Below are 144,179 nucleotides of genomic sequence, written 5' to 3' on the forward strand. Positions count from 1 at the left end.
TCATACTCAGGTTACCAGTCTTGCAAAACCAGCATCTTCCCCCTCTAAGCCATTTCACCCACCCAAGACTGAATTTTGATAAATAAAAATTGCAAACTCTGAGAAAATGAATCAGTGAGTTGAAGTTATTTGTCAATCAGTATGAGGGCCAGAAGTTTAGAACAACTGAGTCCATATTAAGGCTGGGTGGGCCTGGCTGCCCACCCAGTGCATTGTAGGTGGACAGGGACTGGGTTCCCCAGGGCAAGATGGTTAGGCAGACCTGCCCTAAAAGGCAAGTTCCAGGATGAGTTGAGAAACTTGGCCATAGTATGTAAGGGGTGTAGTGTGCATATCACTGGAGAAAGAAAGCTAACATCAACCTCCATACTTCACTTGTACCTGTACATACTTGCACACATGCTCACACACATGTGAACATGCATACACACACATACATGAAGACCACACATGCACACACACACAGAGAAACTTTACAAATGCTGAGAACAAAAGTGTTAAATGGATTTAAAACCTTGTTAGACCTAAAAGCAGGAGGGGTGGGGGGAACGGTGAGCTGGAAGACAGTAAAGTCAACCATGACGAAATAGATGAAAGTCTTTAAAAAAAAATGGCCAACAGCACATGAGCAACAAACCAGATACATGTACAATGTAAGTCCCTGAAATATCCCAGTACATCTGAAGGAAGAACAGCCTTATGTATTCTAAGGTTTATGAAAACTGTGAACTCACAGATCCTTAAGCATAAGAAATGAAAATAAATAATAAATAAATAAATAAATAAAATAAGAAAGTGAAGGCCCATCAAAATCAAGTTGCTTAAAACTAACCAAAATAATTGTATTTTAGAAGCAGCTGGAGAAAACCCAGAATGACAGCATTCCCATCAGAAATAATGCATGCCAGAGGACAGTGGGGTGATATGTCCAGGCACTGAAAGAAAGAATTGTCAACCTAGAATTCTTCACCTACTGAAAATATCTTTAAGAGTCAAAAAGTGAAATAAAGACCTTTCAGTCAGACAGAAGGCCAGCCATCAGTGGAGAAATACATTTTATTCATGGGTCAGGGTGCTCCAGATAACTTAAGATGTTAACTCTCAACAATGAGATGGACAAAGACAACTAAAATCCCAGTCGATTTTTTTTCTAAAAAGTGATAAGCTGGTTTTTAAGTTTGCACGGAAGCACAGAGAACTTCAGCTGACTGGATATATAGGAAAGAAGAGAGCCAGAAGGCTAGCAGTGCTTCCGTTTAAAATTATTATGAAATCAGAGTAGTTCAAATAGAATGTGTCAGAGTAACCAGTACTCGGACAGATCAATGGGAGACAGTGAGGGGAGAGGTAAAGCAACATCTACCCTCATGACTGGTTTATGACCAAAGTAGAAAATGAAGCTGAGAAGGGCGAATTGCTTTGGGGCAGTCACAGCACCCCTCCAAGGCTCGGGCACATCATACAGGAGGAAGCAGAGAGAATGTAAAAGCCAGGGCATAAGGGCACTGCAGTGAAGAGATGGCTTCTAGACATAGTTGTTGCCCTCATGACCAGCTTTTCAACATCTCATCGTGGGTGGGGACAAAGTCCACCAGGGCCTGGTCCTACCTGAGGGAATGACTATTGGCAGGGAACGGTGTTGGGAAAGGGTGTCATTTTCCTCAGTGGTGTAACCACTGATTAGATGCTCTTGCTCCCGCTAATAACTCCCACCCACACTCAGATAAGGAAGTCTAATCACATTCAATGGGCAACACACCCAAAGAAGACTCAAAAGACGGAGGGAGATTGTTAGGAAATGTTCCAGGAGTGGATGGGAACATGAGTAGAGCAATTTTAAAATGCAGCTGAAAACATGTGGCTATTCACATACAAAAAAATAAAAAGAGCTTAGGTACATAGCTTGTGTGACACCAACATACAAAAGCAATAGGAAATGAACCATGAGTCTAAAGTTAAACTATGCAAATTTCAAACTTCTAGAATAAAACAAAGGGGATTAGGCAAATATCTCTTAGAGACTAAACCAAATTAGATTTAATAAAAATCAAAATAATAAATTGGACTCCTTCATATGTTTGAAACAAAAACTTTAATCTGAGGCTGGAGAGATGACTCAGTGGTTAAGAGAACCAACTGCTCTTTGAGATCATGAATTCAATTCCCAGCAACCATATGGTGGCTCACAACCATCTGTAATGGAATCCGATGCCCTCTTCTGGTGTGTCTGAAAACAGCTACAGTGTGCTCATATACATAAACTTAATAAATAATTCTTTTTTAAAACCCTTTAATCTTCACAGTGTGATATAGAAAGTAAAAAGATGAGACTCAGACTGGAAAAATAATTCTTACAAAATATATGCAAGAGACCTAAATTTGGGTGAAAGACCTCTCAAACATCCTTAAAAGCGTCTCAGATTTTCACATGACCACAATCCTTTAATAGAAATCTCCGGAGCGAAATGTGTGCGTAGTGAATGATCACGTGACAAGATGCTCACCACTGCTAGTTCTGAGGAAGAGCATAAGGGCTGGGCTTGGTGGTACATAGCTGCAATCCCAGCACACAGAGCAGCAGCAGAAGAATCATTGCAAGTTCAAGAGCAGCCTGAGCTAGGCAGCAAGTTCTGGGCCAGCCAGGCTGTATAGCAAGGCTCTATCTCAAAAGAAAGAGTCAGTGAAATACTGCTATTAACCTATTAGAATTTCCAAACGTAGACTACCCATACCCAGAACTGGAGACATGAGACCCTGAAGCTCTCAAGCATGGCTCATGGGAATATCACATTCAACCACTTTGGCAATGGATTTGACATTTACGTAAAAAAAAAAAAAATTGTATCCATTTAGCATAGGATCAAGCCACTCCACACCTAAGTTTTTACTGAAGAGAAATGAAAACGAATCCCATATGCAGAAAGTTATACACATGTTCTTAACAATGTGACTATTTTGCAATAGCTGAAAATTGAAAATAATCCAAGTGTCCACCAACAGATGAATAAGCCAACGGGTTGCATCTACAGAACAGAATGCTGAACAATTAAAACAGAATGGACTAGTGCTTGGACAATAATCTAAATGAGTCTTGGAATAACTATACTGAATCAAGCCAGGCACCAAGCTATAACGACTTAAGTATTCCATTAGTTTAAAAAAAAAAAAAGGCTACAGTGCCAAGTATTCTTTGGTAATGCCGCTGTAGGTAAAGGTCTGAGGGTTATGAGGGGAGGTGGTGTGGTTTGAGAATATGAAAGGTTACTGTGCGACACAAGGAAGTATCTGGGCATTGTTCTAGCTTGCTTTCTACCTTGGTGATAAAACAGGAACCAAAATCAGATTAGAGAGGGAAAGTGCTTATTTCGACTCACAGGTTCATCCTCCAGGGAAGCCAAGGGAAGATCAGAAGCAGAGACCACAGAGGAATTCGTACTCGCTTGCTTTTTTCGATACAAACCAAGGCCATTTTCCCAGGAGTGCCATTTCACCGCTCCTAGCAGGCTCGGCTAATCCACATCAGTCATCAAGAAAATGCCCCAGAGGCTTGCCAACAGGCCAATCTGATGGAAGCAATTCCTCCACTGAAGCTCCCTCTTCCCAGGTGACTCCAGCTTGTGTCAGGTGGACTGACTGAACGAACGAACAAACAAACAAATAAAACAAGCAGCACAGGTATGGCGGATATATTTACTAACTTGGTGTCAAGGATTGTATCATAGATGTACACATGTGTAAAAGTTTATCAGAATGTATTCTTTACATGTTCAGATAATTTGTGGCAGTTTTACCTCAATGGGGTTGGAATTAGAGAGCAGTAAAGAATGGGAAGAAGAGGAAAAAAAGAGGAGGAAAGGAAGAGGGGAGAGAATGCAAAAGAAAGAGGCAGAAAAGGCGACTGAGGAGAAGGAAGGAGGATAAAGAGAAAGAGAATGGCGAAGATGAAAATGTCTGACAGAACTCACTTTTTCCACATTTTACTCCAACTAGCTCCGGTTGCCAAGAGAGGTCAAGGACACAGGCTTCCTAGAAACACAGCCCAAACAGGAACCACTACCACCCTAGGCTGGACCTCCAGCAAAGCTCTCTACCCCAGCTCATAAATTTGAACATCTGACTTGTGTTTGTCACTGCCTCAAACAATCGCTGGCTTCGAAGCCACGGGAGATTACCCATTGCCATCCCTACCTCCCACCCACAGGGCAGCCCATCCTAATTCAGCAGGGAAACAGAACAACAAAGCTGCAGTGAGAGAAGTGTAAACAAGGGAGGTCATCTGGGTCTCCCACAACCACCCTCTCCCCAACCACCACAAGGAACAATGGTACAGGAAGCTGGGGGTTGTGGCTCTTGGGCAGTTACGCAAACCAAGCTGGCACCCAGCAAGGCTTTTGTTCAGAGATCTTTTTAAAAAAAGAGTCAACCCTCTTAAAAACAATTCAGTGTTTTCTCCCTTGGGAAAGCATGTGGCTGCTTTCCTGGTTTACCCTGTTTTCAGTGAGCTCATTTCTAGAGAGGCAGATCCTTAGCCCATCCGCTGGACTGGGACCACCATGCTAGTGAGTGGCTAGCAACTTGCTCAATGAGAGCATCAATGGACTAAAGGCTCGATATAAAAAACTCCCAACTTAAAATAGTCTTCTAGACCTCATTTTTAATAGAGTCCCTGTCCATTCAGAGACTTTCATAAATAACCCCACAATTAATGGCATGTATTTATCTGCAAGCCACTTACTTGAAATATACAAGGGTTGAGTTCTCTCTGGGCATTAAGTTTGTTTATGAGAAAGAAAGCTTTGATCCAAGAATAAAAATAGAGCAGTGGGAGTCAAGTAAATTTACCCTGCTCACTCCAGGAGCCTCAGGTTTAACCCATCTTGGGAAGAGTTCAGTCTCAGGTGATGTAGAAACCTATCTTCACAAGCAGCTCACAACTACAGGTTAATTAGCCATTCTTCCCTTCAGTGACAATGGAGAGATAAGCAAAGCTCTCCTAAGTAGACCCTTTCATTGGGTTTCGTTGTGTAGGTTACTCTCCAGAACACGTGATATCATTACTATCTCTTCAGGCCAGTATGCGGAAATCTGAAGTCAGGTCTCATCCTGCATGAGACTTCTCAGTTATTCTTCAGTGCACAGCGAACAAACAGAATGAAGACACCTTGTATGAGAATTCCTTTGGAACCTGACCCATTCCCTGCCTACCTAGATGCCACTGTGTGGGTTCAGGGACACCTTTTTCAGACTGTCATCAGTCTTCAGATCTGAGATTTTTCCTTCCATCGGTATTTCTTTCTAGTCTTTTTCTCCTCAAGGCCATCTCTTCTCATCCCCCTAATCTAAACTAGAATGTCCTCTACAAGGTCATTCCTTTCCACATCCTTGACACTCATTCCCCTTGCATGTCTGTCACTGAACTTCAGCACTTTAAATAGCATCTTCCACTTACTTAAAAATAAGTCTTATGGGGTCCAGAACCATGTAGGTTTTTATTCACTGTTTTATCCCTACTGGCCTGGGTAAGTGCTGGATAAGGTGCTCATTACATAATCACTGAATAGAGAATGGATAAAGAACCAAATTCCTGCTCAGTTCTACCCTGCTGGTTCTCTATTCCAAACTCCAGGCCCACTTACCACTCACACCTAATGGAGCCAGTCCATTAAAACCTTCCCAGGCTTCCTGTTTTTCAAGGAAGGCATACAACACAGGGCATACAAAGCAACAGAGGCCTGCCTGCACCAGTTAGTACCCAATAAACGTAGGGCTAAACTTGGTAAGTGCACAATCGCTTCTTCCAAAGTAGCCCTGCTTCTCAGATGTCACTGTTTCTCTCTCATCTCTGAATGCTCACACACTCCCGGCACATACCAACTTTTGATGGAATGTTGTTTTTCTTTACTTGACATGTTTCCTTCTTTCTTAAGTTAATGTATTTTAAAGGAATATTTGTAAAAATTTAAAAACTCATTTCATCTACCGAGGGTCCAATTGTGATGATCACAGTAGTGGAAATAGATTTAAAAGGACCAGCTGTGATGACCACCATGTGGGAATAAAGCCATGTGTTTCTATTTAATTTAAAAAAATAAAAAAATACCAGCAATTGTTGGCAACATTACAGTATTATTGTTGATGTTAACAAAACAATTTCATCTTTCTCCATGATATGATTAGCAATATTTAGTGACCTCCTGGCTTTAACTGTGTGCTGTACCATATAGTACCATATGGTATATATAGTACCATAACTATGCGCTTTTAAAATCACCCACATCCCATTCATTCTCTTCTGACATTGTACTGTAACTACACTAGTAATAGTCTTTGGTATTTCTTCTCTTCTTCCTTGATTGGTTTATTACATACATGTTTACGTACATGTTTACGTCTAGAGCTCAACTTACTTTCTTCTCATTACATTTTCTATAGTTGCTGGGTGGATTTTTTAAAAAATTATTTATTAATTGATTGATTGATTTTATATATGTGTTCTGTCTTTACACACACACACACACACACACACACACACACACACACACACACCAGAAGAGGGCATCAGATCCTATTACAGATGGCTGTAAGTCACCATGTGGGTGCTGGGAATTGAACTCAGGACTTCCCGGAGAGTAATCAGTGCTCTTAACAGAGAGTCATTTCTCTACCCCCTAGGTGGATATTTTGTATAGAATATTTGACTAATGATGTTTTTATTTTTGTAGGTCTGCGAATTGATCAGTGCCTTGTACATGTTTAATCAACTAATGATATATCCTTAACTCCATAAAACAATTGAGGTTGAATCTACTATTGACAATTTTGAACTGAATCAACCAAGAGAACACTTTTTTTTCAAAGTTGAAAAACCTTACAAAACAATTATGGTTTTCTCTGTTCTAGTTCTGATTTCCTGTATGCATGTACCCATGCCATCCTCTACTTAAGTATCAAGGAAGCAACTGGGAAGAAGCCTCAATGCAAGAAACTCATGTCCCTTGAGGGAAAACACCTGAGGGAAAAACCCAGATTTACAAAAGAAACAAAGGCCAGACAGAACCAGGGAAAATCTGAATGTGTGATTTATTATATTTAAGATTGGTCTATAAGGCATAAATATGTCTGTCAAAGTTAACAGCAGATGAATGCACCTTTACAAAATCAGTCTTTCAATACAGAACAGAACTACACGTGGTGACTGTGCCCTGGAAAACTAATATTTCCTCAATGCAAATTTTCAACCTGCAGCACCATGTAGATCCACGTAGCTTCTACTTGGATTGTGAGCCTCAGTGTTCACTATAAACTCTGCTCAGAACACAACTCTGTCTAAATCAAGAATTAGAGGAAAAAAAAATAGCACAGTCATTCAGCTTAATATGTCAGATTTGGTACAGGATTAAAATACTAAGTGGTTTTTTTTTTTTATTTGTTTGTTTCTTTGTTTGTTTGTGTCCTGGTTTCAAATTAATAAATACAAACACAATATAAAAATATACACCAGTTGCTAAGACTACACTGCCCAGGCCCAGAAAGTTAAATCTCGCTCTCATACGTATGCAGGTATGTCTTGAGGGTCAGAATTTCCGAATAGCTACGGCTAGTCTTCCGGTAGAAATCCAGACCAGTGAGATGCTCAATGTCCCGCACCCGAGCTGTATGCATCTTCATGAGTTCCTCTACCCACTTCGACTCATCCTCGGAGCTCTGCAAGGGAAAGGAAGCAATCAGACTTTTCTAGACAAGGTTAGACAAGGTCATTTTCTGCACACAGACCCAAGCACATTGTTCCCACTGACCCTCTTATCTCTACTGAAATCTGTCAGGAATGCACCACAAATACCTCTCTCCTTGCCTGTAGACATTCTCGAAGTGATAAGGTGTACCAAACAAATGAGTAACATTGTGTGAAAAGGAGTTGTTCTCACTAGGTTCTCAGAACACAAATCAAAGTGAGGAAAATTGTTGACCCTGCAGAATCTGATCATGTTGCTTTTCTTCTCAGCCATCAAAGGTAGGGTTGGATTCAGCTCACACTTAATCTGGAATGTTCCTCTCTCTTACAAAATAACCAGATAGCCAGTGCCTAACATAGGAAACTACGTGTGTATTCCTGCTCACAAGAGTCCTCGCAGCCATAGTTATCTAGGAGATGACAGTTACTGTCTGATAGTGAGTTCAGTTTGAAACAGGTCAGTTGACACATTTGGCTCTCTGGTAAAACTACTAATTCCACTATGCTTTGTTGATTAATAAGGCTACTAATGCTTACTTCAACAGTATGATTGGAGGCAGGAAAAAAATAAAAGGAGAAAAAGAAAGAAAGGGAAAATTAGACGATAGTAAACCACCAATGAAAGGAAAGGAATCTCTTAATGACTTTGTTGGAAAAACAAAACAAAACAAAAACAAACAAACAACTCCAGGCTAAAGCCATACAGAACAACAGAACAATGTATTTCATGTCTTATTAGAAACTAAAGAAGAAGAAACCCCCACGTCTCAAAAATATTTCAATTTGGAGGAAACATTGGGGGAAAATAATAAGATCCAAATGTCCTATGAATTAAGCAAAAGTGTCCTTCATTAGTAGCCAGTGACAGGAAAGCCTTCACAAATAACACCACTACCTAATGCCTCTGAATTGAAGTGTCCAGCAAGAGTCTTTAGAGACATTTACAGGGTGCTACAGAGCCCAGGAGCAAGAATGTTGAGGCGCTCCCTTGGCTAACTCTTGACCACTAGTGATCTCAATGAACCAACCATTGAGGCCCGTGAACCTGCAAAGGTTTTCTCAGAAAACTCCAACCACACCGACCTGAACCAAGAATGACAGTAACTCATGCCAAATCTAAATATGTATCATGAGCTTGTTGGTTCAGGAAACCAATGCCTGGCCATTCCAGGCAAAGTGCAGAAATGCCTTTGCAGGCAGGAGAGAGGATTCGGGCCTTTCATAACCTCCTGCCTAACCTAACCAAGATTTCTGCAACACCCAGTATAGTCGAACCTAAATTTAGCTCTATCCACAATGCTACTGACCAGTCCTCAGCATGACCATGTAATTAACAAAGTAGGAGGTCTCTTGATGGGTCAAGACCCCCTCAAGGTAAGCATGAGGTTATATTTTGGGAGAATTTTCATATTTTGCTCCTTTGTTGGGTTTTTTTCAATGGTCAGTGAGTCTAGTGTTCCTTTTGTAAATGCAGTATGTGAATGTGTGGACAGGGCTGGAAAAGGGTTTCCTTACTCAAAATTAGACAAGTTAGAATGGTAAGAATTCAAGGGCAAAAATCTGTTTCTTTCTACTTCTTTCCTTGAGAATATTCTCTTCTGCTTTCCACATGCTAAAACCTTGTCTCTAATTTGTCATAAGGCAATTTACGCTGCACTATGTATAAAGAAAACATATTTTGCCTTTACACTACATGTAAAGAAAACATATTTGCTCACAATTTGTGGAAGTTATTACTGATGGAACTAGAAGGACAAGATATGAAAGTAATAAAGTTTATATACAGTTCATGTGTGCCAAAGTAGGAGAGAAAAAGCTTTAAAAATAAATAACAGAATATTAACATAACCAAAAACACAGTCCATAATTATTCTTATGCTATAGATATTTGTTCTTCTAAAAGTTCGATTTATTAAGTTTTTTTTTTTCTTTTTCTTTTTTTCAGAGCTGGGGACCGAACCCAGGGCCTTGCGCTTGCTAGGCAAATGCTCTACCACTGAGCTAAATCCCCAACCCCTTATTAGGTGTTTTATTTGTATGTGTACAAGTGTTTTGCCTTCATGTATGTTTTAGTGCCACCTGTGTGTGGTGTCCACAGAAGCCAGAAGAAGAATCCAATGCCCTGGAACTAGAATTACAGACAGTTGTGAGCTGCCACATGGGTGCTGGGAATTGAACTCAGGACCTCTGGAAGAGCAAATGAACCCCAGTACTGTGGAAGAGCAACCAGTGCTCTTAACCTCGGAACTGTTTCCACAACGCTAGGTTATTTATTGTCTGTTTCCCTAAACTTTCTCCCAACGAAGGTCTATAGATTCAAGTTGCAGTAGTTTTCCAAGTAAACTTAAAAAATAGGAGAAGTTGCTATTGGACTTGAGATTCTTAAGTTAAGAAGCATTCTGGCCATGAACTCTCTAGAAGAACTTCCAAACTTACTGTAGGTTCAGAAACCAGCGAGCAGAGGAAGACTCCTGAGGAGCAGTAGTACAGATTTCATTTTGCAGGTAAAACCCTGTGTCACCTAGAACTGTCTTGGCATTAAATTTGGAACAGGCCTTTCAAAGTCACCATTGCCACATTGCTGCAGGGACTGGAGGCTTCCCAAGTACTGAGATGTGCTTTAAATAGCCTACTATATGTATAACTGTCTACACAACCTTTACTTTACCTTTAAAATTCATAGCAATTTTGAGTTTCATCCCATATGTGTTTAGTCTACCTATCAACTGGCTTTTAGGAGGATTGAGGTTTCCTTGAGGGAATTACTGCGATGTTATAAGAGGAATTGCATTCCCCGATGAACAAGCATGACTAAAACATCATGCCAGTAAGCTCGCGGCAGCTTATTCTCACTTCAGTTTCCCCCTTCCTCCTCCTTTCCAGCCACATTTAGGGCCCCAGTAACCTTCTGGCCACAGAAGTTCTTCCTTCCAGACTCCTTTTTAAATGTCTAAGATGATACCTCAGGTCATTTCTATGACATCATTTCTATGAATCTTGCCAATACCTTTTGAACACCATGATCAACCTCCTCCAACATCATTTATCTCCTTAAAGCAAAACCTAAAATGTTTCTCTTTTGATGAAACAGTTTTTTCTTGATTATCTAATTGCACAATAAGAAAAACTGCCAAAGTTCTCTACAGATATCTGCTAATTATCTGTGGAATTTAAACTTCCCCATCCTACCAACTAACCGTCATCTTTTATTAAATATATGACCCTCAGAAGTTAACAGGAAAAAGAAAGAAACTTTACAGGGTTATTAGATGACAGGAACCATATAGTTGAGGACCTATACAATATATGGATCATAACATGTACTCAGTATATGGTAACAACTACTTCTGCAGCTATTACAACCAGTATTACTATGCTACCACTACAGTCTAAAATTTTTGATTACACATAATTTTTAAAACGTCACTCATCACTATGTAGCCTTTTGGTAAAAATCAAGTCTAAAACATTATCTCCACAAAGTCTGAATGTTTTAGATGAATGTAACTCGCTTCGTATACCATAGTTCACAGTTATATTATCTCTGGAAGTCTTTATTATGCTTTGATCATTCATGACCTAAATTCTTCATCGATAATTGAAGCCATTGTCATAACTGCCCATGAAGATGATAATCTTGGCTGGACCAATTGTTATGGATTTTTGCTTCTCATTGTGGCTATTTCCATTCATGTCTTATTTTCAGCCCCATACGATAGGCTGCCTAGGAATGTATGGCTTTTGTCTAACACGGTGTTTTCTCTTCTAAAACACTTTAAAACAATTTAGGAATTTGAGTGTAATTTGTTGACTAACGGTCCTATTCTGCAGATCCTATGCCTATTCCTTCTAGTAAGTGAAATAAATGTATATCAACTATTAATTCTAGACCCAAGTTTGCAGCAGAAAGTTTCCATCATCATAAAGGTACATATAGACACTATAGGATTTGTCCCTGAGTTTTAAGTCTGTACACGCAGCACAGCTCCGGACATTTCCTATTTAAATGTAATAGATTTTATTTATTTTGTAAGTATGGGTAGTTTGCTTGCATCGACATCTGTACTCTGTGCATGCCTAGCATCTACAGAGACCAGAAGCAGGCATTGGAATCCCTGCGATTAGAGGTCCAGATGGTTGTGAGCCATTATATTGGTGCTGGGAATTAAACTCTGGTCTTCTGGAAGAGCAACCAATGCTCATAACCACAGAGCCTTCTCTCTTCCCCCTGCTAAGAGCCTTTTCATGATCCCATTCTGCCCCCCAACTCTATCCACGTGACAATAAATGATACAGCCGGCTTCTGTGCTACGGAATGGCTATCATAGTCCCCATAACCAGTAGCAAAAGATAGCCTGACTAATAATGCTACACATATGTGTGTGTGGGTGTGTGTTTTACAAGCTTTTGTTGTATTTTCAAGCATCCACAAAAAAATGAATTTAATATAGTAAATTCTTTTGAACCCTTATTGTATCCTATTATGAAAATTTTGTGGTTTTCCTTTTGGTGCAATGCCCTTTTGTGAAGCTGAAACCATTCAGGCACATCATCTGGCAAAATTGAACATACACATAGAATTGTGTTAAATATATACACATATAGGCATGCGCCACACATGCACAAACACAAACACAGAGTGAGAAGTACAAAATTATTATTATAGGATACCAGGTCCCTATATATTCAATAAAGTTCTGTTTGGGTCATTTTCCCTTTCCATTCACTTGGGGGCTCCCAAGGCTTCATGATAATACATCTGCTTCAATGCTGGGGATATAAGTTAAGAAGCTAAATGTGAAAGCACATCCTGTCTCTGAACTCACATTACAGCTCTCATCATTGTCGGGTCGGTGAGGAAGGATGAAGGAAGACACAGAGAGGGGACCGTCACACTTGTCTGCAGGCTGAGTGAAGTCCAGGCAGCTGGTGATGATGCTGTAGTAGTGGGTGGGGACAGGTATAGAGCTGCCTTCCACATACCTGAGCCAGGAAATAAAGTTACAAGGAGCATTGAAAGTTTCTCTTAAAAATGCTCACCCATCACTGGTGTCTAAGACACTCTGCTAGACCCCTGGTATATCTTTAAACGTGATTGATATTATCTCTGCCTGGAGTTGTCTACCTGACTCAGCCTGGTGAGAAGAGAGAGAGATCCCAAGAAAATCAAGTGGCTGGATTGAAGAGTTGGGGGCAGTCAATGGTGACTAGGATAATAATAACGAGCAAAGAGCTGGAAGGGTCAATAAAAGTCAAATTGTGATTGTTTGTGGGTGCCAAGATATGGAATTTAGGAGCTATTCCATGGAAGTATTGGGAGATATGAAGCATCATACTAGATTGTGTTCCAGAAAGACCACTATCATAGATGTAGAAAATGGTCTAGAAGCACAAGACACTGGGTGTAGAGGAAAAAGAGCACTTTTAGTCTACACTGAGATCTTGAATTTGATATAAAGGAAGCACTAATAGTCAAGAACAGATGAGCCTAGGGCTATTGAATGAGCTTTCTCCAGTAGAGCAAAGTTCACATATTTAAATTCTTCAGGAGATTTGGAGATTATAACTTTAATCATTTTCTAAATCTTGAAATTATGAGTGGACTTAATCTTGTTTAAAAAGTATCAAAAATGACCAGCCATAAGTATATAATTAAGATGAGATTTCTTTTGAATTACTGAAAATACTATTAATTATCTGTATTTCAAAATAGCATTTTTTTCACAAAGTATCATTATTATCGAACACTGTGCTGATTTCTGTTTATTTGTGCATGTTATCAATGCATTAGACTACATACTCCTTGTAAGCACAAGAGTTTACATTATCTTTTTATATCCCAAATAGCACCAAGGGGAGAGAGATAATTGGAGTCAACCAAAGTCTATATGCAATTTTCAAATAAGACATACTGGCTCAGAAAGTAGAAAAGATTCCAAAAGTCTCTAAAAATAATGAAAATGAATTAAAATCACAATTTCTCTACTGAAGAGTTGTTGAAGAATAAATGGTCATTTCAAAAATATTATTGATACATTTTATCATAAAATGGAAGTGTGTCTATTACAAACACCAAAATTTTTCATTCTAATTACTAAAGTCATATTCAATCAAAGATGAAAAACAACTAAGATCTTAAGATGAAATTCAAAGAAAAATATGTAAGCATATAAACTCCTCTCTAGCATATGAATATCCTTGATTGGTGTCTTAAAATTTAGGCATTTCACACAGAACAGGAAAAAAAAGAAGCTCACTGTTTAATTTCATCTTCAGTGTCACGTAGGCCATCGTAATTGTAGTCAAAAATTGGTCCACTTATTACGTTGACTCCATTCCTTTCTGAAGCATATTTCTTCACCAAAACCCTTTGGAAATAAGCCCAAATACCTGTGCAAAGACACAAATCAATTCTTCATGCCCAAATATGCTCTGTTCAATTCACAGAATCACGATTAACCAAGAATACTTATCCTGTAAACAAATAAAGTATACGTTCAAAGAAGTTAAAATAATAATTTTCATGGCCCTAAAATCATCTGAATTGATATTCTGATAAAGAATATTTATAATCTTCTTCTGGGTCTTGGGGTCAATATTCAGAAAACAGAATCACCCTAAAGGAGAAGGGTGCTCATGACCTTTGCAGACATGCTCAATAAAAAACATAGATGCTGTGAAGTGGCAAGTGACCTCTAGAATTCAGTAAGACTCCATCACAAAAATAATAAGCATTAAAAATAGAAAGAACTGCAGGGTAGAAAAAATGCAACTGTGGTTTAGTTTGGCCCTACCACTTCATGACCTGGGTCACTTCTTATGAGGGCAATTTCCTAATTATAAGCAAGGGCTAGATGACTCCCCGGCTTCCTGCCCAGGTAGCTCATCTACAGAGAATTCATGTGAAATATCTTCACAACTTATAAGCCGAACAGTTGCAAGGTATTATTAAAATCAGTGTGGAGGTAGAAAAAGTAAGTGGCAAATTTAAAATATTTATCTTCTAAGTAGCAGTTTATTGGGTAAATATTGTACTTACGTTTGAAGGCGGGGTACATTGGAACCATGTTGGTTACGAGGAATGCATCATACTTAGCTTCTGGGGAGGAGCTCAGGTCTAAACATCAGGTGGGAGAACAAACAGAGTCCATTGCTTACCAATCTCAACATCAACAGAAAACTCAGTCTTCCAACTCAGAGTTTGAAGCCAGTGGACCTATTCTTTTATCTCCCTTTAGCAGCTTCACCAAACAGTTCCACTCAGTCACTCTGCATCCCTTAACAGCTCCCAGGAAGTATTTACAGCCCATTTCTTCCTACCTAGTTGTAGTTCTTTGATTTCATTATTATATCCTAGACTCTTTTTAAAAAATGTCATTAAGATAATGAGCCGTAATTGTTCTCAGGAAATCACCTCTGTGGGACTTCGCCACTTAATAGCCTCCCTCCCACACTCAGGCAAATGACTCTTATTAAACTCAACGGGCCACACACAAAAAAACGGGGGCACGGAAAGAGGAGCAGAACGTGGTGAGAAGGGTTCCAGCAGGGGACAAGGTTTGAAAGAAGCCAATGGGGATACAGAATGACAAACGCTCATCATATAACCATATGGAACCTTCAAACGAAACACCTTTCTTAGAAAGAACTAATCTCCCATTAACTTACTGTTTCTTTCAGATTCCCTTTAACAATATGGAGGAAAACAAGTTTCCCCTCTCTAGACTTTAGACTTTTCCAGAAGAGCAGGATATTTGAAAGCCGGCCATTTTCAGGCTCATTTTGGGAAAATCTCACAGTCTCACAAATGCTTTCCCATGAAGAAACCTGGAACCACTGAAATCCTAACCAGCAGGCTTCCAACTCCAGAATATACCTCTCACCCTGACAAAGGCATGGGAGCGTGCGCATGTGCATACACATACACACACACACACACACACACACACACACACACACACACACACACACACGGCGGGAGGTGGGGGGAGGGGATCAGAGCCCAACATGCTACAACTCACAGGGAGGAAAAAGGAATCCATATGACATCTGTTTATCATTTTTATAGGCTAAACAGTTCTGACTGAATCCTGGAGACACACGGACATCAGGACGAACACAGTTGGTCAGGTGTTCTGGGATGCTGGAGACCTCAGCCTGCATGGGGAATAGAGAGCCTCAATGAGGCTATTCCAGAGATGAAAGCAAACGACTTGAGCAAAGCTCGAGCACCTACTTTGAAAGGCTCAAACCCAAACTCACCACCTTACCATAGTCAATGCTCTGATATTCTAACTTCTTCTTTTAAGCCCTTTGTTTTAAATACAATAAGCCAATAATTTTCAAACTCTTACATTTTCCGCAGTAGAATCTTTTTACCAATGTCTGAAGTTAAACAATACATAAAGTGGAGATCCTACTGTTAAAGTGCAGAGGAAGCATAGACAGGCTGATCTTAGCTGTTAGCTGTCCACCCAGCATATCTCTCTCTCTCTCTCTCTCTCTCTCTCTCTCTCTCTCTCTCTCTCTCTCTCCTCTCTCTCTCTCTCTCTCTCTCTCTCCTCTCTCTCTCTCTCTCTCTCTCTCTCTCTCTCTCTCTCTGTGTGTGTGTATGTGTGTGTGTGTTAACATATTACAATAGAACAGTCAGAAAACTGAAAGTAGTTTAAAGTATCTTGCAACGAAGCAGAAAAAAGTGTTTCCTTTAAGACTGACACTTGATAAACCACCCTTTGAGCTCTAAGGCATGCCATGGCACATATGTATACACACGCACACACACACACACACACACACACACACACACACACACACACACACATCCCCTTTAGGATATATATACCTCTCTCCTTTCTCTCTCTCCCCTCTCTCTCTCTCTCTCTCTCTCTCTCTCTCTCTCTCTCTCTCTCTCTTTTCTAGTGTGTTAACATATTACAATAGAACAGTCATGCCTTGCAATGAAGCAGGAAAAGTGTTTTTTTAAGACACACTTGATAAACCACCCTTGAGCTCTAAGGCATGCCATGGCACATACGTATACACATGCGCACACACACACACACATACACACACACACACACACACACACAATTACAGTAGATGCAACAGGTTTCTTCAATCATGAAAAATTAAGGTAAAATTCTATTATTAATCAAACACTCATTGTATCAAATAAAGAGTATAATCCCCAATTTTCTCAATAACCTGCTTAGAAATGGTATACGATGTCCAGAGAGGCATTAAGAATATTTCACTATAACCACTTTCAAAGTCCGTATGGTATAAGATATCATAGCTAGTCCGATAGAGCACTGCAGGCCGTCCATACAGGAGATGTCTCTCTAGGAAAGAAAGGAAGAAGAAAATATATTCAGTGCACAGTCAACCTTACACCAAATGTAAAATACTGGAAGAGGAGTCAAGTTGCCTACAGTTTGCTAGCTTACTTATTAATTAGACGGCGACTTCTCCTTAATTTGATCAAGTTAGTTTTTCTAACACTTCTGTGATTTATCTGACCATCTTACCAAGGGTCAAAACCAGAATTGTTTTGGAAATTGTCAGATTTAATGTCTGTATAAAAAGGAAACATCCAGTAAATACTAAGATGAGTCAGCTAAATGGAAAGCCAATAGGAATAGATTGAATATAATTAAATGATTTGACCCCTGAAGAGGTATATCAGGTTAGTCAAGGGTTCAATTAAGATGGCGGCTCTCTCTTACCGTGTGGCTTGCAAACTGGAACTGAAATATGCATTATTTCAGCATAAAGAGAGAGAGGTTAGCAGCAGTGGCTTTAGGCATGGACTTAAAGAAACATGTATAGATAACATTGGCAGGGTATTTAAGAGGGCCCCTCAAATACAGATGAGAAGCTCAATTATTAACAACCTCAGGTAAGACCCCGGAATGCAGAGTTGGGCTCCTTTAAGAAGACAGTCACTGAAATCTTGCTTACCCTTTGAGGTGAAAGATGAGAGCTTAGTACTGAAGCCTTTATTTCAACCCACAAACAAAAAAGCCTGGAGCTTGGCTCGCCCACTTGGGATAGGCTAAACTTCCATAAATTTATGGAAACTGGGGTCCATCCACACCCACATATTTAGAGATTGAGGCTTAGCAAATTCACAATTCCCTAAATGATTTAGAATAAAAGCTGCTTCTACCATATTTTTTTATTAGAGAAACTCTGGCAGGCACTTATTAAATTATATATACATGTTGCTTTAATTAAAGTACAACTCCTCTATGCAAGTAGTGGAGAAAAAAATGTTCACACAGTATTTCATAGACCCCTCCCAAGCAGAAGTGCTGATTTGCGGCAGAGTGGCCCATTCTATCCCAACGCAAGCAACTTCTGGGTAGTCTGGCTTCCTGCGCTTTGCAGTAGATGTGGAAGCCTTGTTTAAGCTGCCAAACTTGGGGGTCCGCCCCTAAGAATCAGAATGTGCCAAAATGTTATTAAATAAATGAAGTCTAATAAATTAAAAGCCAGCAAATCCCAGCAATAGTACTTGGGGGGTCATAAACTGACCCTGAGTTTCCTTCCAAACTCAGACCAAACCTTTTCTAGGTTCAACACTTCCATTAAGGTTTTTCTTGTTTTCATGTTTGCTGCCTCTGAATTTCCCGGTTTCAGCTGGAAGCAGAAGTATCACAGTTCTTTGAGAAGCTATTCTCTTTTTATCAGTTAAGTCTTCAAGTTTACCAAGTGTGGTGGTTTAAATATGAATGCACCCCCATAAATTCCATATATATGACTGCTTAGTCATCGGGAAGTGGCAGTATTGGAAGGATTAGGAGCTTGGGCCTGTTGGAGGGATATTCTCTCTCTCTCTCTCTCTCTCTCTCTCTCTCTCTCTCTCTCTCTCTCTCTCTCTCTCCTCTCCCTCTCCCTCCCTCTCCTCTCCCCTCTCCCTCTCCCTCTCCCTCTCCCTCCTGCCTATAGATCAGGCTTTAAGTCTCAACTACTTCTCCAGCACCATGCCTGCTGTCACATTCCCCACTATGTTGATAATGGACTAAGCCTCCAAAACTGGAAGCCAGCCCCAATTAAATGCTTCTTTTATAAGAGTTGCCTTTGTTACAGTGTCTCTTCACAGCAACGGGACAGTGACTAAGATACCAGTGTATTTCTCTAGACTCATACTAAAGCCTGTTCCTTCATCTGGTCCATTAAGAGGTCAACAATGAGCAGCCATTTTTCACATGTGACATCCCCGCCCCCCTTAGAGCACTCATCAAACAACGGTGCATATGATCTAGATCTCCAGTTCTTCCTTCCTTCGGACCTCGTGAATTTCTTGCCATTTTTCACCATAACTCTCCCCAGGGGTCTGGTTTGCTTGTAAGCGTAGTGCTCATGACTGTTGTAAAGAATTCTATATGATATATGTGATTTCTTTCCTCTCTGCCAGTGATAATTTATATTCTTCCCCATCACCCTTGTTACTTAGTTTGTGTTCATGGGGTACGTGGTGGGGGAGGGAGGTGCACATACATGTCCTGTCATATCCAGAAGTCAGTACCAAGTGTCTCTGTCTCTCTCTGTGTTACTTTCTATTACATGGTCTTTTGCTAAACCTGGAAGTCACTGATTTGGCTAGAATGGCCCTAAAGATCAGCTTGTTTCTGCCTCCCCAGTTCTGAGATTACATGTAGGCACTGATATGCCCATTTTTTACCTAGAGGCTGGGGATGCAAACTCAGGTCCTCACACTCAATTAGCAGCAACCTTGCTAATTGAGCTACCTCCCCAGGCCCAATCCTGCCACTTATCTCCTGCATATCCCTCCACTGAAAGTTTAAAATCCTTCTTCCTGCCTGGCCTTGGGCTAGAGAATGGAGACCATGAGTAACAATAGCTTAGGACTCTTGTCCTCAAAGAGCTCACAGTCCAACAACAATCCTGCCATCTATAACCAACATGTAGCACAGGCTATACAGTCTCTGGTATCCACACAGACTTATGTATGGTAACACAGTGAGAAACATTGCAAATAGGCCTAAGGTGGCATTAAAAAAAAAAAAGACCTTTCTAGGGCAAATAAAATAATATTAAACCAGTGCAATCCACACACCAAATTACATCTGTTGCCCTTGGATATTTGTTAACAACCATCAAAAGTGTCTGACAAACAATTAAGTCCCAGAGTTCAAACAAGATGGAAGGGACGTGAGGAGAAGGGTAGGTGAGGAGAAGGGTAGGTGAGACATGAGATTGATAGGCCAGGCTGAAGAGTCTCCCTGGGAGGCCTCCCCGTCCATCTCTGTCTGCTCTTCAGCTAAGTACACAAAGATTACCTTTGCTTCAGAAAATAACTCCACGGCTTCAAGCTATTGACACAACTGCAGCTTCTAGAACACAGCCAGGGCATAAACTTACCACTATCTCATTTGCTTTTTGTTCCCCCAATCGTTATTGAGCTCAAGGAAAAAAAAGTACAATGACATCGACTACCTTCCCAAACTCCCGCCTAAATCTCCAGAAATCAACCTAGATCTCTTTGTAGCGTAAGTCATGCAAGAAAGAAGAGAAATCATCTTTGCAATAGGAAAAATACATTTTGAGATTCAGAATCAGGAGTGAGGTTGTTATTTTATCATTGTGTCTGTGAATCACAGGTCTAGCCATGGCCCAGCTCTGTTAGTCTTGGACATCTTGGGGAAACCACACGCTGCATTTCTCTATAACGTACATTGTACTTCTCTTTAACAAAATGCTCCTACTCAGACCACAAAATGGACTTGACTTTCAGTCTTCACATATGCTAAGATATTTGTCTCAAGGACAGCCCACAAGCTCTGTTTCTGCAACTTACTCTTCTAGTTTCATTTTTAGCTTTCCCTACCTTGATTTCTAATCTATGCAGAGGACTGACATTTTAAAGCATCTAATTTTAAAAAAATATTTTTAGAAAAATTTTATGGGCACAATTGTTGTACCTATGTATGTGGCCCAATTCCAATATAAAATTTATAATGGTCAGATCAATCTAATCGGGATAGTAATCAACTTAAATATGAATGATTCTTTTGTATATGGAGGCACCCAAGATTTTTTTATTAGTAGCACTAAAATATACAATTAAGTTTTTACAGTAATTACCCTACTATGTCATAGAACTTTTGAAGTACTTCCACCTGTCCAAAAGCACGTTAACACCCCCTTAACCAACTTCTCTCACATGATTCATTCCGTGAGCGCGCGTGTGTGTGTGTGCATGTGTGCGTGTGTGTGTGTGTGCGTGTGTGTGTGTGTGTGTGTGTGTGTGTGTGTGTGTGACTTAAATATGTACCTGCTCATGCTTGTGTGCATGTGCATATGGAGTTCAAAGGTTGATTATCAGGTTTGTTTATTGAGATAGGCTCCCTCACAGAATCTGGAGCTCACTGATTGACTGACTGACAGTAAGGTCTAGGGAGGAATCTATCTCCTCCAGCCCATCCCCCAATGTCCAGGGGTGGGGGTGGGCTTACAAAATCGTGCCAGACCTGGTATTTTTCATGGATACTAGGTATCCAAACTCAGGTCCTCATGCTTGTGTGGCAGATACCTTACACGTGAGGCATCTCCCTCCGTCCTTCTGCTGATCTCCTGATGTGGATCTAGTGTGTCCCATGCCTTCCCAGGCTGAGCTCCTATTGCACAGAGTTCCAGACACAGCCTTCCTTCCACACCCAAGCTCCGTGTTTACAGTAGAGTCTCTGGCATTTTAGCTTATGCCAGAGTTCCCCTCCACATACCACATTTGGCAAAAACCGTGAGACGAATCTTTTTAAGTGGTGTGGACTTCCCCAGAATTCACTCTTTTTGTCTTCCAGAGTTTAGTCATGCAGACTCGAGTTTGTGTTTCTTCTCCCCCACTCCGCTTCCTGATTCATACTCTAGCAGATGGACTTGGAACCACATGAGAATCCTTCTCCCTTTTTGTTTGCTTAAACATTCACTCCCACAATAACATATCCTTAAACCTTACCACAAAATCTCTACCAACAACAAAAAAAGTCAATGCCGTCCCCTTTCTCTTTCCTGTGTCCTCACAAGCACTTATTGTCATTCACTGCTTTTCTTGTGCTTTTCACTTCCACCATTAAAACATTCTGTTGGAGTTCATCTGCTTGCTAAACCTTACAACAGAACAGCAATTCTATGAAGACAGGGCCTTAATCTGGGTTAGATAGTCTGTCTCCAATGATACCAATCACATGTTACTTGGCAATCAGTTAACAAACAAAATTAGATAAAAAGTCTGGACTTCTACATGGGGCTTGCCTAATAGAATTTGAGACAGACTGGACTCATCAGGATCATCTCTATTTCATTGATGAAGTAAAGTTGCATGTACGGCCTATCCCAAATCCAGGCCCCAACTTCTAGTTATTCTCTTCCCTAGTCTTTTGGGTAATCTCAAGTCAGAGGCTACCTGCTGTATTATTCTATTGAAGGTTTTATTGGAAGGAAGGGTCAACTCTTCCTGAACATAAGCTCTGGCAGAATAGTGCCAAGGTAACATGGGACTCTCCAGTGAAGACAAGAGTTTGCATCAAAGCATCTATCGGCACTTTGGACACAGCTGCAGCCTGACAGTCTCTCCTAACACCCCCAGGGGCATTCTTACACAAACAAACAAAAAACAAAAACCACCAGCTCGTGTCAAATCTCAGCTCGGCCCTGCCTGACTTTGTAACTCTTACCACTTGACCCCCACCCTCAATGTCTTCTATCTTTCAGAAACGTTACATCATTGAGAAACAAAGGCCAACTTCAATCTTCATCCAAAGCAGTCATGGTTATAGTTATAGCTGAACTTCAATATCATCAAAGAACACCGATAGGTAAAAGTTAGTGTCTATCATCAGTATTTACTATAAGTCATAAGCAATTCCAGTGCTAGGCACTTTCCAAATGCTTTGCACAGACACACCTATACTGAGAACAGCAAGTGTGTCACATCCCTTCTTTGACACTCTAGAGTCTTCAAAAACGAAAGGAGATAGGAAACATTTCAGGATGCCAAAAGGAAGGCCTCTGGGGTCTCTGAGCAATAGTCAGGATTCCTCTACCCACTTAGCAAAAAATTACTGTCTTTTTTTTTTTATAGAAATTAACTTCATATGGTATGTAAAGTGTGAAACATACATAGGCATTAAAATGACTTGAGTTCTTTTTCATACAAAGGTGACCCCAATCTTTGCTTAAGAAAATGCAGAGTGTTTTCTAGCAATGGAGAAAAGACTAAGATGAAAGTTAACTAGTATAGTTCTTCCCCTTCTGGCTATAATGCCAGAACTGCCTTTGGAGAAAGTCTCCATTTTTCCATGCCATTCATTCCTTAATCGGGCGGACTCAGTGTCACAAGGAAATGAGTTTTCATTGCATACCAGGTCTGCTACTCTACCAGCTATTTGTGACTGAAAAACAACAGCCATTATGCCTCACAGATGTAGAATTTGCCACCTACCTAGAAGTAGAATGACTTCAGCAAACCATTTCTGAAGACCATGGTTTTCCTCCTGTTTATTTTACACAGGCCTTGATTGTATAACAATGTAAATATTGGTAGCAAAACATCACATAAGACTAATTTAATACTTTTTTAACCTCAAATAGACTCCAGGCTGTTTCATGACTGGAATATGCAGCTTTCACATGTGCTTTGCATAAACATCTGGCTTATTTCACAATGTAGGACAATAAAACAGTGACACACAAATGCTACAATATTACATGTGGCTCAGTGTATAACATATCAATGACCTGCATTTCTACTTTACACTAATAACCAAAACCAAAAAGACTTTACATCTGCATGCAGAATATTAGCTTTATATACTGCTCTATAAGGTTCAATACATATGCAAAGTCAGAAAGTCAAAGTAGTTACTCCGAATATAATAAATGTGCACAGACATACGCATGCATGCACACACATGTGCATGCATACAATTATATTTTAAATAGGAGCCTGAATGCATAACATATAAAGTACTCAGAACCAGAACATCCTGCCTTGCTGTTGTAGAAATGAATGAGATAGAAGTTATAAAGTAACAGAGATGAAATTCAAGACACATGGAAGAGACAACACTTCTATTTTCCACAAATTCCAGAATCTAACCAAGGAAATGGTTTTCACATAATGCAACATTATTTCAAGTCTCTCATGTCCTTAAAGCTTGGTCCCATAGGCCATGAACAGACCCAGGGCATATGCTACTGCCACGAATTGAGTCTGAAAATGTTCCCCACAAGCTGGCATTTGAATGCTTTTCCTATCTGTTGGTGCTGCATTAGGAGGATAGTCAGTTGGGCATCTGACTGGTAGAGGTAAGTTATTAGGGGCAGGCCTTTGAAGGTGACAGCCATGGCCCTGGTTCCAGCTTCACTCAAGGCTGCCTCTCTACCACATGCTCCAGCCTATCATGAACTGGTAGTGTTCAGCCATGTCTTCCCCCTCAGGAAGGACTCAAACCGTGAGTCAGAATAAATCTTGCTGACTCAAATGGGATCTGATAGGCATTCTTCACTCAACATAAAAATAACTAATGCAGCTGTCATGGTTATCCTCTAATATTTTCTGCTATCCTTTGAAGCCACAGGTTAAAAGCCATCAGTGGTGGGTGGTGCTGCCTCAGACACACAAAAGTCAGTCCTAGCTAAAGCCCAACAAACAGTAAATAAGGGCATATGGTTTCCCTCCACAAACGCCCATATGAATACCCTTCCATGATACACATATGGCACTGATGGACAACCCTGAACAAAGCTGCAGAGAAGTAACATTACTAATGTTCCTTCTAGCCCTGGCAGCCACAAATTCACCAGGACAAGGCCTCTTTCTCTTATGCTTGGGGGACTGTGCTAGGTTACAGGAACCACTTTCTCACACGAGCACAATGCCTACACACCAACAGACTAGATGCAGAAACTGTGAGGCAGGTAGAAATGTTTTAGGAGCAAGAACAGCCAGGATGTACAAGAGTCCACGGAGAGGCAGTCAGAACGAACAAACCAGCAGTCATTTTAGGAGCATCTTGGTGCTATTTCTGTGAGACTTCCTACCCTACCACCCTTGTATTTTGCATGGGAACTCGCATGTTTGCTGTGGCTCTCGTTCATTTATAAGGATACTACAGTACACTAAAGTTAGGTGCCAAACTTTCAGGTCACTCATAAAGTTTGTGGGAGATATGTAAATCTTCTACCAACAAAATCCTGCCTTTAATACTGTGCTCTCCAATTACATGCCAGGAGGCCTGTGTGTTCTGTGATCAAAGGGGAAAGGGGGAGGGTGGGCGATACAGAGAAGGAAGAAAGATGAAACTCTTAGAGAAAAGGAAGCAAGGCAAGTAAATAAAACCTGCTGCTGCCTTCCTTCCTCAGCCTCTGCTTAGTCAGATGGGAAACATACATCCGATAAACAGGACCACGTGGAAGCTGATGGCTCGAGTGATAGCCGGGGGGATATCTGTGCATCTTTAGCACAGAGTGAGAGGCTGCTGTGCTGTTCTATCTGCTTCTTCAGTCCATCTCTTTTTGTCTGAGAAAGTCATCCCATCCTTTCGAACAGCTCCCCACTCCCTCTTCTTCTAGGTTCTAGAACTTCAAAATCAAAAGGAAGGGCTAGGCATGGTGGCACATGCCTTTAATTTCAGCACTCAGGAGGCAGAAGTGAGTGAGTCTCTGTAAGTTCAAAGTCAGCCTGGCCTACACTGTGAGTTCTAGAACAGCCGAAGCTACATAGTGAGAGGCTATCTCAAGAGAGAGAGAGGGGGGGGGGAGAGAATTAATCAAAAGGAAGAAATTGCCTCATAGAATGTCTTATTGTTCCTAATTATTTTCTGTTTTAACTTGTAGCCATGTGACCTACGGGACAGAGTTCCAATCAAAAGAATTTACTCTCTACATTATTGGTGTCATGACTCTGATTTGGGCTGGTGAGCTGTGAGTAGAAATGACATCACTTGAGTGCTGATATCTAGTACATAGTTCTGTGTGCTGCCATGAGCATGGCATGTCCCATAGGGGGCAACGCTTCAGATTCCGCAATAATCATAGGAAACTGCACTAAGCCTACATTCCATACACTAAAATGCGAACAAGACACATGTCCTTCTTCCGTGGTAAATGTCACTGGGATTCTTGGTTTTGTCTTGAGTTGGGTTTTGTCATATCACAAGCTTACTATCATGTGCTTGCTATTGTCAGTGTAAAATAAAAGAAGACTGGTCAGGGTAGCTATAACTCTTGAGTGTTATGGAGAAACTCTGATTTCCTCTAGGCACCTCTCTCCACTACAACTTGCCCACCGATCCTCAGGCACACCAGTTTTGGGCTAAGCTCCAGGAGCTAATACTTTCTCACTGTGACAACCATTCCCAGCAGAGAAGGCCCTGTTAGGCCCTGTGACCCATTAGGTACCCAGTAGATTTGTTTTCTTTTTCTTAGAGCTTTAATGATATTAAAAGAATTCAAAACACTAATAGAAATTTCCCCCAAGATAGCTGACACATTGTGTTCATAGAAAACAATTTGCAATACATATAGAATTTTTTTTTAAAAATATTGTGCTCATCATATAAGTAATAGGAAGTCTTTGATTTTTTTTTTCATTTGTTGTTTGTTTTGTTCTATGTGTATGGTGTTTAGCCTGCATGTATGTTTTCCAACCACGTGTGTGCCTGGTGAGCACAGAGACCAGAAGAGGGCATCAGATCGCCTAGAACTGGACTGCCATGTTTGGGATAGAACCCAGATCTTCTGGAAGAACAGCAAGCCATCTCTCTCACTCTAATTTATGATCAATTTTCAAAAACTAGGAGTCTAATCTTATTTTTCAGGGCTTTTTATTTTTTATTATATATTTATTTACTTACATTTCAAAGGTTATTCCCCTTCCCGGTTTCCTGTCCATAAGCCCCATTCCCTCCTCTCCCCCTCCCCCATATAGGTATTCCCCCTATACATCCCCTTTATTGCCCTCCCCCATATTTCACTGCACTGGGGGTCCAACCTTGGCAAGACCAAGTTCTTTCCCTTGCACTGGTGCCCCAACAAGGCTATTCTCTGCTACATATGCTGTTGGAGCCCTGGGTCAGTCCATGTATAGTCTTTCGGTAGTTGTTTAGTCCCTGGAAGCTCTGGTTGATTGGCATTGTTCTTTTTATTGTGTTGCAAGCTCCTTCAACTCTTTCAATACTTCCTCTAATTCCCCCCAAAGGGGTCCTGTTCTCAGTTCAGTGGTTTGCTGCTAGCACTGGCCTCTGTATTGGACATGCTCTAGACGTGTCTCTCAGGAGAGATCTATATCCAATCCCTTTCCGCATGCATTTTTTAGCTTCAATCTTATCTAGTTTTGGTGGCTGTATATATATAGGCCACATGTGTGTCAGGTTCTGAATGGCCATTCCTTGAGTTGCTGCTCTAAACTTTGCTTCCATATCCCCTCCTATGAATATTTTTACTCCCTATTTTAAGAAGGAGTGGGAGCATCTGCATTTTGGTCATCCTTCTTCTTGAGCTTCCTGTGGTCTGTAGATTGCATCTTGGGTAATTTGAGCTTTTTGACTATATCCACTTATCAATGAGTGCATACCAAGTGTGTTTTTCTGTGATTGAGTAACCTCACTCAGGATATTTTCTAGTTTATTCCATTTGCCTATAAATTTCATGAAGTCATTGTTTTTCATAGCTGAGTAGTACTCCATTGTGTAGATGCACCACATTTTTTGAATCCATTCCTCTGCTGAAGATTTTGTAGGTTTTTAATGTTCCCTTACCTTCTGTTGATCCTTTGGTATGAAGGCGTTTATTGAGTTCTTCCAATTTGTTCTTCACATGTAAAAACCAGAAAAGGAAAGAAAGCAAATGAGGGATTTCTTTTTTTCTCTCCTTTTCTCTTCTTTCTACTTAGCTAAGTCCCAAAGAAAGCCCCAATGTCCATCAGTGTGGTAAACATTCCTGGGAAGCTGCTGCTTTAACTCACACTTACATTCTAAACTTGACCTATATGTATGTGAGTATCTTCATTCATCTCCAACTGACTTAGTTCCTTTCCCTTAAGTCTGTAATAGCCATAGCTTCCCAGGCTGGTAAGGATAGCTATTTGGGCCACATACATATGAGGGAGTGACAGTAGTACCCCATATCTCAGGTTAATTCCTGTCTACACTAAACTGATCCACCAAACTGATGTATAAAATTGTTTTTGATCAAAGTCAAACAGTCATGACTCAATACTTCTGGAGAGTAATAACCAAGCAACTCTGAAAGCCACTGCTCAGCACTTGTACCTATCACCTGTCATTGAGACTCCCGAGCATTAATGATAGAACCCCATTTACAATAATGTCCACTGATTTACCGTAAAGCTAATATTTGAAAATTACCAAATGTTCTTAAACAGTAAGATGAATATAAACAGTATGATCTATCAATATATCAAAATAAGTAATTACCATGAAAAATGTGACCTACCGGTTCATATAGTAATATACATAAATGTACTTCAGAAATAATGATTAATCAATCACAGGATCCTGAGCCTACAATAGCAGCCACATTAAAATTTCCCATATGCAAAATTATATCATAGGTTACTTTGAGATGCATTAAGATACTTCATGTACTATATTTTATATATGTTTTCATATATATACTTTTTCATATATATATATGACAAATGTAAAAATACAGAGTCAGGCATGAGAATTGCACACTACTTTCAGAATCCCATTAATGCTATGTTGTAGAAGAAGCTAAAAACAAAAGATGGGGGTGGGTGGGAGGAAAGCTAGATATTTTGAGAAATCCATCAATGCAAAATTTATGTAATATACTTGGCCAATATATTCAAAATATGTCTATACTAGAGGGCACACAGAAAGCAAATGCAACTATACAGTCCTCTCAACTTATTTATGATCCTTTTTATTGGTTTGGGCAGTCTCACAAACCTAGCTTCTTAGTGTTGCCTCCTCTTCATTCATTAGCCTCTCAGATTCTTATCAAGAACAAAGGTAGGAAGGAGATGAATGCAGAAATATAGAGGAAGGAAAAAACATATTCCTCTCACTCTAGAGCCTACAACCGTGTCTCCAATGCTCCTAGGAATCCTGGGAGGGGACAAATGGTAAGAAAAAGAAACTGTGCAATAGGAGATTTATTATCTGTTTTCTGAGGCTAAGAAAAAAAAACGCATCCTTTTTACCTATAATTAAGCAGCATATAAAAATGAACCAACACCTTTGGTTTGTACAGGCATCTTCTCAATTCTGTGGAAGCGTTGGTTCATTTCTGCTCATAGGAGCACTGGTTGGCAGATATAAAAATCCTAACTCAAAAAAGTCAATAAGTAAATTATTGCTTAAGACTTTGGGGTTTGTTTGTTGGTTTGTTTGTTTTGTTGATGTTGTCGTTTTGTATTTAAAAAGACCAGTGGTGTTCCCAAGGACATCCCATCCTGTACCTTCCTCACCCCGCTCACCTAGAAAGGTGAGTTTTAGGGACTGCAGAAAAGAGTTGTTCTTTGGCTTACAGTCAGGCTCTACCAGGGAAGACAGTTGGAGCCGAGCAGAGGCAATAGAACCTAGGGTGCTTTACTTCCAGGCCACAGTGTTCTAACAAACACAATTATCTCTCCCCGGGTCCCTTCCTCCTTTCTTGTCTCCTGCCAATCTCCTTAGTAATTCTCTATCTGCCCTCACCTTTCAGGCCTTGGAACGTATTCTGCCAGCTCTGGAACTGTCCCCATTTCCCAGAGAATTCCATCTACCCAGCCCAGGTTTTGCACATAGTTCTCCTGAATCCCTTAAAAGTACAAGTATCTTTCAAAACCACTTTGACATAGCTACCTATGGACAACTCAGTGATATTCATGGCTCACCATGAATCACTGGAAATTCATAATTCCATAAAAGAGCCAGCTTCTAACTGTATATTGTGAATTCAGAAAATAACATTTTGACCCTTCATTCTCCAGACCTGTACTGTCTACAATGGTAGCCATAGGCCATATTCAGCATACTAAACTTAAATTTAAAACAATAAAGTGAGAATTTTCACCCCCAGCCATAATCAGTCACTGGCTCCATTTCAGATAGTGGAGTTAAAACTCAACTCTATTTTCACAGATGGTTCTACTGAACAGTGCTTTACAAACCAAACAACCACTTCCATGATAAAGCATGAAGATTATCTCTACCTTTGGCTCTACCTTATCGTCACAGGTGCAGCCCAGGTCAAACTCGGACTGAAGGTACATAATCCCTGGGTAGTTAGGTCGGCTGACTTCATCTGGCATGGTTGGCCTAAAGGTATTTGTGCGCAATAGGTGATTCAAACTTCCATGAGTTCCATTATTGGGAGCGGGCTTCAAGCCTAGGAGATCTGATGGAAAGAAAAGGATGCAGTGTTTCTCATTTGCTCTCCCATGGGATATGGTAAGAATCAAAACCTTTGACCTTCCAGGAGCCTATAAATATTGAACACAAATCACAAGTGAGCAAACTAAACTACCACGTCAGCCATTCCTTCCACAACTTCTGAACCATTCCGACCTTACAATGTCTAGCTAACACTTCTTGACATAACACTTCTCTTCATTGCCAGAGCATGAATATGTCATTCTCATGAACCTGGAGTGGAATGGTTCACTCAGGCATTGTCTCTGTGTGTGACAATGTTGATACCATTGCCCTTCTGGACTTCTTCAAGATTTTTTTAAAACAAAATTTTGAAATAAGGCATAATCAATAAATGCCCACAGCCTGCCCTTCAATGCACTCTACAAAAGTGTGGGGACAAGAAGAGGCTTTGGCGATGTGCCTTGATGGGCCACCGAGGGATAAACGGGCTGATTTCACAGCAACTGAATGGTTGCCAAGTGGGCACACAGTGACTTGCCTAAGCTGAGAGACAGGACAGTGAAGAGCTAAGCAGCCAACCTGGGAAAAAGAACCCAGGAGACCCGACTTTCAGACTCCCCCTCTAACCACCAGACTGGCACTCCCTTACTAAATAGGAAAAGCTGTCCTCATTCAGCAACGAGAAGCTCAAGGAAGAAAAATAATTAGGAACACATAAATAGCTGGCTGGGTTGCAAGCTGGCAAATTTTTCACTGGGCTGCAATGTGAGAGAGGGAGGTGGGAGAACGCTCTGTCTGCGTGGAACTCTTGCTTCATCGTGTCTCCGACCAACGGTGTCAAACTGTAATGCTATGTTAGATCAGCCAAGGGCTGCCAACACCAACACTGTGAAAACTCCCCATTAGTCAACTGTTGAAGGAACACAAAGAAGCCTTAGAAGGGGGTGACATTCTGTCCTTTGAACCAATGGGCAAGTTACTTTTTTTTTTTTTTTTTTTTTTGCAGAGAGTCTTAGAACATAGACACCTCATTTCTTTCTCTAGCACTAAGGAAATTCACTGACCAAAAATTTCACCGGGTTTGATTGAACGAGTGACTTACCGCACATAACATTGTAAAGTTCAATGTTTTCAAATGGAGGCACTTTAGTCCTGTACTTAAAAGTTGGGCCATAACCTACGAAAACAGTCTTCCAAAAGAAAAAGAAAAGAAACACAGTTAACCATTTCTGCTTCCACGAACAGCATCTCTTCCGTGTCTGAGTTCCTTGTAGCTTCACAAACCCCATGATTCCGTCCTCCCACCCCTGAAAACTGTGAAATTCAATTTCAGTTCAGTTTTGTAGACATACCTGCATGCTATTGACCTTGTTATCAAAGCCGTGGTCACCCTGGAAAAAACATTTTCCTGACGGTTTCTTATAAACGTCCAAAGGTTTCCTACATTAAAACAATTTTATGATCAGTTAGGATTCTGCCCCAAAGCATGCTGATAAGAAAGCAAATTTGGAGACAGGTAGAGCCAATAGGGATCTGGCTGCAAGTTGAGGCCTGGACTTTGAATCAGTAGAGAGTGATCAAGTCACCTGGCCTCAGCGGGCAGCAGCCTTGGTGCCACAAGTGCCCTGCACAGTATTTATTGCTAAATTATTGTCCAGGAGGGGTGGCACTGGGCCTGGCCCCCGTGTATTTATTGCTGTACATAGTGTATGTTTGTGATATATAGTTTTCTTTATTTTGTATATGATCAATAAATTCCTTTTAAAGAGGAAAAAAAGTAAATTTGGAGGTACATAGGATCCCTGAAAAGATCTGAAGCCAAGTGTCTCTGTTTTGATTACATCATTCCCATGGCGATGACAAGGGAGGTCTGTTCATTTCTCTAATGCCATGGCTTTGCTTATTACCCCAGGTTAAAGGGGAAGTTTTGAAAAGGAGTCAACGTCCTCTCTATGCCTCAGGCTTGGACTGAACAGAACATCTCTCCCTGCTATATGCTCACCAGGCTCAGTCCCAAAACTGAGGAGGCATTTTCAAATATGCAATGTTGAATCAATTCATGGAGATCTGCATTCTATAAAAATATTTGTATGTAAACTTACCTGGTAGGATAATAAAACTCAGAGTGCAGAGACCATAGTTAACAAATGCCTGGCCTCACCTAGAAAATCTATTTAGAAGTAGGGAGGGGATGACAATATTGCTTGCAAGACATCACAATCATTTACTCTTACATTTGTGACAGAAAGAAAGTGCAGGCAGACAGGAGTCGGAAGTAGATCTCTCCTGAGAGACACAGCCAGAATACAGCAAATACAGAGGTGAATGCCAGCAGCAAACCGCTGAACTGAGAATAGGACCCCCGTTGAAGGAATCAGAGAAAGAACTGGAAGAACTTGAAGGGGCTTGAGACCCCTTATGAACAATAATGCCAACCAACCAGAGCTTCCAGGGACTAAGCCACTACCCAAAGACTACACATGAACTGACCCTGGACTCTGACCTCATAGGTAGCAATGAATATCCTAGTAAGATCACCAGTGGAAGGGGAAGCCCTTGGTCCTGCCAAGACTGAACCCCCAGTGAACGGGATTGTGGGGGGAGGGGGGTAAGGGGGGGAGGAGGGGGAGGGGAACACCCATATAGAAGGGGAGGGAGAGGGGTTAGGGGATATTTGCCTGGAAACCGGGAAAGGGAATAACATTCAAAATGTAAATAAGAAATACTCAAGATAATAAAAAAATAAATAAATAAAAATTCAAAAAAAATAAAATGTAAATAAAAAATCCAATAAAAGAAAAAAAAAGAAGTAGGGAGGGGATGACAATATTGCTTGTAAGACATCACAATCATTTACTCTTACATTTGTGACAGAAAGACCCCTTTACATAAGAGTTTTATGGCTCTTCTACCATCAAAAATGTTGATGCTTATTAATATCAGTATTGCCTAAGTATAGGCAGGGCACATATCACTGAAGAATAGCACTTGGAGAAAATGAAGAAATCTAACACATTGGTTTCTACCCAAGAGTAACTAGGACTTAGGATAATAATATGCATGTATAATAACAATGCAAGAGTAAACTTCAAGGCTTTAGTACCTGCCTTTGCTCTTCACTAAATTGCTCAATGAATGTCATCTCTAATTTAACTTCTGTTCCAAAATATGCTTTTTCATATAAACAAACACTAAGTGTTTTTCTCTCCCTAGGTGCCCCCAACATTAAAGGTCCTACAGAGGACATAATCAGCCAAGCTATTTTGGCATGTCTCTTGTGAAACATTTCTACATGAATTTCTGTCTATTCTACGTGGTTCCAATAATTTCTGGGTCTCATATCATCACTCTTTGGTTCTTTTACAGTGACAGTGGGAGACTGCAGGCTGTGTGTGCATCAAATTTACATTGACACATTTCTAGAAGACCAGTGTTTTCATTATCTTCTTGTGCTTAGCCATTTCCTATAAACTATTGGCCAGCTCAGGTACATGTCATAATTATTGAATTAGTACTACAGGCATGTTCATCACACTTGCCTTGTAGTCAAAGTTAGAACAAGAATGAGTGAGAAAATACTACTTCCAGGTCCACGTAAAAATGACTAAATTTGTGGCAGTTGACTCTGTGGGAGTGACAGAGCCTCCAGACACGCTCTATATCAGATTCTAAAGGTATGGGTGGGCAACTGATCTGGGAGAGACTTTTGATGGAGGCAAACACCAGTTGTGTTTTGAGCAAATATAAAGCATGCCCAGAGCAACAGAAGTTTCAAGATTAACATATCCAGGGTTCCTCCACAAACACATACAACCATGTCAACTATGACCACATCAGCAATACCCTACCTGTATTTAAAATTGTTAAAGAGATAAAAGATAGAGACTAGAATATCGCCATAAAACTTGTGCACAGTGATGCATGAGAAACTAAAAAAGACCCAAGAACTAGAGATGTGGATCTTTCTAGTCTCATTAGTTATCTACTACTACTACTACTACTACTACTACTACTACTACTACTACTACTACTACTACTACTACTACTACTACTCACACACACACACACACACACACACACACACACACACACATATACACCGTTTAAACAATGAGATTTCCAGCCCAGATTTCTCTTAATGATGACCAAGAACCTTAAATGATTTCCAGGTGCCAAATAGGTGCTTGCAAAGACAGAGACAGGCTCCACCTGTTACCTTGCAACATGCCATCTTCGATCGACCAATAAATGGATGTCTTCGATTCTTCTGTTGTTAGCATAATGCAACCGTTTGGGAAGGTGCTGTTTCATGTAAGGCTTAAAGTGCTGATCCGGTTTTTTGCACTGAAATATAAGTGAATATTGGTCTTATGGAGAAAGGTTTTATACCAAAAAAAAAAAAAAAAAAAAAAGTCCTATTCTGTCTCTTGAAAACCTTGTTAGCCCACGAAAAGAATGGTTACTAAACAAATGGGATGTGTTGCCCCCTTATTAAATAATGTGTGGTAAAAGCAAATAGGTTCCAAGGGAGCTAGACAACTTTAGAAATAAGTCCGAGGCTATCAGAGGGGTGAGGAATTCTTAAGATAAGTTCCTGACTCTTGAGCCCAAGACTGAGGGCAGTTTAAAACTCAAGGTCTTTCCCAACTGCTTCAAATCAAGGAGTGGGAGGCAGGGTGGGAGGAGAGGGGTAGACATGTGCAGGCCTATCTAATGATAAGCTCAAGGACTTTGAAGTCTCTATCTGGGACCGGGGTGGGGGGAGGAGTAGAAGATGGGGGCAGATCTGTTTGAGAGTAAAGATTTGATTAATCATGAGCAAATAGTGCTCAGCTTAAGAAGAACAAAGCCTCGGTTTGGATCACGGCCAAGACCATTGGGGAGTCTACAGTTGACCTCAGTCCAGAAGTTTTGAAAGCTTAGGAGAAACAAATACACAGGACTGCAGGTCAGTGAGGAAAATGTTCCTAACCACCCACCGGGAAGGCAAACACGGGAAGGTGAGCCTATCGAAGCTGCTCCAAGGGCAGAGGCCTGGTGGCTTGCAACACTTACCGTGAGGTTAGCAATAATGGTTTTAGGGTCATCTGTTCAGAGAAAGGGAGAAAGATTTCAAAACATAATCCCAGAGAAAAGCAATTTTTTTTTTTTTACCAGAAAGAAACTCAAAGCTTCCACCCCTTTGAGTATCATTTTGAACAGATGTGTAATTGGGGGTAGGTGTTTCATATTTCAATAACAGAGAGGTAGCTAAACCGGTGCCACAAAGCCCGCAGCAATGCGCAATGCACGATGCAGGGTTTCTTGTCTAGAAAGGAAGTCTGCCTTCCAAAGTGCAAGAGCACTGCTAGGTAACTTGCTTCAATTTTTCCCAAACAGATCCCCGTGGAGCCCTCACATGAATTTATTGGCAGTTTCATGCCAGGAACTGAGCTGGTCATTTTTAGGGGTCTTTCATCATCACTTCCTGTCTCTCTGCAATGCTTTGGAACAGGCCACCAATCACTGCGAGATGAGACTCTAAGGCAGCAAATAAGCAGTTTCTGGGGTGATATCATAGGTCTAATAACATAGGTGAGCACTCCGTGTGTGTGTGTGTGTGTGTGTGTGTGTGTGTGTGTGTGTGTGTGTGTGTGTGTGTATTGCCAGGAAACAAAGACTATACTCAGAACAAGCCTAAAGTACGTTGAATGATGACTGTGTGTGTACTGGATCTTATTGTCCAGGTGCCCCTCTGTGGCGATTATATGGAAAAAGAGATTGTAGGCTGTTTGCAAAATAAAAGGGCACTTCTGTATGTCATTAAAGAATCAGGAAAAAGGGAAGAGCAGTATTCACAGGAGACCCAGCTCTCCCAGAGCAGCCCTCCCTGGCACAGAAACATTAATGAGGCTGACTGTGTGTGTGTGTGTGTGTGTGTGTGTGTGTGTGTGTGTGTGTGTGTGTGTGTGTGATTCACTGTGCAGTACTTAGTACTACATAAACTTCAGTTGTTAGTATTTGTGGAAAATGTGGGCTCCTGTAGAGTGTGTACACATGTGTATACACTAAGTACCATCTTTAGAAACTTAGTCCTAAAGCTCTGAAATCCAAAGGTAAAATATAAACTCCATTCTACTTAAATTTTGATAGCTGCATTGAATGGGAAGCAAGCAAGCAATCATGGCAAAGGTATCTGAGTCCAGGCTGTGCACCCATTTCTCTCTAAGAGCTTTGGAGGCATTTCTATGATTATTTGTTCATAACGATATCAGGATACAGGATGGTCAGAATCTTCAATCAGCCAATTCATTTTAGAAGGTAAGGGGGCTTGCACACTGGACCACAACACAGTCTCATTGAGCCAGCCATGCTCTGAACCTCTACACGCTTTGGCCTTTCGAAACATAGTCTTCACAAGGACTAAACAGAATAAATCCATGTCATTTGATAGTTTAGAGCAGTGGAACTCAATCTCCCTAATGTTGTGACCCTTTAATATAGTTCCTCATGTCGATACCCCTAGCCATAAAGTTATGTTCATTGCTACTTCATAACTGTAATTTTGCCACTGTTTCGAATCAGAATGTAAATATTTTTGGAGATAGAGGCTTGCCAAAGGGGTAGCGATCCATGGGTTGAGAACTGCTGGTGTAGAGAAATCAAAAACATAGGGTAACTTCATCCTCAGACACTTCCAGAGAATTCTTAGGAAAGGCATTTCTTTGAGACAATAGTCCTTCAATCCTAAACTCATTGTCATTTCCTGCTACCCAGGCTACTGTGAATGAGGATGGTGATGACCAATCAGCAAATTGGGGCTGGCCAGTTGTTTCAGCCAGTAAAATACTTGGCACCATGCTTGACCACCTGAGTTTCATTCCCAGGACCAACATAGTGGCAAGAATAAACTAACTCTTCCAAGTTTTCCTTGCACCTCCACACATTACGCCATATGGTACTGTTGTGCATCTTTGCATACACAGATACCTATGAGCACAATAAGTGAATGCAGTTTAATTGTTTTTAAAGAATCAGCAAATCAGGGTTCGAATCGTAGTCCTGCCTCCCACTGCTGTCCTCTGAGCTAGTCCCTTCAACCTTCTCTCTGCCTTTAACCTCTGCTGTCTATAAAAATATGACAATCTAAATCCCATAAGGATATGGGCGAGATTAAATAAGATTGTGTCTATATTCAGCGGAAACAATAATAAGTCAAAACCTCATCTTTCTATACATGTATGTAGTCAACATATAGTGTTGACTACAGATTAAATACAATGTAATTGTATCTCCATGAGCTTGTATTTAATCATCCCCATAATCCTTAGTCCATACATAAGGAACCTGACATACAATGTGTTAAAGATGTTTCTCCAGTGTCTCAATGGGAATCTGGAAGAGCTACAGAACAGTATATGGTCACCATTGTGCTTTTCATTGGCCAGCTCACCATCTCTCCCAAAATGAACAGAGAGCATAAATATTTCACTATAGGTAGTATAATTCCAAAGGCCCCCGATAAAGTGTCTCATCTAGTCAACCTCCTCAGTAAATCTACTCAATTTACTAATGTTCGAAATTCTATTTTCAAATAGATTTGCAAATTTGCGAATACACCTTAAAGTACAGGGGCTAAAAATAAAGAGGCTTGCCCTCCAGTTCAAGGGAGCAAAGGTACTGAGGCCACAAAGGACAGACACACACATGGAAAAACGGAAGAAACACCAATATTTTGCTGATTTCACAACGTTGACCCTGGAATGTGTCCCATTTGTCAGTTTAGGAGCATAACTTGGGGAAAACTTGTCTCCAAAGCTTTAAGCTTGATGTCAATGGTTTATGATTCTGAGGTTCTGTTTTAATATAGCATGTCTCAAGCAAAACTATATATACTCTTATAAACATATGCTCACATGAAAGTGCCCTTATATAACATAATACCACAGATAATTAAAATATATAAAAAAGATTTCATAAGAATTTTATGTAGTTTTCACAATCCGGATGGCAGCAAGACAAACCAGAAGTTCCTGTTAGTCACATATCATCCCCTGAACATGCTGAACAAGTCAAAGCAAACACTCATGATTCCATAATTTTTCTAGTTCTTTTTTTCAATTTCTAATTCTTCAGAGTAGTTAACAATCTGTCAGAATGTACTTATTTCCTCTCGTCCATTCTGTAGCTCACTCTGACCACTAGAAAGAACCCTCCTTCCAGGAGGCACTGAGGAACTTTGAGGGGACAGGCATTGGTTCTGTCAATGGAGAGACTTACGTTCACCAAAGTAACCAGTCTGCCCTTGAAATCAGGAAACTCTTCCATATAAACAGATGCTTATATTGTAAACAGGCTTAAAACTAAATGCAATTCCCACATGATAAAACCAAGTGCAAATGTTCAGTAGAGGCTGCTCTATGCCCAGAACCAGTGTAAACAATACACGTTAACGTGCACAAGAGTTTTCATAGCTAACAAGTCTTCTATCGACAGATCAGAAAGTTGAAGCTCAACTAGGATTTCTTGCCCAAGCATTCTACCTGCAGAGAACAAGTCTTTACCTCTTCCATTAATTATTAGTTGAACTACTTAATATTTTAAAAAAACAACTTACATTTAGAATTAGTGATAGATTTGGCTCGAATTCTTCCCAGAGTTCCAGGCACTAAAGTAATGTCATCCACGTTAGTCAGATAGTTGCTCAAGAACTCAGTTCTGTCACATGTCACATCTTCCATTCCTATGGGGAAGGAAAAACATACACACAGACACAAGTACTGTTAGGCAGGATTAAAATTAAAATCTTAAAAAAAAAAAAGATGAACAGTCACTAAAGATAGCATTGTAACATTTCTTTAATTAAAATCTCCAATTAGATTCCAGCAAATTTCAGGAAACATCACCATTGAGATTGTTCTGATGTGACATTTTGAAGTTATAGCTATATAATGCTTCTCCAGAACATTCATTTAACCATATCCTTTCACATGCAGTAGAGTTGAAAATGTGTCACCTCGGTTATTACTTTGAGCTATCGAGCAAGAACAACAACACCAAACGTCATGTTTAAGGTCCAGTGAGATGGCTCAGTGTGTAAGGATGCTTGTCCCCAAGCCTGGCCACCAAAGTCTGATCCTCCAAGCCCATTATGGTACTGAAAATCAACTGATTCCCCAAAACACTATTCTGACTTCTACATGACTGCTACTCTCTCTCTCTCTCTCAATAAATAAATAAATAAGATAATGTTTGAAAAACACAAACTTTTGACGGTCATAATGACAAAGATTATTCTTTAATTGCTTAATCTATTTCCAGCAGGGTAAGGGAGAGGGTGGTACAAAGACCTGAAACATGCATTTCTACGTCTATTTTGAAAAATGTCATTTCTAGAGCTAGAAAGATGGCTCAGTGGTTAAAAGCACATACTGTTCTTGGAGAGGGATCAGAATTCACTTCCTAAAACCCATGTCAGACCAATTTCAACTGCCCATAACTCCAGCTCCAGGGGGATCGGACACCTCTTGGGACACACACACACACACACACACACACACACACACACACTTCCTGCTCTCTTTCTTTCTAGTATGTCCTCTGCCTTAAGGATATAATCACGTCACTGTCTTCACTGGTGGCCTTGGGTGTTACTGACAAAACAATACTGGCAACAAGAAATGGGGGAAAGAAAAATAGTCATTCCAAATGACCACCCAAAGTGAAAAACAAAACACTGAGTGAAAACAAGTTTTAAACAACATAATTGCAACTGGAAGGATAGCAGCTATCACACACACACAAAAAAGTCTAGTGAGAAAAAAAATTTAACCAATCAATATTCATCCCTACCCCCAAATTTGTTTTCTGCCTTCTAGAGCAAGGGAAATTTGCAATATTTTGAAACTAATTTAAATCCCAAGATTATAGACTCAAGCAGCTCTACAGAACTAAATCCCATAGAGATCTTTATTGACATTTTTAGAATTCACAAGTTGACATTGAACAATGAACATTTACAGTGCAGAGGTCTCCTCCCCTCAACTGGTGACACCCCACTTCTATGGCCTCACGCTCTGAAGCTCTAGTTTACAAAGTGAACAACAAACTCAAAACAAATTAATGGAAAATTTCAAAAACAATTTAGAAATTTTAAATTTTAAATTTCCATTCTAAATAGCATAGTAAAATTGATTGCTACCCTGTTCCATTTTCCTTAAGATGTAAATCATCCATTTAGCCAAGGTATCCACACAGTAGCTAAGAACAATCATAGTTATGACTCTTAATACAGCACAGTCTAATTGATTTTTTTATTAGTCAAAAAATATATTTGTATCACTATGGATTCTTATTAGTTTTTACTATGCCAGATTTATAAATAATATTTTGTCACAATTACAAGTATATCAGAGAGGACAGATACACAATGTTTAGTCTTATCTGCAATATCAGGCATCTACTAGGAGTCTTAGAACATATTTTTCTTGAATCAAGAGAGACAACTTAATTGCCTTGCACAATCTAGTGTATTAATAGTCTTTAAGAGCAAAATTAAATCATTTTGTAAAAGGTCTTAAGGTTTTAGAGTAAAGAAATGTAATCCAGAGTGGTCAAGATCTGGTAAAAGTCAAATTATCACTTCTGAGGATCCCAGATCATTCTTTTTTTCTTTCTGAAATTTTACTTATTATTGTTTATATTCATAATATAGGGTGTCACAGTATACATGTGGGGATCAGAGGACAAATCAATGAAGTCTGTACTCTCTTAATACCTTTTCAGCAATTACAGGGATAGAACTCAGGTGACCAGACTCACATGGCCAGCACCTTTAATCACTAACTCATCTCAGTGATCCTCACTTTTCTATTTCTTAGCATCAATTAGGATGAAGAAAGAGCAAAACATATTTTAACATAACATAGGTATGTGTCTTTTCGTTTAACATGGACACTTTCCAGATGAAAAAGTTAAAATAATACACAGTTTTGTGTTCTAGTAAAACATTACCCCAGAAAGGGAAAAAAAAATCTCCAAAAACAGATGAATGGAAGATGGAAAGAATCTTCTATTTGTGACATTTCAACACTGTCACTTCTGAAGTTCCAACATTGAGCAATAATCGCCCTTGCTTACAGAGACAAATGTGCCAAGGCAACTGTGCCCAGGGTCCCTCTAGTATCCCCTCCCCTCCCTTCCCCTTCCCTCCCTTCCTCTCCCCTCCCCTCTAGGCTGACTTCACCTGTGTGGAACCAGTGTTTTCAGTCTACAGATAAGGGACTGAGATCTACTGAGGCAGATTACAGACAGAATCCAAGGTTCTTAAGAGTCATGGTGTGATCTGAGGTCAATTGAAATTCATTTGTCAAAGCCCAGGGGCTGAAATAGTAGGCAAGCTACCTTTCTGGAAAGGAGGTGCCTTGGCTTTCCAAAACTAATGGGTCCACTCATTTTAGCAATCTGCATATTGAGAATGGGTTTTAGTCTGCATGTGACCTTTATGGTGTTCTGACATGTGACTCACTGGGACCTTAAATGTCTGCCACTAGCATGTGAGCTAATGTTCTCCATACTTCTGGGTAACTTAAATTGAATTAGTGTGTCATATGCTCGTCATTTTCACCCAGTCTACAACTTTCCACTAAGCCAAACTAGTAGAGAATGATCTTGTAGAGGGTATCATTTAATCTACTCAGGGAAGCAAGTTAGCATCCACAAAACCCAACCCTTACCCCAGTTTCTCAGATCTTCTAAAATGTTCTGGAAATAAATTCTCAGGAGCCAAAATATAGTCCACTAACTATTATTAACAGAGCTGCCAAGAAGTCAGTCAATTTCTTTCACATTCTACTAGAAGGGAAAGGCCCCAAATTCCAAGGTCATTATTACAATTTACAGTTTGATCGTTTCAGAATATAGGTGGCATGGATAGATTTCAGAACTGGGTCTGCACGTCTGTGAATAAAAATGCTCTCTGAAAACTCTCTGAACATGAAGCTCTCTCTCTCTGCCAGACAGATTTCAGAGTATCGGAAGGTACTGTGTAGGCTTCTGGGATAAAACAAAACAAAACAAAACCATGAACAGTCTTAGCTGTGAACCCTGTCAACCACAAGGACCAGTGTGGCAAGGTAGTCCCAGGATGTAAGAGTGGTGTGAATGTAATGAGGGTGATCAATCACTCTCTGCTTGGATTTCAGGCCTACTGGATAGGAGGAAACACATTTGTTGATATAAATCTGGCCAAGAGAACATGATTGATGAGCTTACAAGCCCAACTCTTATTATTTAGCCAAAAAAAAAAAAGTGTTTAACTGCCCTCTACATTGGTATTTCTACATCTCAGATTAGTATAGCTCTTAGACCTCATCAGGGTTTGTTGTTTGTTTGTTATGCAATGGACAACAGTTAATGCATAAACTCACAACTTGACAAAAATGCAGAAAATAAGTTTCTAGAGTGCTCAGCCATAAGGAGAACACCTATATGCTCCCTTTCCCAAAGACTCAGAAACTATTGCAGAAGACAGGGTGAAAGTAACGTAAGAGCTAGAGATGGAGTCTGGGCAAAAGAAAAACAGTGTCTTCTGGAATATGACAGAACCACTGTACAAAAAAAAAAAAACAACCCACAGCACTTGTGGTTGCCTGCGCAAGATCAAGACAGTCAACATTCCATTATGAGTGGGGAAAGAAGCATGAGTACACATTGTAACTTAAGAACTACTGACAGTTAATGAGTTGTAGGGGAAGGAGAATCAGTTTTCTTTAAGAATATAACCCCGTAAGTCTGCCATGTTCCAATAGATGGCCCCACAGTCTTGAATATATAATTAGCACGAACTGGACTTAGTGAATTATTAAAATAAAAAATACAAGGATGGAGGAAGTGGGAAAGGTGGGGAGGCTGGTTAGATTTGGGAGGTGTTCGGGAGAAGGCTGAGTAAAAATATATATTTCAAATGTTCCCTGAGGCCCTTAGCTCTATAATCATATGATGTTTATAGTCTCTCAATCACCTCAAAAAATGCTCATGAGAAAAAAGAAAAAGAATGTTTGTCTAATTTAAGAAGTATTTTAAAGAAACCATTCCTTCAATGGCATGGTACACATCTACAGTCCCAGGAGCTGGAAGACAGGAGAATATGTAAGTTTGATATGCCTTGGGCTACATAGTGGAAGGAAGGAAGGAAGGAAGGAAGGAGGAAAGAAGGAAGAGGGAGAGAGAAGGAGGGATGAAGAAATGGAGGAGAAGAAGAGGGAGAACAGGCTACTTCCTACACTGATCCTTTTTCTTAAAAAGTTTCCTGTGTTGAGTCCTTGATTTTGGCCTTGGATTCCCTCTGAGGACTCCAGGAAATAATTATTCTAAAATGGCATATTTTTTACAAGACCCCGTACATCTCTACCTCCTTTACATATTTAGAATTATTATTTTAGCCACACAACTTTGTGGACTCCTTCTAGAGACATGGTTCACAGAGGCAGGAGTCTGTCACCTGCCATGCTGCATCCACAGTGGAAGTCATTCCTACCACATGTAAGCTGTCTGTGAGACCTTAATAGAAGACAGATTTTTGCAGCCTCTCCTGCAAAGAACATGAGGATGAAGAAATCCCTGGGTCTCTCTAACGTTTGCATCATGACCTAATTTCTTTCCCTATCCTGAAGCAAAGAAGAAAGGAAGTTAAGAACAGAATTTTGGACTCAGAGAGAAGGGGTTTCTTTGTTCAACACCCTGGGAAACGTCTATCTTTTTAGTGTGCTTGGTTGGTTGGTTAGTTTTTGGTTTTTGAGACAAGGTCTCATTGTGTAGCTCTAGTTATCCTAGAACTCACTCTATAGACTAGGCTGGCTTCAAACTCACAAAGATCCTGCCTCTGCCTCCAAGTGCTGGACAACACCACCACCCTGTGAGGCTTCTATCTTAACGGCAAATTGAAAACAAAGCCTTACCATGGTCTCCAACAAAGATAACGTTCACACAGCGATGCAGCCTGAGTTGTTTCAGTCCATCCATTAACTGCCCCACGGTCTTGTCAATCTCCCTCAGAGGATTTGTCATCTGTGAAAGGCAAGTAAGTCCTCACATATTTATTTATGTATTTTTACCTCTCAATTTCCATAGTTCTCCTACCCTTAGAAAATTCTGGAAAGAAAACTTCTGGCCCAGAGGCAGAGTTTTGTCAAGGAAATATTTTCCTTTTTTAAAATGGTAATAGTCTGTAAGTACCTTGCAGTCTCTTGGGAGAATAAAAAGCTCTCCTTATCCCATCCCTTTTGAAATATTTTGATATGAAAATATCACAAATTACTGAAGTAAATCCTTTTTGAGGTGCAAAATGGCTTTTCCATAATGTAATCATATTCTGTAAATCCAAGAGTTTTAAGAGCAGAAAGTCAGATGGAGAGTGTAAATCCCTTTTTCTCTGTGTGAAATCACCAGACTTTGAATGATGAGAGAGAGAGAGAGAGAGAGAGAGAGAGAGAGAGAGAGAGAGAGAGAGAGAGAGAGAGAGAGAGAGACGGGCGAAGGGAATCAAAAGCATAAAGACTGGAGGATAAAAACATCACCTCCTGGGAAATGAACTAGAACATCGTTAATAAAACGAGACTCGTGTCCCTTGTTCCAAAGACCATAACTGCCGACCTCAGAGAGCAACCAGTTGTGGAACCATCCCCAAGACAAGCTACGGCTTCTCAACCTCACTGGTTTCAAACAGATTAAATAGGAATCGACAAGAATCCTAACAAACAAAAATGAACCTCGGAATTCATTCTAGTTAGACTAATTAAATACAAACTCTCAATTCTTCTCTGAGCAACATTTCCAAATCCCAAGAAACTCAACCCACCATATCTCAGCATAGCTCCAAAAGGAGTCATGAGTGCTCACATGAACATAGGATTGCCTTCCGGGTCTCATCGCTTATCATGAAATGGAGAGTTTTAAGAAACCTCATCCCAGACAGACACTATACACTAGTTTAGATGGATTTGACAGCTCAGCTAACAGCCACACGCATACATACAAGATAACCAAGACAGAGAGAAGCTTGAGCACCAATTCCAATCTAATTCACCATGGCATCTGCCATGTGAACCTTCTCGGATGACCCGTAACCTTTCCTTGTATCATTTCATCCATGAAACAAGGTAGAAAGACCTCTTTTCTTCACAGGAGTCGACATTTCAAATCACAACTGAAAGCTGCAGAGTGAGATGTGCCACAGAACCTGAAGGAACTAACAGATGTGCGCCTAAGTGGTATTTGTCTGGGAAACACACTGTCCTCCAAGATCCATGTCTAGACATAGAAACACGAAATGCATAACACATGTCTATCCTTGGCACTGAGTTATTTTCCTTCATTCAACTGGACAATTCAGGTAAAATCCAGAACTTAACTTCTTAGAAATCAGGCTCACAATGAAGATTCTGCCTCAGGGGAATTTGAAGGTTTTTAAGAGAATGAATAAGCAAAGGTTCTTTTGAATGTAAATGTTAAAATTAAATTTTGTTACTACCATTGTGAGAAAAAAATATGCAGCTTTGTCTGCCCATAGTTTTCTCTCATCCACACAAGACCTCTGCTGAGCTCAGAAAGTATACACCACTAACATAAGTCGGCATTTTTATTGAGTTCTAATGTGTATTCTTTTAAAAGACTTGCCCTACCGGCTTCTGAGACTTTTCTCAATAGGTAGCACCAAAAAAATCACAGTGACCGTTTTCCCCCCCAGGCAGAATCAATAGCTCTCTAAGCTGTCATTACAGCCTAAATGGTAACATCCGTTCAGGGTCAACTAACTTTAAAGAAGATCAAAGACCCCCTCTTTTTCTGTGGTACTGAAAGTGCAAGATGTCTTCACATCACTGTTAACCTCTAAAGTACCAGACGGTCCTAGACTCAGAGCCAAGGAGAACGCAGCAGTTCTCTTCAACCTTACCCAGACGATTTTCAGAGCAAGGCACCAAAGGCAGCCTTCAAGCCAGACCTGCCCGCCACAGAGGTTTGGAACAGTAGATAAACTTACTTTGTCCTGACGAGCTTCCGCTGCATAATGATCCATCCTATGTAATTTTCTTCTTCTTTTCTTTGGAGGAGCAACTGGTCTTTCCTGTCTCCTCTTAGGGGCAACTTTCCTCTTAGGTCTTTTAGCCGGAGTAAGAGGTGAACCATAACTACTCTCCTGTACTGGCGGATAGAGATGTCTGTACTCAGAAGTCGCCTGTCCCTCTGGGACAGATAATAAAGCTCATACTTTTTCCATCTGGGGTCAGCAGAGTCTGAGTTGGCAAAACTAAGTTCTCCTTAAGGGAGAACACATCCGAATGAGAGGTGACTCAAGGCCCTCCATAGAGAGAGGCCTCTAACCTGGGTCTCAATGTGGTCACAGCTTTATTGCTGATACCTCTTACATATGATGTAAGAGGATCTAGTAATGTGGACTGCCCTTGGCTGAGAAGCCAGTGTATGGGTACATCTGAAAATGACACAAGGCAAGCTCTACAATTCCTGCACTGGGGACAGACTGCTTCTTGGGTACCAAAAGCTCTCTGTGGATAAAGCACTAGCTTGTAACCAAACAGAGTCAAGGTCACTTGGCCACTTCAAGGTGAGAATGAGGTTCATGTACGCTCAGCAACTGATGGGCATCTATGTGAGCACACCACCACGTGTATCAGAGGGCTCTCAGTTTGCATGGTCCGACCAAGGACAAAATGAAACTGGAATGATAAGCAGTCCCCATTGGTCCTGAATGAACTCATATGCATCAGAACTTTCAGCAGGAAAAGAGGAACACATAGAACTATGTGTTTAGAAACCTTCTTTGAAAGATTTCACTCAGACTCTTGTTATGGAAAATGGGCTCTCTATCTGAGATAACATGGTTCTATAAGTATTATTTGGAAATTCAGGGAGCAGTAGCAGCTAACCATTAAGTGAAAAGAGGCCCCAGTGCTGGGGAAAACCAGCCCCTGATTTGCTGATGGTGCAACGGTGAATAAAAGCAGCAGGCCTTGCTGTCTACCTAGCTACCTTATCTCTTGGCAGGACTGTTCCAAGAGCCATTGGGATGCAGGCAGGGGCAGGAAAAGGAATGGTGTTAGTGTAACCAAGGCGAACATCTGCCATGCGGTTGCTCTGTTCTCAGGGCAAGCGGCTGCATGAGCATTTCTGTTTCTATCTCATTCTTTCTAGCAGAGCGATCAGAAGTCACAGCCCTGTAGACTTTGGTTTGGTTTGCTTTGGTTTTAATGCTTCTAGTTTAGGCAAATCTCCATGAGAAGAGCAGGAAAAAGGAAGAGGGTTTTTCCATGTCATGGTCACTTGAGTACATTCTGCGAGCGCTCGAATCTGCCCATCAGACACACTAAGCCATTTGCGAGAAACTCCAACATTCCAAAAGACGCCCAAAGAGAACCGTTCCGGTTGCAGCAGGTTAGAAGAGCATAAGAAACGGAGGGGAAGCAGATAGAGTTTCCATCCAGTCATTACAAAGGCGTGTTTCTCCTTCTTCGGATGTTAGAGGTAGACAGAAAGCTAAGTTTTCACTGTCCAGCCATACTTCAGCCTGAATTTAGAAGTTTTAGCCTGAGGTTATTCACAGAATGGGAGAGGGGCGGGGTGCAAATTTCCCTGCCTTTCAGAGGATTCTTTACCATCTGAAGGTAGGGACCAGCCAGCCAAAGCTCTGCCTCTAGGCCCAGAAGAGCAGCCGAACAAGAGGTCACAGAGAAAGCATAGATCAAAGAGGAAAAAAAAAAAAATAGATTGTGCCAATAATCCAAAGCAAGCATATTTGAACATTCACCATTACACTACGAAAGCAGGAGCAGTACACCATTTCTCGAAACTGTTAGCCCCGTGTTTGGCCATCTCACTTAAGAGCTTTTGAGACTCACCCTGAAAAACAAGTGTACTCAAATATTAAGCAAATAAAGCACAAACTTCAGTTGCATTCATCGTACTGTGCCACAGAGCTCTTGGCTACTTAGAATCATTTCCGTGAAATTTCTCACGCAAGTTCTTTTCCTGTTCTTTGTCAAAAGTTACGTAGTTTAGTAATCTTTCATCTAGTGTGGACAGTGCACTCGTGCACTTAAGATATCTGATGATACATAGATGTCTATATGTGCACATATGTGTTCATGATAAACAGGTATGCAAACCATTCAAGCTTATCACACAAGAAAGGTTTTGCTGGCTGGCTTTGGCTCTAGTTTTGCAGAACAAACTACTTTTGTCTTGGTTGCAGTTAGAAGCTTCTCAGAAGCATGAGACAGAGTTGAAATCTGAAAATATCCTTTTCTTTATAAGAACATGGTCAGGCTATGAGATTCTCTAGGGCATACAATCAATAATGGTTACCCAGAAGCTATGGAAGAAACTCCAGGTGCAAGAAGTTATTAATACTGGGGGAAAAAACCATAATGAGAATACTTACAATTGTTAATTCAAAACACTATGAAAAGAAGGCTTGTCTGTTTATAAGCAATTATGGACACAGAAACCATCATTGCACCAAATTAAAGCATTCTACACCTTGCATCATTTAGTCACTGCTCAGCACTTCAAAACAACTGGGTTGTTTCTTAATCAAAATGCATCTGCTTTCACAAGGTAGCTATAACGAAACCACACGTATCCCAAAGCCAGAGATGCCCCTGAAAAAGAACATTTACTGCTAAGCCGTGGGATTTAGGGTATCAAATGTATTATAACCACTGTGCATCGTTAAGAGCCAGCTCTTGCCACATAGGTGATGTTTCCTATAATTTGAACATAGTTATTGATAGATGGCTTTTCTGATGCCCCGGTTCTGTGGGAAAAGTTCGCTGGTTCTGTGGGAAGGTTCACAGTCTGAGAGTCTAACACAAATCCTCCGCTTACCAAGAAACTTAAACAGCCTCAAAACTCTTGAAGTACCAGCCTCGACTTTCAAAAGAATGGCTATATCAATAGCAATTCCTGTTTTTTTTTTCTTTTAAAGGATATTATTCCAACAAAATAGGACTTTTTAATAGTGCAATGGAGCTATTTAGCTGTTTAGTGGGGTGGGTTTTTTTAGCTTTGGAAAAAAATCTGACTCCTTCGGTTCACCTTAAATTAAGCTCAAAGAACGTCTCCCCAAAGATAAAACAGTCATTCTTGCTTTCTTGTGTTTCATGTATACAGATGCTTATCTCATTTTATCATTTGCATTTCATAATCATGCAGTAATGCCTAAGCATCAAAAGGATAAAGGAACCTTGGATTTATATGACTTCCGCGATTCAAGACGTTTAAACTGTGAACATTTTCACATAGTTATCAGTTTCTACTACTTAAAAAAAAAAATCACCAGCCACTGAATTGCTGTTGTAGCATTCAGAAATCCTTGTGTCTTGTTAGCATTCACTGCCTTTGTTTAGACATGGGAGCAATTTGTTCAGAACTACTTCAATCAAGATACACTTATCTGCATCTTTAACATATCCCTAGGCTGACCACCATGAATTTAGCTAGAGCAACTGGGATTCCAGAGAACTGGAGAGAGTAGGCATCAACAAAGACTCTTTAAAATAAATTTTCTCAGCTCACATCAGTATTTGCATTGTTGCTATGACCTCTGTGTCCCATGCCGAAAATGAAAAGCATTTAAAATATTTTAAAGGTTTGACTTGCAGACTTCGTCAATTGTAAGAGATCTACATAGAAATGTTAGGAAGAATTCCATCCTGAATCAATGAAAACAAAATATGCCACCATTTCCTGGACATGACGTTCTAGTGAATTGTACCTTAAAAGCACCGTCTTCCACTGGGATGGCTGAGGGTAACCAGAGTGTCACTAGCATCATTGGTCACATGCCTCCAATGGAGCATCTCTCTTGTTTAAGAATGCATTTTATCATCTGCGTCTCTGGAGGGCTGATGGCTTCACAGTATGAATATCTATGTCCAAATATCCCATAAAATGTATCTCCCCTATACTGTGTGTCAGGTGAATGAATAAGGCTCCTGGGGCTGATAAATAACTTCACTTCTGTGTAAGCATTTTAAGGGAGTTAAAATTCAGTTCATTGATTCTTTCTGTCCTAGCCAATAGTAGCCAAATCTTCACCTGTTCTACCAACGCCTTCCTTCATGGCTACAATTTCCCCCATTCCCCACAGCACCATGTTTAGGATATGTTTCTGTAGTAAAGCAATCTGAAATCAAGTTCCTATAAGAGAAACAAGCACATTTAAGGATTTTTTTTTAAGTTTTTTTAGTCCATCTTACAAATTATTTCACAATGTTTATATCTTTTAGATTTGAAAATTCCCAGACTTTGTACAAAATCCTAAAATAAGGTTTTGGAAGTTAGGTGGCCCAGGAACACGAGTTCTCCTCAGGCAGATGGGAAACTACTAACCTCAGGGCCAAAAGGGCCGTACTTGTGTCCAGAAAAATCAGGCTGCTCTGAGTAGAAGGCATAAACTGAAGGCCTGTGGGAAAATCAGAACCAGCGTCAACCCCGGGCTACACAGAGCAACCCATATCACACATAAACCAAACAAACAAACAAGCACTTCAAGGGGGTTAGGGAGCACACAGGAAGGAGATAGAAAGGAAATAGGGGAAAGCAAAGTATAGTAACACACGGACACGCAAATGCCATAATGAAACCCATCATTAAACGTTAACCGAAAAGAATGTAAAAACAAAATCCTTCCAACTGAATGAGTCTCCCACCCTCAGTGTGTAGCACAGTGGAAAACTTTTACTTCCTGTTACTTCATCCACACCACTTCTCACTGTGATAACTGGCAAGTGCCACTTCAAGCATTAAAAGTCATGATGAAAATATTCGAACATCACTAGGGACTCTGATCCCCTTACATAACAAAACACAGTGGTCACCGTCTGAACGAACTGACCATGTTCAAGGGGACATTCAGGCTTAATGCCTTCCAGTCCTTGAGATGCCAAGGATTGAGTCCTTTATCAAAGCCAACAACTTGCTTCAGGTCCACTGAAGTCACCAGGATTAGCAGCTGGAATAATCCTTGTAATTAAATGATCCCCTGGTGACTGAAACCTTCTTAAGGAAATAATGCCTAAGGTTAATAAGCACAAAACTTTTAATAACATCAATCCTTGGCTGTGCTTCTATGTCACAGTCCACCCAGTGCTTTGTCCAAGATGGACGTCCTGAAGAAGGAAGAGAAAAGGAGAGAGGAGAACAAATACCTCTCGTTGTCTGGCAGAGAAAGCCACTGAAGAATGGTTAGGATCCTCCGCTCGTGAGGGATGCTCCTGAAGGGGCAAAAAACCAAAGTAAATCTACCAAAAGCAGCAGGCACACATAATTATAAGACTGACAGAGGGGGTATAATCTTCATGCACAATGGCTTTTGTGTTTAAACTACCATTCTCTGTTGAACATAATTACCCTAGGCCTGTAATAGCATTAGGAGCTCTTGGCTAATACAGGACAGTGCCCTGGGCTGAGTACTCTTGGGATGCTAGCAAGCTAAGCACTATCTTGACTTGAGAAAAAATCACTCCCCCCACAACAAGGAACACAAAATGTTCTTCTGCTCTAAAATCAGACCGTAGAGGCTAATTCATGATGAATCCAATCTTGCACTAGTTTTATTGTGGTGAGGAAAATTATTGGGTAGACCATTTAAACCTTTGGTCTCAGGGAACATCAACAAGATGGCTGAAAAAAAAGATAGATCCTCACAAACGTGGCAAATGACTAGAGCTAGGACCTGCCATCCCTTAGCTCCACTTAGCTCTTCTCTCAGCCTCTGGTACGACCCTAGAATCCTCTCTGTCTAGAGATGACCTCCAAGACCAGAAAATCACGCTTACTATAAAATAAATCCTGTTGTAAACATATTACACTGGCATTGAATAAATGAGGCCCTGTTTATTATGTCCTATAAAAGAAATAAAAACAGACTAAGCAAAGCCAGATTAATCACTTAAGGAATTTAATCCTTTAGACTTAAAAATCTGTTGTATCAGAACAAAATAAATTTAATTGCATATTTTGAATTCTTTCCTCACTTACAAAGAAAAAAAGCCAATGCCCCAGCTATTCATGTTACTTCCTTTCTCTGTCTACCTGAATGATGCTTTTGTGTGTGTGTGTGTGTGTGTGTGTGTGTGTGTGTGTGTGTGTGTGGTGTCACACCACAAATATGGACTCCTGGTATCAGTGGAGAAATACAGGGTAGCTGAACACGTGTCAAGCTCAGAACTCTCACCCTTTGACAAAGTACCTATCTTCTGCCAAATGCTAGTAGCAGTACCTATTCAGTGTTCTAGCATGGGGGGGGGGTGCTTGCCAGCCTCCACTCCTGACTGAGGAGCTACTGAGAGTTGCTGGCTTCTAAAGAAGAGAGTCCGTTCTCTTTGAGGCTTTGACCTCTGCTAGTTCAACAATGCTGGAATGGATGGCTTCACACCCATGAGTATATGGACAGCATCAATAGCATCAAGTGGGCTTTGTGAGCAGGATTTTTAAAGCATAAAAATAAAAAGTCATGAAGTCAGGCAGGTGGAAAGATGGGGTAGATCTGGGGGGGGGTATGGGAAGGGATGGGAAGTAAAATATTATCAAAACATAATATAAGAAATTATCAAAGAGTTAATAGAAATGTTAAGAAAAGTTCTAGTTTATGTAATCATGTGCTGGATTTCTAGTTCTATAGAAAGAAAACAATCACTCATGAAATGTTTATAAAAGGTACAATATGATTAAGGTATATAAACCCAGATGCAAGATTCTCCTGCCAAAAAGACCATGGCAGGAGTCATCCTCCTCTACTTGAAATGAAAAGCAGAGGAATATTTTTATCATTTCTTGAGTAAATGTTCCACCACCACACCCCCACCCACCCTCTAGGGTTCTATTTGCAACAATGAAGACTCCAGAGTCCATCCTGAGTGTGAGCTTAAATGCTACATCTCACAACCTCAGTCTTCATGCTCCGATAGCTAAAAGGAGTTGGACAAGGTTGTCTCTAAAGTTTTCAGTGTGTTTTGGAAATAACCTCACAGATTAAAAAAAAAAAAAAAGATATGGTCCTTGGTGTCTCAAATACAGGGTGGAAAATTTCGAATAACCTGACCAAGGGCCAGCTATGCAGCAAGGAAAATAGGATGTGACATTGTCTCTGCACCATTGACTGACAAAGAATTAATGGTGAGAACAAGTACGTAAGACACCATCACACACACACGCATCAACAGAAAATGAAGGCCTGACTAAATGAAGAACTTAAGGGTGAGGGAATACAGTGTCTAGTCAGTGCTTAAAGAGATAATGAGAAGAAAAAACAAATACCAGTTATTGGCTGTTCTCTCTGTACCAAGGAACCTAATAAAGCACTCCAAAGAAGTTAACTCACTCTGTGTCCACAGCACCCTAATTATAATTCCTATTTAAAGATGAGACTATTGATTTGTTAAGAGAGTCAGTCACATGCCCAAGTCAGTCACCTCACAAGTAGTAGAACTAGGATTCTGTTCAAACTAAACACCGCTCTATAATGGGAATTATTGCCTCTGAGAATGAACTGAAACAAAGGAACCAAGCACAGTGTCAGCTGGGATGATTTTGAAATGAAACACTATCATTTAAGAGCAAGAATAAAATTCTAGACTGCAATAAGAAACTGTGTTAAAAAAGATGGCCTTTAAAGTCTAAACCTATGGTTTGAATCTGGTTTTATTTAAATTTAAATTTTTTTTTTTCAAAATGGACTATATGTAGATTCCCTTGATATATATTCCTTGTAAAAGTGAGAAGCCGGATCATATTTTATAAAGTTATAAAAAGCTTCAAAGGGGTTGGGGGTGGACGTAAATGAGCCTGCTCTCTTCCAGGACATGGAGATAAAAGAATAGCTGTAGAAGCAAAGACATCTTGGGAGCACACAAAAGCCACCTTCTTATAAGTGGTTTCAAATGGGTGGAGAAAATTGTCATTCAAAGACAGAACACTAGGCCTTTTCAAGGAAGCTTTGCAGCAATTCCAGGGGGTAAGGGTGAGGACTAAGTATCAATTATGTTTTTGGCTCCTCTCCATTCGGCAAAGCAGAATTCCCATATGCATTTGTGACAGCCAAGGGTTAAAATCTGAGAAATCTGTGGGAGATTAACTTGGTAGACAACAGACCACTTACATTAAGCAGCATCAATTGTAACCAAGCCACACCTACCTCTCAAGTCAGGGACCGCTTAAAAGGGAAAAGAAAAACTACCTCTAAATGCGCACCTGTCTTAGCTTCAGATCACCCAAAATACTTCAGCTGAACCCCTTCACGTCCGAAGAGGCTACCCTCCGTTGCTGAATTCAAGTCTAGAGAAAGCATCATTCTGGATTAATCTGAACTTGTGTTGGATCTGTGTGTCTTTTGTTCAAGAACTCAAGGGAAGCCGGGTGGTGGCTCGGAGCATGGTCACCTCCCAGAATAAAGACGAGCAAAGCATAAAACTACACGCAACAGATCCCAGCACACTGCTGCTAGTGTTTGGACCAGTCAGATGTTTTCGTTGAAGCATAAAAAGCAAACATGGGAAAACTGCTTTAGGTAATTAGAAAAAAACAGCAAAAGATGGAAACATTACTCTGGGAATAAAATCTCATGAAAGTTGAAACAGATCCCCTTCCTTATTTAAAGGGCCTTAAAAATAATCAACATGTTGACCATTTAGTAGGTACATTTCATTTAAAAGCTTGAAAATGTCAATTATTAGTCCCCAGTTACTTCTGAAGGGATGAACGGTCCCATATTCTCAGTGGGAAAATTCGAGAAATTTGGTGGGAAATGGGCTTAAAATAAATGTTTCCCCAACCCTGGTCTACTGTATAGAACGTCAGAACTCTAGAGCCTCTCAGCTGTCCGAGACTACATTCTGAGTCTAAAGTTGGGAATCAAAATAAATAAATACGAAATAAACACAGTAGGTTGTCATATATTTATAAAGAATGATAACAGAAACTGTGGCAATCGTCTAAAAGAATTACAAACTCCTAGATGAAAAGTTGACAAAAATAAAGGTTAACAAGATAAAGGATGTAAATGGTAGGTCGAGGAGAAAGGTGTCCTTAACTAAAGGATGGGACAAGGGGTGGGGGGACAGAAAGGGCAGGAAGGAGGGCGAGAAACGGTGCCTGGGATGTTATTTTTGAATCAATAAATTATCAAAAATTTGGCGTGTTTACATTTAGCTGAAATGAGGTTGACTTAAATTGATGTTTCATCAGTTGAACCATAACTGTAATTTTATAAACATTGACAAAATAAAGGTAACTTACACAGACCAAAAGAATGTTCCAGCTCTCACCCCTTGCTTGGTGGCTGTAATCCATAGCTAATGAGGAAAATATAAGAGGCTTTTAATACATTCTGAGTTTTGGTCAAAGAAGAAAAAGACTAAAATACATTCAATCTGATATGTTATACTCCACTCATGCCCACCATAAAATCACAGTATTTCCAACCAAGTTTCTGTCCCATCTGGAACAGACGCATTACTTCTGTAGATGTTATTTAATACACATTCTGAAAAGGGTCTCAAAAGCTCTGGTGAGATGCCACTGACTTTTGAAAAATGTATTTCATCCCCAAAGCCTCTCTCCCCTACACCTGTCTTTTCCGATCACTGTTTTAAGCATTACTTGAGTAGCAGGATTCTGCTCATCAAAGGACGCAGGGATAGACCATATGTTTCTTTAACGACTGTTGGCCTTATGGCGAAGACTCACAATTTGGTACCCAGATGTCAGAAGCCTTAAATCTAGCTTGTCATGTTTGACTTTAACCTAGATGAATGAGGGGGAGAAAGAACTAAGAAGACTACTTTTTCATCTATATTTTATTCTACATGGTTCATCTAGCTTTTCTTTTTCTCTTTTTAGTGAATGGGGCTCTAAGGGAAAGTTCCTAAAATAGGCTGGGTGGATGAAGCATTTCATGAAGAATATTTTTAAATATTCTCTAGGAACCAGCCATTAATATATGCTTGAGATCACAATACCAAGGGAGTCTGTGGCAAGAGGACAAGCCTAGGATACACAATGACATGGGGGTTATTTTGGTTTTTTGTTTGTTTGTTTGTTTGTTTGGAGGGTTTTCTTCGGTATTGTCTTGTTTTGTTAACTCTTTCTGGCTCATGCTGGTGAGAAGTAAAAGATGAAGGTGTTCAGAAGCCAGGCTTCACACATTTGCATCCTGGACCCTGACCCCTGTTCTGTCACCTAACCATTGCATGGGCCTCCAGAAAGTCACTTCATTATTTGGTGCTTTGGCTTCTCTCTCAGTGCAGATGGACCTTCTTCTAGCTCACGGGATGATGCTCTATTTTAATGAGTTAATTCACTTAAAGTCCTTACACCAGTGTTTTAGCATTGGGTAAACAGTTCATTTCAGTTTTTTATTATTTATTACACAATAGTGAAAAATCAATGGAATCAATTTACTTCAAGCATTAAAAACAGCTTAGGGTGGCAAGTGTCCCACTAGAAGTCTATGGGAAGAAACCCTCTCAAAGGGAGAGAAGAGGCAAAACATGAGGGGGACTTTAATCCAAGACCAAAGCAAACAGGATCCTTTTTCACGTTCCATTGCATCCAGACTTTGGGAGTATTTTATGACTCTGATAGAAATCTTTATTTTATTACTTATTTGTTTATTGTAGAAATATGTAATCGGGAAGCCTACGGATCGAGGAGTTTGGTTAACCATTTCAAATATGCCTAGCTTAAAAACTTCTGAAAGGGTCCCAGAGTCCCTTGGACCATCTAGAAATCTCCCTAAAGACTCACAGCTATTACGCTAACAAGTGAGCCATAAAGTAGGAGAATATTGCAGAATATTGTGGGTTTCTGAGTGAGCCTTGCTTTGTCTCATCTCTTCCTCTGATCTAGGACATCTGGTTCTGTGGGATGGCTCAAAGATTTAGGGACCTCAACCTTCCATCTTATAGATAACCTTTGGCATGCTCCATTCAGCTGTCATAGAGCATCCGAGACTTTAAATTACCCTCAGCCATCTTACCAACAAGAGAGACTCAAATTAAGCTGTTTTGTGCCAGCCTCTAAACTGTGCCAGCTCCTAAAGAGGCCTGTTCCTCATAACATAGGACCAATGTGTATACTTACTTTATTTCCAGTGACACAAACTCACTGTATTCATATCCAAACAACTTCCTGGAAAAGCAGCTGCCTTGCTGTTTCCAAGGAAACTATCAAATACCAAGTAGTGTTTGATATATAAGAAATATAAGGCCAACCTGAAACTTGCTGGAGAAAAAAAATCATGACATGAACTTCTCAAGTAATGACCTGGATTTTCCAAAATCTAGACAAGGGGAAGTCCTAGGTATAACTTTTAGCTAACCAGAAAGAGGATTTGCAGTGATAGAAGGATCTGCAGTATGAAGAGGACAAGGAATGATGGTAAAGTTACTCTGATGGCCTTCATGGAAATCAAGAGTGAGGATACAGGAGGAATGACTGGAACCCCTGTGTGGACTGATCAAAGGAGGCACTCAGGTGCCTGGCCTGGCCAAGCTCCACCCTGCCAAGGATGACCAGGATACCATTTGAAACATGTTATCATGTGAGAATGTGTTCAAAAAAGCTTGTTCAAATATGGAATACTTTCTCAATAAAATGTTGCTATATATTAATGTATGATATTAAAGAGTTTGCAATAAACCACTTATACAGGTGACAAAAATCAGAATCACCTTTTCACATGGAGTCTTTTATAGACTAGACTAGCCTTAAGCTCATCACATAACTGAAGATCCTAGCCCTGGTAGCCTCTACCTTTCAAGGACATGTGCACGCCATTAGACTCAGTTTTCGGTGAACTTTCTGTATTTTCCAGAAAGTATCTGTTGGAATCATAATTTATATCTGAAAATTCCCAAAATATAAACTATTAGGACCATTTGAAGATTAAGAAGTGTGTTTCAGCCAGGCATGGGATTGCCCATCTGCAATCCCAGCAGTACGAGGCTAAAACAGAAGGATTACAAATTTGGGGTCAAATAGAAAAACAAAAAGGTGCCTTTCTTTTGAAAAAAAAAAGCAAGAAAATGGTCCCTCCTTCTTAATAGCTACCACACTGACTACCTTTCTAAAATGAAATGAGAGACCTGATCAGAAGAGAAAAAAAAAACCATAAATATCAGAGAAGATATGAAATTAAATGTATATTTACTCATGTAAGCAATACTCGTTAATTATAGTGGAATACATGCAAAAAAAGAAACAAGAAAGAAAAAGTAGAGAAGACTAGGTTGAAAAGTAAAAAGAAGATTAAAGAAGGACAAGAGAGACAGACATAGGGGAAAACCATGGGCTAAAATACTCTATCAAAGATGATATATAAAATTATCCATACCAATGTATAACTTTTCTTTTATTGTTTAGTGTGCATACCAACATTTTATTGAGAAAATATTCCATATTTGAACAAGTTTTCTTGAACTCATTCTCATATGATTACTTGTTTCAATTTTTTGTTTTAGATCTTGTAAAATTAAGGGATTAAAAGCATTTAATCTCATAGCGTGGTCAAAGTTTAGCAAATTCTGGGAGACTGAAGCCTGGAAGGATTTCTTAAGTCAAATCCTATGCTTCTAGAAGAGTATCTGTAAAGGCCTTATGTATATCTTATATTTCCAGGATCAGAGAATTGTCAAAGCTGAAGGCACTAAAATGCTGGCCCAAAAAGAAAAAACAAAAACAAAAACAACCCTCTAATGATTTTTTTTTCTTAAGTAGAAAGAAAACTTGCCTGGTTCCTCATAAATTCAGAGAAATTTAAGTTATGATTTTTCTGATTTTGAAAGAAACGTATTTCCTTAGAGGTTGTTAAATTTTTAAATAAATAAACTAAGAAGATACTAAGCATGGATCTCCTAACCTTAATCCTCATAACTCCGTTGCTTTTTCTCTAGAAGCCCAGTGCTCACCATTGGTGCCCTAGACACTGTAGTTTGGAAACCAGGCAAATGCAAATATGACAATAAGGTCTTACTGTGTTGCCAGGAATGCTAAGAATCAATAAAGCTTCCCTACTGGAAGCAGGGTGATAAACGTGAAGTTCAACACTTTCTATAATTAACTATAATATATAGGTGTGGGAACAGGCACGTTTTTAACAAAGGAAAATAAGCTAGAAATCTTTTTCAAAAATATAAACAAACAATGGTAATCCTTTTAGCATTTCTTTGCAAAGAAATTGTCCTGTACAGTCAGCGTCACAGAGCTGGGTAGGTAACCAGAGTGACCAAAGGGGCATGTAGGCCCACTTCATACCTAAATACGTTATAGATTTTTGTTAACAATTTCACACACATATCTGATGTATTTTGATTGGATTCTGCCTCCATCACCCTTCCCCCATTCCTCTCTTGGCCTCTAACCCCTGCCTTCAGCCTAAGTAGACAAAACCCAAGAATCAGGAGGAATTAGAACCTGAAGGAAAGGGTGCACTGCTCACCAGGTAACTGTAGCCAATGCACAGGCATCAGGGCTGCGGATATGCAGGCCCAGGGCTGCCAACGCTAAGAAAATGGAGCCCTGCTAGCTTGTCTGCTTGTTTGTTTGTTTGTTTGTTCTTACTCTCATTTTGTTTGGGTTTGGTTTACTTTCCATTCTTTTCCTTTGCCAGGGAAGTTCTCTACCGCAGAGCCCAACTGTCTTTTTACTTTTTTACATTGAGACAGGGTCTCATGTAGTTGCTCGGGCTGACCTTGAATTCGTGATCTTTTTAACCTCAGCCTCCCAAGTAGCTAAGATTACAACTCCATATCTAGAGTCTTACCCTCTCACACAACCATCCAGCCCCCAGGAGCTGAGAGCTGAACCCAGGACCTTGTGCTTGCTAGGCAAGTGCCATATCGCTGAGCTAAATCTAAGCTCCGGAGTCCTGTTCTTAAGGACAAATTTCCTAGAAATACTTGTCTCAAACTTCCTAGGTAAAACCTTGGAAGTGCAGAGCAAATCAACCCCAAGTACAGTCCATGGAGTCCCAAGTAAACCTATCCTGGCTACCCGTATGCCACTTGACACAAGCTAGAATCACCAGAGAGGAAGAAGTCTCAATTGAGAAAACACCTCCCTCATCGGGTACAGGTAAAGCTATGAAGCATTTTCTTAATTAGTGATTGATGTAGACAGATTCAGTCCATCGTGGATGGGGCCACCCTTAAGTAGATGGTCCTGGATTCTAAAAGAAAGCAGGCTGAGCAGGCAAGCCATGGGGAGCAAGCCAGTAAGCAGCACCCTCCATGGCCTCTGCATCAACTCCTGACTTCAGGTTCCTTCCCTGTTTCAGCTCTCATCCTTTCTTTAAAGATGAACAGCAATATGGAAGTACAAGCCAAATATACTCTTTCTTCCCCAACTTGCCTCTTGGTCATGGTGTTTCATAGCAGCAATAGAAACCTGACGACAGATAGTTCAACTGAAGTTTGGAATGGAATTAAGAAACCAGTGTCTGGTTTGCAAAGGAACACTTCCTGGCTAAGTACCTCAAGGTCAGCAGGGGAACAAGACTTAATCCTGACAAAGGTAGCTTACGGCAGTGGTTCTCAACTTTCCTAATGCTGTGGCCCTTTAATACAGTTCCCCATATTGTGGTGACCCCAACCATAAAATTATTTTGTTGCTACTTCATAACTATAATTTGGCTACTGTTTTGAATTGTAATGTAAATATCTGATAAGCAGAATATATGTGACTTCTGTGGGGGTCACGACCCACAGGTTAAGAAGCACTGCCTTAAGAGCTAGGACAAGGACCTGCTAGGGGTGTGCTCAGAAGTAAAGCACATTCGTATGCCCAAGGCCCTTGGTTCAATACTCACAACAAGAACAAAAATAAACACAAGTGGTGGGCAATCCTGTAGACCTGTAACAGCGTATGGGAAAGAGGCATAAGGAAAAGGCATAAGAAAAGCAGGCAATAACTTGTGCTTCCCAGCAGGCCCATCCCTCTGGCCTGGAAATTCACTCAGGACACTGTTGTGTGGCCTGTTGCCATCTCTTTTGGAGCCTCCCTCACTTCACACTGCAATTCATTCATGAGGACAGGCACTGCCCCCCCAATAGGGGTGGGAAGAAATTCAAGGCTGGGCAGCTTGAGAAGGTCAGGCACGCACCTACTCCCGTTAAAAATACCCAGCAAGTTTGACTTGAGAAGACCGAGTCAGGAAGTGGGCTTGACTTGTTTCTCCAATGTGCAGATTGAGTGCCCTGAAGAAGCCACACACACACACACACACACACACACACACACACACACACACACACACACACACACACGTCTGAGAGTCCTGATCTAACCTGAACTCAGAAATACTCCACTGACCTCTTCATCAGAAGTTGCAGGACTCTATCAACGCATTGTCAAAAAAAAAAAAAAAAAGCCAACACCCTATGGGACTCCATGAAAACACAATGGACGGCATCATGAGCAAATGCACGGTAACTTCTGATAGCACATCCCAGAGACGAGCATATCGGAAAGGCTCCACTCCAGAGAGACGGTGATCAATTGCTTTTAAGGGTGAAATTAAGTTGTAGAAGTGATTTTTTTTGGAAACTTACTATGAAGCTTCAAATTTTCACACGAGCACTTTCCAAATCTTCATTTTATCTGCTAGGTTTTAAAGAGGAACAAGAAGTGGCCCTTACTCAGCACTGCATCTGACCTTGGTGTTACTTAGCCAAATGTCCTACATAATTTCATCATTCAGGGAAAAAAATGAATGGAATTAAATTAAATTACCAGACTAATATTTTCATAAATAATTTTTCTACTCAAATTAACTCAAATTAGATTTTCACTGGGAAGTTTACAAAATGTACAAGTTTAAGAGGTTTATATACATGCTTCTAGAACATAGACAAATCATTCCTTATAGTGCTTAATGCCTACATACTTCTAGAATAAATGCAAACCATTTCTGACAGTGCTTCACGCTCTATATGCCGGTATACTTGGCAAATAGTTACCTATAGTTTTTGTCTATTTTTCTCTTGGTGCCTGCCTTGATCAAGATGATAGACAGAAACACAAATCAGTTTCACCACAAATCTTGGGGAACATTAACAGACTTGGTCAAATGTGTCAACTTGGAGAGCTAGCGAGGAAGCAGGCCAACAGAGTAGAACAGAGAATTTACTTCATGAGACAGGTTAACAGATTCTCTCTGCTGGGTGTCTTCAGGAGGTAATGAATGTGTGGACTTTTCTGCTGCTGAGTCATGCTAACCCAGGGGAAGCTTTATGTCAACACCAAGTGTAAGGGGATCCAATTACATCAGACTACCATTTATCTCCATAGAACCCTGTGGTTCCTCAGGCGAGTTGGTTTCCATAATCAAATTATTACCAAAGACCAACTAGCAATAGTCAGATAGCGCTCACATTTCTATCATTTTATTTGCTCATAAAATATTCCTCTATCATAAACTTAAGAAACCTACCCTGTCAACAAATTTCACTGGGATCACAAACTAAGTCATCATAGACTTCTGGGAATCCAGCCTGAATAAAAACAGCAAAGTCAGAACATCTATTATAAAGAGCCTTTTCTAAAGGCACACAGGAAGTTGGTCAGTGTTTATTTTAAAAGAAAAAAAAGAAGCCCACATTTATCCTTGCATAGTGATTTACCTATTAAGCAAGATGGATATTTTTGACAACAGATGACCTTCTCTCAGAAAGCGATACCTTATAAGCCATGTCTGACTTATACTCTTTATTTTGCCCATCTGTGTCAGTGAATGTTCAGATTCAAGCTGTCTCAGCATGTCTGCTCTGTTGGGTAAAAGAGGATGCTGCCTTCCTCTCTCACATTTGGACAGAATGTGCAGAGGTCTAAGGAGCCACCTCCCTGAGTTGCTGCAGAGACCTGAGATGTAACCACTTTCCATTCTCCCTCTGAACATCTGATTGACCGTGCCCTGGTTTATATTCCTGTGGGGATTCTGAGCCTCCTGACCTACAGTTTGTACTCTTAAGCCCAGTTCTAGACAGTCAACAACCATGGCTTTATGTCAGTGCTCTTCTTGTGTCTGACCAAAGCAGGTTGCCTAACCATACGGTCACAGGAAAAACACCGGGGGAAGCTGCCTGAAGCCTTTTGATTTTCTGCCCAAGTGTCTGAGGTACACAACAGGATATTCTTCAAAGTGTCAGTCTCTGCCTCAGTACTGAGGTAGGATCCCAATTATTACACCTACCTTGAATGATTGAAATGGATTAAATAAAGTAAGCTATGAATTCCCCATGAGTTTTGATCCATTCTTTTTCTCCAGAAACTATTCTTCTTTCTGCTTATATCACTGGGAAGTCGAGATACCTGGAAACTCATAGTCCTTTTTCTTTTGCATTGTATCCTCAAATTTAATAAATCAATAATATTTGATTCTTCAATCATCTAGAAGCTCTGACATTCAACCACAATACATTCCTACCACTATCATCCCCGCAAAAGAAATTTATCATGTCACGTTTTTATCTGCATAACTTATAGCTCTCATGTACATACTTAGATGCATATACATATACATACATATATGTGTACATATGTACATATTATATATCCACATGTATATAAATATAGACATACAATACAAATATACTACATATATTCACATATACACATAGAAAATGTACACATACATGAACATACACATGAAATATCAAAAGATGAAAACACCTGCATTTTACACAAAATCTTTCAAGGTACACAGACACAAAGAACACAAGACTTACCGGTTGGCCTCCCCACCACCTATGATTAAACTTCTCTCGCCCTCGAAGATGGAAGGTAGCATCAAAGACAGGATCATACATTGAATTGCCAACAATTCCATGGGATTCCGGATATAAACCCTTTGTGTAAGAGCAATTTTATTGTTAAAATAGCATTGTAATGATCTACATATATTCGTTCTATTATCAATTTTCTTATCATAGAAGGTTTTATAACAATATTGAATTAACCAGTAGCATATGCATAGCCTTTGTTTTGAGTATGTTTTTGCACATGTGAGTCTTAACTAATTTTAAGTAACTTTAGAAATTTAATGGCAAGAAACATAATATTTGTCTTTTTGGCTGCTGAAAGTTAAAAAACACTTCATTTGAAATATATACATGTCTCCAAAGAGGATTCCATTTATCAGTCTATGTCTTCTTCAAATCAATAACTTAAATAATCATAAGAATAGAAAAATATGTTTGAAAGAAAAAGGTAAGGTAGATTTGGAATGTCTGAAAATAAAAACATAGAAGCTCTGAAACTAACATTCTTATTTGAAAGTTTAGAAGATAGAGGATAAAATTCTCTGGAATTGACAGTTTAATGGGAAGATCGACTAGAATGATGCTTGGAAATGTTATAATTTTAATTTCGTAGTTCAGTTCAGTCATTCACAAAGCTTTGAGTGGCTCTTGCTGTGAACAACACAGGCAAATGGAGAACAGTTTTTCTCTGAGTCCTAAACAATATTCTCTTAAACTCCCCTTCAGGCCATCCAGTTACTTCAACTAGGAGAAGCCTTCACTTTCAGGCCTAAAAGTCTGAGTGTCATCCCAGAACCCATATGGAGAAAGGATAACACTGACTCCCCTGACTTACACATGCACATGTGTGCACGCACACTCCAAACAAATAGCTTTGACCAACAAAGTCAAACTATTTTTAAGTGACTTTTTCTTTCATTTCCATTTTTGTGTTTGTTTTCTTTAAAAGAGAGAAAGAACATGAAATTGGGGGAGTAGGGAATAGTCTGGAAAGAGTCAGGAGACAAGAAAGGATACAAGAAAAATATGCTTTGTGAAATCCCCAAATCATATATTAAAAATATTTTTGATTAAAGCATGTGCTATATTTAAAAGAATTAATCCCCACCTTCAAGTCATTCCAGGGTTAAGTTAGACCTTAGTCTATACATTACTTGAGAACAAATACTTACAGTGGCCAGCGTATATAGATTAGGGAAGGTTTTTGTGGGGTACACAGGCCTCATGTAGGGAGCATGGGTGCCACAGGACCCTGAAAGTAGAAAATGAGTTATCAGGTCAAGAAAACTATCCAGAACCACTCCACGTATAAAATTCATTTTCTCAACTATGGAAAACATGTTACTTTCTTTTTTATTTCCAATAATGAAATTTATTAAGGAGAAAGAGGAGGAGGAAGAAGATAGGAAGGAAGGAAGTCAGAAAGTCAGGAAGTCAGGAAGTCAGGAAGTTAGGAAGGAAGGAAGGGAGGAAGGGAGGAAGGAAAGAAGGCAGGCAGAGGGAAGGAAGGAATAGACAGACAGACAGACAGATAGACAGTGTTTCTACACTCTAGAATCCTATAGCAGAGCAATGACTACCTGGATGAGAACAGAGTGAGGAAATAACTTACGCAGTTTCTCAATGTTGGGCATAACCTTGCTGCCTTTCTTCATGTATGATGCACGGAAACCATCCACAGAGAAGATGATTAACGGAGGGCGGACAAACCTTAAACGGGAACAGGGTGAGTCTCAGAGAAACCACTGCCATCGGCATTTCACAGTATCTATTCATACTCAATGACTAGGAGCCATCAAAACTAGAAAGACATAAGCAGGGAGGACAAAGCCTGGGCTCCCAACCACATAGCATCTGAGGCAACTGAGTTCAGAGTTAAACGGGCAAAGCCACCATGGCCAAGAGAAAGTAGTTGACTCTGCTGTTGTTTTCTACCTTACAAGCAAGGGCCTTGGCGATAGTTAAAAAATAAATAAATAAGTAAATAAATAACAGCAGTGTCCACCCACAGTATGTATTTTATCTAATTCTTAACCTGGAAAGTTCGTACCTACTTTTCTACTTTTGTCCTTTTCTATGTTAGTTGCCCATGGTTCCAAATTCCTTCATGATGTTGAGACATAACTTCCCCCTTTGTATTCACATATGCAATACTGTATATCCTGATTTTTAGTTATCTGTTAAAGGCTTCCCTTCCAGAGTTTCATGCTGCCCAGGAACTAGCTATACAGACTAGGCTACCTTCAAATCCACAATCCTCCTGTCTCAGCCTCAGTGCTGGGATTATAGGCATGTGCTACCATGTCCAGTTGCAATAAATACTTATCAGATGTATTAGTAAATTAATGAAGACGTGTGTGAGGTACAATTAACTACAGTCACACTCTTCCAAGTTAACCTAAGCACCATAAAAACATTCCTTCAAGTTTATTATAAAGCTGTTTCCAGGGTGATTTAAATTATTAAGAATTTTTAAAAGTCTAACAGCAAAGGACTCATTGATCCAGGTCAAAAATGGGTGAAGTGGTGCTTCGTCATTCTAAGGGTGTGTCTGGTCATAAGAAAATAATGAACTATTACAGAGTTCCTTCTATTAGCTAGGCAAGCAGCTCTTAGCGGGTCTATTAGAAGTCATGTTACAAGTAGAACATATCTTAAGGGGGCCCTACATAAACAGTCAGAAATTGTTTCATACCGTTCTGTACATCCAAAGTATTGAGATGTCTTTATTTCTCCTACCTTTTATGCCTAACTAAGATTCTTCATTTTTTTTATTGGACATTTTTCATTTACATTTCAATGTTATTCCCTTTCCCGGTTCCCCTCCAGAAACCCACCATCCCATCCTCCCTCCCCCTGCTTCTATGAGGGTGCTCCCCTACCCACCCACCCACTCTCCCTCCCTACCCTGACATTCCCCTACACTGGGGAATCAAGCCTTCACAAGACCAAGGGTCTCTCCTCCCACTGATGACCAACAAGTCCATCCTCTGCTACGTATGCAGCTGGAGTCATGGTCCCTCCCGCTGTACTCTTTGGATGGTGGTTTAGCTAATTAAGATTCTTAAGCAGGGGGAATAAAGATATCTAAACCCTTAAATTCTGCATCCCAGGCTGTAATACATACACAACAAAAAAAATATTTACAGACTAAATACTTTATGAAAACATATTTGTTAAGAATGTATTTTCTGCCAAGCATTGTATAGGCCCATGGAGTCTCACAGTTTCCTGGAAGGCATAAGTGTCCAATTTCAGTCATACTTGAGCTGTTAGGTGTCACTCAATGTGGCTGTTGCCCTGTAAGTCAGCCCTTTAGCAGAGAGGTGGATTTTTGCAGAATCTGATGGGAGCTATCTTCTTGGATAACAACTTTAGAAGTTCTAGCATCTCCTTCCTTCCCCCCACACACTAACAAAGGCAGGAACAGAATTCCAGGAAAATTACTATGGGGAAGGCGCAGTGGTAGGACAGAGAATGGCAGCAGGAAATGCCTCCTCTGCAGATCAGCAGATACACTTTGGTGGACCACAGCAGACACTGAGACTCCAACATGCACAGCAGTGATAGGAAAGAGTTGAAGGGAAAAAGAACATCAAAGCTTCAAGGTAGGGCTGGCAGCATGGCTCAGCCACTGACTTGCTTGCCTGCAGACTGGAGTTGGATCCCTGGAAGCCATGTAAAGGCTGAAAGAAAGAATCAACTCCACAGAATTGTCCTCTGACCTCCACACACGTGCTATAGCATGAGTGGTGGCATACACCATACACCACACACACACACACACACACACACACACACACACACACACACACACACACACACACAGTATCACATAATTGAGTTTTATCTTATTTTTTAAAACCCTTGAGATAGCTTGACTGGCAACGTATTTATAAGAACTCACACAAGGTTATGTGTAGAAGGGGATTTCCATCTTAAAATGTTTATTGTCGTTTACTCTCTGTGATGGTTTATGCATGTGGAATACTTCATAATATTCATGAGACAAAATACACTCACCCTGCAGGGCATTCGGGAACTTTTATTTCTTCGCAGTCATCATCTACCCAGTGTGATTCTCCTGCAAGAAAATACAGGGACATTTATTGTGAGTCTATTTATAGGCACTGCCCAGAGAGTGAGAGTCCATCGCCAGGATCTGTGTCCTCTTTGGTACTTGTTTATGGGATACCATCTAAAAAGAAATTCTGAAATAAAGTCTAGTGTCTGCTCTGGCTTTTAAAGTACACCCATACATGGTGGGAAAGCTAAGATTTAATAACCTCAAATGGTGTTTATTTCAGCTTTCAGCTCCTAAACGGTTTGTAGATTCAAAAAAAAAGAAAAAGAAAAAAGAAAAAAAACTGTGGCGTCAGTGGACAAGATTTCATGTTTGTTTCCTTCCAAAAATAAACTGTTTGGTCATTAGATGGAACATTCTCTCCCCTGCCACTAAAGATCTCAAAGCCATAGAAAGCACGACACAACTTCCCTTCTGATGGAGAAAAGACTTCTGCTGTTATAATAATATCTAAGGAGAACAGATAGAATATTACAAAGGAGACTTTTCTGATGAGCATGAGTATAGTCTTGAATTCGCAAATCAAAACCCAAGCTGTCTTTCCATCTTACCTTACCCTAAGATCTGAGAACATCAGGCCTACGTGTATGGAGGCCCAGGGTCTATGTCAGGTGCCTTTTTCTGTCACTTCTGTGGTCATTTTAATAGGTTTGGCCCCCATAGAGTGGCACAATTAGGTGTGGTCTTATTGGAGGAAGTGTGTCACTGTTGGAGCAAGCTTTGAGGTCTCCTATGCTACAGCTATATCCTCTGTGGTACACAGTCTCTTCCTGGCTGCCTGCGGATCCAGGTGTAGAGAACTCTTGGCTCCTCCAGCACCATGTCTGCCTCCATGAGGCTATGCTTCCCACCATGATGATAATGGACTAAACCTCTAAAACTGTAAGCCAGTCTCAATTAAATGTTTTTCTTTACAAGAATTGCCTTGGTCATGGTGTCTCTTTATAGCAATAAAACCTTAACTAAGACACTATCCACCTGATTTTCTGAGACTAGGTGTGACAATGAACCTGAAGCTCGTGGATAGGCTAGACTGGCTGACCAATGAGACCCCAGGGTCTGACTGTCTTCATCTATCACCTTGTCTAGCTTCTTACATGGATTCTAGGGGACCTCATACTTTCAATGAACCATTATTTCCTCAGTCCGATGCTGTTATTTAATTAAGGTTCTGCTGTGGTTTATGCCCAGAAATCCAGAAACTACAGCATCCATCTCTAATGTGGCAGCGCTTAAAGTTGCAGAATCTTTAAGAGGCGGAGCCTAGTGGAAAGAAACGGGGTTGTGGGAGCATCATTCTTAATACAAGTCTCTTGGGACTTCATTGGTTCCCACAAGAATGAAACATCTTCCTTGTGATAGAATCTGCCTGGTTACAATGTTGCCCAATAGTCAACATCAGAGATCAAACAGAAGGGACCTTCCAATAGGGGACTTTTAGCCTCTACACTGTGAGTGATCTTATCCATTAAAAAGGCCCAGCCTCTGATATTTTGATATAGCAACACAAAAGATATGGACATGTCATTCTTTGGGGGAAAATTATCAATAAGAATTTACCTTAAGCTCTCTAAGACAGACAAAAATTATGTATTGAACAGACATAAAAATTGTGACCAATATACCATAGAAACTTCTTCCATATAAAGAATTCTGGAAGTCTTCAACAGCCCAGGACCATTTAGCTATTGGATAACAGGGCCGGCTCAGAAATAAACTGAATTAACTTTACCAAGTGCAAGTAACCCAGGGCAGCCACGTGAGGCTCACAAAAGTATTGAGATCAGAGTTCAAACCACCAAAAATGGCCTTAACCTGTCACCATTCAGTGATGAACGATATCCAGGCTTTTCTCCTTGAAGCCTCTGTGCTTTCCTGATATATTTATTACATAAAGATCAAGAGAATAGGAGAAATAAATGCTTGATAAATGTTACACTTCAAAATAAAAGCATAAACTCCTAGAGGAAACTTCCCAAAGCAGCAGCTGAAAAGACAGGTTTCCGGATCCATTTATACCTTACAAAACAACTTCCAAATCTTCTCTTCTTTCCTTCCTTTCAAAAATAATTTATTGATTTTTAGTTTCATATGCATGAGCATTTTATCTGCATGTATGTCTGTGTGACCGTGTTGGAACTAGAACTCCCTGGAACTGGAGTTCCAAAGAGTTTTAAGCTGCCATGTGGATGCTGGGATTTGAACTCAGGACCTTTGGACAAGCAGCCAGTGCTCTTAACCACTGAGCCATCTCTACAGCACACACATACCTTTATTTCTTAACTGGGGGTTTAATCCAGGGTCTTGTGCATGCTATCTCCCTGGCCATTACCTGAAGTCATTTAACAGAAATGCGTTATAGATATTCTGTGCCAGGAAAAAGACCAAACTGAGGCAATAAGAAGTGATGTAACCTATAGATTGAAAGCCATGGTTTGTTTTCTTGTTTGTTTGTTTGGTTGGTTGGTTGGTTTTTTGGGGTTTTTTGTTTTGTTTTGTTTTGTTTTGTTTTTTTGTTTTTGTTTTTGTTTTGTTTTGTTTTGTTTTGTTTTTTGCTTAAAAATCTCTAAGTGGCTGGTGTCGTTCCTAAAATGCTGTCATATCAGGAGCTGTACCTTTTATATTTTCTGGAGGCCACAGACCATTAATATCATAAAAGCTTGTGTTCTACCATCACCACACATACACATACGTACTACACAAGTACAGTTTGGGGTGTGACTGAATCTGTTGATGCTTTAGTGCCTTCATGGGCAAGCACACTGAGTCCTAGGCCGCTGCTAAGGCCTTGGCACACAATTTACATGCGCCAGGGAACAAAAGTCACGCTCCAGTGCTTCAAATGACTCTGTGATTTACTCTTTGCCACAGAATCTCTTTCCCTGTTGCTATGATAAAATTGTCTGAAAATAACATCTCTGAGGAGAAAGGGTTTATTTTAGCTCATGGATCAAGGCACGGTCTACCATGGAAGGGAGAGAAGGCAGCAGGGGTTTGGAGAGGCCTGTCTCACCTTGTTCACAATTAGAAAGCACACAGCCAAATAGTGTGTGCTGGTACTAAGTTCCACTGTATACAGTACAGGAGCTCTTCCCCAGGAAAAGTACCCACAGTGAAGATGGGTCTTCCTGGTTAAATGCTCCTACTACCTGTGTCTACATCTCAAGGAACATTGTGGAAGAAGGTGTGGAAAGAACCTAAGAATATACAAGATAGGGAGAAGAGCTGTAAAATGTTGTCCTCGAAGCATGGCATAGCCAATGCAGTCATAGGCCACATGTGGCTGCAGTTGCCTGCAATGGACCTGTGGTTGGCACCAGCTAAGCATCAGCCTGAGAGGGAACCAAAGTGACCTACCAGCTGCTGCTGAATTCTAGGGGAGGGGCAGGCAAACCTAAGTCACAGAGTTGGACATGGTTTTATTCAGTGGGACTCAAAACAAGACATATTGATAGAAAGGTGGGAAACGTCCTTCCAGGGAGGGGAGAATCGGAGAAGGGACGTGAAAAGAGGGGAAGACAGCACTCTATACGGTGTGTAAAACTGTCAAAGAACAAATTCTATACATGTTACTTTAAGAATACGTGTCCTGGGGGCTGGAGAGACTACTCAGTGATTAGGAGCATATACTTTTCTGGCAGAGGACCAAGGTTCAGTTTCTAGCACCTACATGGTAACTTACAACCATCCGTAACTCCTATTCCAGGGGATCTGACACCCTCTGCTCTCCTCCATCGTAACCAGGCATGCATGTGGCTCACATACATGCATTCAAGCAACCCCCTTGTGATGGTTTATATATGCTCAACCCAGAGAGTGGCACCTTTAGAAGGTGTGGCCCTATTGGAATAGGTGTGTCACTGTGGGTGTGGGCTCTAAGACCCTCATCCTAGCTGCCTAGAAGCCAGTGCTTGCAGCCTTCAGATAAAGATGTAGAACTCTCAGCTCTAACTGCACCATGCCTGCCTGGATGCTGCCATGTGTCTGCCTTGATGGTAATGGACTAAACCTCTGAACCTGTAAGACAGCCCCAATTAAATGTTGTCCTTTATAAGACTGGCATTGGTCATGGTGTCTATTCACAGCAGTAAAACTCTAAGATATCCCTCAAATACATAAAATGAAATTTAAAAATCTAAATTTTTTTTAAAAAAATATAGGATTATATTCAATTGATGAATCAAATTAATACCCCCCCATGAGCATTTAAAGAGAACTATATCCCAGGTAATTCTAAACTGTGTCAGGTTGGTTATCACACAATCCACGGCAAGACTCACCTATGACAGCTTGCATTGCCAAGCCCAGACCCAATTCCCTGAACTCCACACATGGTTTTCCTATAAGGCAATTTCTCAATAAACCTCATGGACCAAATTCCAGGCTCTGGGGCTAAGAAACCTGATAGTAACCAAGACAGAAAGTTTAGAAACATCTTAATTATCATCTACTTTTGAGATGCTGATTTACTTTTTGTTGCTTCAAATTGGTGAAATTCAGAAGAAGAAAACTAAGAAAGAATATATAAAAATGAAAAAGTATCATTCAGAGGCTGGAGAAATGGCTCCGTGGTTAAGAACATTTGTTCCTCTTTCAGAGAACTCAAGTTTAATTCCAGCACCTACAAGGTGGCTTGTAACCCTCCTTGAATCTCATTCCAGGCAATCTGATGCCCTCTTCTGACATCCACGGGCACTGCACACACGATACATACATATTCATGCAGGAGAAACACACACATAAAAGAAGTAAATCAAAAAAAAGAAAAATTCAAATGTTCCTGACCTCCAAATCTCATGCCCAAGGTGTTATAGCCAGACAATTCAGGGTGCTTTGGTGAATGCCCAGTATTTAATATCTCAGGGCGGTCTAAAAGCAGGTGACAATGGCTGAGGGAGGAGTTGGAGGAAGGTGGGAAGGGCAAAGGTCTCGCAGCACGGAGGGCAAGACTGTGGCATTGGGTCTGCTCGCTGAGCTGCTTGAGACCAAGGAAAATGAAGCGCAGGTACCTTTGCAGACCACTTGGTAGTTGGTACAGCAGTCTCCCCTGGACAAGCAGTCTTCTGAGCAGTGACAGGCATTTTCCTCGTTTCGTACTTCCCCACATCTGTCTTTGGTGCACTCCCAGCCTCGAGCTGAAATCAACACAAGGAAACGCTCTCATTGCCACACACAAACCAAATGAAAGAGGCCACAGTTGCTTACAAGGGCTTCCAACAAAAAGAGCGAGAAGCCTGCATCGTTGAATCCGTTTGCAAAACTTGAGTCAGCCAGAGGCCAAGAAGGCATCTGGAGAACTTACAGATAGAATGAATTTCTAATTTTTCAAAGCAGAGGGGAAACTCACAGCATAACTGAGCTCTCATACAAAAGTAAAACCCAGAAAGTCAAACAAGGAATCCCCACCCTTCCAGAATGACCCTGAGTACCACAAACAGAAAGAATATAAAGAAATATTAATCCTCTCAAAATCCCAACTGACCAAAATGGCCATCTACACAGGGCCTTCTAAGGAGGTAAACATAGATAAAAAAGGAAATATAACTCCCAACTGAGTGACAGGTTAGTGTTCAGTTCTTCAAAAGAACATTCAAAATGTAAACTTTTGGATTTTATCAAAGTGCTACAGTCATGTTTTTTAACAATACAAGTCTTACAGATTTTTTTAAAAGTTATGTCAGTATTATATTTCATCTCAGACGTAAGACTGTGAGATTAACCACCACACTCTAGCTGATCAATGAATATTTATTAAATGTCTCTAGAAGGGTGGTGGAAATGAACTATGATTCCTGAAATCAGGACTATGGTGTAAAGAGCTTCCAGGGATAAACCAGGTATTTAGTTTTTCCAATTCCCATAGTTGGGTCAGTCTCATTGTTTACCGTCCTCTAGGTGCTAAAGGTATAATGAAGTGGCAAAGACAAGAGCTCCGTCTTCCTGGAGCTCACATCTAAGACAGAAAAACAGACCACATGCATGTAAGCAACAAACGCCGTCATTCAGCCCTGAGAAGGGAAGCAAGGTGGGGTGGAGCAGAAGGCTGCTGACAGGTGAAGCATCAAGGAGAGCATCTCTGAACTGAAGTACACTCAGACATCTCAAGCCTTCATCCTCTAAGATGTGCACTCAGTAGAAGCCATGACATTCTTCTAAAGCAAGGCGGCTCCTTCATGACATTCTGCCAAGAGGAGCAGCCCTTGTTAGGTGATTGAATAGACAGACGTGGAATAGTCATGAATTCCAGTTCAGTTGTATCATGGAATGCTACACTGCCGTTTGAAAGTATAGTGTTTAAAAAGATACTGCCTCCCACATGATTGTGTATATGGATACACACATAAATACACATACAATATTCAAGACACCCTCAACAAAGAAAGAGAGTTTATACTGAAATCGTAGGCTTGCTTCCTGTCTTGGCACAGCAGAGCCTTAAGAACATTTCTTTTCCTCTTTCAACTTTTTATTGTTATTTGACATTTGATTCTTCCACATTCAATCCATGTTGGCTTTAGACATCAGAGAATAATGTGCTTTACAGAATGCTGTTATAGTCTGCATTAAACTAGGAAGGACGGCATGAGTTATATTCAAAGAGAACGAAGCTAGAATCACAGAGGCATTAAGTTTTGCAAAGAGTTTTCAGAGCAGAATGTCGGAAGGATGGCCTAACTTACTGGGGACAAGATACTCAAGGTAAGCCAGAAGCATAGAATGTCCTAAAATCCTCAGTACACATCACACACAGATTGCAGGTTTGCCTTATGTCTTAGGGTCAAAGAGCTCTGAGGGATGTCTATTCTACCCACACACTCAATTCACAAGAGCCTCAGCTCCAAACTTGCAGAATCACAGCTGAAGACCCTGGTAGAAGCTCCACAAGAAAGCCATAGCAAAAATATGTCTGCGTGCTTAGAAAACAAATTATGCAAAAAAGTAACCTAATGAAGCCCTTATACTCTGCCAGCTGTAGGGAAAATAAGTCCCAGTTAGGGAGTTTATGTTGATTTTCAAATAAATCAGGAACTAAGGTTTAAGTAAAGGCAATAATGTCTCATTAAAATATCAGACAAGGGGTTGGGGATTTAGCTCAGTGGTAGAGTGCTTGCCTAGCAAGCGCAAGGCCCTGGGTTCAGTCCCCAGCTCCAAAAAAAAGAATAAAGAAAAAAAAATCAGACAAATAGCAATGGTAAATTGGGCTTTCCCAAATACCACCCATGCACAGATGTAATAATTCGTCAGGGGAGCTAAGAAATCAGTTTTCAGTGCTCAAAGCAGGGATTCTTCTTATGTAGCTCACATGACATGGTGGTGAACATGCAAGATACTACAAAAAGTCCTATCTAAAACAGGCTTTGAAAGCAGAGGATCTGATGACAAAATCCCAAAGCTTATTTTCTCTTGACTTGTGAGCATTCATTCGATAGCTCATATGTTCGAATGACCCTTCCACTACAGGATAAATAAAACCAGGAAATTTTTAGAAGATTTCAGAGGGTTGGGGATAAAACCAGGAAATTTTTAGAAGATTTCAGAGGCACCCAGAGCACAAGACCCCAGATTGATTCCATAAATGTTTTCCATTTGCACGGAATACAGAGAATTGGTTTTAAACCTAGTGCTTTCAGTCTACAGGACCTGTAGTTGTAAAGTGCCTTCTTTGACTGGACCAAGAACAGTTGAGCCAAGTTATTCATATTAAGTATGTACTTCATGCAGCCATCGGTCATTCAAGAAATGAACTAAAACCCTCTATGTGAATAGGCCAAAGCAGAGGTGCATAACAAGCTAGTGACACTGAGCCTTTTGCTAGAGGTGTGAGGCCTCCAGAAGTCACGTACCTGTTTTCAAACAGAGCTCATCGAAATCGTGGCAGCAGCTGCTGTAGCTCTTACACAGGTTGTCACACCGACAGTCTGGAGGGCCAACCTCTTGAAGCTCAAAGCATCTACCTTTGCAGGATCCAGAGGTGTTGGTCCATGGAGAGTCAGACAGCACTGCCGTTCAAAGAAGAGGCAAAAGACAGCAGCTTAGGGGCTTGCTGTGGCATTGATGCAAGAGTGGCACTCAGAAGCCATTGGGGTGGAAATGTAGTCAAACTCTGGATGAGCAGCTCAGCTTCAGTACCTGCTCCCTGGGTACCTCAAACATGTTGCCCAACTTGCATAAACCACAGTTTCCTTATCTGTAAAATACCAACTCCAGATTGAAGTGAGAACTAAATGAAATAACCTGTGTGAAACGTATGTCAGGATAGCAAGCATATACAGAATAACAAACATTGGCTCTACTCATGACTACAATTACTAGTACTGCACATATGCAATGGTGAGTATCCCTACTGAAATAAGAGTTCATTTCCTATTTTAAATTCCATGCTGCTATGGAGCTTGGTTATGGTATAACTAAGAAGACACAAGAGAATTCAAAGCCAGCCTGGGCTGCATAGCAAGACCTTGCTGTCACCACCACCAAAAGTGGTGGCAATGTGAACCATGAGTGTTCAAAACCAGTCTGAACACTATGATTGGAACCGAGTACTTGCCCAATCTCTTCTAACCATAGAATCCATGTCTATCTAGTATTACTGGAACACAACTGCCACTTGGCAAAAGCAAACCCCATATCACTGTTTGTATATGATATAATCTAAAAATCTCAAAAGCCAACCAAAGTTTAATAAATGAAAGAATGTGATATGATGGATTCTCATCTAAGTTATCATATTGGGCACTATATGTTTGAAATTTAACTGGAAGGTCTACTCATAATAGCACCTAACTAAAAGAAAAAATCAAGATATGAATTTAATAATACATATGCAAAACCTACCATAAAGAATATTCTAGGAGCTGAGATTGACTCCTCGCCTCCTCAAAAGACAGATAGAAATAGTTTCTTAATAGATAGTTCATGATTAAGATCACATACTGCTCTTACACAGGACTTAAGTTTAGTTTGGAGCACCCATATTAGGTGAGTCATAACTGACTATAACTCCAACCTCAGGAGATCTGACTACCTCTCTGGCCTCTATGGGCACTGCATTCACATGTACATACACACACAATTAAAAATATACTATACAATTAGAATATACTAAAGCTTTATGAAAAATACAAGTCTAGAAAAATCTAGGTAAGTCATAGGGCACCCAACTTTAAAGACAAAGAAATATCAATACCAGAAAAGAAAAATACTAATTCATCCTAAACCTAAATATTCAATATGCTCACAGAGGAAAATTCAATAATTCTACAAAGTTGAGAGGACAGAAAATCTTACTGAGAAATAAACATACAAAATAAAAGGTGTTCAAAAGAAAAAGTAATTGATGAAGGGATAGAAAAGTGTATTCTGAAGGTAAATAATTGGAGTTGGTAGTAGAAAATAATATTGTGGATGAGGTCCAGAAACAAAGCCAAATATATAAGAGTTTGATTTATTTAAAAATTGCAAAAACATCTTCTAGTTTGAAATTTGCAATATTTTATGAAATCAGATAATGTCTGGCCTTTTAGTTTATTGTCTTCTAGTCTCCATACGTGGAGTTGAATATACATATATTATATATATAATATATATATATTTGTCTTAGCAAATATCATTTATAATATGATATTTATAAATTCTATATTTAGGAAATTACTAATTCTTTGCAACACATATATATTGAGTTTAAAATGAAGAAAAAGCAAGGCACATGAGAACAGATATTAAATAACCATTTTATATGCATCCATGCAATTTATTTGAATATGTAGTTCATCCCTCAGTCAACTGTCCCGTTTGTAAGCAGAGTAACCCAATCCTAGCCTTTATGGCATCAGATCAGTTGACGTTAAGCAAAGAGATTCACTAGACCATGAGACGTGAAATGCTTTCTCACAGTTGACTCAGGGATGGATGCTGAGATAAATTCAAACCACATCAATTCAGTTTTAAAAAATTATGTCTGTTTTCAATGCAGTATCTTACCTCTGCTCCACAGAGCACATTTTTTCTGTTGATTTTGGCCAACCTATCAACTGTGCACGCTGAGCCATAAGAAACCATGGCAGACAAGAAGGAAAAATAGAAGAAAAAAAAACCTCACAGCAAAAGGGAAAATAATGAAAAACTTGTAATTGAATGAATGTTCTTTGTTTAAGGGTAGTGCTAAGATATCATTTGAACCAGTGTCTAATAAATTCAAGCAGTGGTCACTCCCATTGAGCTGTGTCTGTAAACAAGCCCAGCAATTCTTTTTTTTTTTTTTTTTTTTTTTTTTCTGGCGCTGGGGACCGAACCCAGGGCCTTGTGATTGCTAGGCAAGTGCTCTACCACTGAGCTAAATCCCCAACCCCAAGCCCAGCAATTCTAAGAGCTAAGATGATGAACAGAAGCCTGTGCTCACCCTGTCTTGTCTTCCTGAGGTCCCAGCCATTATTTGAAATCTTCTTATTGTCTATGGTCCTCACCAAGATCTTCCCTGGATCTTTCTTTACCTCTTCAATACTTGTATGTATCCTGAGTTGGGCTGTGATTATTCTTTGCCCATCCTAGCAAGGTGATTTGTAAATATTTTCCTACAATAACATTTATTCTCACATGTGCCCCTTGCTGTCTATGGAATGCACTGAATCCCACTCAACAGCTTGCCGTATCGGGTATGGTCCTTCTCACCAAGATTCCTACTGAGGACAGCTGTCAGAGCTGCACGTATACTGCAGAGATACTTCTCAGTAAAGATGTGCAAGAGCAGGCCATCGGCAGCTTCAGTGAGGAGTGAGCTCCTGTGTGAATCAGGAGAAACATGGGCCAGAATTCATTCTCGGATAACAGTGGCAAATTAAGCCAAGAATAACAGAGAGAAAAATGAAAAGATAGTCTGACCATGTAAGAACCTTTCTAATCTAATCCCAGGAAGTGTGAGCTGCCATCCCTTTGTGTGGGGGGAGGGGGAGGAGGGAGGGGGAGAGATGGAGAGGAAGAGAGAGGGGAGATGGAGAAAGATGCTGGGGCACATCTTTAGTCGCAGCATTTGTGACTGAGTAAAGCCCTATCTCAAAACAGCAAAATCAGTACATACATACATACATACATACATACATACATACATACATACATACAATAAAGAGCATGCTGGAATGAAAATTGCCTTGGTCTTTCCAGACTCTATCCCATCCCACCTCCCTACAGTCAGAACAAATATAGTCGTGGTCATTCTACAAGTCACCCTTTGTATACTGGCTTTTTAAAAAGTTCCTTGCCTAGGGTCTGTGTCCTCCCTACCTCCAGTCTAAGGATAGATTGTTTTGTTTTGTTCTGTTTTGTTTTGCGGGGGGCAGTTTACTTATTATTATCCTATCCATGTAGATGACATGCTTGTGTGCAGATGCACATGCTGGGGCACACATGTGGAAGTCCTATGAAAACTTCATGAATTTGGTTCTGTCCTTGCACCTTTACGAGGGTTCCATGAGCACTGGTCACTTGGGCTTAAGTGGGAAACACCTTTCCCTCTGAGGCATCTCACTAGCCCTAGACCTTTTGAAGACTTGTCTTTTTATTAGAACGAATCCAATGCCATTCCCAAGATTTTCAATGTAGACCTTCCTTTATTTGACCCCAATCAGAAGAAGGGCATAAGCACTTCAGTTCTGTAATTCATGAAGAAGAGGAAAAGAACATGGCAGCCAACTGTTGCTACCCCATTGTTTTCCATTGTTGCTGAGACAGACATGAAAATCACAGAATAAGGAAGATGAAAAAGCAAGCCAACCAAAAGCACCCACAAGTACCGAGAGAGACAAGAGAGAATGTGGTGGAGGCACTTGCAGGTATGACATTCGAATTATAAGCCTTTAAGCTGCAACTTCATAGGCTAGAGGGATGGCTCAGAGGTTAAAAACACTGGCTGTTCTTCCAGGGGTCCTGAGTTCAATTCCTAGCAGTCACATGGTGGCTCACAACCATCTGCAATGGGATCTAGTGCCCCCTTCAGGCCTTCAGACATAGATGCAGGCAGAATACTATATGCATAATAAGTAAATTAATTAGTTTTTTTTAAAGCTACATTTTCACACGATGCTGTTTCCCTTCAGAGATGAAGGCTGCTCTCTAAATTTCAAAACCAAACGTTACAATTCTATATAAATCAGTTCAGAGGGACTTTGAATTTTAAAATGGTTAATACACAACTATAATCCCTAACAACACCAATGCACAGGGCTTTGTCTCACCAAAGTATAATTTCATGGTTTAACCAAACGTAAATGTAAATGATAATCTCGTTCTTTCAAATCTGTAATTCAGAAAGGAACAGGATTACTTGAAAATGTTAAGTAAAAACCCCTTTCTAGGATATTTACTTTGCTGTGCACGCGCATAACACACATGTACACACACACACACACACACACACACACACACACACACACAGAGTTGGGGGGAAAGAGAGAGAGCACCTTACTTCTGGTATTGTTTGTTCTGCAGACATGTAAAAACCACAGACTACTGACAGTTTAATTGGACTATTAGGAAGAGCCTAACTGATGACAAGGGCTGTCATCAAAAGCCACTCTATCCTATAGTCTCAATCATGTTTTCCTCCACATCTTCTTGTTAAATGGAAAGTCAATTCTGGAAGATGGCCAGGAAGGATGGTGAGATTTAAATTTTCAAAAGCCTAGCCTAAAGCTAGAGGAACTTAAGTTTCTTCTAGCAGGTTGGTCCCCTGGCAGAGTCGCATGCCAGTCCCTATCTATCACTGCCTCTGCTCTTGGTGCTCAGCCCAGGTGTCTGCTGAAAACAAAGCCCTAAAATGGTGGTGGGCTGTTCTCACGCTGGCTTCTTCTCTGAAAAGCACAAAAACAGTTACCCTTCTGTCTGTTGTCGGGTCTCAAGTGCAACCTGCAAGCAAGGACTTGAGGCAAGTGGACAACATTCAGAACGCCACTCTGCCACTCCGCCACTCCGCCACTCCGCCACTCCGCCACTCTCCGCCACTCTCCGCCACTCTCCGCCACTCCGCCAGAGCTGGAATGCTGCTACCTCCCTCTTCCAGTACCAACTAATCCATTCTCATCACCCTTTCTTGACTGAGCTGCTTCTCACCCTTTTTTTCTGGAGGTTTCACTTCAAACCTTAACAAGCACCAGTTTACACACAGACCTCAGCATCAGCTTTCTCTGCTTCCTAAGCATAGAACTTTCTAGTCTCTCCTCTTCAAAGCTGCTCTGCTAGATCTCACAGGGTCGGGGGAGATGTGACATAGAGTTAGAGGGGAGAGACACAGAGACAGAAGCAAAAATGGCTAAACAGGTCCACCCAGCAAGTTCTCAAACATCTGTCCCCTGGACTGTGTCAATAAACACAATGTATTTGTAAGTAGAAAGACATCACAAACTACAAGAAAGCATAATTCTGTCATTTAAATGAAAACTTAAAAAAATTGTTTAAGTTAATCTCCAGACCATTCAAGTAGTACTCAATGTAGTTAATCACATAAATCTGAATAACTTGCAAACCTGTCGGCGAGCAAGAACCTGGTCACTTCCAATCAGATGCTGTTGACTCTATCAAGTACAAATGTAGACACCAGCCTCAATCCAAGCAGAACACGAAGTTTCGTCATACACCTTCTCTGACGTACATTACAACAGAATGCCCTCTTCACTCTGAGGTCATTTTGCTATAAAAATCTACCTTCTAACTGAAGAATCAAACCAGTGACTTACATATCGACCCACTGCTGCTCAGCAAGATGTTAAGTCATCATAGCACAGCCGAATTGTTTATCGAACAGAGGAAGATTACTTATTGGATTTGATTGATTAATACAGGGTCTCTCAGTGTAGTCCAGAATAGTCTCAAACTTGTGGCTCTCCTGTCTCAGGCTCCCTACTCTTAGAGTTATATCCATTAACTAAATTAATTACACCCATTAACTAAGTACTACATCCATTAATTAAATACTACATCACTAACTAATGAAAGAATTTTCGAATTTGTAGAGGCTGTAAACTTTGGGTGTTGTTTAATAATCACGATTTTGAAAGATTGGTGATTTTTATCAATTTAAAAACCTTGTGGTTTTATGGGATTCCTCTGTGTGTGTTTGTGTGTATGTCAGAGTGTGTATGTGTGAGTGCGTGTGTGAGAGAGTGTGTGTGTGTGAGTGTGTGTGTGTGAGAGAGAGTGTGTGTGTGTGTGTGTGTGTGTGAGAGAATGTGTGTGTGTGTGTGTGTGTGTGTGTCCGAATCTTTATGTTTCATGTGCTTTTTCTTTGGCTTTTTCTTCTGTTCGTTTATTTCTTTGTTTTATCTGTTTATGTTGTTTATGTCTGTTTGCTTGCTTTATCTTACTTTATTATTATTATTTAGATGCCTCTTTGTTTCCTAAGGAGAAACAGAAATACTATGGATTCAGCTGGGAGAGGAGTTGGGGGAGGGAAACCATGATTGGACTATGCTGTATGAAAAAAAATCTATTTTCAATAAAAGAAAAATCAAGGAATAAAACAAAAAGGGAAAATTACGTTGACCAAAGCATACTGAAATTTTGGACATAGAAACATTACAGAGAATTCTCAGTTGTATCAAAGTAAATGGAGAAACCCCCACTCTGAGCCCCACTCCACAGAGACCTGCAAACTCTGTGGGTTCCCTGAATCAACTCAGGTGATCTCATTCCATTGACTCAAACTCCCTAAATTCAGTCTAACATAAAGTCTCATGGTGTATATTACCCCATCTGATCACTGTCCTCACAGAGTGATGGCCGATCATCCGTCAATTTTAGATCTTCCTGCATTCTGCTGGAATGTTATTTAAAGTGCTTTCAACACTGGGATTCCTAAAGTTATCAAAGATTGTGAGCCTTTTCATCCCTAGCAACACTTTGAATTTTCTAATAAAATCGTTAGCTGTGCTTTTTGTTTCATATTTGCCCACAAATTCACCACTTATGTGCTCTTAAACTTTCCTTTCAAGCCAATAAAAATGATGATAGATTAGACCAAGTTATCAAACTTTTATTAGCCAAGTATTCACAAGCTCACGAATCTCACTTTGTCAGTCAAGTGTCAAGAGTACCCATGGCCACCCGGGTACTGAGAGGGTCTTGAGAGAAGTGTAGCTTCTATAACCCAGACTCCTGCACAACTCCAGACATGCCCCATCCACGTGAATGCCTGTGTGCAGACAACTGCATGCACATATGTCTTCTTTCCATTTTATGGATAAACAGAGAGACCACGGCCGATGTTTAAACAAAGCTATCCAACTCAACTGCACTTATTGTTCCTTTAAAATTCTAATTCTGCCACCCTCTTGACCTTAGTGTCGCTTTCCCGAACTTTATAACTGGTCAACTTTATTCTGGTCACTTCACACCTCCTACGCATCCCAGGATCTGGTGAAGCTCTCATTCCCCTCTGCTTCTAATAGGTCATCAGGCCCTAACAATAACTCCAGGCAACAAGTGTACTAGTTAATTACAAGTCTCTATGCCTGGTGACAGCCTCGAAGATACCTCGGTTCACAGTGTCACAGTGAGAGTGTTCTCAGCTGTTACCCAGGAGCCATGACAAGTGACCAGGACGGAAAAGGAAGCTGCACACTTTTGAATGGTGGCTCTTGCTCTGCCCTCATATACATGAGTGGCCTTTGTGTTTCTTGTTTGTGAAACACCTGATGGCCCTGAATGTGCAGGAATTCTTTGGAGCCCCAGAGTGTTGTTAAAACAAAACAAGACAACAACAAACAAACAAATAAACAAAAAACCTAGGGTATTTTCTCTCTTGACTTTTATTGTTTAATGTGGGGGGGGGGAGACTTCACCCAATGTTCTCTGATGCAAAAGTTCAGCTAATTGTCAGAACCGCCTAGCACTAGTAGTATTTAGGAGATTCCCCCTTCCAACTATTGTTAGCAGTTAAAAAGATATAAGAACTGTCTACACCCTGTCTCTCCAGGTTTCTAACAGGAATCTTCTGTCTTCTCTATTTAAACAGAAATGAACCCCAGTGTGTAGACAGCAGGTAAGCAGCATCAAAAGAAAACATAAGAATAAAAGCCACATAAGGCTATGGAAGTCCTGAAACTCGGATATAAAGTGAGTGGTGCCCTATAACTATGCTTCATGGAGGTGAAATGAACTCTCGCCATAAAGGCTTAGGATACCAATTCTATTAATTCAAGAAGCCATATTCTGCTGAATGTTTAATGCTATCTAATTGACAAGTAGTACTGTAGACTAGTTTTCCAGAAGTAATATTGACATTGCTTGTCTTGTATCTATTTCCTACAACATATGGAAGTAATTTACTATATGAGCAATGTTTTCAGGGGCTAAAACATTTATTCCATACTTTTCAAGTTTTTTGGTAGAGATAACACGATTAGTAGGAGATGAAACGGGATGGCAGGAGCAGTTTTTTATTCATTTATATGTTTTAATAATCTAGAAAATAAAGTCTTCTAAACTTATCCTTATTGCTGAGGGCTGAGACATTACAAGTGACTTGCCTGTGACAGTAGCACTTATTAATATAGACCCAGGGTCCCAGGCTGGGACTTTCATGATCCATTTCCAAAAAAAAAAAAAAAAAGTCAAGTTTGAAAATAATGCAGTCATTAAAGAAACAGCATCGATTCCGACCACTATCATTTAGAGAAAGCAGAAAAATGGTTCCTTTTAGGCACACTGGAAGGAGCCGGCAGCGGGCTGTCAGAGCAGCATGCTCAGGCCAAGGGCCTGGTCCCCTGTCACAATCAGCCTTAGCCGGTATGAAAAAGAGGGCTTTGAAGACAGCTTTTGCCTCCAATAAAAACAGCATTCTCTTTTGGCCCAGCAACCCCTCTCCCCTCTCCCCAGTGAAACACAATGTAGTTTTGTCCCTTTGGTTCCCCGGGGCCACAAGTTTTTAAGATCTGTTTTCTCATTCTTTCCCAAAGTACACTTCGCTGCAGTTCCCTCATCCATGTCTCCTACTACACCTTCAGCCTCCTCAAGCCCAACTCAGATCACTTGCTTGCCGTGTGGAGGATTCAATATTCCATTATACCTCATTTAGTAATACCCGTTTACAGGGGGGATAAAGGCAGGTGGTGTTTCACAGCGCGCCAATCAAGAAACGCAGAGAAACACCAAATTCCCGGGGAGACAGAAAACACACTGTGATGTCAGAGAAAGGGAAGAAAATATTGCCCCCTAGAGTACCTGTCATTTCGAATACAATTTTTTAATTCTGAAACCATCAGCAGCTCCAATTTCCAGGAAATTAACCAAGCCATTGCTTAAGACCAGGTCAACTAGGCCCCCTCAGCCTGCACAAACGTTCCTTTATGAAGCCCCACTCTGCACGGTACAGCCCACTGCAAAGGAGCCTCATTCACTCCAGCTGTGTTAGTTAAGTCAGCTCGGAAAACTCACCTTGCCTTCTTCCAGAAGGAAACACAGTGCAGATCTGCTCTTGAAAACTCTCTAAAGAGCTTACCTCGAGGGTTCCCCTAGTCTCAGTAAATCTTAGTCCCAAAGTTCTAAATTTCTAGCTTCTTTTTTTTTAAGTTTATTGCCTTTTTTTTTTAAACGTCCTTTCTTTTTCTCACTCCTAGGATAGAACTTTCTGGTAGCAAATAATGTCCCTTATACCACATGACAACACATCAGTCTCAGTCCTCTGTACCACATGGAACCTGCCAGCCTCATCCTTCTCCAACACTAAAGCCATACCTAGTCTCACTAAAGTTAGCGTAGCTGTGTCTAGGAACAAATGTTCATTTTATTTCAATATTTATAAACTTCGGGATACAAAAATGTATGCATCCAGTTGTTGAGAATCGACAGTAAAGGTCTCTGATTAAAACGTCATTCTTTACACCTAAGTTATAGACAGAATTGGTTTCATGACAGAGACACACCTTGGGCTAAATGAATCGCCCTGCAAGGCCCTCTGAAAGACGAATGCCCAAGGTGGCTGATGAAGACTGCCTAAGTGCACAGCACTGTTAGAGAAACAAAACTGCTAATAGCTGCTACTCTTACCTGTGGGAGGTCCTTCATCCCATTCTGCCCTCTTAATTCGACTTGCTGTGAATCCTAAGCAGATATTGACACTGATGGCAAAAGTGAACAAGGATATTACCTGAGGGAATAAGGAGATGGAGTTGTCAAACACAGCTAGATTAGATAGATTCAAAGTGCATGAAAGCAGTTCAGATGACCCTAACACCCCGAGTCTTGCCAAATCTGAAAGGCATTCTCAGATGGTGTCTGAATTTGAACGAGGAGAAAAGAAACAAATCGAACCCAACTGGCAGTAATCCGGGAGAGTCAGCACCTCGCTAGTCACCGTACCGTCCTCCTACCTGGAATGACCCGAGACAGCCTTGTCTTGCCATGCCGAGGGATTCTTGGAAAGCCTCTGCAGGGTGTTCTCTGCTTGCCCTGAATGCTCTGCTCTCGGGGCTCTGAGTTCAGGCTGTTAACTCCAAGCAATCCCACCTGGGAAGTTGACAGGCGCATCTGATTCGTGCAGAGCTCGATTTCATCACAGTTGGTTCACAAATTGCAACTCTGAGCATAAGAGGCTTAAGGCAACATCCTTCTTGGCCCAACCCCCTGGTCGGCCCCTCCCCTCGCACAGACACTTTCATGTGGTATCCTTTGGCAACCGGGGGACTTCTTGTGTAGCTGTGGCCAATAACAGTGCATGTTCGGTTTTTTTTTTTTTTTCCTTCCTCACAAATACATGGTTTGTCAAAAGAGAAACCAAATGTATTTTATCCGATAAAAATGAATCAGAGCTGCCCAGAACTTCCCATCAACTCGAAGCGTTTGCTATGTAGTTATTTGATGCCCTCAATCCTCCAACTTCAGGGTTTTTTAAAAGACAAGGAGAAAAAAAAAGTACAATTTATAAACCAAACAAATCTCCCTGTCTTTACCATCTGGTTATTTTTTTCTGGCAGTTAGAATGCCCCTGTATCTATATAACTACATTCTCAGCTACTTCTGATTCCTCGGGAGTTTCACAACAATGGGATCTCCCAAAATTGCAACTCACACAAGAGATAGCATTCTTTTTCCCTCCATGTTGTTAAATTTTACACTAGTAACTTTTATCAACAGACTGGGACGGCCAGCCGAGTTGCATAAAGTCCTTCTGAATATGAAAAGAGACAATATCATCCCAGTCTCTACCCATTCCTGACAAAAGTCAGCTTGTTTGTGGGGTGGGGGTGGGGTAGGAAGCAGGCATAAAGGACAGTAGGGGAGTGAGCTTGATTAGCCTTGAATTTAGCTTGAAAGAAGCAGTGGCTGCAAGAATTCCTATCAAATGCTCATCTACTTTGCAAAGACTGTGTGGAAGCTTCGTCCTGTGAGGCTCTTCTTGTGCGTGTCGAAGCTTCTATCCTAAGCAATTTTGCAACTTGGCAACCACACCAAATTTAGAAGTCTCTAAATCGGAAAGTCGTTTACATATTATATGCCTTTAGGATTCAAATGAGGGGAGGCTTGTTTTTGGCTTCTCCCTGCCAGGCCCCTGGACGGTGGTTCTCTGCAGAGCACGTAAGTGCATATGTAAACAAGCAGGAGCCTTCCAGGCAGCAACTGCTCTAGGAAGCCCCCGTGGCTCTGCTCGCATAGAACCTGATAGCACAAAAGCTAAGAGCTTGTTTCCGTGGACTGCAGAGTGAGCCTGGGTTTCATTACAAACTCTAGAGTTTAGTAAACAGCTCATTGAAAAGAAGAAGAGACACTGCCAGACATCCAGTTGCTCTTCTCGGATCCTCTTAGCTTTGGACTCTCACAGAGGGGGCAGGCTATGAATTTATCTACAAGCCTCTCGCTTTAGTCTGTATGCCAAGCTAAACTGATCTGCAGTTGATTATTTTAGCAAGGCCTCTAAAAGATGTTAACCCCATGTTAAGATTTTTCTACTATATATTCAGTCTCCAGATGCAAACCTGCTGTTTTCGGGGAAGTCTGTAAACCAAGAGGAAATCATGGGTTCTGCACTGTTATTTCAGTGTACGCTGCATGCTACAGAGGATCCGAAAACAAACGCCTCCTTTCCTCTCTCCAGCCTCCCAGGCCTGCAAGTCCCAGCAACTTGAGACCTTTCTCTGACACAGAAACCCATCTCTAAGAAAACCGAGGCTCTCCTCAGGAGAAAAAAATACAGCTCAGAAACTGAAGATCGTTTCCTGCTTTATTGTTTTATTTTATGGCATGCAAACTAGCTATGCAGGGAAAAGGGGTGACTAAGTGTGATAGCAAATTGGTCGTGTACATCATGGTCTGTACAGCAATGGATTACCCATTTACCCAAAAGGATCAAGATCAGCCACTGTTTCTGGTAAGCATTCTGGCAAAGAGCTGAATTTCCACCAGGTCACTGGGCATCAGGAACTTGTCAATACATAAACACTTGTGCATACACACACCCACATGCACATGCATATACACAAACACACACATGCACACACATACACGTATACATACACACATACAAACACATATGTATGTACGCATAAACATGCACATACACATTCATACACATACAAGAACATACACACATGTCTAAATACATACACACCATCTAGCTATAGTTAAGCAAATTGTGTGTGTATTTTATATGTGCATATGTGTATGAAGGCATATGTGCTTTCCATGTGTTCGTATGTGGAAGCCAGAGAAGGGCTTTGAGTATCCTTCTGTATTATTCTGCCCCTTATTCTGTTGAGAGAGGGAGTCTCATTGAAACGAGAGCCAGGCTTGCAATCAGAAATCCTCAACAATCCTCATGTCTCCACCCCCAACAGGCCTCGCTGGGCAAGACAGAAGGCAAGCAGATTTTTACTGCAAGGTATCATTATAGATTAGACAGTCAGGGCATAGCCCTATCTTGGCATCAAATCAACTGTAAAACACAATTAACTCTCATTATCTCAAATAAAGAAAACTCTGGTAGTGTACACAATAGGTCCAAAAAAATCACCAAAAAATGACTAGACTGCAGTGAAAAATCTTTCAAAAGAAAGAAAGTTCACCTGCTATTGTGTTTAAGGTTTTGATAGAAGGACACATATCACTGACTGACTCAAAACAGCAGAAAGAGTATGGGGGAGAAAAATGCTATAAACCTCCAGTGTGGGTTATTAACCCAGCCATATTTCAGAGAACACTGCCCTCTGGCAGAGAAAAACCTAACCCTGTAAACATCTTGTAAGCAACTTGGCCTCAAAAATCACTCTAGTCTCCAACTTTATGGCCCATAAGGATCCCCTGAGGGGCAGGTATTAAAATGTGATATTTATGCCTTATCCCCAGAGATTCTGCTCCACTGGATCTGAGGGGTAAGAGAAGAAAGGAGAATTAAGGGACAGACAAGAATAGCACAATTGGTCATTCTGATACAAGCCATACAAGGACCACATTAAGGAAAACATTAGAATGAATGACAGTGACGTAATTCACCAGTGCCCCATAGGTCGAATGGCTGGACCTAATTCATAACGTAATTTTAATCGATTAGTAATAGTGTTCACTGTTCATTGGACTTTAAGTCCCCTTCTCTCAAGGACAAGCTGGGGTGCTCCAGCAAGGGGGTCATCTGGATGCTGGGGACTTCCGAGTAGTGACTTATTTACTTTGTTGTTTATCAAAGCAGCAGTGTGCTGCTTGGTTGCGATACAGAAGTTGCATTTATAGAAATCCACAGTCCATCTTTTCATGAAAGGGTTCTATGGATCCTTGTTCTCCAGCCCTGACCAAGATAAGAAGGTTTGGGGTGACCCGTGAGGTTTGAAAGCTGTGTGATTGACACTTGTCATTCTCACTGCCAATTCTGAAACTGTCTGGAACTCACTAAAACTTTGTCCACGTCCTGTTTCTCATTATGCTGAACTACCCTGAGTTGGCTTAGTATTGCTCCCACTGTAACTACAACAAAACACCATGACTATTAGAAAATGGCACTCCTGTGTATTTCCCCCCCGAATCTAGTTGAAAAGTCATTATGTCTTGTCTTTTAAATTCTGTTTTGGCTGAGGACTACTAGAAAATTCAGAAATCGCAAAATGAACAACGGCCTTTGTTTCCCAACCTAATGGGCAGAAGGCTTTGACAGCGAAAAGAATAACAGGCTGGCTCATTGCCTCCACAATTCTGGACTGCAGATGGGACTTAAGATGCTAAGTTGCAAGAGTTGGATTTTAGAAGTAATGTATGTTCCAGGCGTTAGCCAGTAGAGAAACGGCAAGCTTCGGTATAAATGCCAAGAGGACTTGTTCTCTTAATTATCACACAATTTAAAGCTGAAATCAATACTGTCATGTTTCTCAGGGGATTTAATTTATGTCCTAACTGCCTTATGTGTTACATGGATTGTCTATGTGCTATACATCTAACAAGAATTGCACACAAATTAATCTGTGACTAACCATTCATCATTTGATATTCACTAACTCCTATCTGTAGTAAGCATTGTTCTCAGTACATAGGAAGCTGACCCAGACATCATCTATGTCTTCTGCATTCAACTAGAGGCAAAGGTAAGTGTGAAATAAAACCTGTGGTAAGTACAGACATGTAGAAGTCAATGGCCTTTTGAGAATACAAAATTTAGGCTTGATCTAGTTAGGAGGGCTCCGCAGAAGGCTTTGTAGGGTCAATTGAGCTGTGATTTGAGCAAATGATCAGATGCAGAGAGGAGGAAGCATTCTAGACAGAGAGAACACAATGTGCAAAATTTTCGGGTAGGTAGGATGAAGGTAAAATCTGTGAAGACCAAAAATCAGCCAGCTTGAATGAGGTTTGGAGAACCAGAGCGGACAAGAGTGAAGACAGAGTGCAGAGGTTAAGGGAGGCCAGTCATGTGGCTTTTCAAAGGTAGTCTTAATGGTATTATCTTTATCCTTAAAGCAACGGAAAGCCCTTAGAAGGCTTAAGAAGGTAGAGGTTTAATCAGATTTTAAAGCTAATCTCTTTCTAGTGTGAATACAATTTGCAAGGAATCAAGAATGGATACAATCACTGAGCTTAAAAGAATGACTTTCAGCCATCACCAGGGAGGCCCTGGTTGGCGTAGACAGGAAGAAAGGCTAGGAGTAAGGAGAAAGATCTATAAATAAACCATATACAAGTGTTGAAGGTTATTGGATTTTAAGGATGGCTTTAGAATTAATGAATACTTATTAATTACCATGACCACATAGCTTCTCAGGAAAGTAACTTATTGTGTTAGCATTGGAATATATAAATATGTCTAAATAGGATACACACACACACACACACACACACACACACACACAGAGCTGGGGAGATGGCTCAGTGGGAAATCATGTGCCTCATGGGTATGAGAAATTGCATTTGGAGCCCCAGAACCCATGTAAAATATTGGTGTTAGTGATGTATCTGTGGCTCCAGTGTTCCTCCTAGAAGGAAAGAAAGGCAAATCCCTAAGAACCCACGGGCTGCCCTTGTGTACACAACATGGAATAAAAAAAGAGACCCTGCTTCAACACCCAAAGTTGTCCTCTGAGCTCCACACATGCATCTTGACAAATAAGTACCCATGCTCACACCCATGAACACACACACACACACACACACACACCACGGGGGAGGGGTGGCTATTTGTTAATCCCTTAGGATTGGTTAAAATAAAGAATACACACAGCTGGTAGTTTTAAAACATTTGTCAAGAATTTTCAAAACCATCTGAGGCGGTTGATGGAGAATAATGTGACCTGAGACCTTGAGCATAATAAACTCATAACAAAAGAGGTTTGAAAGACTTAGCCTCAGGAAATAAGTCAGCTTTGTTCCTAACTCCAGCTGATAATAAAACATTTTAAAAGTTAAAAACACTATTTAACTATTTAGCTTCACCTGCATTCAAGAGTCCAGCAAACAGAAAGACTGTGCCCATTCAGAGACCCACAGGAAAACATACATAGCGGAAGTGACTTTGACATTGTGTACCATACCATTTATGGATTAGTAGGAAGATGACTACCGAGAATTGTTTCTGGTTTTCTGTCTTCTTTCAACAGATTTTTACACACTCTCTCTCTTTTTAAATTATATACATTTTAATGTTAGTACTTTTCCTTTTGGTGGGGGGTGGGGAGGTATAGGGTCTCTGTAGCTCTGACTGTACGAGAACTCACTATATAGACGACGCTGGTCTCAAACTCATAGAGCTCTACCTGCCTCTGCCTCCTGAGTGCTTGGATTAAAGGTGTGCATCACCATGTCCAGCTCTATTTTTTGTGTGGTGTGTTGGGAGTGGTGGTGATGATGGTGGTGTATATGTCTGTGTGTGTGTGTGTGTGTGTGTGTGTGTGTGTGTGTATGTGTGTATGTGTGTATGTCTGTGTGTGTCTACGTGTTTGTGTGTGTGTGTGTCTGAGTGTATCTGTGTGTCTGTGTGTGTCTGTGTATGTCTGTGTGTGTGTGCATGCCTGCCACAGCACAAGTGTGAAGGTTACAGGAAAACTTGAAGGAATCTGTTATTGCCTTCTAACCTGTGGGTCTCAGGGATTATCAGGCTTAGCAACAAACTCCTTTACTCGCTGACCCATCTTGTTAGCCCAAGGTAACTGGTTTTTCAACAGTTTCAACATAAGATTAACAATTCCCTTCTAGTATCTTTAAGCAGAAAAGGGTACTAGTATTCTCTCTTCCTAATGATGAAAAAAAAATGAGGTACAAAGAATATGTGACATCTCTGAAATGGAAGAGTAAATGACCAAGCCAGGGCTAAACCCCAGGTCTTGTAAAACAGCCTCTCCCTCTCCCCACTAGAGCCCGACATCTCTCTGTCGCACCACACGAGGGCCTCAATTCAACACAGCCAAAATCCAGCTACCCAGAGAACCAGCTCTCCCAGCCAGCTTCCTTTCCTTTCTTGGAAACGCTGGTACCACTTGTTTTATTGCAATTCTTGCTTGCCTTGTTCCTGATCAGATATCACCCCTAGAGACTCAAATTATTGACTGCAACTATTTCCATTGTTTCTTGGAGCTTGCTGAGTGCTACCAGTGACCGAGTTCCCTTCTTCTTTGTGTCCCTCATCTTCCCTGAGTCATACCTTAGGAGGCCCTACCATAACTTCTTTTGCTGCTTTCCATCTCCTCCACTCACCATTTCACTGAGCCCTCAGGGATCAAATCTGTGACTCATCCCTACAAATTACCCAGAGACCCTTAGATATGATACATAACTGACAACCTTCCTCTGAAACTTAAAGCCTTCCCCCTGCCTCTCTTGAAGTGTGATGCCTGGACCAGCCGAATCAGAATGTCCTGGAAGCTAATGAGCAGCACCCATTCTTGGAGTCTACCTCAGATGGACTGACTCAGGAGACTTAGGGCAGCAATCACATCTGGCTACTCTGGTGGAAGATGGAGAAGCACTGAAACCCAACTGCTCACCAGGCACACAGCACCCTGACTCCCATCAGGACTGCAGTCTCTCGATTCAGTTCAAAGCCCTGTCCTGTTTTAACTGTGAGGCCTTATGTGACCTCTGTACTTCTCTATCCCTAGACTCATGGCTATCCATCTCAGGATTCTTCAGAGTATTAGGGCAAGTAATCCATGCAAATCACCAAATGCAATGCCTAGCACAGGATAATGCTCAATAAACGGTAGTTTTCTAAATAAGAAAAATGCTTGCTATTTCTTGATTAAGTTGTGTTCTTGCGCACCTCTACTTTTTAATACAGGTTGCTACCTTGCCCTAGAATGGCCTCTTCACTTAATCTCCCTGGCAAATCCTAATATATTTATGAAAACTCGAGTCACATGACAGTATGACCTCCCCTGACCTACTCATCCAATGGAGAGCAACGGGGTCCCCTTGCTCTGTCCTCTGATTTTCTTGACCTTCTCACACAGCCCTAGACCCAGTAGGACTTCAGATGCAGGGGTTTGGTATCCACACCCCTCCCACAGCTCTGCAGCCTACCTGGGGTGTAACAAGTAAATGATAAAGCATTGCCGAATGGACCACTGGCCACCAAGAACCTTACATTACTGTGCTCTGTTACTGTACATTCTAGTTTATTGATCTATAAAACAAGTTTGTTGAATTGTCGGAAAGATTTTTGGCTCTTTAAAAAACAGAATTAGACTTTTTTATTAAGATGAAACCTTAAAACAAATAATGAGGACTAAATTTGCTACTTCCTGAATTGACATAGGGATGGGGAGCCAGGATCTCATCTTAACAGCCAGCTCTCTCACCCTGTGACCCCTCCTCAAATTCTTGAACGAGTACGTTGAAAAAGCAAACAAAAGAAATCAATATATTGTCTCCATTATTCGAATGCTCTTGTAAACAATCTCTTATTTGAGGTATTCTGATTTTCCAAACTCAAGGGCAAATCTCACCCACCAGGGCAGACCTCTCACTGGAAGAAACACCTCAGACAACAGCTTCTATACAGAGTTCAACTTCATGTTTGCTTACGTGGTTTTGTATTACAAGGTCTTCTCATCATGCTCACCTAAATCCTAATCCATAACTATCACCAAGCCTCAGCATCTGCAGGAAAACACACCTCACGGCAGAAGCAACCACTGTGCAACCTTCAAGAATCCAGAGAACCTTCCCAGGTTAGATATCTGCTCTCCACAGTTTCCTGACGCTCAGTGTTTTCTGTCTGTTTGATGGCTTGTTTTAGTATCTCTTCTCTCAGTAGTAAAAGTATAATCCCTCAGGGAACAGGAGAAACCAACAATACAGTAAACAAGCTAAGAATTAGAGTTCTAGATTCCAACAGAATCCCAATCCTCAAGATGAGACTCAGCGTCTCTGAAAGATTCATTTCTATAAGAAGAAATAGTTCTTATCACATAGGATTAATAAGAAGACCAAATTAAATAATAGATTAAGCAAGTAACCAATCTCTTTAAAACATAAAACATACATGCTCTCACACTCACATGTGCACTACCAGTTACTCAGTTCAGGAGAATATGGTCTCCATCACATCCCCTGACATTTGCAATGTCTTACCAAGTATTGGACATAAGATAGGTGCTTAGCAGTAATATAGGTTCCAGGAAACATTAGATCAACTTATAACATTGCAAACTTCCCATTCCACTTTCTTACAGACTCCAAGAGATAATGTACAGTCCCTGTTTGGCAAAGCCGGATACAGTTTTGAAGACATGAGGTCAACCCCAATAGTCAATACTCATAAGGAAAGTGCAGCATTGAATTACTGAGGAACTGTTCGAGTTCCAGTCTAGAAGGAAGTATCCTGGAACACCAAGGCAAGTGTTCCCATCACAATGGCCTCTCAGGAGAGGAAGCTCAGCTGTCACTCTCCTGGTTCCCCTTCTAGCAAGCAAGAGTTTGTGAGACTCAGCAAAGTCAGAGCAGAGAGGAACTTCCCTTCCGTAGAGAAGAGGGGTCAGGAGGAGGGAACCACACAGCTAAAATACCATAACAATTGCTGAAAGACTGAATAGCTGCTTTCCTCCAGGATGAGGAGCAAAGAAAGGATATGCTCTTTTGCCCTCGCTATTCTGTTACCATTTTGCTACCAAAACAAGAAAGTGAGTGCATACTAGTGTGAATGCTTTCACACCAAGTGAAAGAAGCTCCTTACAAAGCCACCTACCATGTTGTCTCATTGAGAAAAAACATCCCCAGTAGGAAACAACTTAGAGAAGGAGAGTTCAGGGCTGTGAGGCCGTGGAAGAGTTGTTGTTCTATAATAGGAGCTTGGAGTCACATATAATGAAATATCCTAGAATTCTGTAACAGTAATATTTCACATTAGAAAGGATTTATTGTCATCTGTATAGTTTTTTGCAAGACTTTTTTCTTTTTGTTTTTTAAAATTGGATTTTATTTACATTTCAAATGTTATCCCCTCTCCCAGTTTCCTGTCCATAAACTCCCTACCCCATCTCCCATCCCCCTTTTTCTATGAGGGTACTTCTCCACCCAACCACCCACAACTTCCTCCCTCCCAACCCTGACATTCCCCTTGGCAAGACCAAGGGCTTCTCCACCCATTTTGTGCCCAGCAAGGCCATCCTCTGCTACATATGCAGCAGGAGCCAGGGGTCTGTCCATGTGTGCTCTTTGCATGGTGGTTTAGTTGCTGGGAGCTCTGATGGGTTGGTTTTGTTGTTCTTATGAGGTTGCAAGCCCCTTCAGCTCCTTCAATCCTTTCTCTAACTCCTCCAATGGGAACCCATTCTCAGTTCAGTTTTTGGCTGTGAGCATTGGCCTCTGTATTTGTTATGGTCTGGCAGAGCCTCTCAGGAGACAGATATATCAGGCTCCTGTCAGCATGCGCTTCTTGGCATCAGCAATATTGTCTGGGTTTGGTGGCTGTATGTATATGGGCTAGATCCCCAGGTAGGGCAGTCTCTGGTTGGCCTTTCTTTCAGACTCTGCTCCAAACTTTGTCTCTATATTTCCTCTCTTGAGTTTTTGTTCCCCCTTCTAAGAAGTACTGAAGCACCCACACTTCACTCTACTTGAGCTTCATGTGGTCTGTAAATTGTATCTTAGCTATTCTAAGCTTTTAGGCTAATATCCACTTATCAGTGAGTATATATCATGTGTGTTCTTTTGTGATTGGGTTACCTCACTCATGATGATATTTTCCAGTTCCATCCATTTGCCTAAGAATTTCATGAAGTCATTGTTTTTAATAACTGAAGAATACTCCATTGTGTAGATGTATATCTTCTGTATCCATTTCTCTGTTGAAGTGCATCTGGGTTCTTTCCAGCTTCTGGCTATTATAAATAAGGCTGCTATGAACATAGTGGAGCATGTGTCTTTTTTATATGTTGGGGCATCTTTTGGTTATATGTCCAGGAGTGGTATAGCTGGGTCCTCAGGTAGTACAATGTCCAATTTTCTGAGGAACCTCCAGACTGATTTCCAGAGTGGTTGTACCAGTCTGCAATCCCAACAGCAATGGAGGAGTGTTCCTCTTTCTCCACATCCTCGCCAGCATCTGCTGTCACCTGAGTTTTTTGATCTTAGCCATTCTGACTGGTGTGAGGTGGAATCTTAGGGTTGTTTTGATTTTCATTTCCTTGATGACTAAGGATGTTGAACATTTCTTTAGGTGCTTCTCAGCCATTCAACATTCCTCAGTTGAGAATTCGATATTCTCAGCTTGTTTATCCTTTGAGTAGAGGAAGGCTACTGATTTGTTTGAGTTATTTTTATATCCAGTCACTTTACTAAATTTGTTTATGAGGCTTAGTAGTTCTCTGGTACAACTGTTGGGGTCACTTAAGTATACTATAATATCATCTGCAAATATGATATTTTGACTTCTTCCTTCCCAATTTATATTTGACCTTCTTTTGTTGTCTGATTACTCCGGCTAGAACTTCAAGAACTATACTTCAAGAACTATACTAGGGAGAGAGTGGGCAGCCTTGTCTAGTCCCTGATTTTAGTGGGATTGCTTCAAGTTTCTCTCCATTTAGTTTGTTGTTGGCTACTGGTTTACTCTGTATGGCTTTTACTATGTTTAGGTATGGGCCTTGAATTCCTGTTCTTTCCAAGACTTTTATCATGAAGGAGTGTTGAATTTTGTCAATGCTTTCTCAGCATCTAATGAGATGAGCATTTTTTTTTAAATTGAGTTTGTTTATGTAGTGGATTACATTGACGGATTTCTGTATATTGAACAATTTCTGCATTCCTGGGATGAAGCCTACTTGATCATGATGGATAATTGTTTTGATGTGGTCTTGGATTTGGTTTGTGAGAATTTTATTGGTATTTTTGCATCGATATTCATAAGGGAAATTGGTCTGAAGTTCTCTTTCTTTGTTGGGTCTTTGTGTGGTTTAGGTATAAGCATAGTTGTGGCTTCATAGGAGAAATTGGGTAGCATTCCTTCTGTTTCTAGTTTGTGGAATAGTTTGGACAGTATTGGTATTAGGTCTTCTATGTAAGTCTGATAGAATTTTTCACTAAACTCATCTGGTCCTTGACTTTTTTTGGTTGGGAGAATATTAATAACTCCTTCTATTTCATTAGGAATTTTGGGACATTTTGCGTGGTTTATCTGATCCTGATTTAACTTTAGTACCTGGTATCTGCCTATAAAATTGTGCATTTCTTACAGATTTTCCAGTTTTGTTGAATATAGGCTTTTGTAGTAGGATCTGACGATTTTTTTTAATTTCCTCACATCTGTTGTTATGCCACCCTTTTCATTTCTGATTTCGTTAGTTTGGACACACTCTCTGTGACCTCTGGTTAGTCTAGCTTAGGGTTTATCTATCTTGTTGATTTTCTCCAAGAACCAGCTCCTGGTTTTGTTGATTCTTTGTATAGTCCTTTTTGTTTCTACTTGGTTGATTTCAGGCCTGAGTTTGATTATTTCCTGCCATTTACTCCTCTTGAGTGTATTTGCTTCTTTTTGTTCTAGAGCTTTTAGGTGTGCTGTCAAGCTGCTAATATACATTAGCTCTCTCCAGATTCCTTTTGGAGGAACTCAGAGCTATGAATTTTCCTCTTAGCATGGCTTTCATTGTGTCCCATAAATTTGGGTGTGTTGTACCTTCATTTTCATTAAATTCTAAAAAGTCTTTAATTTCATTCTTTATTTCTTCCTTGAACAAGTTATCATTGAGTAGAGCATTGTTCAACTCCCATGTGTATGTGGGCTTTCTGTCGTTATTGTTGTTATTGAAGACCAGCCTTAGTCTGTGGTGATATGATAGGATGCATGGGATTATTTCAGTCTTCTTGTATCTGCTGAGGCCTGTTTGATGACTGATTATATGGTCAGTTTTGGAGAAGGTACCATGAGGTGTTGAGAAGAAGGTATATCCTTTTGGTTTTGGATGAAATGTTCTATAAATATCTGTTAAATCCATTTGGTTCATAACTTCTGTTAGTTTCTCTGTGTCGCTGTTTAGTTTCTGTTTCCATGATCTGTTCATTGATGAGAGTGGGGTGTTGAAGTCTCCCACTATTATTGTGTGTGGTGCAATTTGTGCTTTGAGCTTTAATAAGGTTTCTTTTATGAATGTAGGTGCCCTTGTATTTGGAGCACAGATATTTAGGATTGAGAGTTCATCTTGATGAATTTTTCCTTTGATGAATATGAGGTGTCCCTCCTTATCTTTTTTGATAACTTTGGTTTGAAAGTCGATTTTATTTGATATTAGAATGGCTACTCCAGCTTGTTTCCTGGGACCATTTGCTTGGAATATTTTTTTTCCTGCCTTTTACTCTGAGGTAGTGTCTGTCTTTGTCACTGAGGTGCATTTTCTGTATGCAGCAAAATGTTGGGTCCTGTTTATGTATCCAGTCTGTTAGTCTATGTCTTTTTATTGGGGAATTAAGTCCATTGATGTTAAGAGATATTAAGGAATAGTGATTGTTGTTTCCTCTTATTTTTGTTGTTGCAGGTGGAATTATGTTTGTGTGGCTCTTTTGGCTTTACTGCAAGGAGATTATTTTCTTTCTTTTCCTAGGGTGTAGTTTGCCCCCTTGTGTTGGAGTTTCCCATCAATTATCCTTTGTAGGGCTGGATTTGTGGAAAAATATTGTGTAAATTTGGTTTTGTCATGGAATAAAAGGTATATTTTTTTAAAGTGGGTAAATATATGAAGAACATAGGATGCAAATGAGCCAGAAGCAAAGAGTAGGGAATATCAGACAAGGGGAAGATATGATATGATCACTGACATGGAGCAAACTTCATATGTGGTAGCCAGTCTTCAGAAGGGGCTTATATTTTCACAGACAATTTACACAGATCCTCTTGCTTTATGTTCATAGAGCTTTTATGATATTATCATTGTCAACATGTGTGAAAACATCAAATATATCAGATAATACTCCTAAGGTCCAGTTCCCTTCCTAATGAGGATTAGAAAACTAGCAAGTTCTCACAGAATGGGGCTCTCTGCTACATGGAGAAGGAGTAAGTGTATGGTGAGCATAACAGAAACCACAGAGAAACCTCTGATCCAGGTTGACCTTGTTGTGACCCCAAAACAGAACTAGCCATGAGCAAGTGACGGGGATTTTTTCAAAGCCCATTTCATAATTCTTGTGTCATCAGAAAATGATTCTGGTCATTGTTAGAAAACTTCGCTAAACTCAGGAAAACCATCGTTATACAAACTCATACTAATTCCACATACACGTAGTAAGTGCCCTTCATAAGGTTAGCTAATGCTAATGAAAGTTTGCTTGGTATCAGGATTCCTTGGTATCAAGAATAGCAAGGTTAAATAAATAAATAATAAAACATGTTTTATTTATTTGGGAGATGAAATGCATTAGCCACTATGGGACAAGGCAACAAATACCAATAAGTGGTTGGTTTATGGATACAAGAAATGCTTTGTACAGAAAAGCCTGGAGGTCTAGCATCTATGCCGTAGTAGACAACATCTGGTCCTCATTAGAAGGCCAGGTCCTCATTAAAAGTGTCTTCTTCCAGTGGCCAGCACATAAAAGGAAGGAAGTTCATCTGAGAACTTCTATTAGGAGAGAGATGATAGTCTCCTGGTTCCTGAACCACAGGGTTAAAATTCTTTCTTGAAGTCAACATGACCATGAATGACTAGCTGCCATGAACTGGATTAAATTCAGATGTATCTTGGCCAGCTGCCTTTAATCCCAGCACTTGGGAGACAGGGGCAGGCAGATCTCTCTGACTTTGAATCCAACCTGGTCTGCATAGGGGTTTTCATGCCAGCAAGGAGTACATATTGTGACCCTGATTCAAACAACAACAACAATAATGATGATAATAAATTTAAATATATCTTGATAGTGCGAAATTAAGAAGAAAAAATGAGACAGAGACAGAGAGGTTAATCTACATAGAATAACCTTCTTGAAATATACATCCATGTAAAGAGAGGACCACCTTAACAATGACTTTTGCAAGAGGCACCTGGGAGTTGTATGAAAAGCAAGCTCCATAGGGACCCATGCTTGACTATAGTTCTAATGACTCTGACTGATTTTAGACTCCTTTAATAGGTGACACCTATGCAGACACCTCTGGGTATGTCATGTTAAGAAATCACTCCCAGGGGTTGGAGAGATGGTTCAGTAGTAAGGAGCATTAGTTCTTCTTCCAGAGGACCTGGGTTCAATTCCCAGCATCCACATGACAACTCACATTTGTCTGTAATTCCAGTTTCAGGGGGTCCACTGGTACACCTGTTCAAGATGATCCATTAGGACCAGACATGCACACACGATACATATACATATATACATACATATACATAATATACACATATATACACACATACATATAAAATACAATAAATCTTTGAAAAAAGATTTATTCTCTTAGGAGCCATAAGAGAAGCATAGAAGGGTAAAATTGAGATGTTTCTTGTTCATGTGTTCATTCAACAAGCTTTTATTGAGTACCTAATATATGTATTGAACTGAGGATACAGCTTCTGCCACTGAAGTGCCAAAATGGGGAATTTTGGTAAGAGATGATATGTAGTATCTGGTGGTTGGTAATTGATAAGGAAACTAGAATAGAGTAGTAGTAACAGTCAATTAGACAGTGACAAATGTCTCTAAGGATGACATTTGATCAGAAGCCTGGAAAAAATATGGGAAGGTCCAGGATTTTCTTCATAGAGATGGTAAGTGTAAAGGCCCTATGGGAGCCTGATACGTACAGGAAGGTCGGTGTGGCTGGATGGATTGCAACAGAGAAACAGCAAGATCTCTTATCACAATGAGTACGGGTGCCTGCAGGACTTTGCAGGCTATCCTGTGAGCATTGCATTTCCTGTTGAGTATGATGGGAAAGGGGGCTGGGAAATGGTGAGATAACTCTTCCTATAACAACAGCAACAACAAAACCTCAGTGACTGTTCAAGAATTTACACATGATGTCTCAATTTAGAGGACAATGGAGTCAATGCCATCTAAGAGCCTTTCCAGATCTACGTACCTACTGTCTCCCTCTCTGTAAAACCCTCTCAAGGAACCCATTTGTCTCAATGTAATAACCAGAAAAGAGTATCCAAAGTAAACTAAACAGACTTGTTTTCTTTTCTTGGTAAGTAAGGGGAAAGTAAGGACTCCTGTATCTTCTTGTTCTAGATAATCCATCTCAGGATAAATCCGTACAGAGACTAGAAAATGCTTAGATCAATAGATAACTGATATGGTCTATTTACCTATGTCTGCAACAGGAAAGGGCTTAATAAAAAGGAGAAGGAAATGCCTTTCCCAAAATCTTTTGATAGAAGAGAGATGAAGCAATATCCTTCTGGAGTGATCTAGAAAAGAACAATACAAGCTGGCCTTGCATTGTCTGCCCTATCCGTGTAGCTCTTTCAGGATGCTTTGTAAACAGTCAGCCAGCATATTTATTGAATCCAACAACTTCAGATTGCCAGCAAAGCATTATGCAAGAGGGTGCAGACATTCTGGGCCTTCTTCTGTCCAGCTAAACTTCTGCTGTTCTTGGGAGAAATGTTATACAACTTGCTAATTACCGAAATACCGGGCTGTCAACCTTGGTCAGGATCAGAACTTGGATGCTTCCTGACCATGTGGCCTGGAGTGAGTTGGGAAACCTCACTAGACCTCCAGGCCCTCATATGAAAATGGAAAGAATCACAAAACCTTCTTTACACTGTTGTAGAGATTGGATCAAATTGTCTGTATAGTGTCAATTGCTTATAACAATGGCTGCCATAAATGAAGCCCATAGAATGTTTGACATTGAACAGAAATAATCTCACTAACCACTTTCAATGACCCTGCAAAGTCCATCATGGATTGAACTTATTTTCCAAGGCACAGAGAAGTTTAAGTCACTTGCCTAAATTCACACACCCAGCAAGGGACAAAGCCACCATTCAAATTCAGGTCTGCTTGACCAGAGGCAAGCTTCTGAGAATCTCTTTGTACATTGTACACTGTGCTGCAGCATGTTAGCTGTATTATCTTTAACAAAATTCCCCCTGCCTTTCATTAGAAGAGGGCATGAGGAATTGTTTGTGAGGACTCTCGATTGTTTGGAGACAGAATTGATTCTGTCCAGGATCATTTCTCATTTTGCTACCAGAGCAGTTGGGGTCATCCTCCTGGCACACTCTTCCCCTGTCATCTGACTGGTGCAGCTGGTTTTGGGCACTTCCTAAGTCTGAGGCATGGGTAAATGTTAGTCATAGACTGGTAGCCATGGGTTCTGGTAAGAAAAGGTGCGCTTCTCTCCTATTCCCAGTTCACTCTCTTTTTCCTGTAGCTCTTACCTTTTTTTGTTCCTAAGAATTGATCAAAATTCTGACAAGTGTATTTTTGCAATCCATCTCATGATATCAATGATGACCCTGTTGTATGACAAACTACACCACAGTTTGAGTGAGACACCAAGAACAAGGGCTGCCAACAGTCAGAGCTGGGAGTGACCACTCGTTGTGGCTTTATCTCAGACACACCTCATAATCTAACCTCAATAGCAACACCATGCTCAGTGCGACCCTATGACATGATTGTTCTCGGAACTGTTCTAGGCTCAAATGACATCAGCAAGTCAAAAACCACACAGCAAATACCTGCTCAGGGAGCTTTCTCAGCCACTCTTGCTGACCGAGAAAGGACTCTGTATAAATAAATACAGTGGCTACTGGTAAGAGTAATGACTAAAGAATAGAACAAGATGTTAAGAATAGTGGCAGCATGGACTCTGCTCTAAAGCTGTGGTGGTGGGCCCCCGTGAGAATGATTATAACTTGCAGTTTGAGTGGCTGGCCCATAGTCACCCAGTCAGTGACAGAATGTGATGCAGGATTGTACAATAATAAGAAACATAGCAAGAGTGACAACTTTTCCACATCATAAGTTAGATGTTTCTATGCATTATCATATATATTTTTATTAGTGAGGAAATGAAGAATCAGAAAGTTGTTACCATTTCGTCAAGTTCACAGTTAGATGGTGGTGGAGAGAGGGTCAGATCCCAGCCTGAATGGTCCAAAGAGCCCAATCCCTCCTCCTCACCACACTTTCTCCACTGCAATGATTATGTTGGCAAGCTTCTTCAAGACAAAGGTTGCACCTCCGTCATTTACAAAAAGTCCAGCAATGTCTGGCATAGAAAGAATTGAGCTTCCAGACAGAAATCAGAACAGACAAGGTGGACCACCAATTCTAGCTCTCATCTCTTCTCATCTTCCTCTGCCAGTGGAGAGATGAGAACACTGACAAAGCCACCAATACTGTTCTCAATGCAATAGCAACTTATTCATTATTAATCCACCTCACTTCAACTCCCAACCAAACCTGTGACCTGGGCACACACATCTCTTAATTGATTAGACGCTTGCTTGCCTAAGAATGAAAGCACTTAATTTATTAGACTCTTGTTTGTCTAAGAATGAAAGCAATCTGCAAGTGGTCCGTGTGTGCCCTGCATGTTAATTGAGAGCTGTCCTGCTATGGAGTAAAGGGGGCATTGTAATCACTTTGATGAGCTCGGACACTCTTGTATTATCCCACCTCCAGCCAAACAATGCTTTTCTCAGCAAGGCCGGGCCATGGTGCTCACAGCTGCACAAAGGGTTTTGGATTCAGCATTTCCATGCACAGCATGGCATCAGAATGGGCGAGTAAAGACGTGACTGTTTTTCCCCATTGTTCAAGCTGCTGCACAGATAAATAGAAACATTTGAGAGTGTTTATGCTTATTAAAAGATATAATGAAAACTAGGCAATCCTTAAGAGTCACACACACATACACTGTGACAGCATGCACAAGGCCTGTACAGGTTCAAACCAGACAAGATCCCAGCATGGAGTAGTGGACACAAAGTCTGACCCCAGACCAAGACCTGTTTGCAGTTGATACCTGCTAGGAAAGAAAAAAGAATCAGTGTTCTCCAGTAGAGTGTCACTGAATATACCTATTGCAAGTCAGGGCAGACTCCCTGCCCAGGAGTAGTTGGCCAATACAAACAAACTCCTTGTTTCCTTGTATGTTCTTTGTATTGTTTTTGTGTGTTTTGCCTAACACAGTTTTGTTGTTGTTGTTTGCTTGTTTTTAGTTTGTTTTGACTTTCATTTGATTTTTTTTTTTCTTTGCTTGCTTGCTTGGAAGTTGGGTGGGTAGGGAGGTGGGAAGTAGCTGAGAGAACTCCGGGAGAGGAAAAACATGATCAGAATATGTTGAATGAAAAAATTAAATAAAAATTAATTAATTTTTAAAAATCAGGTAAATCGATACCCCAGCTTCAACACCTTTGCTTACTAACTGCCTGGGTTTGAAAGTCACAGCTTACTTTTCTTCTTGTCAAGCCCTCAAGTCCAAGCCAACAGAGGCCTTCCCTGATCACCATGCCCCCTCTGTCTTGGTTTTGATGTCCTCTGCCCCTCACCATGTTCAAGTCTTACGGCATTTGCCTATTTCCTGGCCGGTGTGTGTCCCCACTGGACTGAGGAGAGCCAGGCTTTGTCTTCCCCCTTACATCCCAGGCCTTACACAATGCTTGGTGCACAGAGACATACAGTAAACATTTGCTGAATAAATTAATGAAAGAGGTATATGCTGAAGGAAGAGATAGAAAAGGAAAAATGCAGTGTAAAGACATGAGGCACACAAGAAAATGAATCACGGGGACTGTCCTGCAGTCTTGGTCCCTATGGCAGCTTAAATGAGAATGTCCCGTAAGGCTCTGTCTGGCATTTGAATATTTGCTCTCCAGTCGATGACACGATCTCGCGAGGTTTAGGAGGTAGAGCCTTTCTGGAGAAGTAGGTCACTGGGAACAGGAAATGAGAGCTTAAGATCTCACCTTATCTTCAGTTTTCTTTCTCTGCTTCATGATATGGTTGAGGGTGAGCCCTCTCAGCTTCCTACTAGGACACCATGCCTACCACTTGCTGCCACAACTCCCCTTCATGATGGACTCATTCTTCTGAAACCATAAGCTGAAATAAAAGCTCTATTTCTATAAGTCACTCTTGTTCATGGTGTTCATCACAGTAGCAAAAGGAAACTAATACAGTCCTTGGGACATACTGCAGACATTTCCCTCCATCTCTCTCTACTGTGCTCACCCTTCCTCTAAGCCCACAGCTGTCAAGTATTTTCAAGACTCTAGAGACACGCTGGGCCCAATCCCAGAAAAATAATGCTACTTTCTTATTCTTGTTCCTAGGAATCCAAATGATGCAAAAGTCCCGCTTCTGTTTCACTTCAGCAGAGCCTCTGGCATCATAACTGGGACTTGAGTCACTTCATATTAAATCTTCATTTGACAGTTCATACACAACATTACAAGGCTACCGTGCCCATTCTGCATTGGGAAGAGCCATGACTCCCAATCGCCTCAGAAGATCAATAGTTTTTGTGGTGTTTGCTTTAAATGTCACTTTGCACAACCTAGAATCTTGGAGAAGAGGGAGACCATTTTAATTGTTAATTGACTCAGCCCACTGTGGACAGCACCATTCCCTAGGCTGAGCCATGAGCCATGTAACAGAGAAGAAAGCTGGGCCTTGAGAGATGACTCGATGCTTAAAAACATTGCTGTTCTTGGCTGGGGTCTGTTCCTAGCACCCACTTGTAAACCACCATGTCAGTAACTCCAGTTCTGGGGGACTTGATCTTTTCTTCTAACCTCTGTGAGTGGACACACATGGTACACAGAAATACATGTATATATACTCATAGAGATAAAACAAAATAAATCAATTTGAGAAAGAGAATATTGGGCGGGGAGAGAGAGAGAGAGAGAGAGAGAGAGAAAGAGAGAGAGAGAGAGAGAGAACATATGAAAAAGGCTAGCTGACCATATGCAGGCAGGCAACATGTGAGCGTTCATTTCTGCGTTGTAACCACATGTCTGAAGCTCCTGCCTCTGAGCCTTCTGTACAATAACGAACCGCAAACTGGGACTGTAAGCTAAATAAACCCTTCTTCCTCTAAGTTGCTTTACCTCAGGATATTTTCTCACAGCAACAGAAATGAAGTTAAAACAGCTTGATATACAACATGCAAGCATTACCATTCCCAGCACATAGGAGAGTGAGAAATATTAAGACAAGTTGATTGCTTTCCCTATTTGTAGCTCATCATCAAGTTGCAGATTGAGGATAATGGCTTCTCTTGTATTATTCAGGAAGATTCCTCCTGGGAAACTCTGATGGCATCATTTAGTCAATTTGGAGACTCTAGGAGCTAATATTGAGACTATAAATATCAAAGATGATGGCAAAAAGAAGAAAAAAAAAGGTCCAGGCCCAGCCAGCGGTGGATGAATGCTGCTGGTAGAGCCTCCCAACAGTCCCTTCCTATGGGCTTTAGGCTAGCCAAGAGACTGAAACAGCCAAAGCCATAGCTTACAAAGAAGCTGGAGCATTCCCTTGCTTACTCCTTACCTGACAGATGGCACCACTGCTCTCTGTGCACTTTCTGGTTGAGATACTCTGACATTGTGGGAGGTGCTTTGCGTACAATCTATAACTCCAGTTTCAGGGGATCTGATGCCCTCTCCTGACCCACTGTGAACACCAAGCACATATATGATGGATGTACATACACACAAGTGAAATATTCATGCACGTAAGTTAAAATTTACAAAAATAAAATGATGACTAAAATTATCACGATTTGAAATAAATTTAGGAATGTCTTTCGTATTGCACATCCAATGCTCACATTATTTCATTTGACATGCAATCTCATTTTATCATGCAAATAGCTATTTCTGCTATCATCTTTCATTTATGAGGGGAAGAAAGGTACAGAAAAATTAAGTGACAGAGCTGCGATTTAGACAGTGTGGGGACAGAACCTGAGCTCTTAGTCATTACTCCATTCTATCAGGTTTATCTGAGGGATGGACTCAGTTTTAATCACAAATCAGTTTCCTTGTTGTTAAAGTAAGGACAAATTAAATGCACACTCTACCTCTTGCATGGTGTTAGTCTGATCAGACAGTTTGGTGAATTCTAAGATTTACTGAGACTCTTTCCACGGTTATTTATCCTTTTAGGCATCCACTTTGTTTATCCTACATATGAGAATGACAACAACACATTCAGTAAATCTAACAAAAGCCTTTTTAAAGGAAACAGTATTGTCACTGTAAAAGAGAAAGCACATAAACAGGTACGAGACAGGCAGACAGCTTTGTTTAGATCCTCTGATCAACAGCATGAGAATTATTATGCGGGAACTAATTAGAAAGGTAAAGTCAACCCCACAGCGAAATTTCTCAATCAGGAACTCTGATACAGCTAATGTGTTAAGTTAACCATTATTAAACAAAATAAACCGTGTTGTCTTCTTTAAGTTTAAATTTTTAATTATTTTATGTGTATGGCTGTTTTGCCTGCATGCATGTCTGGGAGGTATGTGTTTGCCTGGTGCCTGGAAGCCAGAAGAAGGCATAGGATCCCCCGTAACTGGAGTTACAGATGGGTGTAGGCTGGCATATAAGTGCTGAGAATTGAACCGGGGTCCTCTGGATGAGTAGCCAGTGTTCCTAACCAAAGGGTCATCTCTTCAGCCCACTTATTTTCTTGTTTATGTTTGTTTGATTGTTTGAGAATGGATCTTTTTCTGTGTCCTAGACTGATTCATCACAATCACACAGCATCAATGTTCCAAGTGATAGGATTACTGTGATGAGATAACAAGCCTGACATTAGTTTCTTAAATGTCTTTATTGGCATGTGTTAATTATTATTCATAATATAATTGATATTATAATTAATTCATAATATAATTGATAACAACATTCTCATACATATATATTCTCATCATATATACATATATATGATGTATTTTAATCATATCCATACCCCACCCTCTCTTGTCTCATATATTCTCTTAATCTCCTTCCTCCTTCAAACAAGACAGGGTGGTTCTCTGGTGTCCAAGGCTGGCCTTGAACTCTTCATGTTGAAGATGATCTTAAATTCCTGATCCTCCTCCTGAATCTATCTCTCAAACTCGAGGATTATAGGCTAGGATTATAAACCACCTTATGTGGTGCTGGACATTGAGCCTAGGACACCATATTGTACATCCTTAGACCCTGTCCTTTTAAATAAATAAATAAAGCTCCTTTTTTAAAACAAAGTTGGCATTGTGATAAACATTCTTCTTTTTATGTATCCTATCCTGCAAGTGTGAAATAAACTTTGACTCAATGCTTATGAAAGCAAAGCAAACAAACCAATAAGTATGACTATATTTGTCCAATAGGCTATAGTTTTCCAGCTCTGTGTTGTTTGGGTGTTTTATATATATGTCTATATTTATTTTTAACAAACAATTCAAGAATGCCCTCTCTCTCTCTCTCTCTCTCTCTCTCTCTCTCTCTCTCTCTCTCTCTCTCTCTCTCTGTGTGTGTGTGTGTGTGTGTGTGTGTGTGTGTGTGTGTGTTTTATCAGAAGAGAGTACCAGATCCCTTAAAACTCTAATTTCAAGAGGATGTAGACCACCTTGTGAGCTCTAGAAGTAGAACCCTAGTTCACCGAAAAAGGAACAAGTACTCTTCGCCATTGAACCATGTCCCCAGCCCTGCTAAGCCTTGGTTTTGAAGGTCCCATGAGATAACTGATTTAAGTGCTTTGCATGACCCCTAGAAGACAACTCATCAAAGTAGCTAGCCCACATGTAGTTCAAGTGCTTTCAAACTGGACACAAAAGGTAAAATAAAACCCCAATTAAAACCAAAGGCATTTAACCTTGTCAAAAAGCGTCTGAAGTATTACTAAAATAAATGTCCAATTTCCATATAGACTTATGAAATATTGACATTATGAAACATTGTGAGTCTACTCTCTTCTCTATAGTTCCTTTCAGATACAGTTGCTAGATACATTTTAAAAATATTTTTAACAATGGAAAAACATTATTTAAAAGTATTCACTGTCTATATTGAAATTAACTGGAGCAACTTGGTGTGTTTTGTTTTTATGTATTTAGTTTTCCCTAAATCTGATGTCCTATCTATAGATCACTACGGCTCACTGTTTTGAAAAGTCTGGCTCTAACACACAATAGGGAGAATCAACACAAGCAACATTTTGTTCTCAAAGGAAGGAAAGGAATTGCATTCTTATGGAATTAACCCCAAGGTTCAGAACTAATAACTCCCCTGGGTAGAAGCCACTGAAACATTGTGTTTCACACTCATGGGTGCCAAGAACAAGCTTAGGTCACCCAAGGAAAAAGTGCAATAATCTTGCATTTGTTCCTGTTGATTAAAGTCAAGCAGCTTCCAGAAAACTGTTAGGCTCCCCTCATGTCACCGTGTTGAATTAATATGTGAACAGTATTAATGGTGGAAAAACTCAATTATATCCAATATATCCAAAAGTTTATGGTTGGATTTGTCGGCAACCAAGTTGTATACTGAGAAAGCCTATCCTGTCAGTCATCAAATCCTTTGAGTGGAGAAGAAATAGTTCTCACTGCAAGCACTGTCAAGTTCAAAGCCATTGTGGAGAGAAAAATCCTTTACAAGTTGAAGCCCCCAAACACTGACGTCTTACATTCACATTTGAACATCAGAATCTGGGGGTGAACATCAGAACATCTCGTGACTGAAAACAAATACTGAGCTGAGTGTTACCAGACAAAACACACGCAGGGAAGGATGAAATTGGAAAGTGTGTGTTGGTCACCTATAGGTGCCATAACAAAGTATCGCAGGAAGTAATTGAACCACACGTGACGAGAAAGTGACTTTGGGGTGACTAGCCCTATAGGATTGTCTATACCACTCCCTCAAAGGCCCAGGTACCATCTGATCAATAGGGTAGAAAGAGTTAGAGGCTGGGGAAGAAGGCTGTGAACCAGAGTCTTCTGGATAGGACGAAGCCATTGTAATCGTGAGCTCACTGTAGCTGTGGCTCCTGCACAAGACCCTCACAAGACTGAGCCCAACATACGTTCATTATGCATGGGGGAGGGTCTCCAGATGCCTCAGCCCTCCCTGAGGGATTGTGGGACTTAATGGTTGCTGGAGTGGGGGTGTCATTTTTTTCACATAGCCACTGCTAAGTTGTCACCTTCTAGTAAATAACTCCCAATTCATGCTCATGCAAGAAATAAGGGTAAAACTCAAGACCAAGAAAAATGGAGAAGGAGATGAAGGTCTGAGGGGATTTTTTTTTAGAAAGAAAAAAGAATCTCTGTAGGAGAGAAGGGGATGAAAGACGCTAGTGGAAATGAAAATGACCAAAAAATTATACTTACTTAATTAATTAATTAAAAAGTGGCTGAACCAATAGATTTGCATTGGCACACAACCTGAAACCTGGCAGTGTAGAAGCAGTGCCTCAGTCAGTAGACTGGATTCACCTGAGGTCTCTTTCCTGGGCTTACCATCTCCTTCTTTACCCAGTGCCTCTTCATATCCTCCATGGGTATCTCTATGCTCACACTTCCTCATTGTATAAGGACACCCATCCTGTTGGGTTAGGACACATGCTCACGACCTGCTTTAACAACCCCTCTAAAAACCCATCTCCAAAAAAAAGTCACACGGTGAGGTCTATGGGTCTAAAACTCCAACACATGAACTTGGAGCGCAGAATACAATTCAACCCGTAATAACATCTTTCATTTAGTCTGTTGAAAGTGACCGCATGGAGTCACAGTACTTTCCTAATAAGGCTTGCTTCTCCTCTGATGAGAGCATTCCACTCTATAATGGAAATGTTCTTGCTTATTGAGTGTCTGGAATGACATTATTTACTTTAGAATAAGGATCCAAGTCCATGGCCTTCCACCTTCTCCAAACACCAAAATGCTGGCCAGTGTCCATCTTTCCAGAGAATTACCTTTATTCTACAGCAGCTCTGTCTTCACTTCCTCATCCAGTCAGCTTAGAAGCAGTCATTCGTTTCACACTATTCAGTCACCAAAGTGCTTAGACTTCAAACTCAATTATTGGCTCAGATAATTTACTAGTTATCGCTTCCTTTCTCCCAAGGCCCACAGGTTGTTGATACATTTCCAGATCAGATGCTTTCCATGTGGGTCTAAAACTAGATGTACAGAAACTCGTATATGTAACAAATATATAGCAAAATTAATAAGCTAAAAATTTCAAAATTTAAAAAAAAATTATGTTAAGGTGCCTTTAAAAAATTATGTTTCCTTAACGCTCAGCATCCTCTCTTCAGTCATGAATTGGATTAGTTGTTTTAGAAACTGTTAATGTTTCATGTAGCATGGTTGCAGAGGGTCGTTTTACAGAGAGTTAATTATAGCGTTATATGTTGCATCAAAAAACCGCAAATACTCTAATGCCCAGCTATGAAGATTCACTAAAGAAACCACAAAATAACTATAAAGTAAGATGCGATCTCACTCATGTTTGCAAAAAAAAAAAAAACTTTTAACAGCACAGGGTTTGTTTTAGGAGCAAAACAGTTTACAAAAAATTAAGCGTGACTCCAGATTTAAGACACACGTGCACACGAAAACATAGAAGGGCAATTCACCCCCTGTCACAATGCTCATGTCTGGGTAATGCAACTTTAGATGATCTCCTTTGCTTCTTTTTATCCTTTCTTTCAATCAACTCTTTCTAGACATTGTATGTATTGCCTATATAAGATGTCTATTTTTGGATTTTTATTTTATTTTATGTGCATGAGTATTTTGCCTGTGTGTGTCTGTGTGCACCACATGTGTGCCTGGCATCTGTGGAGGACAGAAGCTGACAACCTGAGTGAATGATAATTGTGAGCTGCCATTTGGATGCAGAAGCCCAATTCATGTCCTCTGCAAGAGCAACAAGTCCTCTGAACTGCTGAGCCATCTCTCCAGCCAAATGTAGCTTTTTTCTTAATAAACAAAACTTTCCCTATGAAAGGCTATTGCCTTAGGCAAAGCATCATTCACCCCATTGGTTTACAGAAATGATCACAGACTGCAGTACTGGACTTGTAGAAGATAGTAATTTAGGATAATTTAAATAAATATAAAAATAATCATATACTAAGTAAGATAATGCAACTGACCGTGTTTGAATAGGCTTAAGAAGAAGGAGAGGGAAGAGGAGAGGAAGAAGACAAAGAACAAATGTGAATCAGAGAAGAGGAAGAGGAGCTTCTTCACAAGAGTGTGGTGTGGCACAGGGGAGGACTTGAGGAAATGGTGTATTTTCAATGAGGATGTATGATGCGGGAAGGAAGGTTATTCCTGGCGGAGGATGTGACTTAGGTAAACACAGTGGCACTAAAATGCCAGGCCTACAGATTCTGTCTGGGAAACGGATGCAAGTTTTGGAATCTTGAGTAAGAACAGAAACTACGGTACCCTCCTGCCTACCCACCCTTATCCTTGACTCTCTGTTTCTAGAATAGTTGTATAACAAGGAACTTGTTACCTTGGAAAATCTATCAGGAAATTCTTTACTAAATTCATTGAAATTTAGTGTCCTCCATCTCCGAGACAGGAGATGCTAATCTTCCCTCCACATCAAATGAAAGACATAAAGATAGGTATAGTAACCTTTTAAGTCTTCCATTTCACAGATTAAAGGGACTGCGCCCATCCTTCCTACAGCATCCCTGCAGTCTCTCATCACTTACTTTGTGTCTCCAAATGAGCTTTTGAACTGACCCATCTTTTTTTATCTTCTCAGCTACCATTTTGGTTGGGGTCACCGTCTCTCCTTGATTACATATTACAGTGCCTCCAGTGTGCCTACCCTGCCACCGTCATGATCATGATCATCATCATCACCACCATCATCATCATTACCATCATCATCATCATCATCATCATCACAACCACCATCATCACTTCTTCTTCTTCTTCTTCTTCTTCTTCTTCTTCTTCTTCTTCTTCTTCTTCTTCTTCTTCTTCTTCTTCTTCCTTTACTCTCTCCAGCCTACTGTCCACTCTCTAGTCTTTACAAAACATAAAACAGATTACGGTGCAGCCTTGCTTACAGCCTTCACTGGTTCCCATTCTCCTAATGATTAACTGCCATTCAGTAGCTTTAGATAGCATTCCTCGATACTCCTCCTAGCCTAGTGTCTTTCATCCTCTACCTCTCACAATTATTTCTCTGTTTCTTGACTGCCGCCATTGCTCTCAACCTGTTGAGGATGCATCATCTTGAAACCTTGTTTCCTCTATCACTTCACCCTGCTTTTTCTCTACTCAGTTTCTGCGTCTCGGTGTAGACAGACAACGATTCTCCAGTTCATTCCGCCCGATTAAGTTTGGATTTAATACTCCTTCTTATATAGCTCCATCTGGACTTAAGTTTCCTCTGTCAAAGTATAACATCAAATTAAAGCCGCCTGTTCCCTGCCCACAACGTCTTCACACTGCAAACTCCATGTGATCTGGTCTGCCTTTTACAACACAGTGGATGACTCACAATGGGTGCTCAGACAGTAACTGCTAATAAGTCAATAGGTAGCACTCAGATCGAGACATGATCTTCTAAAGGTTGAACAATACAGAGTAAAATGACTCTCATCTTCTATATTTGCTATTCTAGACTTCTTTTTCTAAACTTAACTTTAATTTTAGAAGCAACATCTTATGATCGATCTTACTGCCAGATTAAATTTCTAAAAATTAAATACATCTCTCCTGAACAATTCTCATCCGTTCCTTTCTCCATCTCCTCCCTCTCTACACGTCCCCCCTTCTGTAGATGTATCCTCCTCCTCTTCCCTCATCCTTTCTTAGTTTTAAGTATAGCACAGCCCACATGCTTAGCTCAAATCTTCATTATAGCTAAAATTCCAACTATCCTTTTAAAAATTGGATAATGAAATAACCATTCAGAGCAAAAAGTTACACAACTAGCGATTGCCAGAGTAGAGACGTGAGCCCAGGTCCTATGACTCCAAGTTCATGGTCATTAGCACACATTACACAGGATCCTCTCAAAAACAGAAAACATGCATAATTTGATTATGCTGGCTCCTAACCACCACCTACTCCCTTCTTCCAAATACCCACTGAATTAATTAGCCCTTTGATTAAAGATATTTTAGCCAGAAGTCCTTAACAACTCAAGGGTATTGAAGGACAGACTTGGATGAATCCCACTACAAGTTTATTCAAAATGCTGTGTGCAGTCTTTTGTACATTTTTTTCCCTAAGAGAGTGTGCACATCCAAACCTCAAAAGAACTGTGGCCCCACAGAGCTTAAGAACAGCTTAAGGTTTAAATAACTCCCTATAGAATGCAATCACTATTCACCTCTCAGAGTTTCCAAACACATAGCTCTCTCGTTGGAAAATCAGAACCACATTTTCTCACTTGTAGTCTCCCAGAGTCTCCATCCTTCTCTAGAGAGCTCTTGGAGATTTTTCTCCATGGCCATTCAGAGGCCCCAGGTACCTTCTCTTTCCATATCCATCTCTCCCGCTGGGCTGCAGCCCAAGAAGGATTTCTTTGCATTCCTAAAGTCAACAGAAGCAAAACTTTAAAAGCCTTTCATGCCTCAGGATAGATAGGGTAGATGCTGGGATAGAAGAAGCCTCCAAATTCAGATGTGGATTATACAGTAGAGACTTGGAACATTATCTCAAATATCCAGAAATTCTAAACCCTTCCTGCTTAAAATAATTGGAAGACTGTGACTTCCTGTCGATACGATGAATCTTTATTCTCTACTCTATGTTGTCTCAGGAAAAAAAAATCTCATAAGCTGTAATACTTTCACTTTCTAGTCCAATCCCTGAACAGAACACTCATTCTTAACCCCTACATAAGAATCCACAAAACAGATGCTAGCAAAATGGCTCCTTGTATAAAGATGCTTGCTATACAAGCCTGATGATGTGAATTCAAGCCCCAGACCCCTAAGAAAGTAGGAGACAACTGACTCCACAAAGTTGTTCTCCTGTATACACACATACACACACACACACACACACACACACACACACACACACACACACATTTATAAGGTTTTTTCTCTCCCCAAATGAATTCACAAGCATTCTTAGCCTAGTGAGTATATCTCAGTTGGTAAAGTGCTTGTTTAGCAAGCATGAAGCCCTGGCTTCAGTCCCTGGTGTTGCATAAAACTAAGTGCAATGATGCACACCTGTATAGCAAAAGTCAGGAAGAAGAGACTGGAGGATCAGAATCTCATCATCTGCATAGCAAGTCTGAAGTCAGTCGGGATACATGAGACCTAGAGAGGCGAAAAGGGAGAAGAGAGGAGGAGATGGGAGGGGAGGGGAGAGAAGGTGATAAGGATGAGAGAGGAGGGGAAAGGAAGGGAGGGGAAGGAAGGGATGAGAATTGGGGGAGAAGATGGGAGGGGAGAGGAGAGGAGGGGAAAGGAGGGTGAGAAGGGGATGGAGGTAGGGAGAGAGAGGAGAGAAGGGGAGGGCAAGGAGGGGAGGGGAGAGGAGAAGAAGGGAGGGGAGAGAATTGGAGGGGAGCAAATGGGAGGAGAAGGGAGGACGAAAAGGGGGACAAGGGAACAGAGGGAGAGGAGAATGAGCAGGAAGGAGGAAAGGAGAGAGAAAGGGAGGGGGAGGAAAAGCAGGCAGGAAAGGAAAATCAATCCCAAGAATTCATGAAACATCACAACTGAGACAGGGGCCATTAAGACCTAAAGATCCTAGGACAAAAACAACAGCGAGACAAAAGCAGTTGCTCTGTTTGTGAACTGCCTGCTGGGGGGAGATGACTAGAAGTCTGCAGTGAATTGGAAGGATGGTAGGAGGGAAGGAAGAGTGAGGAGAATGTGGCAAGGTCGCTAACCCATGCTGGAAGAGGAGCTGATGGTCTGGGAAGTTTCCAAGAAAAGGTGCCAATCAGCTGAGTCGGTTTTTGGTTTTTTTTAAATGAGGGCAGTGACCTGAGTTTACTGTGCCTGCTTTGTGTACAGTGTGTGTGAAATGTGCAAAATGACGCATGAAATGTGGCTGGGGAGTAAGTGGGAGGAGAGCAATGATTAAGGTAAAAGGCTGGAGAGGCGGCTCGGTGTTTTAAGAGGACTGGCTGCTCTTCCGGAGGACCTGGGTTTAATTCCCAGCACCCCCGTGACAGTTCACAACTATCTGTAGCTTCAATTCCAGGGGTCTTGGCACCTTCACTGACATACGTGCAGGAAAACCACCAATGCATATTTAAAAAAAAAAAAAAGGCTAGTTGGGGAGAACTTGTACACACCAACGTCATTCTTAAAAGAAAAACACAAAAATTCACTAGAGACATCTCACAAAGCATGTCTGTGACCACGCCTCACTTTAGGAACACCTGTCGCAGTACGGAAATGAGGTGACGCGATGATACTGATTGGATTTAGGATCACCTGAAAGGCACACCTGTGGATGTCTGTGAGTGTGTCTCCAGAAAGGACAGAAAACCCACAGATCCAACCCAAATATAAGCAGCGCTATCCCACAGGATGTGGTCCCCGACTGGAAACAGTGAAAAGAAAAATCTAGTTGAGGGCCACTATTCAGCTCCAACATGACCCGCAAACCCACACCCACCTGGCTCCTGGCTTCCTGGTTTCAGATGCATGCATCGTGACCAGCTACCTCATGCTCCCAGTCCCAGCCTTCCCGTTATAAAAAACGAACACTATCCCTTCTAACAGTGAACCGAAGCAAATCCTCCACCCCACAGCAATGAAAAAAAGTAACCGATGTAGATAAAGGCACAGATTGGGCAGCCGCGGCTCCAAATGAGGCACACGTGAGACTGTGGCCAGAGTTCCTGAACTCGAACAACGAAGGAGACGCAACACATAACACAAACAAGAACGTGCGTATCGGAACTTCATCCAATGGGGAAGACAGGAAGGAAAGGCATGAAAGATAAGTCACCCAGGGTGACTCTGCTGCGTCTGACATAATGGGGATGCCATCGAAGAGTGGAAGAGTGGCGCAGGAGGAAGAATGGAGAGGACAGATTCAGTTTTGAACATTTTTGACTTCGAGATGCTTTGTGGAAAATCTAATGGGAGATATTTTAGGAGAAAGGCTATACTCCAGACACCATGTATGCCTGCAGTGGCCGAAGCTGTTGGAATGAATGAGATGATGTATGTAGTCTACTGGGTGGCAAGGGACCAGAGTCGAGGAGAGACCAGAGGGACACACTGATAGATCTGGAGTGGGGCCCTTGAAGACATTAAGTAGTGACTCAGAAGGGCAGAAGAGAACAAGAAGGTGGGTTATTGCAGAATCTAAGAGTCTAAACACAAGAGAAGGAATAGCCAGCTATCCAAAATGGCCCCAGGAGCCTGAAGAAGAGGACTTTCAAATTCTCTTGTTTTTGGTGCAGAGGCTTTTGACAGCTCCAACAAAAGATGGTCTTCAGAGTGGTGGACCAAGGCTCCTGGCTATATGTGAAGGAACAAGTAGGAAATAAGGACAGTGAGATCTTGTCACCCACCCTTTCAAGGAGAAAACACCGAAGAGCAGCTGGAAGTGGCCCCATCAGACGTTCAGAAAACACCTGAAGCATTGCAGGAAATCTCCTGGTTCAGTGGGACTGGGTGTGTGCTAAAGGCATAAACAAATCCCAGAAAGGGTTTTGTTTTCTGCCCCGTTATCAGTGAGAAATGGCTCCCGGCTTAACCCATTAAGCTGAAACCAGAGTGAAAACACAGCAATCTCTGAACCCCTTTAACCACCCATTCCTTGCTGCCCGTCTGCTGTGCCCTAGGAGACTTCCAACTCCAGACCAAAAGCACCCGAGATCAATTGAGAAACCGCCCCGCTATACTTAACCAAAATTACCTAGATCCGTCTGAAGGACTTGTTCAAATGAAAAAGTACAAAGGGGCTGAGTTTGGCTCCTAGGATCTGGCTGCAGGGAAGGGCTTCCCCACTCAGAAAAATGATCTGTCTCCTTGAGAGAGTAGGAAGGAGCAAAGAGAACGAACGCTACTGAAATAGATTGCTTTAAAGTTCCCCAGCCTTGCCAAGCGCTTGTCCAAGGAGTCATAAACAAGAAGGCCAGGGAGGTTGGCTGTCCGGGGAGGACAGAGCTCATAGCCCCCTGCGACCGGCTCTGGCCAAAGGGGCTCGCTCCCTCACCACAGGCTCGAGCTGTGGTGAGCTGAGACTCGTCCCTAGCCCCTCTGCAGCTTCCACTGGCTTGTTTTCCAGAAACGAGATACGCATTTGCAAAGCCAAACAGACTCTGGCAACGACAACTCAAAATTAGCTCCGCGTTTGTGAGCCTGGAACCCGGTCCAGCTGAGGGCACGGGAAGGCAGCCCAACAACCCCGGACGTTTTTCCGGCTGCTGCCGAGGCCCCTTTGCAAGGTTTGCCCTGGTTGCACCGTGCAGCCGCCGTGACCCAGGAGCCCCTAGCCGTAGAGCACGCGCAGAGAGGGGTTGCCTACCCTACCCGATCGGCGTGGCGACTCATGCTGCGGCGTCCGGGTGCCTCGCTCCAGCCAGGGCGCTGCGGACAGAGCCTGGGCTGCGGGCCGGGGACCTGGGAGCTGAGCCCGGCACCGCGGCTCCTGACTGCGCTTGTTTGCGCTGGGCCGTTTGCTTTTGGGATTTCTCCAAGGCAGATGGAGTCAGGGGGCCCGCTATCCTCGGGGGACAGTGATTCCATTGGAAGCTGGCCTTTGACAGGACACACACATGACCTTTGACTAAAATGGCTTTAGGGAAGGAAAAGTGTCCGGACGTTGAAGACCCAGCGTCCAAGCACCACCATTCACACTTCCACCCCCAACCGCGCCGGGTTAATTTTTCATCTTTCAAGCAGAGCCTGTGAAGTTCGGTGTGCACTTCCCCTTCTTGTCTCTAGGATTCGTTCCTGTTTCCTGAAGCGCTTGCTGCAGGACTTTCCTGTTGTGATGTCCGGTGGATCCCTAAACAAGCATTTGCAGGTGAACTTAACGCAGCGTACATTCTAGAAAGTTTCGGCAGCACCCTGGGCAATACGACCTCCATATTTCCACCCCTTGAACCGTGTCACCGATTTTTAAAGGGATTTTCACAATCATGCTATTACACCCCCCCCCCGAGTGTATGGGTTCCTGCTTCTTGCTGCTACTGTACTTATAAAGAAATAGAAGCAAGGGATGTATGTATGCTCAGTCTTCTAACCAGAGTGAAAGATCTTGGTCTCTGCTCTGAGTGACTAGCCTTAACTGAATGATATTACAGCTAATATAAAGCAACTGTGTAATTGCTTTAATTTGGTAGTTGTAAAAATATTAGAATTTGTTTTAATCAAATGGCAAACCAATGGGTCATTGGTAGCCACGGGTATCTTGGATTTATTGATTACATTTAAAACTTCGTGCACTTTTTGCTCTTTACCGGAGTCTGGAAAGATGCTCTAAGAATAAGATCTGGCTCCAGACATAGAAAAGTGAAAGCAATGTCCAGCTGTCACCAACACTATCAAAGCCATTGTCTTGCTTTTTTGACTTAAGTCCTTTCAGGTCCTTCATGAGAAGGACTGAAGATAGAGCTCAAAGATCGAGCACTTGCATCACGCATGGGAACATGGGAGGGTTCAAATGCAAGTAGTTCCAAGTAATGCGAGGGAAAAAAAATCCAGTTCCTCATTTAGCCAGGCATGGATGATTGCCACTAGTTTGAGGCCAGTCTGGGTTACAGAGCGAGACCTTGTCTCAAAAAAACAAACAAGACACACCAACCCAGACAGACAGGAGCTATGAACCTGTGGAAGGAGCCCTGATCAAGCAGTCAGCAGCTCCACACGGTTCAGTGCCATCAGAAGTGCCACAGAGATCTACAGAGACGAGGTGCCCCCATAGTCTCATTTTCTTCAGCTTGGAGAAGGACTCAAGTGACAGCAACCCTCAGCTTTGAAGGACTTGAAGGAGTTAGGCAGGAAGAGAAAAGGAGGAAGGACGTGCCACCCTGAGACAGCCCTGAACACAAAAGGTTCCCCACTGCATTCAGAGAACTGAAAACAGTTGAACCCAGCAGGAGCGCTTGGTGTGGGAGCCTGTGTCCACAGCGGAGAGTGTGGGTTTGGACTCTGACCCACCTCGTGAGTCACTGTAGGAAACTTGGACTTCATCCTGCAAGGCCAGTGAGTTGACAGAACTAGTCCTGGGTTATCAGCCCACAAGAAAAGGATACAGGAGTCAAATGCTGTTGTCCAACCAGAATAATATTTATATCAGTGTGGGACTTAAGCTTTCCTGGCCACATGCAGGTTCTTTCTTTTTCTTTTTTTCTTCCAGTTGGGAAGATGTAAGCAACATGTTTAACTTCAAGCAAGCCTCAAGTTTCTGTTCAGTAAGACAGGATTGTGCTGTATGGCATGAGGATTAAATGAAATGGTGTAAATAACACTTTAGCCTTTCTTCAGGGAGAGTCTGTGAACTAACAGGTAGCTACTGTTGCATTATAAACATTCTGGTTTGCCCTCTGCATAACTACGGAGGAACTAGGAAATCTCTTCACTGGACATTCTCCCCACCCTTTCTTCCCGGTCTCCTAGCTCTAGGCTCGTTGGAAATTTGTAGCCGTGCTTCCTTCTCTCCTTATCTTTGAGCTCCCTCTTGACTTACATATCAGTTTGTCCAATTCCTCAAGTTCCCCACTCCATACCCCTGTGAACTACCCACATGGGATGCTGCCTGCTAGACATATATATTGTCCCACAGCCATGGCTGTTGCCACTGCTGCAGTTATGAAGTATACAACCTTGTCTGGGTATGCAAACTTCCTGCAAGCCTTGCAAGTTTGAGCTGTTCACATCTATCCACCTTTCATCAAAGAGCCTCCTCTTCCCCCAACAAAGTCCTCAGCCATTTGGAAGGAACACTACTTCTTGAGAAGGACTCAAGTGACAGCAACCCTCAGCTTTGCTCTGAAAAACTGAGCTCTGTTTTCAATTTCTCTGTGGCTCCAAGGTGCCTCTCCTGGATTTGTGAAGCCATTGTTCATTTTCTCAGAAACTCACAGCAACCCTTCCCTTTCAATTTCTCCCCTATTGATTTCACTTATAACACAACTGTTAAAATGCAACTCAGTATTCTTGACACTGAACATACAGGGGCCAATAAAATATCACTGCACAGAAGCACATTCAAGCAGTTCATATGTACTGAATTCGCTTTTCTTAATGTGCCATCCTCTTCATTTAATTTACCTCATGTAGACTTGGGTTTTTTTTTAAAACCTAGTTTTAATAAGGGTCTCAATGCTTTAGCACCCTTCCACCCAAGGATATGGGAATAGGACAAGTAGATGTGGACCTGTTTCAATGTTGTTCTTTGTGGAGATTCCAATATCCATTTGTCAAGGTACCAGCCATCCAGTTCAGTAATGTCAGGATAGCAAACATGAATCAGCATCGGTGGAATGATCCAGCAGAAACCACCAGGCCTCTGCTAAATTGGCACAAGTCAGTGAGAGCAACCAGGACACCAGGAGAAGTTCTCTGTCATGCCTTTCTCAATGAAGTGAAGACCATCAAAGACTTGAGACCAACAAAGTGTTGCAAGGCTAGCTATGCAAGCATCCTATCACCATCCATTGAGTCCAATTTATACTCTCTCCAAACATCATGTACCCTCCCACCAGTCTTCCCTCAGCACAACACCACATGAGTCTGCATCACATGACATATCCAGAACCATCCACTTTCACCCCATGGCAGTAAGGGGCTCCTTACTTATTTTCTATTGTTTCCACTATCTCTTCCGTGAAATAACAACAATGCATGTGCTTATGGATGTGTGCACATATTGCTAGAAACATGCATATAACCTCTCTCTGTCTCTCTCTCTCTCTCTCTCTCTCTCTCTCTCTCTCTCTCTCTCTCTCTCCCTCTTTGTGTGTGTGAGAAAGAGAAGGGGAAACACATGCAAACACACAACACACACACACACACACACACACACACACACACAAACATTACTACAAAAGTTCTTCCTACAGATTCCCAAGGCCAATTCTTCCTCAGGGTCTAGGGCTTGTTGTCACCTCCTCAAAGAGACTTTGCCTACGTTGCCTAGGGAGCTTTGTGACTGGATATTGGTTCACCTTTACTGTTACTTTCAGATTATCTGTTTCCGTGTCATGATGAGAATCTCTCTCTTCTTGGTCCTTGCTCATTTTCTGCTGTTTCCTCTAGTCTGAACTAATGGAACCTGGGACCCTTGTCCTGTTCAGCCTGTACCGTAATCCTCAGTTCCCAGGACTTTCCTTGTAGGTTTTTGGCGTCAGAGTCACTTGTAGCCCAGGCTGATCTCAAACTTAGAATGTCCCCACGGATGTTCTTGAACCTCCTGTTCTCCTACCTCCACCTCTTAACAGCTGGGACTACAGGTGTGTGGTCCCATGCAAGTTTAGAAAGCATTGTTGATTATATACCAACAAAGGCTACAACCATTTTTTTCTCTCTAAGTCTATGTTCCTTTCTAAGAGGACTCTTCAGCGGATAAACTAGACTGTTCTCTAAGAGAAGAAGAACACACACACACACACACACACACACACACACACACACCAGGTTGAAGAAATCTAAAAGAAAAGAACCCAACATGCTCAAATTCCAGGGGGCCGCTGAAGCATTTCTTCACTGGACCATCTCTTGCTGAGAGAACAGCCAAGAGGAATCAAAAATTGTAAGTTAGAAAAGCATCATGGGACCAAGTTTATGTGGCAGCCAATGAAGCAAAAGAGGATAAGCAGCGTTGGTATCTAAGAAGATACCAATGACTACTACTGGGGACCTCAAATGAGAGCACATAAGAAGACCCTATGATGTCTGAATGCTCAGAAAATGCTTGCTACATGGGTAGATCAGATTCCAAAAAAAAAGCCACAGGCATCGGTTATCCTAGAAATGAAAAACAAATAAACAAATCCTGACACCAAAAGCACTGAGGACAGTTATCTGTGGAGTAACTTCCAGGTGATTCTAAACACCATGCTCGAAAACAATTCACCTCATCTCTTCTTGACATAGAACTAAGGCCAAAGAGGAATGAGTAGTATCCCTGGTGTCTACTTGATCTTCAGTCTTTTTCTTCTTGGTCCTTCCACACATGATGATGAAGCATGCAGATGAAGGCCTGTTTTCTCATTTCTCCAAGTTTTTACCAGCTGTTGTCTCCAACCAACACCTATATCTGGCTCAACTGTCACAGGGGTGCTTCTCAACTTCCCAAATACTGCAACCATGCAGCCATTTAATACAGTTCCCAATAGTGTGGTGATTCCCATCCATAAAACTATTTTCATTGCTACTTCATAACTCTATTTTTCTACTGCTGTGAATCCTAATGTAAATATCTGTGTTTTCCAATGGTCTTTGGGGTTTGTGACCCACAGGCTGAGAATCACTGGTCTAGGCCCTTTCCCCCACTCAACTCCCATGAGTTTGGGCTCAAGACAGCCTCCTCTGCTAGGCCGGGGCTGGGTCCCTTCTCTGCTTGCCCACAGCACACAGTGCTGGCTGCTTTCTTCTGCTGAGTACTGATGGTTCCTGACTCAGCAATTCCCACAGCGTATCTCATGCCTAGCAGACCACCTTAGCCAAAAAATTGAATTAATAAATTAATAAAGCAACATCTAAATGATTTTTAGAGAGATAGTCTGCGTTTGTTTTTAGCTTTTATTTGCTTGTTAAAAACAACTTTATTGAGGTGTACTCTTGATGTGTAATTCACTGATTTAAACTGTGCATGTCAATGGCTTGGGAATGTTTGAAAAGATGCACAGCCCACATCATGATTGATTACAGAACATTTTGTCACACCAAAGAAAAGCACAATACTCCTTATCTGTCATTCCTCACGTCACCCGGACTCCTAGTCCTGGATGATCACCTGTAGAGACTGCTATATCTCTGTAGACTTGCATATTCTAGCCATTCCCTATGAATACAATCATCCAATAACTTATCATCCATGATTGGCATCTGCTGACACCTTAGAAGGTGCATTTGTTCATAAGCTTTCATTTTTATGGGATGCATGTGAAGGAATATGGACCCTGGTAGAGAGAGTGGAAGGTAAATGAAGGCAGTATCCCTTAGACATAATAGACTGCAGCCTGTTAAATTGTCCAAATTCCTGAGTCCTAGGATGACAGCAAGAATGGGGCAGTCAAGAGTATCTGTCACCACAGAACAGGAGAAAGGGCATGGAATCCAATTCAGGTAAACTACCTCACCAGCCCTGCTGAGGCTGGGCTACTTGAGCAGGACCCATTCTGAAAACAAAGTTCCTGAGTCAAACTCTAACTTAGCCAGATAGTAGCTGGTTGTTCTTCATATGTCACTTCTTCATCTCTACAAAAATTATAAAAATGATCCCTGCACATCATCAGAGAACTGAAAAATCACTAGAGTGAAATAAGAGGCTGCATGGAGAAGTGTAGTAGTACAGATTTAGAATATTGTAAACACTTGGTACATGCTTCTGCTTCTTGTTGAGTGACCACAGCTCTTTACATATTGTCCTATGCATAATGCAACATGAAAAGGGGACAATAACACATTTAAGGATGTTATCAACTATTATTGTGAAATTTTCATAATGTATTTTCATAGACTTTATAAATCTTGAGTGATTCATCTGAAGCCTAAAAATGACTTACTAGCTAGATGAGGTGATGCATTTCTTTAATTCCAGCACTCAGGGGTAAGAAACAGACAGATTTCTATGCATTTGAGATCATGTCTCAAAAAACAAAACAAAACAAAATAAGCAAGTGAACGTAATAGAAAGTGAGAATCAAAATGTTTTAGCTCCATATCCAGAGTTTAAATGTGATGGAAGGATCTGAGTCTCTCCATATTCTTCAGGCCCAGGAGCAGAAAGAGTACAATGGCTTCCTGGACTTTGATCATACCTGTTCCCCAACAATCCTCTCCTATGATTTCTTTATTTTCCTGTTACTATCCTAGGCACCAGACCTGTATATGATACCCTTTGCTTCACCTTCCTGGATCATCTGCTAAAAATATGTCAGAAATCAATCTTTGTGTGGTTAACTCTCTCCAGACAAAGGCAAAGACAAAGTTGGAATAAAACCATCTCTCTGTGTCACACACAACTGTGAGTGCCCAAAGAGTGTGAGTACTGATGTTGTCGCCAACAAATCATCCAATTATCCAGAAATTTGGAGAAAAGGGAGTAGCTGGTGACATGCTTTTGCATGCCAGCCTCCTAGAAGGTGGTTTGAATTAGTGGGCCTTCTCCTATCTTCTCCTGGATTGTCTTCCCTGTGTATTGAACACTGCTCTGATCCAGCCCCTCCCCCCGCTCCCACTTCTTGCTTTGGTCTCCTCAGCAGCTCCACATAGGAGCACTAAGCAGGGGCTTTAGTCGTCAGCTCCGTGCATGACTATCTCTGATGCTACACCACAAGCAGCTACAGAAAATTAGCCTGACTCATATATCTTCTTGCCCTGGAGTCAGGATTAAAATGCTCATTAGTCTGCCTGACAGATATTTATTGAGACTCTAGTGTGTGCCAACACTGTTAAATACAAACATCTCACAGAAACAGAGGATTTGTCTCTGAAAGGAATTTTGAGCAAATGAAAAGAGACTCGGGAAGAGAAACATCATACAGAAAGCTCCAGTGCCTGGGTACAGAACACTTTGGTGACAGATCTTATTTCACTATGTCAAGGATACTTCTTTCGGTTAAAAATAACATGGGTTTAGCTGAGTGTGGTGGTACATACCTTTAATCCCAACAATAGCAAGGCAGAGACTGGTAGGTAGATCTCTGTGAATTTAAGGTTAGCCTGATCTACAAAAGTGAGATCTGTCTCAAAAACTAAGATTACCAAAAAATGCCATCAAGCTTAATAATTTAAACTTGGCTATAAAGCCAGAGAGAATCCAAATGATTGCTTTGTTGATTACAGGTTTTAGCAACAACCATAAAGCACCCACAAGTTAGCGGTCAATGATGTTCACGACATCCACATTTGCAAAGTGACTAATACCACATGTCTCACCCTCTGCACCTCTTTTACCCCGACCCGGCTGGTTCATGTCTCGCCCACGCTGGGCTGACCAAGGACTTGTAAAAGTTTAACTCAATAGGGTTGCACAACTTTGAAAGTTTGAATTGCTCTTCAGGCTAATGAATGAGATTCTTCAATCACCTCATGAAGATGTTCCCAGTGGGAGGAAGAATGGAACAAGTTCTCATAAACACGAATGTCCTCATTGGGCTCAGGTGAGGCTTACACAAGTAAACGAAGCAGAGGACACTCACCTCTACCAGATTCGATATAGACATGTCCCAATGTTTCTTTGTGTCCTTTGTGAACATTGATGTTTTTAAAAGTCTCGTCTCCCTTCCTGAGGTAATGCAGACATTTGACACCTCCACTGTGGTGATAGTTTCACAGGTGTTTGTTTATCTCCAAAGACAATAGACAGCTCGGTAAGGATGAGTATCTCTGTGTGATGGTTCTACCTCAGTGAAACTGTTAGGAATAGGAAACAGCTATTTCTTCACTGAACAAAATCACAACTCACTGAACACATTGTTGCATGTCTCTTGGGAAGCTGGCTTTAGGGAAGCAGGTTTTCAGCTAGACTGTAACTCTTCCTTTGCTCCTAAAGGCTGCTGATAGTTTCTCTTAATTATCCATCATGGTGCTAACTCTGATAAATGTCGCTCACCACCCTTTCTTGGGCCACCATCCTCTCTCCTGTGAACCATTGACCATGTCTCCTAATCACTCCCCTCAATTTCTAGTGTGAGCCTATGACAACCCTCCCTTCCTTGCTAGAGTCAGAAAGATCTCCCTAAAATCCTGATCCATCACCTAATTTACTGCTTCCTGCCCTGCTGAGTTTCTCACTGTCCTGAAGACAAGCCCTCAGTTTCTGAGAAGAGATTAGCAGTGGCCTGCTCAAGGTGGCTGCACATAGACCAGAGCTGATAGCAGAACACGGGACCCAAGCAGAGAGGCTCAGGGACCCATCAACTTTTGTCAAAGACCCTGTGAGAGCTAGAGCCACCCAACAGGAGCATCTATTACCTCTTGCTGAACTTCAAAGCTAATGATATCACTGGCTTGTTTTAAAGTCATCATTAGAACCCCACCCCTACCCCCAACCCCCATACCCCCACCCCCACCTCCCTGTTAGCATCACAGACATCCTGTCTCCCTTCAGACCTTCTGCCTGAGCTTCCATTGCTAGAACTTCTTTCGTCTTTTCATCATGGTAAGTTACACCTTCAGGTCTGAGCCCTTCGTACCCAGCCTTCCTCACCCTCCTGCATTGGCTTAGGTTAGGTTTAAAAACCAGGGTGTGCTTTTTAGAGCAGCTCCTTTTCTGGAGTCTTAGTGTTGCCTCTTATTTGTCTGCCCTTGAGAGCAGGGGTTGTGTTGAGTTACTTTGTAAACTCTTTGTCTAGATATTTAATAGGTAACCTGGTGATCAAAGAACCAAAGGAGTAAATGGATGGACAAATAGATAGGGTTAAGAAATAGAGCCTGTGTTTCTGATTGCCTACTGCTGTGGGTTTCTCGGAGAACATCTGCCTTCCTAGAATATCCTGATAGACTTCTAGGAACTGGCCATTTGTTATGATAAAAAGTAACAGTAACAACAACAACAAACCTTTTGGGTTATATAAACTAAAAATGTCAGGCTTCTTTTCCTTTGTTCTTGCTGTCTATAAAGAAAAAGATTCTGGTCTTTTTCAGTCACAGATCTGCCCACCTCCTCTACACAGGCCAACCAAGACTACACAGTGGACAGCACTGATTGTCTTACTGAGTTTAGAATTTATCTTGGTTGTTGGGGTTTTTTTTTCCCAGTCTCTGTGGTAAGGTATGAGTGCTTGGGTCCACAGAGACCCTGAAATGGAAGAAAATCTTCTAGAAAGGTCCAAGCAGGAGATGATAAAGGCCAAAATGCAGAAGGGCAGTACAGACCATGAATTTGCAGAATCAATAAATATTTGGAAGGTCAAACCCACTGTGTGTTTAAGAACAGAGGGACATCACTACAGAGGGAAGAGGTGGAGGTAACGTCAGAGATTCAGCAACTGGAACTGGGGGTGCCACCCCCAGAGCTCATGACTGAGAGAAGACAATGGGCTCCTTTGAGACTCGTTCAGTTTAATTTGTGGACTTTCAGAAGAAATAAATGTAATAACAACCCCTCTGTATCCATTGGCAGGATGCCTTGTATATAGAGGTTCAACCTTCTCTGGAACTGAATCGAGATTCAGTATATCATAAACATTTTTAGTTTTAATTATGTGTATGTGTATAGGTGGCTATGTGCACATTAGAGTGGATTCCCGTGGAGGCAAGGAGAGAGCAGTTACAGAGCCATCCAATGTGGGTTCTAGAAAACAGACCCAAGGCCTCTGTAAAATTACTACGTGGTCCAAACCACTGAGCCATCTCTCCGGAACCTCAATGCAACACAGTTATATAATTTCAATCAACCCAATTTGTACCGTGAATGTAGGAAAGGAGAGAAAAACGTTGAGATCAGCTTACAAAAGAAGGCAACGGAGAGAAAGATTGGAAGCCCCTCCCCCTCAGCAAGGATATGGGTAAGGTGGCAGAGCACGTGAGAGAAGCTATACATATACATAGGAAAGTGTAAGTGGTATGCAAATGATTCATAGAGGTGCACGGCTTTCCTGGCCCAGTGCCATTTGAGCATCTAAACGTGTCCAACTCTCTGGCCAGTTTCCATGCCCAGGAGTGTTCTCCTTTTCAAGTAATTGTCCCCACTTCTACTGCTCTCTGCATCTCTTTAGTCCAATTCTTTCTTCTGTGCCTCTGCTCTCAACTTTTTTCTGTTCATTCGCCTCCGTGTTTGGCTTACACTTCCAGGTCGTCCCAGCCCATCATTGAGAAAAGTCAGGGCAGGAACTCAAGCAGGAACTGAAGCAGAAACCATGGAGGAAGGCTGCTTGCGTATACAGCTCAGTTCAATCCCATACAGTTGAAACAGAGCAGGTTTACTCAGGCCACATCTCCCTGTCAACCTGTTTGCCCATCTGGACTCGCACCTGCTGTTTTTGCTCTGGATCTAGCTCTGTCCTTTCACCTCTGCAGCTGGCTACATCTTTTCTGGAAACCCTGACCTTTTTTTTTTCCTGGCTGGATCTCTATAGCAATTGCTTCTTCCCTTGTAGCTGCTTTGGTTTTGTTACCAAATACAGATGTTATTGCATTTCTATCTGCCCACTTCTGAAACCTCTTGAACTCTGCTAGAGGCTCTAACTCGTATTTATTTTGTAAGCCCATAAAGGCATACATGGAGAGATAGACGCACTGTGTGTGGTGTGAGAGTCAGTATGAGAGACTGAGGTTGTAATAAGAAACCTGGATTTGCCTCAGTCACATTACCAACGTAGGCAGGATTATCTGGCAACTTGTTGGGATCGAAACAACTTCACCTTGTAAACTTTATTGTATTTAGTGTTGCTTAATAAATCCTGACATTATGAAAAGATAACAAACATGTTCACATGTTTCTGGCATAGCACATTCACGACATCCATATTTGCTAGGAAAGCTCATGTCAGGAGAGCTCATTGAAGAGAAAGAGTTATCATCTACAAATAAAAGAGAATGCAGCTGTTATACAAAAACAACTTATATTCACAAACTCTCATAATCAGTACATTTGAGCTTCAAACTTTTCCCAGATCCTTAGGCCTCTTTCTTCTGTTCTCAGGAGCACAATTCTGTTGCTTTTTTCTTTCTATATTTATTTAATCATTATTATTAGTGTGTGGGATGTGTGTCTGTGTGGTCATGTGACTCTATATATGTGGAGGACAAACTGGGTGTGTTTCCAATTATGCTTTACCTTTTAAAGTGGTTAAAAATTATTTATTGTTATGTCTGTGTATACATGATGCATACGTGTAGGTCCACAAACCGTGGCATGTATGCAGAAGTCAAAAGACGACTTTTTGAAGTTCATTCTGTTCTTCCTCCTCTATATGGACTCTGGGGGTTGAACTCATATTGCCAGAGCTGCACAGCAAGCCCCTATACCCACTAAGCCCTCTTCCTGACCCTCCACCTTAGCTTTGAGATAATAAGCTCTTTCCCTGAAGCTTGAGCTTCAGTTAATCTATCTAGCTTATGAGTTTCAGGATCTTCCTGTCTCACCATTACCCCCTCCCCCAGACTTTAGCACTAGATTAGAGACACGAATTCCTGAACTTGGCTTTTTATGTATTGCTGGAGGGTCCTCATGTCTATTCTCCAGGGAGGGTCAGGAGTTCTCTGTCTATTGGCCCTCGAGGCACACATGTGGCAAGTATATTACTGACTGAGACACAACCCCAGATCTTTCTCTTTCTTTTTTTTTTTTTTTTTTTTTTTGGTTCTTTTTTTTTTTGAGCTGGGGACCAACCCAGGGCCTTGCGCTTCCTAGGTAAGCGCTCTACCACTGAGCTAAATCCCCAGCCCGATCTTTCTCTTTCTTAATGCACTGTTATTATTTCTACCACTACCCATATGTCCCTGATCCAGTTCTTTTTTTTTTTAAACAAACAAGAACCTGGAAATTCTCATAGGTGTCTCCAGATTGTAACACATGCCCATACATTAATGGTTTCTCTTTTGTACAATCCAATGCAAAGCCACAACCAAATATATTGCTTTAACATAGTATTTAGCCATGTGACACATTGAGAAATTCAACACCCTGGAAAGTATGACTAAGAGGTCTTACTACAATAATAATTTTCACCGGGTGGATGAGGGACTTAGAAAAAGGGACGGCTACTATAGCAACCTCAGAGTGGTCCAAAGCTACATTTGGCTTTCAATTTCACTCATAATTCAAAGAAACCATAAAAGATTCGAGTGAAATCTGGATGGTTGATTAGAAACACGTGAGGAGGAACTAAACTGTCGGGGGGGAGGGCGGCAATGGGGAGGGTGGGGAGGGAACACCCATAAAGAAGGGGGGGGAAGGATGTTTGCCCGAAACCGGGAAAGGAATAACACTCGAAATGTACATAAGAAATACTCAAGTTAATAAAAAAATAAATAAATAAAAAATATATAAAAAAAAAGAAAAAAAAAAAAAAGAAACACGTGAGGAACGGCACTCAAGCACTTGCTTCACATTTCTACTTCCATGTGCGCCAAAAATTAATCATCATCTACCCTGTGGTGTTCCAGAAAAGAAAATCACCTCAGCTGGCCGTCAGAAGGACAGAGCTGGGCCCAGGAAAGCACTGGACCAGCCCAGGACATCTGTTAGAATGGGCATGCCCAAGCATGGTTCTCCTTTGCCTCCCTTTAAGCTCTCAATGTGGCCTTTCATGTCCCCACCCACAACCTAGTACTTACCCCTATAGCTGTTTCTTTCCCCTGAATACATCCTTTCCGAAGCACAAATTTCAGCATAGGCTGAGCAGACATAGGCTTTGGGGCCAGGAAGCCACAAAGTTGAGTCCAAAACGCCATTTACTGTGAGGAATTCAGAGTGTCTTTGAGCCTCTGTTTTCTTCATCTACAAAGCAAGGATTTCAAGGCCTTCTTTGAAGAGGGGTTGTTGACAGAATTGGTCAGTTTTGTGAAATGTATACATGTCGAGGAGGCCAACAGAAGTGTGTAACAGCTCTGTCTTCCTTCTGAGTGAGGATATTCTCACTCTCAATACATTGGAGTCCAAATGGTCACTAAACACAGAATCCCAAGACAGCAGTGTCCAGGGGATAGAGAATACACAGTGGGCCTAGTACCTAAATGCCTCAGATTAATCAGGGTGCAGTATAGAGGCCTTAATTTCATCCAGGCTCTCTTAGATTGGGAGAAAATTAGATTCCTTTTTAGGTTGTTCTCGTTTGTTTATTATTTGGACTTTGAAGTGTCCCCATAGGAGCAACTGCTGAATCCAGATTCATTGGATCAAAGGCTACGCGCTTTTAAAATCCGAGTGTTATTTTCAATTCCCCCATTAAAAAAATTGTTATCTGCTTGCACTGCAACCCCGGCGTGTTTGTATGTATTGCCGTAGACCCTTTACAACATTTCGTTATCGAGCTTTTAAAACTTGGCTGATCTGATAGTAAACATTGTTCTCCTTACCCTGCCTTGCATTTCTTTAACTGTGTAAAGATGGAGTGCTCTCGTGTTTATCAACCATGCACACTCCCCCACTCCCCAGCCCCTGCTCTAAGAATAACTGTAAATTTTCCTTGCCAACTCCTCTGTATCCTTAGATTTTTTTTCTCAGTGTATTAAGAAAATGAACATACTGACCACTATTTAGTTCATGGTCTACAATAGAAGTCTCATCCATGCCAAAATTTTTATTACATGTCTGTCTGTCCATGTATGTATGTGAGAGAGACCACTCAACCCACTACCTGCATATAAAAATCAGAGGACACCTCTGAGATGTTGTTCTTCTCATACCTCGTGAGTTCCAGGGACTGAAGGCAGGGTGTCAGGTTTGACAACCATCTCATTGGGTCCCACTCCAATATTTTTTTAAAAAATCCACTCATACTTTTGTTTATCATCTTACGAATTAAGCTACTTAATGTCTATAATCTCTCTTTTTTTTCAACGTATTAAGAATTTCTTTTTTATATTGTATGCAAGGCAGGTTTTAATTTACGATTATATTATTTTCTTTCGAGAGATTGTTTCATTCCTATTACAATTTGATAACATGTATATATGTTTGCTTCGATTCTCTTCTATTTTTTTTTTATCAATTCCATCCTTTTCTCATCTTCGGTTTATAATCTGTTTTTATCTTCTTTCATATGTCTGCTTTTTGTTGTTGTTCTTCTTCACTGAGATCTGTTAGGTGAAAGGCAAAGAGGCACAGGAGGGTGACTTGGCTGAGTATGTACCGTGCCAGCACAAATGTCTCGGTGGACTCTGACTTGCTCCATTCACCCTGATGAACGATCACGGTGACAACTCCTACTCAGAGCACAAAAAGCCAGGACTTCCTTGGCTGCATTTCCATCATGCCCCTTTTCACTACACTTCCCACAATGCCCCTTTTCGCTGCACTTCCCACAATGCCCATGGTGTGAAGCAGGAACATGGATGATCCCTTCGGCATGGGTGCCATTTCCTCAGTAATGCTTTGCCCCCTTTTGGAAGCTTCTAGTAATATATATGTTTATTCTCGGTATGCTCCTCTAGTTAGACCCAAAGCATTACTGTGCTGATGAACAGTCTTCGGGGATTTGGGATGCCATGAGGCATTTAAATTTAAAAATAAATTTTCTTCTGTTCTGTTGGTTTTGGAAAATAACGTTGAAACAGAAGTTTTCTCTAGAATTTCTCCATCTAAGAAACTTGAACAGGAGAGAGTGGATTGATTAATTAGGATTTTGACTGAAGGCCTGAAGAGGGGAAAGGTGAAGACAGAAAAGCAACAGGAGGCCTGTGTGTCCTCAAGGGTATGACAGAAACGGACAAACCTCCTAACAAGTTTGGGAATGAGGAAACGCCAGACAGTCGAGTGGACTTTGAAAAGATGATCTTGAGAGAAAAAAGAAAGCAGTAACTTTGCAAATGGCCACTCATTAACTGAGTTGTTTGTTTGTTTGTTTGATGTAGCAAAAGAGGAAAAGAGCTAACTTTTTCAGTATGTGAAAGTTCCTGGGCAGTTCAATAAATGTACAGTTTAGCTAAATGAGCAGAGGTCGCAATGCCAGTAGTAAAGGGACAACTGTGCAGACGATTTTAGAATTCCTTTGCATGTTATTTTTCAAATGCTTTTTATTAAGACATACTCATTGTATATAACAATGGTTTTCATTATGACATTTTCATACCCAGATATAAGGTATCTTATTTAATAGAAAAAGTCCCATGCTAAGTTGCCTATTTGTCTGCAACTAAGTTGGAGAGAGATCAATATATAAACTTCTTAAGCTGGCCTGGCTCATGCTTCTCCTGCCTCTGGAATGCTGGGATGAGAGGTACGTGCCTGAATACTAGATTCAAATTAATCTTCTTTTTGTGTTTCCCATAAGCCATCAGTGTGATTCCCTGTTCAGTGCTCACCCACCACAAGTGTATGGTGAGTATTTATTCTACCAAGATGCCTCTTTCCAAGCTAAAGTCGCTGCAGGTGGCTCTACAAGCAATTTGCCTATTTAATAAGTATACCAGAAGACCAAGACAAGGATAACTAATTGGAACTCAGTGGTTTGGGGTGTACTGAGGATACTGGCTTAATTAGAAGAATAAGCCACTTGGCCTCTGTAGTGACTGCAGATTAAACATTCATTCTACAGCTAATCATTCAATTCATCTTTTAGTAGATATGTTTTGGGGACATAAAAACTTTCCAAGAGGGAAATTAAGAGTGAGAAAAGGAATAATTAATACAATTATTTATTGCATAATACATATGATCTGAGGACCACAGCTTAAGTTTTCCAATAATCTTATGTGCTGACGAAATTAACCAAAGTCACATTCAGAGAATTATCCACGGGATAATCAAGTTTGATTGTTATTCAACCTGTGAACATAATCATACCATTAGTGACTGGAGTACTTTCATCTAATTACAATGGTAAAACATTGCTTTTAGGAACTTAGGGTGCCAGACCCCACCAGTTTGGTCTCTGACCTTTCCTCTCTATTAGTGAATAAAAAGAATGATACTTAGTCTTCCGGCCTCCATCTGCAGCCGGAGTTAACCCTGTGCACAGCTCTTCACAACCAAATATCACCTGGAGAGAGCCGGTCTCCCAGGAGTCATTGCTAAGGTCACAGGCTCAAAGGCCCACAGGAGGGACTAGCTCCAGTCAGAGACAGCAAGACCAACTAACACCAGAGATGACCAGATGGCAAGAGGCAAGCACAAGAACCTAAGCAATAGAAACCAAGACTACTTGGCATCATCAGAACCCAGTTCTCCACCACAGCAAGTACTGGATACCCCAACACCAAAAAAGCAAAACTCAGATTTAAAATCACACCTCATGAAGATGATAGAGGACTTTAAGAAGGACATAAATAGGGGTTGGGGATTTAGCTCACAGATAGAGCGCTTGCCTAGCAACCACAAGGCCCTGGGTTCGGTCCCCAGCTCCGAAAAAAAGAACCAACAAAAAAAAAAAAAAAAAAAAAAAAGGACATAAATAACTCCCTTAAAGAAATACAGGACAACACAGGTAAATAGGTAGAAGCCCTTAAATAAGATGCACGAAAATCCCTTCATGAATGACAGGAAAACACAACTAAACAGGTAGAGGAATTGAACAAAACCATCTAGGATCTAAAACTGGAAATAGAAACAATAAAGGAATCACAAAGGGAGACAACCCTGGAGATAGAAAACCTAGGAAAGAGATCGGGAGTCATAGATGCAAGCATCACCAACAGAATACAAGAGATAGAAGAGAGACTGTCAGGGGCAGAAGATACCATAGAAAACATTGACACAACCATCAAAGATAATGTAAAACTCAAAAAGCTCCTAACCCAATGTATCCAGGAAATCCAGGATACAATGAGAAGACCAAACCTAAGGATAATAGGTATAGAAGAGAGTGAAGATTCCCAACTTAAAAGGCCAGTAAATATCTGCAACAAAATTATAGAAGAAAACTTCCCTAACCTAAAGAAAGAGATGCCCACAAACATACAAGAAGTCTACAGAACTCCAAATATATTGGACCAAAAAAGAAATTCCTCCTGTCACATAATAGTCAAAACACCAAACACACACACACACACACAAAAGAAAGAATATTAAAAGCAGTAAGGGAAAAGGTCAAGTAACATATAAAGACAGACCTATCAGAATGCACCAGACTTCTCAACAGAGACTATTAAAGCTAGAAGATCCTAGACAGATATTATACAGATCCTAAGAGAAATTAAATGCCAGCCCAGGCTACTATATCCATCAAAATTCTCAATAAACATAGATGGAGAAACCAAGATATTCCATGACAAAAGCAAATTTATACAATATCTTTCTACAAATCCAGACCTACAAAGGACAATAGATGAAAAACTCCAACATAAGGAGGGAAACTACACCCTACGAAAAGCAAGAAAATAATCTTTTTTTAACTAACACACACACAAAAAGAGAGCCACACAAACATAATTAACAACAAAATAACAGGAAGTAGAAACACAAAACAAAAATAACAACAAAACAACAAAAATAACAGGAAGTAACAATCACTTTTCCTTAATATCTCTTAACATCAATGGACTCAATTTCCCAATAAAAAGACATGGACTGATAGAATGGATATATAAACAGGCCCCAGCATTTTGCTGCATACAGGAAATGCACCTCAGTGAAAACAACAGATATTACCTCAGAGTCAAAGACTGGAAAAAATATTCTGAGCAATGATCCAAAGAAACAAGCTGGAGTACCCATTCTAATATTGAATAAAATTGACTTTTAAACAAGGGTGGCAAAAAAGATAAGGAAAGACACTTCATACTCATCAAAACAAAATCTACTCAATTCTGAACACCTATGCTCCAAATGCAAGGGCACACACATTCATAAAAGAAACCTTACTAAAGCTCAAAGCACACATTGTACCTCACACAATAATAATGGGAGATTTCAACACCCCAATCTCATCAATGGACAGATCATGGAAACAGAAACTAAACAGAGACACAGTGAAACTAACAGAAGTTATAAACCAAATGATTTAACAGATATCTATAGACCGTTTCATCCTAAAACAAAAGATTCTCAGCACCCCAGGGTACATTCTCCAAAACTGACCATATAATCAGTTTTGTGACCATATAATCACAAAACAGGCCTCAGCAGATACAAGAAGATAGAAATAACCCCATCATGCTTCCTATCAGATCACCACAGACTAAGGCTGGTCTTCAATAACAACAAAAACAATAGAAAGCCCACATAAACATGGAAGCTAAACAGTACTCTGCTCAATAATAACTTGGCAAGGAAAAAAAAATAAAGAGACTAAAGACTGTTTAGAATTTAATGCACAGCATACCCAAACTTATAGGACACAATGAAAGCAGTGCAAAGAGGAGTTCTGAGTGGAAAAAAAAAAAAAAACCTGGAGAGAGCATACACTAGCAGCTTGACAACACATCTGAAAGCCTTAAACCAAAAAGAAGCAAATATACCCAAGCTAGCAGGAAATAATCAAGCACGGGGCTGAAATCAACCAGGTAGAAACGAAAAGAACTATATAAAGAATCAACAAAACCAGGAGCTGGTTCTTTGAGAAAATCAACAGGATAGATAAACCCTTAGCCAGACTAGCCAGAGGGCACAGAGACAGTATCCAAATTAACAAAATCAGATATGAAAAGGGACACATAACAACAGAACCCAGGAAATTCAAAAAATCGTCAGATCCTATATTCAACAAAACTGGAAAATTTGGAGGAAATGGATAATTTTCTAAATAGATATCACATACCAAAGCTAAATCAAGATTAGATAAAGAATCTAATAGCCCCACAACACCTAAAGAAATAGAAAGTGTCATTTAAAGTCTCCCAAACAAAAAAGCCCAGAATCAGGTGGGTTTCATGAAGAATTCTATCAGACCTTCATAGAAAACCTAATACCAATACTCTTCAAACTATTCCAAAAAATAAAAACAAGAGGAACACTGCCCAATTCATTTATGAAGCTGAACTGCACTCATACCTAAATCACATGAAGACCCAACAAAGAACTTCTGGAGAATCATCATCCCTGACTTCAAGCTGTATTAAAGCAATGGTGATTTAAAAACAAAACCTGCATGGTACAGAGACAGGCAGGTAGATCAATGCAATAGAAATGAAGACCCAGAAATGAACTCACACACCTATGGTCACTCGATCTTTGACAAAGGAGCTAAAACCATCCAATGGAAAAAAGATAGCATTTTCAACAAATGCTGCTGGCTCACCTGGAGGTCAGCATGAAGAAGAATGCAGATTGATCCATTCTTATCACCCTGTACAAAGCTCAAGTCCAAGTGGATCAAGGACCTCCATATAAAACCAGATACACTGAAAGTAATAAAAGAGAAAGTGGGGAAGAGCCTCGAACATATGGGCATAGGGGAAATTTTCCTGAACAGAACACCAATAGCTTATGCTCTAAGATCAAGAATCGACAAAAGGGACCTCATAAAATTGCACAGCTTCTGTAAGGCAAAGGATACTTTCAATAAGACAAAATGGTAATCAACAGACTGGGAAAAGATCTTTACCAATCCTACATCTGATAGCAGGCTAATATCTAATATATACAGAGAACTCAGAAGAACAAAGAAGACTCCAGAAAGCCAAATAACCCTATTAAAAATGGGGTACAGAGCTAAACAAAGAATTCTCAACTGAGGAATATTGAAAGGCTGAGAAGCACCTAAAGGAATGTTCAGCATCCTTAGTCATCAGGGAAATGCAAATCAAAACAACCCTGAGATTCCACCTCACACCAGTCAGAGTGGCTAAGATCACAACTCTGGTGACAATGGATGCTGGGGAGGATATGGAGAAAGAGGAACACTTCTTCATTGTTGGTGAGATTGCAGACTGATACAACCACTCTGGAAATCAGTCTTCTGACTGTTCCTCAGAAAATTGGACATAGTACTACCTGAAGACCCAGATATACCACTTTGGGGCATATACCCAAAAGATGCTCCAACATATAACAAGGACACATGCTCCACTATGTTCATAGCAGCCTTATTTATAATAGTCAGAAGCTGGAAAGAACCCAGATGACCCTCAACAGAAGAATGGATACAGAAAATGTGGTACATTTACACAATGGAGTACTACTCAGCTATTAAAAATAATGACTTTATGAAGTTCTTAGGCAAGTGAATGGAACTTGAAAATATCATCCTGAGTGAGGCAACCCAATCACAAAAGAATAAACATGATATGCACTCACTGATAAGTGGATATAAGCCCAAAAGCTCAGAATACCCAAGATACAATTCACAGATCATGTGAAGCTCAAGAAGAAGGAAAACCGAAGTGTGGATTCTTCAGTCCTTCTTAGAAGGGGGAACAAATACTCACAAGAGAAAATATGGAGACAAAATGGGGAGTGAAAACTGAAGGAAAGGCCATGCAGAGACTGACTCACCTGGGGATCCATCCCATATACAGCCACCAAACCCAGTCACTATTAGGGATGCCAAGAAGTGCTTGCTGACAGGAGCCTGATATATCTGTCTCCTGAGAGGATCTGCCAGACCATGACAAGTACAGAGGTATATGCTCAAAGCCAATCATTGTACTGAGAACAGAGTCCCCAGTAGAGGAGTTAGAGAAAGGACTGAAGTAGCTGAGGGGGTTTGCAACCCATAGGAAGAACAACAATATCAACCAACTGGACTCCTCAGAGCTCCCAGGGACTAAACTACCATCCAAAGAGTACACATGGAGGGACACATGGCTCCAGCTCCATATGTAGCAGAGGATGGGCCTTTTTAGATATCAATGGGAGGAGGAGAGCCCTGGGAAGGCTCGATGCCCCAGTGTAGGGGAATACCAAGGCGGCTATGTGGGAGTGCATGGGTGGGTGTTGGAGCACCCTAATAGAAGCAGGGGGAGGGAGGGCAGGATAGGGGGTTTGTGGAGGGAAAACTGGGAAAGGGGATAACATTTGAAATGTAAATAAATAAAATATCCAATTAAAAAAAAAACAATGATACTTAGACAGGCATGTGGCTTCCTAGGAAAAGACAATATTTCCCAGCTTCCTTTGCAAATGTCTATAAGCATGACTAACTTTTAACTAATTGGATATAAGTGAAATATTTAAATTCTGGAATTATTATTCTTTTTATGGTTGGATTTTTGAGATACAGTATCATGTAGGCCAAGCTAGCCTCAAATTCACCACATAGCTGAGTCTGACCTTGAACTCGCATCCCTCCTTCCTCTCGCTCCCAGGTGATGAGAGTATAGGCAGGCACCATTATGCCTGACTTTTTGGGCATTAGTTTTCTAGGGATCTTGAACCTGCTGTGTACCTGAAGGTGATGACCTTGAACTTCTGATCCTCCGTTCTCCACCTCCCAAGTGCTTGGATTATAGCCATGAGCCACCACACCCTCCTTCTTATTAGTGAGAATGTGTATGTTTCTGCTTTTTGTATTGGGCATTTTGCTATAAAAAGCTATCTCAGTTCCCTTAGTGTTACGTAGCCGCACACCCCTAGATGCTCATCTGAGGATATAACTCAGTCGGCAGAGTGTATGCTTAGCATGCAGAAAGCTCTGGGTTCGGTGTGCTGCACCGTATGGGCATGGCGGTACAGTCCTATAATCCCTACTGCCGTACTGGCAGGAGGAAGAGAAATCTGAGGTCATCCTTGGCCTCACAGTAAGGGCTAAGCTCTGTGAGAACCAATGTGAAAAAAAAATAGAGGGAAAGACTTTTGTTTCAAAGTTCTGAAGGCTAGGGAGCCTAATTTCAAGGTGCTAATATCTGGTGAGAGTTTCCTTACTGTGTCACAGCCTGAAACAGACACCATATAATGAGACTGCTAGAATTGTTCATTTCAGGTCCTTCTGATCATGGAGCACCATCCTCATACCCTTACTTAACTTCCTTAGACATCAAATTTATTTAGAACTCATCTCCAAATACCGAATTAAGTTTCCAGTACATGAATTTTGGGAAAAAAAGAGCAGAAGCCATACTTGGTAATGCAATAAGGAAGACAGCATCCAGGCCACTTATGACATGCGGCACTGACAGCCGTGAACGGGCATTACTAGTGTGGGCACGTCATCTTACTACTGCTGTTTCCCAAAAGCATCTCACCTGGGAGCTAGAGGAAGGGGGAAGGAACGTTCAAGATCAGACTCGGCTATGTAGTGAGTTTGAGGCTAGCCTGGCCTATATTGTTTCTAAACAATGTGGGAGTCTTAATGTTATCATATCACATTATATGATGCTTTTGTTGTTGAATGTGAGTTTTCTATAACAAACTGATACTGGAGGCATTAAATGCTAAAGACAAAAATGACTAAGATAGGGGAGATGGCTTAGCAGTAACCTCCCTACCTCTCAAGCATGAGGACCTGCATTTAGATCCCGGCACCCAAGTCAAAGTCAGGCATCATGGTACATCTTTAAATACCAGAGCTGAGGGACAGAGACAGGTACATGAGTTCATTGGCCATCTAATCTATTTCAGTTCATGAACTCGGGGTTTCTGAAAAAATAAAGTGGAGAGACAGCAAAGACAACAATGATTTCTTTTGGCACACACACACACACACACACACACACACACACACACACACACACACACGACTAAGATTGACAGATGTTGGGGGCATATCTGCAATGCCAATACCTGAGAGCTGCAGCAAGAGAATCAGAAGTTCGAGTTCAAAATTCGCATTGGCTACATAGAAAGTGAAAGGCTAGAATACAGAAGATCCTATCTCAAATCCAAGGAAACCAATTTTGAAAAGACAAGCTAGAGCTGATGTCATGTCTCATGTCTGTAAACTCAGTCCTTCCAGGGCTGAAGCTGGAGGACAGCTGTGCTACACTGGGAGACCGAGTTGCAGAAAATGAAAACAAACAATAGAATAAAATACAATGTGTCTTAAAGGGAGATTTAACGGAGAAGAGGAAAAGAAACAGAGCAACAAGATTGCAACAAAGAGAATAACTGCTATATGAGTTGAATTAGTTTGAGAGAGAGAGAGAGAGAGAGAGAGAGAGAGAGAGAGAATCATTTATTCTAGCTAGCTAGCCTGTATAAAACACAGAAATCTGGTATTTTATTTATAAACTGTAAGCCTAGATTGGGCAGGTTCTGTGCTATTCTCACCCGTATCCAAACCCCTTGTTACTGTCTGTTTGAGTTTTGCCCAGGCTGCCTCTGCTTCATTAGGGACCTCAGAGTGCATTTCTCCTGGTTCATGATCCATCCAACCTCGTGGCAGTGTCCTCCTCCTCTTCTCTCCTCCTCCTTCTCCTCTTCTCTCCTCCTCCTCTTTCCCCTCCTCCTCCCCCTCCTCCTCTTCCCCCTCCTGCTCCACCTCCTCCCCTTCTTCTTCCTCCTCTCCCCTGGTCTCTCCTGAAACCCCTCACTCTCACTCTCTCTTCAAGTCCTGCCTTCCTCTCTCTACTGTTCAATCACAGGCCCTAGCCTTTTATCAAACAATCAACTTTAAATTGGGGAGCAAGGTTTACACAGCAAAGGCTGGTTGTATGTGAGAATGCACTCCTCTGGATAGCAACTGGATCTTGGGGTTCAGAATTTAGCATTGTATAAATAGCAACAGACCAACCCCCAATGTGTGTGCATGTGTATGTGCATGTGTGTGTGTGCATGTGTATGTGTATGTGTGTTTATGTGTTGTACATGTCTGTATGCTAGTACATACACCCATGGATGAAGGTCAGAATTGATGCAAGATGTCTTTATCATTCTCCACTATAGTTTATTTTATAATTCTTTGACAATTTCTTACCAGTATATTTCAAATGTGAAATATATAATATTTCATAATTGTGTGTACTGGATTTAGGATATTTCACCCCTTATCCTCATCTTCACCAAAACTCTTCTCAGCATTCTCCCTCCTACTTTGATGCTTTTTCCCCCACCCCACCCCCGATTCTTGACCCTCTGAGTTCAACAAAGGTCATCTTCATGAGCATGATGGGTGGGAGATATCCACAGGAACCATGCTATACCACTGAGGAAATGACACTCCCCCTCCAGTAGCCACCAGCTGCCTATAGACCCTTAGTGAGTGGTAGGGTCTCTCCTTCCTATGCATGACAAAAATCTCAACAGGGCCATTCTTGTATAGGTCTTATGCAGGTACACAGCTGCAGGGCTGCATAAGTGCAGTGGCTATGTCATGTCTAGAGACATTGTTTTATAATTCCCCTCCCCAACCTCTTGCTCTATATTCTTTCTGCCCACTCCAACCCCATTCTACCATGTTCCCTGAGTTTTGTGATTGGGGTCTACCATTTCTTTTGGCAGAGTCTCTTACTGAACCTGGAACTTGCATTTTCAGCTAACCTGACTGGCTAGTGGTCCCCTGTATTCACATGTCCTCCACCTCCCACTGGAGTTGGTAGGAATACACTACTGTGCCTATATTTTTTAAGGGTCCTGGGATTAGAACTTGGGTCCTTATGTTTGCATAGGACTTTATCTCCTGAGCCAACTCCCTGAGTCAAACCTTCTCTCTGCCAGATGGTGGTAGCGAGTGTGCGCCTTTAACCCCAGAACTTGGGAGGCAGAGGCAGATGGATCTCTGAGT

General features: G+C 41.0%; 1 protein-coding gene across 8 annotated transcripts; it reads right to left on the reverse strand.

The window, feature by feature from the left end:
• Positions 1-7,057: 7,057 nt before the first annotated feature.
• Enpp2 (ectonucleotide pyrophosphatase/phosphodiesterase 2) lies at positions 7,058-119,565 on the reverse strand. 8 transcript variants are annotated; one of them, XM_032915468.1, is made up of 26 exons: positions 119,335-119,565; positions 86,029-86,128; positions 75,840-75,995; positions 73,005-73,130; positions 67,935-67,995; positions 65,524-65,621; positions 65,084-65,163; positions 63,879-63,998; positions 55,393-55,448; positions 51,306-51,371; positions 50,488-50,560; positions 44,040-44,148; positions 38,699-38,824; positions 35,158-35,189; positions 34,319-34,446; positions 31,455-31,542; positions 31,205-31,292; positions 29,952-30,124; positions 27,517-27,568; positions 18,299-18,373; positions 16,937-17,073; positions 15,754-15,889; positions 14,772-14,849; positions 13,990-14,122; positions 12,559-12,715; positions 7,058-7,704 (listed from the first exon to the last, which is right to left on the reverse strand). In XM_032915468.1, the coding sequence occupies exons 1-26, from the start codon at positions 119,548-119,550 to the stop codon at positions 7,534-7,536; spliced, it is 2,835 nt and encodes a 944-aa protein (XP_032771359.1). In that variant the 5' UTR covers positions 119,551-119,565; the 3' UTR covers positions 7,058-7,533. The 8 variants fall into 8 exon arrangements, with proteins under 8 accessions (XP_032771359.1, XP_032771353.1, XP_032771383.1 ...); XM_032915462.1 differs by having other exon boundaries at positions 29,940-30,124; XM_032915492.1 differs by lacking the exon at positions 119,335-119,565 and adding an exon at positions 86,352-86,562 and having other exon boundaries at positions 29,940-30,124.
• Positions 119,566-144,179: the final 24,614 nt, after the last annotated feature.

The sequence above is a fragment of the Rattus rattus genome, chromosome 1 (assembly GCF_011064425.1).
Source record: "Rattus rattus isolate New Zealand chromosome 1, Rrattus_CSIRO_v1, whole genome shotgun sequence".
Taxonomy (NCBI): Eukaryota; Metazoa; Chordata; class Mammalia; order Rodentia; family Muridae; genus Rattus; species Rattus rattus.

What these genes read in the sequence shown, in the direction of transcription:
- Enpp2 (XM_032915462.1), bottom strand. Translation starts at nt 119,550, where the DNA reads ATGGAATCACTGTCCCCCGAGGATAGCGGGCCCCCTGACTCCATCTGC. An exon ending in ATCTATATACGCTGGCCACT is followed by an intron (nt 63,999 to 65,083) that starts GTAAGTATTTGT and finishes TCTTACACAAAG; the next exon opens with GGTTTATATCCGGAATCCCA. An exon ending in CGAAGATGGCATGTTGCAAG is followed by an intron (nt 31,543 to 34,318) that starts GTAACAGGTGGA and finishes GTTTTAATGTAG; the next exon opens with GAAACCTTTGGACGTTTATA.